This window comes from Anopheles nili, chromosome 2 (genome assembly GCF_943737925.1).
Source record: "Anopheles nili chromosome 2, idAnoNiliSN_F5_01, whole genome shotgun sequence".
NCBI lineage: Eukaryota > Metazoa > Arthropoda > Insecta > Diptera > Culicidae > Anopheles > Anopheles nili.
This window is the reverse complement of record NC_071291.1, coordinates 71509669-71635791: the sequence shown is the minus strand read 5'-3', so window position 1 is coordinate 71635791 and position 126123 is coordinate 71509669. Positions and strand designations below refer to the sequence as shown.

Sequence of the window (126123 nt, the reverse complement as noted above, 5' to 3'; positions counted from 1 at the left end):
ACTGGTTGGGCTTCGCCCGGTCCAGAATTTCAGTATGCACACTGGGCGAGTATTGCGAGCGCGGCTATGGTTGCATCGCGAATGGACTGCCGACCGGATTCGCGATATATCGCAGTACTTTATACAGTTAACTACAGCACCCGAACCTACCGCGAACTGATGCACGCACGAAAAACATTAGCAACGAAATTTTCCGTCGCTTAGCGCACCATTGCGATTACTTATTTCACCTCACACGACGCTCCGAGCGTGCACCATTGAGACAAGATTTTTAAATGAGGATATTTTTTGTTTAGTGACAACTAGCACTGAAACCAAGACGGCAGCGAACACTGTGTGCTTTGACGTGGTTATACAGTTTGACAGCTGCGAAGTTATGGGAACTTTTCGACGTTCCGATCGAAAAATCTGACAATCCTTAAAAATTACGTTATTAGAGCACCAAAAATGATCAAAGATGCGATAGTCACCATAATGATCATTATTATCAAATTGATCACTGATTATAATCATCATTATAGCAGCAATTAGACAAGTGGCGGACAGAATAGTACAGCATGAAAGGAATGATAGCGAGTTCACCGCGTTAGAATCGCCAAAAGATCGTGGACGCATGGATTGTGATTGAACATATAACGAAACACGTGGTAGCAACTCAATTCTATATAAAATTAAGCCTGTATCAAAATAAGTTTACAAAATTAGCTATACACAAAGCAGAGACATATATAATTTGATCAACACGATACTGATTATCATTTATTCATTATTACAGTTCTATCAATTACTTACTTACTTACTTACTTATCAGGCGCTACAACCGCTTGGCGGTCTTGGCCTGCTCCAGGAGAAACCGGAACCGCTCGCGGTCGAGCGCCGTCGTTTGCCAATCGTTCATCCCGACCTTTTTGGCGGACGCATCCACGCCATCACTCCATCTCAGTTTGGGCCTGAAACGCCTCCTCTGTCCATGTGGGCAGCCTAAAAGGACTTTACGGGCTGGGTCGTCCGGTGCCATTCTAATGACATGACCGGCCTATCGGAGCCTGATGAGTCTAATTCGCTGCACGACAGTGAGGCTATCGTACAGTTCGTAGAGCTCGTCGTTGTATCGGCTCCTCCATTGTCCTTCCACACATACGGGCCAAAGATCCTTCTGAGCATCTTCCTCTAGAACGCGGCTAAGATGATTTCGTCAGCTTTGGGCAAGGTCCATGTCTCAGAGGCATATGTGAGTACTGGAACTATGAATGTTTTATATAGTTCCAGCTTCAGCCGTCGCGACAGGTATTTTGAGTGGAGAAGTTTCTTCAGGCTGTAGTATGACCGGTTGGCTGCCAGCACCAGCCAGTTCTATCATTTAAAAACCTAAAACAATCTGGTGTAAATCGAGCATATCTTTCCTTGATGGTTTTAAGTTATTATATGATTAAAATGTTTCTCAAATTTTTAATGTTTTTACATAGAAAATGTACATTACATGATGTGGTGTTTACATTTTGGTACGAGCCCTGCATTCCACTGAACAGCAGGTTCTTCATAGCTGAACCCCATGCAGCCTACAGCATAGGCTACCAATCAATCCACGCAACCATGACGACTTACGGCCCAGTGTGTATGCCAGAAAGAGACATAGGGCTTCCTATTTGCCCACAAACAGCAACTATGATGTAGTGCTTACCGTGCAAAGATAGTTTCTGTCAAAACACAGACGTATTTTTTTGTTTCGTGTTACCAGAACAAAGTTGGACGTGAAATTGTTGTGCGTAATTGTTGTCGTATTACCTATTGTTCCGCGGTGCACACAGCCCGTCTGTCGATTGCATTTGTCCGAGGTCCGAAAGTGCGAAATTGAAACAAGCAGCACTTATTCCATTCACGAGCTGTTGTGGGTGGTCCCTGGTGGAAAGGACGCATTGCGGAAAAAGAAACGGAAACAGACGGGCAGAGGCTTCGCATAGGGTATTGTTCGGGAGTTTAGCTGCATCTGGAATCCATTCCAATAGCTCGGAGCTGCACTGTGCACTGTGTGCTGCGGGGGGTCTCTGTCACAGAATTCATCTAGAGCTGGGGGCAGAAAATACGCCTCATAGAAACCACCCACCCACATCTGTAGGTTGGTCTAGCGCCCCGCAGCGCTGCCCCGTGTGTGTACCCCGTTTGTGTGTGTAGTGATACGGGCCAGTCCTCGCAAGAGGCAAGGTTCGTGGTGCCGCCCCGTCAGTCACCATCCCCCGCGTCAGGCGAAGAAAGCGCAAAAGTGTTCGGTTACGCGTACGCATCCGGTATCCGCTACGGAGCAGGCCAGGTGGAAAATGCTGGCAGAATGTCGCATTCAACCCCCATGTTGAGTTCCGCTATCTCCCGCCGCAATCCGGAGGATGAGTACGAGCTGATCCACAAGATCGGTTCCGGGACGTACGGCGATGTGTACAAGGTATGTATATGCGGCCAGCGGCTAGCAGATGATCTTACGCGTAGTATACGCGTGAAGCCACTTGCGAGCATTCCTTCAAATCGCATAGTGCGTGCCCTTTTGGCATGCGGATGATCTCAATTTCCTTGTTGATAATTTTAGATCCCCGGTAGCATCTCCCGAAGAAGACTATGCTTAATTATTCCAACTCCGTGTCCACTCCCCATAGCTTTCTCTTGAGCGCTCTCTCTTTTTCTCTCTCTCGATCACTGCGAGTGCAACATTCTATTCTAGTTGCAGTTTTTTTTTCGGTTGGACGATCCCGCCTGCTAAATCACTCTCAGAACTAATAGGTTGCGTTTCCTTTGTTCCTTACTGCTGTCTCTCCCTAGGCGAAGAAGCTGCAGTCGAATGATCTCGCTGCGATCAAAGTCATCAAACTCGAGCAGGGCGATGACATCCAGATCATTCAGCAGGAGATCCTGATGATGCGCGACTGTCGCCACTCGAACATCATCTCGTACTATGGCTCGTACATGCGCCACGACAAACTCTGGATCTGCATGGAGTACTGCGGCGGGGGAAGCCTTCAGGACATCTACCAGGTCACTGGACCGTTGACCGAGCTGCAGATCGCGTACATGTGCCGAGAGACGCTACGCGGCCTCTCGTACCTGCACTCGATGGGCAAGATTCATCGCGACATCAAGGGCGCCAACATCCTGCTCACCGAGCGGGGCGACGTGAAGCTGGCCGATTTCGGTGTCAGCGCCCAAATCACGGCCACCATTAACAAGCGGAGAAGCTTCATCGGTAAGGGCGCGCATCGGGGTGGCACAGAGTTTTCCGGTATCCATTACAAGTTGCACTTCCTTCATGCGTGGCGCTTTTTGCGTTTTGCTACTTCACCGATCGAGAGATCGAAAGTGTAATCGATGAGCGGCCGTTTCGCTTATTTACTTTCCACTCGTGCGATTGTGGGTCTTTACATATTTTTGCCTCTTTTTTTTTCTTGGTTTGGCCACCGTTACCATGACGAGTCCGGTGTGTGTACGCACCAGTCGTTGGGGAAGCGCAACGTTTGATACGCTTGATTTAAGCGACCGCCAGCTGTTTTGATAATCAACGCAATCGCCCTCCTTGAATGTCGCGTCTCGGTTTCTTGTGCAGGAAAATCGATACAATTTTCCGCACCGAAGGGGTTAAGAATTCTCCCGTTTCCACAAGGCTGGTGTTACGACTGGATTTTCGCATCCGCCATCGGAAATTCGATGGATTGATTGATGCTTTCTTTGTGCTTTCCGATTCCGGAACTGAGCCTTGTGAGGCGTATCATTTTACCACCCCCTTTGAAGGGCGTGCATTCATTGAGCTAGGTAAGGAAGAACGTCGCCTACGAATGTACTTTTAAAAAGCTGTTACGTTAGTGCAAGCTTGCTTATCAATTAACGTTCCACGCGATGCTCGCATGGATGTGCTATCCACGGACACGGTTAGTGGTTTAGGGCGGGATGGTATATACTACCTCCAGCTGGTGCTGAATTTTGAAGCGATTGAAAACGTTTCCCACAGCGACAGCTCTCGTGTTCGACGCTAATAATTTGTTGCTAAACGATGCGATCATTCTTTCGCACATGCTCTTACGGATCCAAATGGGACGGTGCGGTGGATTGTGTAGTTCTCGAAAGGGACACCTGACTCACACACATCTACTTTCTTAGGAAAAATGTTTTTGGGTCCGTTGCGGTGGTGTGAATGCATTCCAGCGGCGTTTGCTAGCGCCTCAACTGAGTCCCAAGGCAAACGCTTCGATGCGTGACGGATGTAATGTGCGATCTTCATTCGGTCCGCCGGACACTCGAACGTTCGGTTCGAGAGGTGTTGAAACAATTTTAAATCGAATTGACACACAACATTTACCCCTACGCTACGGAGGGCAGGGAGTTGGGCAGGCTCGTTAGTGACGCTTTCGAACGATTTTTGAGTGGCTTTGAGTGATGAAGATGGGTTTTAGTCAGACTCTTTTTGCTTGACTTTACCCGATCGCCCATCATTTATCAGCTGCGTCACATAAACCTGTGGCTCTAAGGTCCAGTGGAAACGAATTTGTGTGAATTAGCATAGTCTAGGTAAATGTAGTATACGTTCTTTTTTTATTTTCTTCTTTCCGCCAACAGAGATAAGATAACGAAACGTGCGGTTTTAGCTGCTCATACCCGTCGTGAAATAACCTGATTCTACAAGCTTAGAAATGATGCACTAATTGAAAATCAGTTTTTTTACACGATTATCCACCACGATTGTCATTGAATCTGTTGTTCAAGTTATGAGATATCTGATATTATTGAAATATTATTTTTGTTTAAGTATTAAAGAATCAGCGACTATTATTTAACATGTTAGAGCAATTAGCTGGGAATACTTTTATGACTAACTGTTATGTAAACATGTTTTAGTATAATTTTCATTCTCTTATCCATAGGCACACCCTACTGGATGGCACCCGAGGTAGCGGCTGTCGAGCGGAAGGGTGGTTACAATCATCTGTGCGATATCTGGGCCTGTGGTATCACTGCGATCGGTAAGGAAAACAAACACGCGTGTACCAACAATCTTTTAACCCGTACCTTCCTTGTGCCGTTTTTTTTTGTTGTTTTTAGAACTAGCCGAACTCCAACCACCTATGTTCGATCTTCATCCGATGCGGGCGCTCTTTTTGATGTCGAAGAGCGGTTTCAAGCCACCCACACTGAAGGAGAAGGAACGGTGGAGTTCTAACTTTCACTCCTTTCTCAAGGTGGCCCTCACGAAGAATCCCAAAAAGCGACCGACGGCCGAACGGTTGCTGCAGCATGCCTTCTTCCAATCGGACATGTCCATCCGATTGCCGCAGGAGCTGCTGCAGAAGTATCATAGCCCGCACGCGAGCTACTACTACCAGGACACAGAGGAAGAAGGGGTAAAGGTCCCGCAGTAATCATCAGTCGAATTGAAATTAATTAATTGATGTTGCACACCCTCCTTCCTCTTTCAGGCCATCGCGAACGGGCCGCAGAGAATTACGAGTCGGATGCATTCCTCCAACTCTGTTTACCATTGCAGTGAGTAGTAGTATCATACCGCAAAAAAAACTATTTGTAGTTTGGAGAGCTTTTTTCTGTTATACTTATTTTTTTTCTTTTCGTCTTTTAGAACCCTTGGAGAATGAACGTTCATCTAGTCCAGAAACACTACCGAGTGATATGTAAGTATATTGTTGCGTGAAGCTGCTGCTCTCTTGGTTACAGGCCTTCAAATCGTGGCCCAGTGCGAACGTTACGAACGATTGTCGACCGATTGTCAATTGTTCTGCGGGGGCATTAAATCCCGCTGAACTGAATGCGCCATGCTAAATCGTAGAGCTAAAAAAACATGGGGGTAAAACATACCGTTAGCTGAAGCTCTGCAACGTGCAAGCTGCTTACTGATAGTAGTCTTACGTCTAAAACCCAATAATGCTTTTTTTGATTAGATCACAGAACGATCGTTAATCGAACCAACACCTACTCAAAACAAACTCTAACTCTGTTTTATCTGAATGCGCAAAATTTTTTGATGTTAAACCTTCATTAAAATTTAATCAGTAATATCGCACATCGAACGTATTCTAAAATGGCAAAATTTACACCAAAAAGTATGAAACCATCACGGCGACTCAAACATGCATACTACAGCCTTGCGGACACGCTCCTAACACCTACGCTGTGTTTGTTTCCATGTTACACGTTACACTTGTGCCGGCATTCGATCCGTCCCGACTGACAAATTAAACAATTGCTCCATCTCACAGCATCACGGCTCTCACGCATTACAAAAACAGCGAATGTTGTTTAAATATGCTCAACAAATTTCATGTCGGGCGACATTTTCATGCGTCATTATCATTAGGTGTGGGAACATGTTCTTGCGACACATTTGAAGAAATAAGATTCAGAATTCAGTAAAAAAAGCGTTTGAAGATTTGCTACCTTCCTGCAGATATGTGAATCGATCCAATATACAGTTCTCCTTTAAATTCTATAGTAGCTTTTCGATCCCGTAGCTTTGGGGTGAGAAACGATCGAAAGTATCATTTGATCAAGTACGATTGGCCACGTTGCCGTCCCAGCTTCTAAATACGATGCTCCGCGTACGCTATCCTATTATCCATTCTATCTATCTCTCTGAAACATTCCTTTCTCAAACTCAACAACTGGTGCCATTTCTTTCTTGTGTTTTTTCTTCTGTATTTTCTTTTTTCTAGGAGTCTATTGCATTATATAGACGAGGAGTTGAAGATAAGGTAACAAACATCCGCTTCGCCACATATTGTTTCATTGTCATTCTCACCTCGCCTAGCATCAAAGGCCAAATGCAAGAAAAGAACATTTCATATCCATGCATCTTAGCCGATCGAATAGTCCATGTAATTTTAAAAAATGAAAATAGTCTTCCATTTTCAACTAAGAAAAAAAAAGCAGAATCGTGCATATTGTAACTACAATATAAGGCTTCCGCAGTCCAAATGGGATGGTTATATTGCTGTGGCTTTTCCCATAATCCTACGGGCGTTCACTCGTGTGTTTGCGAATTTTAAGTAACTTATGCCGTTGTGTACTTTAACTTTTAGTTTACTTCATCTCACGTTTTTAATGTCGCCACTAGCTTACCATAAAATGTGTGTGTGTGCTCTTCGAATATGGTTTAGTCCTTCATTCACTTTTGAAACGGCGTGAATTCAATCGCAAATGCACACAATTTTTTTCAATTAGCATTATCCCTACTCCACACGCCCAAAGGTATCGCATCACACACAAAAATCACATTTTGTTAGAATGCAATGCGTTGTATGAAGATGAAAAAAATTACATACAAGTAGATATATACAAAGACATGTCGCGCATGTCGTTTTCCTTTCACCATGCAATTCAGTAATTCCAATCCACACATATGGGCATGCTTACGTATTTAATAACTACTCCGAAAGTATTGTAGCTTGGTGAATTAACATAACAATTAATGCATCGTACATGTGGCCCTTTATAACTCGACCTATAACACCGTCTCTAATCTGAATCTAAATAACCAACAGAAAGCTAATCGATAAATTCTTCTTTATGAAGCAAGATCTGTAATACTATACCTTCTTTACTAAACTCTGCCATTTGAATTTTCAATCTTATGTTGAAAAAAAAATGACAAAACATAAGTTTGGTTGGCTATTACTTATTCGCAAGAATCGGTTGCTTGGCAAGGATCGCTTGTGGAGCGCTTTGTGAAATTGGTGTGTTTAGTTGAATTTGTGTTTCAAAAAGTACCTTTTTTACACTCCTTTCCTGTGTCTCGTGCATTACTGAAACACATATTGCATTGCCCTTGTGTATCACTTCCACCGCCACCCCTTGCCCGTCCCCGCAGGACACTTAGCAAATCCCTTCATGTTCTGGTGGCTGTCCTTTCACGTATAGCGTACATATATATATTTATCAACGTTTTGATTTGAATTAAGTTTGTGAACTACAGAAAAACACAAAACGGTCCTCCGTTTTGATAGGCCTACCCTGGATCCTGTGAAAGAAGTCGTTGATGGCGTTTATTTTTTCTTTTTTCTTTTAATGTGTTTAATGTACGATGGTGGTTAACAAAAAAAAACATGCAAATCGAACCTGGTTACATTCAATCCAGGCGCACGCTACCGCTGCACGATAATTCCTTGTTGGCGTGTGCCGATGCCAGCAATGGACAGCAACATCGCACAGGAAACGGTTCCGGTGCGATCGGTGGTGGCGGTGGAAATCACATTCTTGACGATGAAGACGATCTTATCGTGTCGGATAGAAGCTACACGACGACAAGCATGACGATGGCAGAAGATTACGACAATAATGGCCGCGATGATTCGACGTTGAGCTATGATGCGATGGATCAGCTAAGTGCAAAGCTCGAGCAACTAAATGCGGTAAGCACTAGCAGCTTGCGACACGGCTGGGAAAAGAGTAAGTTATGTGTCATTTTGAAATCCATTCATCATTACAGCAAAACGGAGCTACCGCCATGGATGAATCGCAGGACCACGGTAACAGTAATAGCGGTGGTAAGCGGCATTCGATGGACCAACTGAACGAACTATTCAAGGGAATCGACAAGTCTTCCAGGCAACGTAGTTTGAGCGACGGTGATGGCAATAGTGAAGGTGGTAAGCGCACCTGATCTGCCGAGTGTGTTTGAGGTGAACTAAAATTTAATCTTTACTTTTGTCGATTGCAGGCACTGGATCGCAACCGGATCTGCTGAACAATACACCGCCGATTCCCCCAAAGCGGCACCATCGTAGCCGTCGACATACTCCGCCGCGTCCGGTTTCGAACGGGTTGCCACCGACGCCGAAGGTCCACATGGGTGCCTGCTTTTCCAAGGTGTTCAATGACTGCCCGCTGCACATTAACTGCACCGCGTCCTGGATCCATCCGGACACGCGCGATCAGCATCTGCTGATTGGGGCGGACGAGGGCATCTTCAATCTAAACCTGAACGAGCTGCACGACGCGGCGATCGAGCAGCTGTACCCGCGGCGCACCGTCTGGTTGTACGTAATCAAGGACATACTGATGTCGCTGTCCGGCAAGACGACCCAGCTATACCGGCACGATCTGATGGCGCTACATTCCAAGCAGACGCACCGCTTCTCGATGCACATGAAGAAGATCCCAGAGAAGCTCGTGCCGCGCAAGTTCGCACTCACGACCAAGGTGCCCGACACCAAAGGATGCGTGCAGTGCTGTGTGACGCGCAATCCCTACAACGGGTATAAGTACCTGTGCGGCTCGATGGCAACCGGGATCTTTCTGATGCAATGGTACGTTATAGGACGGAAGGACGTGCGTTAGTTTCCTTTGGTTTGGATAGTAATTATTTAACGTTTTTTGTCTCTTTAGGTACGATCCGCTGAACAAGTTTATGCTGTTAAAACAATGCGAATGGCCGTCCGGCAACATCCAGTACTATGGTGCGAATTCGAACGTGTTCGAGATGATCATCACACCCGAGCTCGAGTACCCGATCGTGTGCGTGAATGTGCGGAAAGGACCAAACGATTCGTTGAAGCTGGATTTGATCAATACCAATAGCAGTGAGTGTAATTTTGTAGAGTTTTTGTGTATCCCACTCGATTGATGTGTTTCAAATTCTTTTCACTTCAATAGCACCCAGCTGGTTTAACGCGCCAGTGGAGGAAATGGACGGCATGGCGACGGTTATTAACCGGCGGGATACTCTTCGACCAATAAAAGTGCATCAGGTGCGGTGAAAATACAACTGAGCTTCCATATTTGTGAGATATTGAAGTAACTTATGAATGTTGGTATCGTTTGCAGATTGAAAAGGACGCAATATTAGTATGTTACGATCGGTTCGTGCAAATCGTTGATATTCAGGGTTTCCCAAAGCAGAGCCGCAAGCTCATCTCGCGCGTGGAATTTAGTTTTGTAATTGAAAGCATAGGTGAGAATTAATTTGTATGAATAGAAGCGGCAAATCATGACTAATCACGTTCCCTCTCTTCTTATCTACATCTCTTTCTCCATCTATTTATCTCTCTATGCAGTCTGTTTAACTGATAGTGTACTAGCGTTTCATAAGTACGGCGTGCAGGGTCGATCGCTAAGGAATGGAGAGATTACACAGGAAATAACCGATACGAGCCGAATCTATGAGCTTATCGGTAGTGACAAGTACGTACGCCGTTCGATCTATCTGTTCGTCGATAAACTTTGGACTAATTTGTATTTGTCTTTTTCAGCAAAGTGGTAATGTTGCAGAGTCGCACTATTCGGGCTGATACCGCCGAGGGGGCGAATGATGTCGGACATGATCTGTATATATTGGCTGGACATGAAGCGAGCTACTGAACGGTGGTGTGACTGATGAAGCGTCACATCATATTCGCACGTGGGTTGGTGGCATAGCGCCGTGGATTGTTTTTTTGTATGTAGTCCCATTTTCAAATTCGTTTTCGTTCGCACAGGTACCAATACGAGAACCACAAGATTCATGGTTGTTTTTAGAACGCAAGGAAAATAGCCGCGATAAGAAAATAAGGCCCGATCGAATGATCATCTTTACCGACTGGTTTCCATGCAAAAAAGATAAGTGATTTGATATTGATATTTACGGTAGTGTAGGATCGCGCTTGAGGGTCAGTAAACGAACGGGATGGAACCAGATATAGTCATAAAGATATCAATCTTATTTTTGGTACGCATTTGTTTCTATGCTTAACAAAACCACTAATTTCATCCGTGTTTTTGCTATTCGCTTGAGCACTGACATTGCGATTGAATTTGTAACAATAATGCATTCATTTTACAAAATGGTTATAACGATCAAAAGCTTTCTGTGGATCAGATGTCGTTTTTGTTTTAGTGAAGAAGAGCTCCTGTAAAGAAGGGAAAGCAGTCTCCTTTTGCCATCATTGATGCGCTCATTTAGAATTTAGTATTGATGATGTAAGATAGCACAAAATGAGACTTACACAGTATGCCGGCTTATTTGTATGAGGAAAAAAACAGGCCACTCACCAAACTGCAATTCATACAAGATCAATGGGTGATTGAACTCTTCCCAGAACACTGTAAATGCTAGTTTACATCACCTGACGGAAAACTACTAACCAGTAACTAACCATAGATCGTCATATATTTTTCATGTTTATACGAGGGATATTTTCCAACCACTTACCGAGTATGCAAAAATTAGGAAGCAATTCCGTATGCAGCAAATAGCAGAGAGAAAGAGGAACAGAGAAAAGTATATTTTTTATATAACACTAACCCGTGCATACCTATATATTACTTCTTTATTTTTTTTCGATTGTTCTGTTTGGAAAAGTCGTTATCATGACCGACATGATGATAAGAATCATGTCGTACAAAGATTTGCTATGCCTATTTAATTTCGGAGAATCGATCAATAACAAAAAACCAGCATCAACAGATGCTACCAAAGACGAGCAATGTGAATGTACTGCATAATTCTGGGTAAGAATATTTACACAATCATTTGCGTTTGCGAAATGGTTCCAGAATGAGAGAATATTTATCATTGAATGAAACAAACGCCATACTTCTGGTTCGATGGTATTTTTTATAACAAATTGACCATAGGAAGCCGTGTACGGGCACTGGTATGCCTCCGGTAGAAGCTCAAAATGATAAAATTTAAATTGAATTGATAAAGAAAATTACAACAATACGCATAAGCCTCAAAGACACTAACATACATTTTTTTTGGTTGCTTTCTTTCTCGATCACCCACAATTTTGTTATAATAAAGCATGACAAAATAGTTGCATGCACTAAATAAAAGCATGACAAATTCCTGATTTGATGATGATGAATATAGCAATACAGTATAGCAAACATTTAAACACACATAGAACAATATTAAAGAAAAATATTCTAAAATCAGAAAAAACACAGAACAAAACGTTGAAAACAGATCATAATGGCAACTAATGGAAGGGTAAACTACCTGCAGAGCGGCCAATGAATATACCCAATGGGAATTATAGCCAATGCGAACAAATACAAATAGGTTGAAGCATTATCCTCATATAATGAAGAATGCTTAAACATTGTAGCTCTCGTATGATTTTATTATTTTAGGTCGTTTTGAGTTTACAACAATCGTAGCACAGAATCGCTGCCAGTTTAGGTGTTTTGATTTCGATAGGGTTCACTTTTTCGTTGGAAAATAGTGCAAACCAGCTAACTAACTAGTATAATCGAACGACTAATGCAGCTCTGCTCCCTTTTCTGTTTTGAACGGATAGCCATGGTAACACATTTCAGATAGTCCTTAGTCCTTAAATGATCGTCCAAAGCCTCACGGTGAACATATAATTCCAAAATGGACCACCATCCTATAAAGAGGATTATTCCTTTCTATTCCACCAACCAAACCAAGCTCTGATCTATTCCACACTCATAATCCAAGCATTCGAACAACATTCGAACTCTTCTCCACTTCCCGTAGCGTCTTATTGATTGCATAAAACGTTGCATTTCGGGCAAGATGGTTTAGTAAGAGGGATTCCGCATTTTTCCCCCCATTTGTTGTGTGATGCTTTGATTTATATGATACAAAACACGCCTCGTATTGTACGGGTCGGACTAAGTTACTGTTACACTTCGTTTTTGCGTTCCGAACTCGTACGATTGAGATTTTTTATGTTAAGGTATTCGAGTAGCAATTTTTCAAATTGACTAAAACAAAACCATGCATAATACTACATACCTATTGTAGTAAGGTTCTCTTCCCCGTTAACCGTTAAAGTTGCAAGTCAAGTCTATCTCTTAAAGTCAGTTTAAGTAAGTGATAGGCTACTAGATATAATTAAGTCCAAGTCTCTAGGATGAGACGAATTAGGGTGTGTGTGTGTGTGCTAGTTCATCGGTGGAACAGAACAGTGTATCGCACGCGCAAACCTTCGTATGCTCTAAAACCGCAGCGCAGCATGAAACACAAAGAAACATAAATGCACCACGAAGGGCGAAACATTTGATTGTAAAATAGCGCACGACGCAATAAGCAGGAACGGAAGAGCGAGAGTGCACGAAACATGTATAGGAAAGGGTGTCAGGAATTCTTTTCTCGCACGGCAAAGTATGTTACACCCAAATATTAAGCACCGATTTGTGAGCGATGCGTTGAAATAAGAATGTAAATGCAAGGAATCAATCGATCAACGAGAAAAATTGTAAACGAACACCGCACGTTTAGATAGATGTCGAGTAAACGATGGAGAAAAGCACGTGTTAAAACCGTGAAGATGAAATAGCGGAGGCCATAATGTAATCATCCGCAGTCGCATATCCGAGGGAAGTGACACAGAACAGGGCACACACTTGCAGAGTCAGTGGCATGTTGAAAATACAGTATTTCGTTCCCGAAGTTTGAGTTTCATGCATTGTAATATAGCGTTGTTTCTGTTTATTCTGCTTTGGTTTTGAAACGTTTACGACATACGATGCTATTGCAATTCGTTCGTTTCTTGTACCCTTACAGCCTTTTTTCACTGACTTGAATCGAGTTTTCCACGTCTATGCAAGAATTCTGTTAAATGGTGTGTTAAACGATTAAACAATCCAGATTTTTGGTTAGTGTTTAACTAACCTTCCAACAATTCCGCAGGATACCTAAACAAATCAACAAAAAGCGCCCGTCTAACAATTTTAATGAAACGATCATCTCACATTCTCTCGGATCTCCGTTAAATTAGTGAATAAAGAAAATTTACAGTAATACAATTGAATTCAGGTTCATTTAAAACATTTTATAACATCGCAACAACGAAAGAAGGCGTTTTTGTTTCTTTCTAGAAAGAAATAACCTCACAGAGAAGCAAAAGCAACGAAATTCGATTTGTCTGTAAAGCAATTCGAGCGCGCACTCGATGCAAAACGAAAAAAAGCAATTTTATTTGGTAAATCTGTTAACGATTCTGTATGTAAGGGGTGGTACATAGATATATGCTTGGGGGTTAGTTCTCCTTAGTATAACTCGCGAGGATTTATAAACGAAATATGTTCGGAATTCTATAACGATAAAATTCGCAGCTACCAGTGCGTTGGCTGGTATTACTTTCTTCCTTTTTTTAATTCCGGTTTAGATAAACGAAGAGCCGAACGATGCAGTTCGCGCATCACGGCAAAAACGGACAACAGCTACATTAGGAACTAATGTCCAGTTCAGGCCAAACAGCGGAAGCTGCTGGTTGATGACTTAATTCTACTGAAAAAATCCCCCTCCCTAGCCCCCAAAAACAAGTACATATTTAAAAAGTGGTTGGGAATGAAGAGAAAGAGAACAAAGGTTTTCACAATTGACAGAGGAAAAATGTGGGCAAGAAGAGAGGAAAAAAGGCACTCGGTTTCCACCGCGCAGGTTGCGCTGATGCGCGCATCTCTAAACCTACCGAACCCCCGATCGTCGTCGGTGGCTTCTCTTTAATGAAATGTGTTGTATAAATCTTCAGGTTTCCGAAATTCTAAAACCACATGCTGCCCTTAAGACGCCGGGTGTCCGTTTACGGAATGGATTCGGCTTTTCTGAAACGCGGAGTGAGAAAAAGCACGTTAATGGACACGCTAGTGAAGAGGGAATTGTCGAGCGTAACGAAACTTACGGTAGTGACCGCAGTAGCTGAAGCAAACGCCTCCTCCAACAGCTCGTCGTCTCGCTTTTGATCCGCATCTTCGCCGCTGCTGCTGCCACTGCGGTTCGAATCGTCTGAATCGGAATGGGTCTCAGCTTCCGGCAGCGATTCGGTTGCCAGCTGCGGGTCTACCTGATCCCATGCGATCGCCATCAAATCCGGACCTCCGTTGGGGTTACTCTTGCGCACCACCACAATGTCCAGCATGCGGGCGAGATCTTCCGCGGTCTTCGGCGACAGCTTCTGACCAGCAGCGGTGGCAGCGGCCGAAATCCAGTTGCGATTCGACGGATACGGCTTACAGCAGGCGGCCAGCTTCAGTTCCTCGCGCTTCTCCTGGCAACGGCGCAGCACGTGCATCACCGGCATCCCGTACATGGTAAACTTCACCTGACAGCGCTGCTCGAACTCGCGGCATTTGCCTTCCAGCTGCTTCTTGACATCATCCAGCTGCTGTTTCATCTCCTCCAATTCTTTGCTTACCTCGCGCTGCCTTGGCGGCTCAGTGGTGGCCGTTACCGCGGATGGCTTCTTGTTAGCTTCTGTGTCCGGCTCTGAGATGGCGGAGCGCTCGTGCTGCAGATACTTGTTCCACAGCTCGGACCACTGAAATATGAGCACGAAGATGGGCTCGTTCTCGCGGTAATAACTCTTCAGCAACTTCTGCTGCTCGATATGCGCCACGAACGCGTCCTCATCGAGCTGGTTCGTGTACAGAACCGTGCATTGTTGCCGTTCGCTCGGCGAGATCAGACAACGCTCCCACCACACGTTGATGCTGGCTCGGACGCGCTGAAACATCTCCTTGATGATCCGCTCGCGCACCACCGGGTGACCGGTTTCCGCATCTACAAGCTTGTACACCTCGATCGTCCGCTCGAAAATACTCCCGGCACCTCCGCCTGCATTAGCTGCGTCCATTTCCGATGCTGGTGAAGGCGGTGGAGGTGGTGGAGGAGGAGTCTGGCTGATCGGTATCATCTTTGTTGATTGTGCTGGCGGTTGCTGTTTCTGTTTCGGCGGTTGCTGCTGCGGTGGCTTTTGGGCGTTTACTTCCTGCTGTTGTTTTACCTGATGCTTTTGCTGTTGTTGCTTATTCTGATCCGGTTGCTCATCTTGGTGTTGCTCTGGCTGGTTCTGGTTCTGTTGCTGCTGCTGCTTTTCCTGACTCTTTTGCTGCTCTTTTTGTGGCGGCTGCGATGGTTTCTGTCCCTGCTGTTCCTGTTGACGCTTGCGCTCCAACAGACCCGACAACACGAAATCTAGATGCTGCAGCTCGTGCAAGTTGTCCAACGAAGGAAGCAGTGTCTTTTGATTAATTATCTGCCGATGGCGATCCTTGCGAGGCACCCAGTCTAGCATCTGTGCCTTTCTGCGTATGTCGGACTGAAGCTTCTCGCGCGTGGCAATCCGCTTCACCTTCTCTGCACGCAGGCGGCTGAGGTAATCACCGAACTGGGCCATCCTCTGTGCGTCTGGGAGTTTCCCAGTTTCTGGATTTGGGCATAATGGTTCGTGTACTGGAGCCGCCTCGCCGAGGTCTGGAAATAGTGAAATGGTTACGATCCAAACTGGTGATCTAAAAACCTTCCGAGATACGAACCGCAAAGGAGCATCGTCTCCTCGATCATGTACTCTTCCATCAGCCGCACGCGTTCTTGGTTTTGCTGACGCAACAAGTTTACGCGTTGTTGCAGCAGGGACAGTTTACGATCAAGGGATATGTCACCCCGTTCCCACTCGTCCTCGGGTTCATCGCTGCTCACACCCAGAACGCGGCGCAGCTCAAACAATTCCGTCTGCAGCCCGCGGATGCGCTGCGTCTTTCGCACGCAGAAACTCATGGTGAGGCAGTAAATTTCGCCGAGAAACTGCTCGATGCTGGACGGCAACGACGTCAGGTAGTCGAGGTAGCAGATTTCGTCGAAAAACATTTTCCATACTTCCATCAGCAGCCGCACCTTGTGGTGCACGATCTCCAGGGAGTTTGTTATCGTTTCTTGCCTATTAGTGGGGGGCAATGCATCGTGTTGGGCCGTTCCATGACGATGAGAAAAAAGAGTGTCGGAATGGTACGCATTGTACGGCATACTTGCCGCCTATCCTATTATACTTACTCGAGTTTTGCTAATTTACTCGCCATGGTTCTGGTAGATCTAAACTAAAAGTACGAAAATTGTTTTTATAAATTCAACAAAAATTATAATTGTAAAGATCCTCAAGCGCCTCCGTTTTCCGGCAATTGTCACTTAAGACAACAACGTCTTTGACATTTATAAGTTCTACCGCTTCGAACCGGTTGGAATTCCACTTTGCACAGTTGTCGATAGTGATAAAATTCGATAGAGGGGCTGCATTCTATTATTATCATCAATTCTCAAAGAAATTATTTTAGAATGAATGATTACTGATAAATTCTCAGCTAAAGTTTTGCTTTGATAATAGCTAGGATGGGTATTTTTTTAAACCTACAACTTATTAACGAACAAATCGATTGTGGCTCACAATCAGTTTGTATATCGCTGCCTTTCCTGTGCCTTTCCACCTAAGACCGAGATTTGATATATAAATATATTTGCATGACTTTTCTTTGTTATTTTTACTACAAAAACTTGTAATAGAAATCTATTTGACTAAAGTGGCATTAAAATCAAATATTTAGTTACGGAATTTCTAGCCCTGTAAAACTTGACAAGTTGCAGCAGCATGAATGTCAACTGGCAAAAACGTCACTCTAGTTAAGGTAGACGCGGGTGATAGACGTTAATTCAAACGTAGATTGTAACGACTGCTGGTTGTGGGCATCATTTGTTAAGTGAAAAGTTTGGGCGATTTGGAAAGCCTACTTGCAGTGTCGATCTTTGATGTGAATTATCAAAAGTGAGTAATCATAGTAATGATAAATCCGTATTCTTGTGCAAATTTGATACACTATAAATAAGGCTTGCTGTACTACCTGTAACGTGAAGAAGAAGTAGAAAAGTGTGCGTTGCAAACGGTGCTAGCTTTGGACTTCCGCTGTAATTGCTCGTATCCTCGGTGTTATTTCAGTGGAAAAGTTGTTTTGCTCGCTTTCCAGACGTTAAACGCAGAAAACTACTGGTTTTTCTACGTACACATTTTAACGAAAAAGGTCTGCTCAGTGTTTACGGTGTTTATAAACCAAGGGTCCAGCTAAAGCATGGAATCATCGACCATGGATGACGATCCATTGTGAGTTATTTGTCCAACAAAATGGAGGTCGTTTGTTTGTTGGAATATTAAACTATCGTCTTTACTTTTTAGCCAAGTGGTGCATCAACAACTACAAACAATCTGCACGAACGGATTTAACCGGATGCGAGGTCTGTGGAGCGAAATGTTTGATGATGAAACGTACATTGACTACACTAAGCGGCTGCCGGATCATTTGGTGTCGTTTTTCGAAGAAGTTTACGATGAAAGCTTTCAGCGAAAACAGCGTTTTATAGAAGAGATAGCCCAATTGAAACAAGAGTCCATGAATTTACAGCGGGTGCTCGGTGAGTTGACGGAGTCCGCACCTAATGACTTGGAGAGCATGCCGTTGTTACATCAACGCACGATGCTTGACGAAAGCCTCGAACACATGCGATCGAAGCTCAAGCAACGCTATGAAATCATCGACCAATACCAGCTAGAGATGGAAACGCTGTGTGAAGGTGAGTAGAAAAAAAATATTTTTACGTGTCGACATTTGTATGTAACTTCTCATTTACAGAGCTATCCGAAGCACCTAGGGTGCTAAGCAAGGACCCTTTGCCTACAGAGCACGAGTTGGTAGACTTTCGGTCGTACTTAGACCACCTGGTAGTGGTAAAGATGCAACGTTTGGACGATATCGCGTTGCTGCGACGCGATACGAAAAAGCTCATGGGTCATCTCGAAATAATACCTCTTTCGGACGAGCAATCACGTCTTCTGAACGCGCGTAAATTTCCTCCGACTCAAGAGAATTTGCTAGCATTACGCCAGCTACACGAGGAAACCGAGATTCAGTATGAAAGCCTAAAAGAACACATTGACGACACACGCCGCAAGCTTGAGCGTCTCTGGCAATGCCTAGAAATGGATCCTGCTGTTGTGAAGAAGTTCCAAAAGCTGACTTCCTACTCGCAGACGACATTCGATAAGCTGTTCGCCGAACACGACCGATGTGAGACTTTGCGGCGAGAGAATATGAAAGCATTCGTTGAGCGTATCCGTCTGGAGATCGTCGAATGGTGGGAGAAGTGTATGAAATCAGACGAGGAGCGTGCCCGCTTTAGCACGTTCAACTCGGACGTGTATAACGAAGATTTGTTCAAACTCCACGAACTGGAGCTCGAGAGTCTGCAACAGTTCTATCGTGAAAACGAGGCTACTTTTCAAATGGTAAAACAGCGGCAGGAGATGTGGGACCGGATGCTGGCACTCGAGAACAAATCCAGCGATCCAAACCGGTACAATAACCGTGGGGGCAAGCTACTGGAGGAAGAGAAAGAACGTCGTCGAATCAGCAGCCAGTTGCCCAAAATTGAGGCGAAGCTGTTGGAAGCTTGCAAGGCTTACGAAGAGGAACATGCGCGCAAGTTCACAATATATGGCTCCAGCGTGGAGGAAACGATCGAACAACAATGGAAACAGCGTGAGGAAAGCAAACATTTGATTTCAAGCGCCCGCAAAAAGGCCAACGGGATGTTGGGCATATCATCTGTTGGGCGAACACCGGTTCGTAACTGCGGTGAGTCGATGATCAAGTCGTCTTCGATAATGGGCAGCAATCGGTCCCGCTTAGCAACCGGTGGGTCGACGTTAAAAACCATGACTCCGATGGCAGTGAGTGCTTCCGCCTCTAAAACAGGCTCATGGCTTAAACGCAAGATTGCCACACCGACTAGCGCGATCCATGCGAAGCGTTCCCTTTTGCGTGAGCTCAACAGTCCGGCGGCTGGTATGAATCGGACCGGTGCGAAGCTCCCTTCCGGGAAGATACCGGCCTTAAAAGTTTACGACAGCAAAGCGAATGGATCGATTGCACAGAAACGAGTAAGCGTCGGGACCTCTAATTATTATACATGGATAAAAAAATAAAACATGTATTCAAATCCCGTTCAATTGCACGTTTCTTTTAGCGCTCACGACGGAAATCACAAGGTAAACGGCGCAGCGTTTCGATGGTAAAGGTACCATCGGTGATTGTCAGCTCGGCAGAGGGAACCATACTACAGGAATCGGTTTGTTACGAAAAGATCGAGGTACGTGTGTAAAATAGCAATCAAACACCTAGTGGTTGTCGTTTAACTTTTGTAAATAACGCATGGTGATGGAAATATATAAATGTAATAATTACATTGAATAAATGTATCATGAACTTACCGCGAAATGAACTTCGCGATCTTAGAGATACAATATGGTTTTGATGTCGTTTAGTTCAAAAATTGCTTCCTATGTTTGATTACTGTTATTTATATTGTACTGTATTGGAGAAATACGAGGTGATGTGTATTTTTCTTCCATTTAAATAGAACTTCTTTGAAAACAATGTTCCCAATCGATCGTCGGTGGTGCCGGAAAAGCAGCAGCTGCATAAGCTTCCCCGTCGTGCGACGCGTTTGAGACACCATCAGAAGGAGTTAGCGATGCCGTCGGAGGGCAGCAGCTTCACCGAAGGGGAAGAAAACATAGTACCACCACATGAACTGGCCGCGCCAGCACCTGTGCCAATGAGCTTTTCGCATTCTCCAGCCGCCTCCTCGACGATGCTTCGATCACCCGGTATCGGAGCCATCCATTCGACTTCCATTGCTTCCACTACTAGGGGCGGTTCAAGGCGGCTGAAGCCGACCGTTAAAAACTGTCCAATAATTTTCTAAGCGGAAACGCAGCTTCCACGCAAAAGAATTGGCTTATTTTAATTTGTGTAACTTTAGCTGTCAAGCGAAAAAAATGAAATTTCTCATAAGTGCATCACGCACGTGTCGTATTTTCGATGCAATTATGTGCAATGGGTGCTCGAACGAAACAGCGATGGATCCAGCAATTGCTTTTACAGAATAAATTAATTCTTTCAGATAGAGAGCAACATTCATTTCGAAACTAAAATTAATGCCAATCATCGAACCTTAGAAGAGCGTCCGATCGATTGGTGTTTGAAACTTACTACTTTGAGGTTAAAAGGTGGCGTTCCTCCGGAGCAGACCAGATGCTGTTCCGAAAAGGATTGCCGTTATAAGTGTTAGATTCCGAGGAGATGTATAGCTAAGGGTTGATATCATTCACAACCGCTCGGTATTAAGTTAATTATCTGTACAAAAATGTATTTGAAGTTTTTTCTTCATTGAAACTAACATTATTCGTATAAATTGAAGGCGCTGTTTATTTTTAATTGTACTATGTTCAAATCAGTCGCTGGCATTGCTCTCTTTCTCTCACACGCTTATTTAACAGACAATTTTTAGGATAACATAATTTACTTCAATGTCGGTACAAAAACCTTATTATTTTGCTGTTGAATAAAAAGCGAAACGTCTAACAAAGCAATCGAACTGCTTTATTAAGAGATCATCCTTCTATGGATGTAAATATTATTTTTGTTTTCATTTTATCACTAGGATATTTTACTGAACAATACAATCTACATATTGTCTTTACATTTATTCATATTAATTAATCACAGCCGTCGTTGTAACATATTTTGCTTGAATTGAGTATATATGTTCAAGTTCCATGATATTTTGAGTATATATGTTCAAGTTTATGATATCAAATGATAATTATTAATTACCAATGAATGGTTTTAAATGACAATCAAGTATGTCCGTGAATTACCTTGCACGTGGATCTGAGAATGTAGTCAACGTGATTGAAAACAATAATTTTTATCATTGAATCATTAGAAATATTCATTTTATTAGTTTAATTTATATGATTACTAGAAAGTCTCGATATTTCTATTCCTGCATCTTCAAAGACACTTATGAGCGATATTAAAAAAGAGGCATGTCCTTGGAACAGAATCTTGGTGGTCTTGAGAATACCATCCATTTTTATAACTCTTTTAATTTTAATTGGTATTTTTAAAGAGCTCATACCGTCATACAATTTAACCTCTTACGATGCTATCGTATGAAGCATTGCAATCAATGAAGGTATGCTGCTCTCGTATAAAGCAATGCAATAAATGAAGCTATTCATGCTAAACAACTAGAGAGAAAATCTTATAGGCAGTATTCATCACTGTAATATCGCTGTAATTACTACAATATAATCTAGCATAATTCTAATATATTACATAAATCAGAAAGCAGTGATCCTTAATTGTATTTTCAATTTTATTTCATGAATTTAATTCAATGAAGTTCTATATGCATTATTATCCTTCGACCAACGGCTCCTTTTCAAAATCAAGCTATAAAACGTTGAATTCCAATATTGGACTATAGGCTGTCAGTAGCTATCAAAATGAGTACTGACATCATACTCACAGTATGTTTTTCTTTTACCCTGCTCAGTTCACCACCTGGGATCTAACGTGCAAACGGTCCGTAACATGACAGTTCTTCCGTGTTGTTGTTGTTCGGCTCACTCGGACTCCTTGCATAGGTATCGTTCCGATTTGCCGTCTCGCTTGCGTTTGCCTCTCATACCCCTACAAGACCAAGGTTTATCGCTGTGAAGATGATTGTGGATCCGCACGGAAAATAATTTCCTTCCACACGAAAATTTGCGCCGTGCAAAAGACGAGAAAACAGATACGTGTCCTGAGCGTCGCAAAACTGCACACAGGTCGTACGGAAGTCGCGTGAAGCCGTCGGTTTGCCAGTGTTGTGTAAAATGGTGCGTGGTTCACTGGAAGACCGAATTGTGCCCTGCTGCGAAGACAATAGCCCTCGGTGAGGTGCGTTAGTTGCTGCGAAAAGAATAAGTTGCCTGCCAAAACCACATAATATTCGTTCGTTTTGTACTGAAAGGCGTAACGAACGGCAGGCCGTGTCGCGTACGGTGCCAATCTATCATTCGATCGCGTGAATTCATTAGCACAGCTTCGTCTTGCATTGATTGATTGTGGCCGTGCGATTGTGCCGATTGGATGTGTTACCAAGCAGTCCACACTGCCCTTGATTGAGCGCGTTGGGCCGTTTTAAAACGCTTTACGTTGGTGTAAAAATCCCTCAACCAGACGTCCAGTACGGTCCATGCACTTACGGTGCCCTAGTGAAAAAATCTCGTTATCCGTGTTTAAACCCCCCTCGCTGTGATTGTTTGTTGGCTGTCTGTGGTTTCCTCCTTCGCGCAGGATGCCCATTTTTCGTTAAGTTTGACTTCCATCATCGGAGAAGCTGATCTATCGCATCGCAGTTTCCGCGAGTGGCCACCGTTAACCTACAGGTAAGTGTGCTTGCGAGAGGTAGGGAGTGAGTAGCGAAAGGAAGCGACGGGATGTCAGAAAAGGGGTTGTTATTTCGCGAAAAATCGTCTACTTTCGCTCAGATCAAAGTGCGCTTGTGTTCCGGGTTTGAAATTGCATGTGCGCGAGAGAGAGAGCGCAGTGACGTACCGTTCACTACTGCCGCGGTGAGCGAGACGGGGCAATATTATGACAGTACTGGCTTATGTTGATAATGAGCAGTAGCGCTGTAAAGGCGATAGCGTGAACGAGACAGCACGCCCGGGTACGTGACATAACGTGCGAGTGAAAGGAACAAAGCAACACAGCAGGTTATGACAGAGAACTACCCCTAAACAAGGAAACCTTTCGCAAACTGTCAGAACTCAAAACAGAGCTGATTTTCCGATGGGAAAAGAGAAAGTGTTGGCACTCTTCTGCAGTTCTTCAGTTAAAACTTGCAGATTTTTTGTTTCATGCTTTTAGCAGCGAGATCTCACGTAAAAGGATACTTCAGAGCCATCCTTTGTGCTGCATGTTCGAGTATCGAACAAACAAAGAATCCGGGTCAATGACACCAGAACGCATTTTTTGGCAATCAATCTCGGAGACAGTCACGAAGAGCGCTGCCAAACGGGTCCGTTTTAAGGAAAATCGATCGTTTTACCATTCTAATTTTGTAGCCCCTCCTTGTCTCTGTTCAGTTGTAGAACAGGTCAGGTTTTCCCAGTTGTTGTGTGATTCTTAACCGCGAGATCTGTCAAATCAGTCCGAAAATCATCCGATTTCCAAACAAGGACCAAACACACACACATACAAATCATGAGCTGTACAAGGAGCACGCAAACATTATCGTTTAGCGAGAGAAAAACTGCTCGGGACAAAACATTAACTGTTAGCGAGATAAGAGAGCATGGGAAACCCCAAAGGAATCGTGTGTGTATGTTGGATCCTCTCTCTTTCTCTCCGTGCGCGAGGATGTCGAGGAGATCGAGAAACGGGTTTGTTCCCTCATGGCTCATGGGTTAAACTTTTGGCTGTCAAGGCGAGAGTGAAAATTTTGTTGTGTTGTGTAAGTTCACCGTTGTTCCGTGCAATTTGCAAAAAGTGTACCGACATTATCCTTGCTTCGTGCGTCATTCTGCAGCCGTTCACGATTGCGGTGGTGCATTTTCCTGACCTTCGCGACCGTTACATGGTGCGTAATTTTTCCGATCGAGTGTGTGGGCTAAAGGGCCGCCACCTGCCAGCGCAAGGCGAACCATTGTAAGCGTGAAGCGGAACGTTTGTCGTGTTGTGCACCCCTAGTGTCATAAGCCCTTCGTTGAAGGGATAGGATCGTCTGGAAGGTTAAGTTCGTTGTAAGCAAGCACGGTGGGTGAGGTGCATGTTAGCTATCAATTTTCCTGTTTCGTGTTACGTGAGAGAGACACAATATTGTCCTCGACGGGCTCGAAGGAACGGGCGGACCAAATGCGTAGTAGGTTGCACCCCGTTGCTTTGAAGCACCTAAAGTTAACTGGAAAATCCTTGAAACATCGTACAGTGGTTTGCATATCGTTATCGATTAGTAGAGCAAAAAAAAAATTAAACATGTTTGCCAAGGTGTCAGAATAGATAATGTTCCATTAAGGTATATCAGCAAGTAGTATCATAAACTAGTAGTATCGTAGTGTCATTGTGAATGGTTGGGAAAATTTTCGTTTTTCCCATAACTCGAACGCATCCTTGTTTTCGTCCAACAAACCCCTAAAAACCCCGTCGATCGAAGTAGGTCGTCCGCTCGACTAGTGTCAAAATAAGGGTTCTCCTCTACTCAGCTGGCTCACTATTTCACTACAACCCCACCGTGGGGGGATGTTCTAGCTCGCTGTCTCTCTGTCTCCCGTGTGTTCGCTTCTCTCTGTCTCTGTGTATTTCACTCACTACTCGTTTCTACTCATCATCCAGTAACGATGCCTGGTGACCACCTGAAACCACCCCTCGAAAATGACGTTAATTTAACACCAACCGTTTGCTCGAGGGTGACCTCTGGTGTACGATTGGGAAATGTGTCGTGTGCGCTCAGCTGACCGTTCCGATACTCCGATACGTGTGTACTAATTTTACAACCACTCGGCACCCGGAACGAATCTTCTCGAACTGCCTACGCGGTGCCCATCGCAACAGGACGACGTGGTAGACGTTCGAAAAACTGTCCATCTATTTCATAATTTTTATTTTTATACTTTCAGACCCACTCGAACTGTCTGTCCCATTGCGGATCGTGCGGGGTTAGTGTTTTGATGGCAGTGTGCGATGTGAGCAATCCAAAGGAATCAGCGACGAGTGAGTGAGACGCACGCTGTGTGTGTGTATGCCCGCGGGCGTGTGTGTATCCCCATGCAGCATCAGTGCGAAAAGCGCGTGTGAAGAAAGTTTGCTTTTCATCCATTTTCCACCGTGCGTGTGCCGTGTGTGTGACGATCCACTGCTGCCCGTGAGAAGGGGTTAAGCCGTTGTAAGGGGTTGATTTGTTGTTTGTCGCAGAACGCACCCCCCAAAGGGGTGCAGAGCCTTCATGCCGGTGCGGGGAAAGTGAGTAAAATTTTATCCCTATCACATCTCAACCCCATCACCCGCGAATGTGAATGAGCTGAACATCCCGGGCTCTGGAACGGTGTCACTCGATCGCGTTACATAAAAGCTGCGAGCTCGCGGTGTTCTGGTGAGAGCAAAAAGCGCTCGTTCTCACTACCGCAGCCGTGATGAGTGAGTGGTGAGAAGTGAGCCGTGACATTCACGCGTTTTTCCGCGTCCGTCGAATCGTGCGTGTGTGTGTGTGTGGTGTGCTTCTCGCCGGGCTACGAGATACGGTAACCTTACGCACCCTTTCTTGAGGGTGTGTTTTTTTGTTTCGTTTTTGTTTCGTGTGCCCTTTGGTATTCGTGAGTGTGCGTGGAAGCTGGTGGGGTGCGAGGAAAATATCGAACTCTTATCACGAAGCCTTCCCCCTGAAACGATAAATATCGGCGCCCGTAGGCCACCGCGCTACGAAGGATTAATCTTTGAAGGCTTGAGGAAAAAAAAGGCTTCCCCAAAAAAGGAAGCGAAAGCCGAACAGCCAACTGAAGGACACTGAAGAAATCGGTGGGCCTACGATCTACGGTGTGGTGTGAAGCCGTTTTGCGGATAAGCAAGAAGCCGGGCTCCTGCCGGGCAAACATCGTCCCTTTCGTCGCCGCGGTCAGCCGGAAAAGCCGTCAAACTGGAGCGACTTCCCGAATATCTGCGCGATACCGTGGACTGGTTTATGGGGTAAGTGCTCTTTACCAATTCCGAATTCCTTCCCACAGACCGGTCGCGGATGAAGATGGCTTATTTATTTGCTTCATCATGTTCGTTTGGTATGAGTCGCGTGATGGGGAGAGATAATTCGAAGCAAAAGGGTTCCAAATGGGTGAGATGGATGCTCAAAATGTGTGCTGCCCGTCAAGCATTCGTTGTTAAATGTTTTGCATTTTGGTATGAAGTTTCCTGTAAGATACTTTACATAGAATCCTGCTTTAAAGCTAAGAAGCAATACTGGAAAAAGGAGACTCGTGTTTGATAAGGATAAAGGATGTTGGAGATTAGGTCAGTTGAGCGGAAAAGAACGAACGATTGGCTACAAACACGAACTCGCACCGTTGGTTCTAATTCCTGGAAGATTGATGTGCTTTCCACATCTGCTTTGAATCATTCAAATGAAATATTCGCTTCAGGAATCGAAAACGAAGTGTTTCCTCAGCATACTGCCCGGTTCTTTTTAGTTAACGGAAGCCGAGAAGGCTGAAGTTTTCCATGTACAGGAAAGCCCTGACGACGCGGCTATTTATGAAGCTACCGGTGTGTATTTATATACTTATGAGAATGTTACTCCGACTTCTGATAAGATTGCTATGTTGAGCTTCTGGTTGTGCTCCGTTAAGCCTCCCCCGGACGATGTTTTCCTTTTTTACTCGACCGAGTCGGTGGTACTCCACAGGGCTTTCTGCTTGCCCCCGAACAGGACCCGTTCTAACACTCTCGAGAGCGTTTCACAGGAAAAACCCCGATGTTTTCTTTCCACAACCTTCTCTGGGTAGATAGCTGTTCTAATATCTATTCCAGTGCTATTTTTATCTCATACTTGACCTTTGGAGTAGGAATTTCCACTTCGGTGATGAGTGAAAAAAAAGAAAAGCTTTCGAAGCGACGCGAGTAAGAGCACCCACTAGATCTACAAGGTGTGGATCGCGTTCTTGGTCTGCTCTGCCAGCACCGACTCAGAACTGGCCACTTGGGACAATGGCTCCGAGCGGATGCAACCACATCCGTGCGACCATAGCCGGCTTGTGGTGGGGGAGACGTGTGTTTTACCGAGGCTCCAACCAGGCAGTGGAAGATGGCTGGCATGAGCTTGCAAGCCCAAGCAGCCGTACTTGAACATCATCATCCTGCGAGTATTCTGGCCTTCGATGCGACGGTGGCTTCTGCGGATGGTATCGATTTCGTTATCCATTTATTCCCGGCGGTGCAATGATGTCACGTTGGTCCCACAACCCCTGGTTGGCTGCTAAGCGTGCTTTTCAAGTGCAGGATTTCCTATAACTGAGGTCGATTCAATTATTGCAATTGTGTTGCCCAGAACCGCACGAGTGGCGTTTCTTCAGAATTTCACAAATAAATTACAGCAACACACTTCCGCCACGCACTCGAATGGTAGCTAAAGGCTGACGGACACTCCTCCCGAGCATCAGGCGGAAACGGATGCACAACATTTGCGCGCCCTGGTGGCGCTCTCTGCAGCACCAAATACGGTAACGGGGTGGATAATTATCCGTGGAGCAGAAATAGAAACACCTCGCATAATGAGCCCGCTGGCACAAGCTCTCAGGGAAGAAGGTGCTCGGTAGAGTAGAAATCGTCGGAAATGGTTGGACCTCTTCTCTTTCGAAAGAGGCTTAAACGAGCAAGGAACAAGCTTTGCGTTTGCGTGTGCGAGTCCACGTCAGCGTGGTGTATGGATTTTTCATGGTTTTCCATATCATGCTGGTGGTCAAAATCTCGTCTGTGGGGGCGAGAGAGCGATAGCGAAAGCGAGAGAGAGAGAGAGAAACAGAGAGAAAGAGCGATAAAAGAAAGGGGCAGTCCAATGGAATTCGAAATAGATGAAAATTGGTGGGCCATGGAAATCGAACTACCCCAACCATCGACCGCCCTCGGTAAGCCACCCTCTCTTGTGGTAGGCATATGGTTTGGCCAAATTGGATTTCCACTTACGATTTTTCCACCTCATCTATGGCTTGGTGTTGGTTTGGTGATAGGTTGCAACTGGAACTGGTGGTGAACTGGAGCTCTTTTGTACGGAAAATTCCCTCATCATATGTGCACTTTGTTCTAATGCTTTTTTGTCTTTTGCTCCATTTAATTACATCCATCGATCATACTTCAGGCGTTGGCTAAAACCAATCGATCAATCATGCCTTCGATGAGATAAAAATGTGCACCGACGCACTCTCGCTGTTGCTACCATTTTGCACCCGACTGTTGCTCTTGCTGTTGGCGCCGAATCCCCCCACTGATGAACCCCTCGATCGATAGCGCGACGCGCATTGGTTTTCGTGAGATAGTGTGCCAACCGTTTTCACTCTAGTATCATCCTCCCACCAGGCGACCAGTGGCCGAAAGGAAGACGTACAACGGCGGGCGTTGTTTTGGCTTTGGCGATTTTCCTTTTCCACCTTCTCTCTTTTGCCCCATTGTTCGGTGCAACTGTCTTGTTGAGAGAGGGAGCTCAAGCCACGAAACGTGAGCCTTTTTGCCTCGCCAACCGTTAGTATCTAATTAGTGTGGTTTGGCGAGGAAAACACACACGCGCGCATATGCATACGCAACACGTTGGAAAAGCATGTGTTTGTGTGGGTGTGTGTATCCGCACGAACGTGCAATTGATAACAAAAGCAAACCCTCGTACCACAATGGGAAGGAAAAATGGGAAAGCGCTACGGAAAAGTCGCGAACGAAACGCAGAAGCGCTCGCTAGAAGGTGGGTGGGAGTAAAGATGGACGAGTATGTAAATTAGGTGGTCATGATGTTGACAGCGCTGCATGATGGATCGGTGTGCAATGTGGCACCAAGGGAATGGATGGAATAGACCTGCCTTAGTGCATTGCGGACGCTACTTGACATGTGGAAATTCGATGGAAGGTCAGGTTTTCACAACCAATTTCAGGGGATGAACCTCAAACCTTCTTATCACACACCAAGCGAGAGATGACCTGGATGTAGTGAGAGAAGATCCCATTCCACGCCCGCAAATAGTACCGATCGTAAATGGACGCATTCTTGACGAAATTCTGCGAATATTTCGTACCACACTGTAGCTCCAACCTACACGCAGGCTTTCTCGTGCAACAACCACCACTTTTCCACCGTGCCAAAAAGGCTGCCAGTGGGGGTTGGGGGACGGATGCGTTGCGTATGATCAGCTTGCACTAGTTCCGCCTTCCGTCGGTGTATGCGTGCGTGTGTGTGTGTGTCTGTTTGCTCGGTTGGTTGCTTCGCGCGAGTTGCAGTACATCTAAGCCATACCATGGAAATGGCACATATATCTAGCACCCACCCGTACAACCTCCCCACGAGCCATCGGGCTTCAAATGAAGGCCACGGAACAGTGAAGAGACTCGAAGGAGGTTGTACGGGTGGGTCTTGATCGAGCCCCAAACGCAACAACAACCACTCGTATCTCATTGTGTTGCGCACATCGCTGCCAGTGCTTCGGTGGTTGCGCACGCGAGGACAACCGGCAGGTGGTGATCGGTGGTGGAGGATACGGAGCTTTCGCGGCGAAACCTCACCAACTGAACGACGCACGACGGAGCCACAAGACAGCACAGCACAGTGGTGCCTACACAACACCGCACAGTTTGTGTCTGGCTTTCTGTGCGTCTCGCTGCACGGAAAGGGCGTATATTTCGGTGCTTCGCAGTTAGTCGTCACCGTCCGGGCGGTGCGGTGGTGCGGGCAGTGAAATAGCGCCTCGGTTTTCCCACAAGGACGAGCGCATCCTGACAAGTAGCCTATTCTGGGTCTTTTTGCTCTGGATTTGAGAGCTTCTGTTAACAACTAGCGTGGTCTAATGGTGATTGATCGAGTACGAGATCCCTCTTGCAGGTGTACCATTTAGTCCTGTGGGAATTTAGTGCCGGAAAGGACATTACGTCCAGATCATCTGCTGCACGATCGACTCGTTCTTCCATAGCTGAAAGTGCGCTTCGTACACATCTCTGCTTATCGCCACCACTAGCAGCTTCTGCTCAACCCCGATAGTAGACCTGCGGCGCTGACATTTTCCCCTGCTGTGTGTTATCTTTACAGCGAGCCCTCTTCCTTGTCTCTTCCCCGTGTATACGTTTGACATAGTTTTCGACGTTGGCGTTCGCGCGGCCAACACCTCTCACGCGTAACGCAAAGCCCCCACAGCCAACCAAGTGCACAGGTGTTTTTGTGGCTCTAACCGTAGTGTATTTGTCCGTCGTCTGCTCAAACATGCGAGCTGCCGTACCAGGCGTACCAGGCTGGTAGAGTGTGGTTGTCACAGTCCATCCTCACTGCTCGGGGGGAGTGTATTTGCGCGGTAGATCTTGTCTCTTTGCGTGGCGTGTGATAAGCGCTTGTGAGTAGGCCAGCAAGTGTGTTTGGTGGTTGGTTTCGGTTTTTCTGCTGCACTACTGAGGGCCGTTGTTAGCGCTTATGATCGATTGGCCCACGAAGTGTTACGGAACGGGTTTTGGCACCTCTCATTGCACAGATCGGTTAGCACCTTGGCGAACTCTACCTCCCTGTGTTGTTGTTTGTGTGTTCGCGTTTCCAGGAGCCTTGGGAAAGCTCCTCGTGCATTTTCCTCGCGCTCGCGAGTGGAAACGATAAATAATCATGTGAAATTTATCACCCGCACATACTGCTTTTTGTTTGCGGTGCGCGCTCGCTCATAGCGCCGGATCGGCTGTTCGTCACTGGCAACGTTGATGATCAGTTACTTCTCTCGGCGAGTCGCTTATCGACGTGTGTACCGACCAGACCAGGTTTATCTAGTAGGCCGCGAAATTTCATCACAATTCACCCGCCTACTTGTGGAAAAGATATGCAGTGTTTTCTTCGCTTCCAGAGCGAGATGTGTGTTGAGTGAGTGATGATCGTCGGATGATCGTTCTCGGGCGGAAACAAGGATACCCCGGAGCAGTAGATAAACGCAGATCCGGTTGACCGGACGATTATGAACGTTGGTGGTGGTACTGCTGGAGGTGTGAGCAGTAGTCGCTTCTCGAAGATGTGGACCACGGCGGTACTGAACGCCATCACCAGCCGGGCGACGTCGGCATCGAAGAATCTCTCGGTGCGGTACTCGTCCATCCCGAGCAACGATGGTTCGAGCGGACCGTCGGCTTCGGCCAGCAATCTCAGCAAGATCATGGGCGGTTCCGGCATCATATTGCCGCTGGACGTCGAGGAAACGGTGACGTGCTTTTGCAGGTTAGTTCCGCGTACTGCAGGTGCTCCGGTCGGTGTAGGTGGAGGACAGGGAAGGGATGAAAAAGGAAAGACGACGAACAACTCCACCCCACGGGGTTTGCCGCAACATGATGCCTGGAAGGGTAGCAGCAGCAGCAGCACCCCCTAATTGCTCGCGCTTTCTGCAGCATCATCATTATGGATGGGCGCTCTCGGAATATCGCCGTGTTTCCCCGAAATAGGTGGGCCGTTCCGGGAAGCATTTTTCTCGAGCATCTTCAGTGTGGGGCACCATTTTGAGGGTTGGGTGGGTGGTAAACGATTTTTTTTAATTCAAGAAATCGTACGAAAATTGAACACAATTTTGGGCAGAGCTGCCGCCATGATCTTGGAGAGATGGCTGAGCACGCTGGCGGAAGAAACGATAGATGTTTGTGGTGTAGGCAATTAACGGGGCAATTGATTAGGAAGCAGAATCTTTATGGGCCTCTTTTTCGCTGTTTCCGAAATAAAATTGCCAGTAAGGCGCTCGTTTGATAGGGTGTGCTCCTGGTGCTCCTGGTGATTTCCAAGTTTCATGTTTCATCTGCTATCAATGTCATGCTTGCAATTCCAACGTTTCTAGCGATTGGCGATGCTCTCGCAACTCATTATATTTCTACATGCTCGACCGCTGATTAGCTCTTTGTTCCCGTTGAGGTGGGACAATGGACATTCGAGAGGTGGGGTTTTTCCAACAAATGGGTGGTGGCATTTTTTTTTGTGCGCGGAAAATTCAATTAGCTAGCGCATGAGTAACTGCTAGTGCCCCCACCTGCCTGCCTGGTGGTGCTTGTACACAAATACACGAAAGATAACACGTCACTCGGTCGGGCTCGCCCATGTAACCAGATGGTCGGATGTCAGTGTAATGGCCCGGCCCATCCTCTCCGGTGCCATAAAGAAAGGTTGTTCGCGAAACGCAACTTCGTTCCATCCCCATGTACACGCGACACCTGATGGATAGGGGGGTAGTGCGCGGTAGTTGCGTGTGTATATGCGCAAACCTGAGTGTCATAAATAGCGGAAGCAACTCAGGTGTGTGTGTGTGTGTGTGTGTGCGTCGGTGGGCCTTTTTTTCTCTGCCACATTGTATTTCTAACCGTGAACTCGCATTATTCGGGCACCAAACCACACCATCATCATCACCGGCGCACATCACGAACCGACTAGTTCCGCCTGGACTGCCACTTTCCGGGGTCGGGTAGCCTTTGGGGTGGGGGTGGCGAGAAAAAATAAAAATCCTCCCACCCACCCAGCGGTGTGTTGTTGGAAAACATTTATTGGGAAGCTTGATCCCCAATGAAAAGAACGAAAAAAAAAGAAAAACTGAGAAGGAAAACTCATCCGGTTTTAGCGTGCCATTTTGCGTGCGGTGTTGAGGGTGGCGACAGGAAAAGTCTCCCCACGCCTCCTCCCCTCAATCCCTTAATATGCTCTCCACCTGAGTTCGCGTCCACCGTGTGCTCCCGGGTGAGTCATTTCGTTGCCGGTGCCATCGGTGACTTGACCACATCCGTGGGGGTAGGATAATGAAATTTGATTAGTTCCGTTCCGTCCACGGTTGTTGCGGTTTTTGCGGGAATTTTCTCCCTGAGCGAGCCTCAAGGATGGTTGTGGGGAATGTACGGAAGTCTCTCTCTCTCTCTCGGCCTTGAATGGACAGAATAAATTGCTGGGTTTTATGTAAATGGTGGTACTTTTTGAACATGCCAATTTTGGTGTCGATTATAGTGAGATTTATTGATATGTTCTTAATATTTTCTACGCGGATTTGGATAATTGTTTCTGATAAAGTTCATGGCTTTTTAAAGAGATTTTGAATGTTATGTAATTATGTTGACTACTTCTGTTTTTTTTTCGTTTAAATTCAAAAGCATTACATAAGACATGAATTCCTCATTTCCATTGTTCTTCAACATGTAGCACACGTGTTGTTTTTTGCTATGCTTTTCTCTAGACACGTGCCCATTATCCTTTGACCTTCAATTTACGATCCTTTTTACGCCGTTCTGGGGTGCGGAAGATAATTAACTTTGTTGCTATATGCACGTTTCGTGCGAATATCTAGCAGAGCTTTGATTTATTCCGCTTACATGCGTTAATGCTTCCATAAAAAAACAAGCTCATAAAATAAATCCCCCGTAAAGCACCGTTTCCGTGCAGTTTTAATATTGCGCGCGCCCGTTTCCATAATCGGATTTCTCCCTCTCGAAGGGGTGGGGTGGATTCTTTTTGGCCGTCTCATCCCAATCTGTTGCAAACATAATTTATGGTTGTCTGTTGGCTGTTTTTTTTTTCGCAGTCACCGCATGAGTTGTCCGAGGAAGAGGCACCCGAGCTACCCTTCAAGTGCCACTCGAAGGCCATTTATGGAAGACACTCAAAAGCGCACCCCCGTCGATTCCTTTCTCGCTGTGCATTCGGGTGGCGGAAAATAGGGGCTTCCATTGCGGCCTTCAATTGACTCGCCGTTATGATGTCCTGCTTTTTCGCTGCGTTCGCCTGTTCCGGTCGGGTTGAGTTGTCGGGATCTTTTTTTTTGTGCCATCCGCGTGACCATGCTAATGAGCGGAAAAACTTCCACGAAAATCACCTTTACCTGGGGGAAGGGACAGTGTGTTGTTGGGCTTTGCTCGGTGGTCCACTTTGTAAGCCCATTAGGCCATCCCTCGTCCATTCCGGGTTGGATTTGAGGTGCGAGCGAGTGAAAGATACGCTGATATATAATGCACCCCTTTCGCTCGAGGGCTGGAGGTGAGAATGCCAATCATTTTTCACTCTCCCCGTAACGCACCGGAAAGTCTCGTGGCTTCTTCCTTTTTCGTTCGCTTTGCTCGAGCTGTTTGGAGGAAGTCAGCTGTTGAAATCACGTCCATCGTTCCCGGTTCCGTGCGCTTGGAGGTGGAACGGTGCGATAAAACGATCTCTCGAGTGGTGGATAAAAAAAACAAGCACCAGAAATCATTCCTCCCCCCACTAACTAACAGTACGCAAGCGAGAAAGAAGCCGTTCGGTGTGGTGTCGCACCACAGGACACCGAGCTGGCACCGTTGTTCGGTTTGCTGAATTATTTTCGTGCCAGCACCTCCTTTCGGACAAGTAGCGGAAGTTTGGTGGATAGAAAGGCAGGTGAGGGTTTGGCAAAAATAAAAAAAACCACCTCCCCCTCACTCCAGCATAGATCTGCCAGGGAGGATTCCGAGGAAATTGCGTGGAAATGAAACACTCACAATCGGATGGCGATACGCGCCATATCACACCTGTATCTCGGTTGGTGGGGCTGCTGGTTTTTTTTTATGTACTCGCCAATCCGCACACTAACGAGCGTGGGTGAAAAGCTGTTCAGTGTAATAAGTCATTTTTAACGATGCCATTTTTTATCTCGCTCGTTTGAAAGTTTTTTGTTCGCTGGCAGTGCAGCGTGCTTCCAATCGAGACACGTGTGGAGACTTTTGAGTGATAGTGTTTTTGAGTTAAATGTGTCACGATCGATCCTTCCTCTTCAATCACAACGTTACACAATCTAGCTTAGGGGTTTTTTCCATTGAATTGCTAATGTTGCTTTTTTCTTTTAATTTTTGTTTAATTTTTCACCTGCTTGCATAATTCACGCGCACACTCGCTCTGCCGGACGTTGGCCAACATGCGAATTGAACCGTGACGGAAGTTGCATATCGCCACCGGTTGGATGTTTTTATTTTCCACCCGGTTTTACTTTGTGCCTTTCCGTTGGCTGGCTTGCCGTCGACAAACTACACGAGACATTACTTCCCACCGGGCGGTTGCGCAGGTTTCGTCAAACTCAACGCGCCTTTTGATAACAAACACCACCGATAATTAGAGCCATTTTTTTTGTGGTGTACCTTCGCTTTAAAGGCAAACTAGGTCAAGGAGATTCTATCGGGCCCCCGGTGCCGTTGAAGCAAAACTTTCGGTTCGCGCGGGTTAGTAACACATTCTCGAGGTGGTAGCGCTGTTTGAAAGTTGCTCCATCTTCGTTTTGCATGTCTCTTGGAATCATCCTCCCACGTGCATTCTTCCACACTACATCCAGCTAGCTGCTGTGAAGGGCTTCAAGGGAAACGGATGCGCATCACGTCACAGCACACGCCCAACCACCCACATTGCGGTGTGACATCGTTTCACATTTTCCTGCACCTCGGCGAGGTGCATCTGAGCGTCACCACCGCGTGGCTGATAACGTCCTGTTGGTGGAACGTTTGGTGGAATAATTTTTGTTCTGCATCGGTGGCCACCCATCCGAGGTAAAGTGCTTTGTTTTCGCTTTCTTTTTGTATTTGCTCAATTCCGATGGGTGTTTAAAAATAGTTGCAGTTGTGATTCTGTCACGTGAGCACTTTTTTTCTGTGCCTTGAGTCACGAGGCTCGGATCCTTGTGGTAGCGTGTTTTTAGCTGGAAACAGTGGGTTGATAATTGAAACGGGTGGGCTTTATTAAACGTAGCGAAACGTGGCTATGAGCCTAGTGAAATTGTGTTATCTTTTTTCGTTTTAGCTTCGAATATCATAAATACGCAAATAAACGCAGGAATATACATTGTTTGGGTTTCAAAAATAAATATGAAATGTGCTTATTTATGGAAGCTGTTTTTTGTCGAGCTACATGTGGGAGCGTATGGGTTGTTGGGGATGGCACAAAAAAAACCCAATAAACAAACCCATATGCTGGATAAAGGAAAGATCCGCAGTGCGATGGGATATGGTAGGTGTTTATTTCCTGACTTGTGTTTTCTTACTGTCGAAATAACCTTCATATTCGCATGTTGCGGAATGAACTGTGCCGACAAACGGAACAATTGCGCAAGATGTGTGCCAGGATGAAAATAAAGTTTTCTAGCACAGATGTGATTTGAAGACGATTGTCGGCAAACCACGCCATCTGTTCGTCGGTGGGAGTTCGAATAACGTCACTTTTTTTCTTTAAAATCGTCAGTACAATCTGCCTTAAAAATATGTCTGCCTAGGGATGTTTGCTTGCATACGACTTTATTGAACTTTAAGGAAAAAAAATAGGAATTAAACCGCACATCATTTTGAGATTCTCTTGGTCATTGAGTATCCTAGAACGAAGCATCGTTTCGAGGGTTATCATAGGGTCTAGCTATCTGTGTAATTGCTGGATCAATTTCGATGGGTTCCTTGCCATAATTGACATGCTTTTCAATGCATTAACGATGACTACATCTTCTCGGTTGAGTTATCATCACGGTGGATTACACTTTCTTCGCCCAATAAATCATCTGAGAGTCTCGAGTGAAGTGCATCGCGTTGGTACTAAATGCAAGTGCAACGAAGATGTAACGTGAGTAGAAAAGAACGGACCGCCAGTTATGAAACGTTTACGTGAACAAAGCAAAAAAAAAAGCAGAAATAAAAGCATTGCAATATTGCGTCAGCTAATTTTGCCGCATTTCGCTGCCATAGCATCATCTGCGCCGGCAAACGCAAAGAAAGGAGTTGATCTTAGTAGCCATAGCCACGCCAGGCCAGCACATCTGATGGTGTTACTCTGTGGCGTGTGTTTGCTTTGATCGAAGCCAGATGTGTTTCTTTTAGGCGGTACAGCATCATGCTGTGATCGCATGGGTACGTCGATAAACGCTGGATCGCCAAAGAGAGAGAGAGAGAGAGAGAGCACGTTCATTTGTGAAATCAAAGATTTATCTTGAAGATGGTAAATTTTGCACGTATTATGGCATTTTGTTCTAAATTGGTACCGAGTAAAATGCATGAAATAATTTGGCAAAATTTCCAAATCATCGATCATTTCGTAGGCAAAACACATGTAATGTTAATTTCGCCAAGATAAAGTCAACACCCGCGAACCGGTGGCGGCTACTGGCCTGCAGTTTTCGTGCCTAACGAGCAAAGTTAATTCGCAATCATCGTCATCATTCTAACGAGCAGCACTTTTCAACCATTACTGCTAAATAGCAAATGGAAGAGACACTATCCCCAGCCAACCAAATTACCTCGGTATATTTTCATTTCGGATTGCTTGTGTTCCGCAAAAAAATTATCCGCTTAAATAAGTGTACAGAAAAGATATAAAAAAAACCCGCACCGTCTGCTCTGTGGTACTGCGACATATGTCCGTTGATATCTCCAGTCATCGTCAATATGGCTTAATTAAGAGTGGATTTAAAATCGCACACTTGTCTATGGCGTTTATGTAGGATTTTTTTCCTTGCCCTCATTGTCATAAAACCACAATTAAAACCCACCATCTCGAGCTGTTACCGCCAGCGGTGTGGCAATAAAATAAATTGCATTTCCCTGTCTAATGTGCGCTTGTTCGCGAAGTCGCGAACCGAGAAAACGGCTGCAGCGAAACGAACTTAAACCATTTCTAATATTCAATTCTCTCACATGCCGGTTATAGTTTTTTTTTTTCGTTTCCATTTGAATTTCGTTCGAATATAAAATTTAATTTTAACGCCATTTTCTCCATTCGATCCGTAGACAGCCCCGATGTGCCTGCTCGTTATCTGTTTATGGAATGACCGGTTTGGGGCGGACGTTTGACGTCGTAATTTTCCATACGCGATCATCATGGTGGGCACGGAAAATCGGAAATGAAAATGCATCCCTCCCTTCTCCGTTCCCATTTGTCGTGGTCATGCTAAAATTAGAACTGTCTGGCTCGCGACCGTCCTCGAACGCGGGATGCCGAAAGCCATCTCAAAGTACTGGCGGCCAAATAATCGATATCAAGCGACACTGAAAATAAGACGCAATTAGGCAAATTTGATGTTATGGCTTTATGGTATTTTTATGTTATGGTATTTTTCTATAAAAAGTTTCCGGTTTCACGTCCGTGTTGAAGCTCTCGCTTACTCTAGGTAGTGCATTACAAGTAGTTTCACACTCAGAATCGAAAAAAAGTATTAGCACCAAATTAATCGATTCCAAGTCAACCCTCAAGAATGGCCATCAACTTATATATAAACCGGTTGGTTTTCGATCAGCAACATCAAGAGCAAAGCAAAACAGGACGTCCAAAAATCACATCAAACGGCCGGGGGTCCAATTTCTAGCGGCGTAAATCTCTAGTCCAAACATAGACTGCGGCACCGGCTAACGTGCTCTCGTTAAAAAGTCGTAAAAATAAATATCATCAACCCTCCTTCTACAGGGTGTTATGTGCATTTATATCTCCAGTGTCCTCTCGCTTAAACATGCACGCGATTCTCGAGGGAATTCGGTCCTTCCTTCGCGATGGTGGAAATACTTCGGATGTCACTGTTTATCACCCCGTCTTCTTTTACCCAACTGGGCATTATCACAACCGGCCTGTGGAGGCCTGTTCAACATCGTATATTTCGTTATTGTTAGGATGAAAATGATACAATGGTGTGTAGTTTGGCACCCGTGAGAGAACGTGATATAGTGCTTTTTGTTTACACGGATTGAAATTAATTTCGATTCAGATGAAAAGATTTTGATGAGATTTTTCTTTTTTTACACGACCACGTTGCGGCACATAAAGCTGCTGAGTGGATTTTAGCATATTTTAGATACGTATTTTTCGGTCTTTAATTTCTCACACGCACTCGCTGGTACATTTCAATAAATAACCCCCCAAATCGAAGCGTGTTTGAATCACGTACCCTTAAAACGCGATACGCGCATGCTGCTCATTTCCCGAAGGACGTCCAATTTTCATCTCCCAACGATCGATTTCTAATCCCGTTCGCCTTCGAAAGGGCCTGCGAAAGGTCAATCCTAGCACACACACACACACACACGGGATGGCGACGTGCTGGCGCTAGACGTTTTGGAAGAGCGATTTTCCTCACATATTCCACCCCCGGTCGGCCTTACCATCCGCGCTCCGGTGGTAATGAAATTTATCGAATGCTCAAACCCACTTTCCCAGCCTTCTCGAACCCCCGGTGAGTGTCCCCTCCCGGTGCGGGTAGCATAAATTTGGAAATAATCTGCTTTAAAGCCGTTTTCGGTGTCCAGCGCTCGATGATCGAACGTGATTTTTCGCACGTGTGTTGGGGACCTAAGGGTGATTAAATTAATTGCGTATACATTGACTATCCCCGTTCGGGGGTGTCTCATTTTTGGGTTCAGGTTTTTTTTTGTTCTCTTCTCGTCCCGTTTGGTCCGGTGCCCGGTCAAAAGCAAGCACATTTAACGAGCATAAATTTTGTTTTGATCCCCAAACGAAACCAAAAAATAATAACAAGCAACGCGGGCCACGGTGGCGCTTTCGCTTGAAGAGAAGAAAAGTACCGAGAAGAGAACTTTTTCCGCGAAAACCACCCATTACATCATCTGGTCCGGGTTTGTGTGACTGTGTGTGTGTGTGTGTGCGTTGTGTTTTTTTTATCCTAGCCTCCTTACCGCCGTACGAAACACTGCCGTCTCCATCGCGCGGTGCGCCGTCCTTGTGGAGTGCAGTGGTTGGCAAAGGGAGCACAACATCATCATGATGTGTTTAGGTTTCCACTGCGGCGATGATGCCATTGATTGCATAATGTGTTTATTGAGTTTGAAGCCAGCGACCGGCGAGTAGCGGGCGGCGTTAATGGCTGTTATTTTGTTACCACCGACGTGCCGGGTTCTCCCGTCGGGGTCGGGGTTGAAAATTCATCCACCCCCAAACGTCCTACCGATGGGGATGGGTTGCGGGATTTAGTTGTAAAGGTTATGGGTTTGGTGTCGATTGAATTTTAAGCCAATTTTCCTCCGCTTGGGGTTTGCGAGTTAAAGCGCGATCATTTAGGCGCGCATTACGCGAACGGAATCATTACAACAGGCAGCAGGGATTCTAAGCTTTTATCCGTCTTTCCATACGGCTGATGGGTTGAGGAAAATTTATTGTGGACAGAGAACAAACAACGACGTATCTACCTCACCGGGAGAGAGTAGAGCAGATACGATATCAAAATAACATTGTTGTCCAGCGAGAGAAAACTTCGATCCTTTTGAGGTAGGATTAGGGGAGAGCCACGCGGCGGGAGCTGAGAAGAGCACTGGCACTGAAAAAGGACATCTCCGAAGACGAGGGTGACGATGGAGATATTGGTGAAAGGCCTGAAAAGGGCCGGGGGAATGAATTGGGAGCGTTGGACCTTCGGTTGTCATTACGATAACCTTGAAAAATCGATCGCACGTGCTGCAGTGCTGGCGCCTGAGGAAACTTGCCGTTTAGATGAGCAGACAACCATGGACAGTGGTGGTGAAAACATTCCTCACTCATGCAATGTGGTCAGGACTTACTTTGAGCTAAAATGTGGTTTTTGTGCTGTTTTTTTAACACTAAAAGAAGAGAATTGAAATAGAAGATTTGTTGATTATATCATGCTTTCATGCCCTTTGTTTTGCCCCAGTTTTTATTGCTTGTCCAAAATGTAGTAATAACAAAATCTATTTATAATTTTGTCATTTGTGTCCTTGCATTTTTTGAGTATTATTTTTTTTTGTTAAAACTACGTTTGATGGATTTTCGATCCACAATGAGCAAACCTCTTCCCATCCCTCTAGAGATGAAAAGAAATCGAACGGAAGAAAATCCATCCGCAGCGACAATCTCATGGAAAAATCGGGAACGGGAATGTTTAGGGATAAGTTCCGTTAGCGTACACCGTTTTATGCTGGCTTTGCATAACATCATCACGAAAACTCACGCCACCTTCCGAGCGTAAAGCGCATGTCCGCGGCCACCGATGAGATCTTACGCTTTTTTGCTCTCTTTCTCCCCCACGGATTGTTCAGTGTGCGTACGTGCGTGCGTGTGTATGTACGTGGTTTTTCCTCTTCTACCCTGTGCGATGTAACAGCAGGCGGTGACATCTCATCCATTTTCAAAGGTTTCACCACATCACTTCTCACCTCTTAGCGAATCCCGTTCACCTCATCTCAGGGAGCTCATTCTCACTTGCGTATTTCTTTTTTTCGTGCACAGGGTGACAGTTGCTGCTCACGTCGTTCGCTTTTCTTTCGTTTTCCTACACGCTCTACTTAACGTTTGGGCCAATGTATCTGTGCGTCGATTCTCCCTTTTCCCTTTGCGAGCACGATGACGGACGTACAGGTGTGTGCGTGACCGGAAAAACCGGAGCTCCGGTTGAAATCTTCTCGTGTACGTGGAGGAAAATCTCGCTCACGAAACCGCTCGCGCTGTGGTGGGCCGTCGTAGAAAATCAGCTGATATTTGTTTTTGCGGACCCCTTCGGTCGCGTACGACTTTGGGAGACATCGAGCAAGAAGGGGGCTCGATTTACGATCCTGCGTGTTCGGTCTCGCAGAGATTAGCCCTTTGTCTCGTTTGCTCACTTTTCGCATCGTGGTGTCTCGCTCTTTCGCACTTTGTAACACTTTCTTTCCATCTTTCTAATTTCGCCGGCTTTGTGCCGACTTCGAGACTGTTTTGCCGCAGTATCTTTTCATGGTTAGCAAGCTGCCCCTCTTTTTTTTGTTTATCGCTTAAATAAGCTCCCTGTTTTCTCATTTTAAAACACCATTATATTTTATAGTGAAATAAACCACGTATATCGACATCATTATGTCTTTCATGAAACATTTTTCGCCATGAGCAAAATTGAAAGCCATTGAGCTGGTTGGTGGAATGAAATGGGACGCTTTTAAGTAGTAAAGTCTTTAATACTAATATATCTGATTGATTTGAATCGTCAGGCGATCCATTATTAATCTTTTTTTGTTCTTGCTCTCTTTACAGGTAAGTGCGAGCGTTTTTTTCCTCCTGATGATAGTCAAGAACTAAGGTAAAAACGATTGTCCGTTATGATTTTTCGATAAAATCGCTTAGATCTAATATGCCTTGGGGAAATATTTCCTGCTCTGTCAATTCAAACACTGAACCAGACTGCCCTTAGCGGGTTCGAAGATAATGCGTAACGTAAGTGCCCAGCCTGCTGTCCATTACCCAAAAGCTACCGATCAGTTGCGATCGGTCACTGAACCATCGTACCGCGGAAGGTACAGGAGCACCGTTTGGGGGACAAACAAAATTGAAAATCAAACAGGGATGGGTCGAGGGCATTCTCACCTTAATTGCTTTTCTTTTTTTCCTTCTTCGGTCCGGTATTTGGAAAGCGCCTCACCGAAGCCGCCGGCATGTAATGTAAGAACTAAGGGTGGCAGTACGCGCTTCTCCGAACTGCTCGCATGTTCGCACACGGGAACGGACCCCACCGGTCATTGATTCATCGAAACCGGGCCCCTTTTGGGAGGGAGCTACCCTCGGGGGAGAAAAAAATCCCAGCCACCCTCCCGGTGCCGTTAGAGTGTCAATGTCTCCAATGTGGCTTCCGATGGACGATGATGTGTGCCGCTAGATGGCCGCTTAGGCGATGACCTAACCTTACAACCCAGACCCCTTGGGGCTCGTAAATCACGGTAGCGATATTGCTCCACCGGTGGGGCTGAGTGGATGCGATTGCGGAAGCTTTAGGATCTGTACCGTGAGGTCGGCGGCACGTGAAGTCATCCTGGATTTTGAGGTCGTTGCCGGCGGCCGACATCGGAATTCAATCTGCTCGTGCCACCGATGCTCTATCGTGACTCGTAAAGGTCCCCGAAGAAAACGCTCCGTTACTCATAAACACGTGCCACCGGACCGGTGGGACGCGAGAGTTGGATGAGGACACGAACACACAAACGCAGGCCTCATGAATACCGATAGATTGCACCGAAGAAGATGGAGGGTTGGCCATTGCGGTTGGCGTGGTTTCCTGGACTTTTTTGTTTGGAAAAATCTTATCGAGTTGGATGAAGAAGAAAAAAAGATGAAGCCTAGGCCCTCTCCGCTATCGATATCGTTTGGCGGGTGTCATGAACCGTTCCTGACCGATAAGCGGTTTTTGTGGGTCGGAAAGTGCGCGGAACCACCCGTATGGTATTTTTCTCGCAGTACGTTCACACGACATTTCTTCTTGAGCTAGGTAGTTTTGTAGTTGACGCGTTGTCCCCATTCACTGACGAATGATGGGTGACTTCAGTTACTGATAACAGCCTGCGACGGTTCGTTGCCCAACAGACATCAGCTTGTTACATATAAATGCGTGACGTTGATTAAGCGTCCAACTTCAGCCGATTCCATTATATCGCGAAAACAGCCGGTTGAGTGGAGGCATATTTTTTGTTTCGCCCGCTTTGAAAGTCAAATGCAAAACTCGTTAACACCGCGCGCGCGTTCAACAATTCAAAGAGCTGCTCAGAAACTTTGCCTCGCCACAACAATTCACCTGCCGTGGGTCTTGGGTGGCTTCTGTGCAGGATCTAATCAGTCATGGCGTCAGCATGCCCGAAGGGCGAATGTGCTTGAAGGATAGGAAAAGTTTCCAGCACAGACTCACTTTCTAACTCGCTGAGAGCTGGGCAACTTAAGCCCCGCCGTAATACGCTCTGTTTGTAATGCAACTTTTAGCGCCCGGGTGGGTGTACCAGCTAATGAAGAACTGAAGAAAGTCGAGAATTGGTCGCCGGATTCGTTCGTGCCTCACAAGCAAGCATTCCGTAGCCACCGAAGGATGCAGCATATCCTTGTGAACAGAAGAGACAACCTTCTCGAAATAAAAGGACTGCGAAAACACTGGACCGACGCTGGGCGGGGATGCTGGCACGGTAAAAAAGAGGTGGAAACCGTGATTAGGGCTTCCTGCGAGAAGCTTGAAAGCGAGCGGAAGATAAATGGCCGTACGTATTATTCCGACGCCCGGGTGCTTGCTGTCGTGGCTGGCTGACTGGCTGCGGGGCTTAGTTGCGAAGTCGAGCGCAAATGCCTCCTGACAGGTCGGTAATAATTTCGTGTCGTCTCAAAGATCAAAGCGGAAGGCTGCCATTAGCCAGTTTGGGGAAGGTGTTTTGGAGCCTTCGAGGAGAAGATGAATGTATTTTCGAGGCGGTGTGCGTACTGAAACTGCTCACACTTCTTTGTATATTTCATTTTTAATGACTGGGTCCGGAATTTGGGAACATGTCCTTTTTTAATTGTTGCTACACACACTAATCATTTTCTTTAAATTTAGCAGCTCTTTGCCACGACGGTTTCCGATCGGTGCTAGCGGGCGGGTACACGTTGCCTAGACGTCCTTTAAGCTTCTTGATCCTGTGGTTGCTAATTCGTATCTCGGGCGAATGAAACAGAATGGAAAAAATTTGTCAAAGCATGCTTCCAGCTTTCTCTAAGGTGAAGTCTTGCGTGACAATTACTTAGAACCAGCAGAATGGAGCTCTTTTTTTTATTCTTCAAGCCCCACACCTCACTAGCCTAAGTGTATCATTTCAATTAAATCTTCAACCTGAGCTAACGTCTCTCTAATTCTTCCCTCTCCTCATCTGGTTCTCTTCCCTCTACGGTTATCGTTCCGATGAATGGCGGCCAAAGGTGTGCGGAGAGTGAAAAGTGAAACCTTTAACATCAATTTCATTAGTCACGCCGTCGTTCAGGCATTCGGTCGGACAGAAAGGAAATCAATTCACCGAAGATCCTGTGAAATCAATGGTGGCATCACTCGGCATCGGCATCCCGTCCACCGAGCATCGTAGGTCCTTCCAGTGAAGCCTTAGAAACGTATCGGAAGGGAACGCTCGGTGGAAGTTGAATCTGCCTCTTGGAGTGGAACCTACGAGGCCCGCCTTGAAGCCTCGTTGCGGCCTGACTACGAGTAAAGCCCTTCGCCAGAGCGGGCGCATTCTTTCGGGCGTTGCGGATGGTAAAAGGACTCGACAACTGCCCTCTGAGAAACCTCTGACGCCACCTACGGCGTAGTTAATTTGATTGTACACTTATCGACGGCTGGCCTTTCTTCGTTGTCTTTTTTAGACGGATTCGGTTTCGTTTTTTATGGCTTTTTTTCTGTCTCTTCTAAGCGACGAAGGTTAACGATTGATTTGGTCAGGAGGTATCCCAAATTGTGCGCCGATGTCAGTATTGGATTGATTTGGACCTTTCCTCGCCATTAGGTGCTCGAGCTCCATCCCAGTATATCGTAGGCTAAAGCGTGGGTCGGCATTTACAGGCGCTTTGGTCATTAAATTAGATAAAATTTTGTTTTCACTCAATTCTATGATGTGTTTTCATTGAGGTTTTCAATTGAGATGTTGTAAAATTGCATAAATTGTTACCTTTCTACACTCGCTTCATCACACTAACCACGCATCCTCTTTAATGTTAATAATAAGATTTTCAAGAAGTAATATCGTTAGGTTATATTGATTGCTAAGAGAGAACGGTAAGTATAGTTGACAATCTCCATTCAATTGGATCTCACTATCTGTATGGAAGCCTCTTTTACGGCTCCACTATCCTTCCGAGGAATTTGAGCCGATTTTCGCCCCCTTTATTCTGTACCTTTATCACTTTTTCTCAAAGCTTCCCAGAAAGACGAAGACTAAAATTGTCACCATCGTCCACCTTTGCGCTTATCGCCATATCATGTGTTTGATTAAGGAAGGACGTAGCCCTAACTCATCCAGGTTTTCAGTGAGCATGTGGATCCTCAGGTGATGATAAAATGGTAGTCCTTCGTCGTCCACCGCTCAGCCGAAACCTAGTTGGAAATATTCTTGCACCGGAGTCCGTATTTTATGTACAGACCGAGAGGTGCACAATGAAACGACCTTCCGACGCAGCAGGGAAGGAACACCCATTGTGGTGGATGGGATGAACAAACTCAGACGGCTGATCCTTTGAGGAAGCGGTGTCGGAAAGGATCCGAAAAAGTCCTTTCAGTGTTATTGAAGCAGTTTTTTTTATTATCTTTGCACAATGCGTTTTCTCACATGTTTCTAAGAAGCTGCATAAGTGTGAGTTCTAAGGGAAATGTGTTCAATGGCAAAAATTCCCTCGTAGCAGTTCTCTTCCGTCGTTTTTTTTTTTGCAACATACTGGTGTGAAATGTTTTATGTGTCCATTTGTTTTTCTTTTTGCAAAATGGAATTTGCTCTAAAAGTCGCGCAAATGCGATCTCGGTGCAAAATTTTATCCGCGGCTAGCTTATTTTTAAACAAAATTTAAAACAAATCGTAGAATCGCACACACGGGCGGCGCAAAACCGGGAGGAAGCCAAACTTCGCCGAGTGCATCGTGCTTTTCCATCAGGTTTTGTTTTCATTTGCCGTGGAAGTGGTACGGTTGTTTTCCTTTTCCGCTTTCAGTATGGGCAGGGGTTAATTTTAACTTCGATTTTTGTTTTGTTTTATCGTGCACTCTCGCACTAACTGCGCCTCGGAGTCGACGCTCGTGGATGTGCCTTCCCTTCTAGATGGACAAGCTCGGTTTTGGTTGTTCTTTTTTAATTCCTGTTTGACAGATTTTATTTGTTTTTGCCCACTCCATTAGCAGCACCGTGGCGAGACACACGGTGTCTTGTAGCAGCGATGTGTGTCCATAAATATTCTCCGCGTGTAGTAACGTTTTCGCGTGTGCACTCCGGTGAGCTAAATGTTGCAATTTCATGGCAAATTGTTTCTTTTTTCTTTTGTGTAATTTATTCCCCACCAAATGTATGTGGGTCATGCGGAAGATGGTGATCGTGGCTGCGTGTGTTTGAAACGGTAATAATGTTGTATGTGCCGAAGCCATTCGAAATTCGAATCGATTTGTTTCGATTTTTCTGCAACATGTGCCAAATGCAAACGTGTTTCTGCATGTGCTGTACTTTTACATCCCTCTTGGTATAGTTTTTTAGCATGGGAAAAAAAACCCCACAGTAATTGAAAATAGGAGGAAAAGCTCGCGAAGTGCCCAACAACACTGCCCGAGGCTCAGATGTCCATTGTTGTACTAGTGTTAAAAAGCAAACATGACGCGATTGGTCACTGTCGTTTTACGTACCCTGCACGTATAGTTACATCAGAATTGCGACTGCAAACAATTAGCACTACATGATGTATCTCGAGATGACACGATGGTCATGTTTTCAATATACCGAAAAAAGACCTTCGTGTTTGATGTGACACATCCTTTTTTTGCTAGATGTGTTTGCTCTTCTTCTGCAATCATATATGAGTTGAAATGCTATTTAAAATAGCCCAACAGTAGTAATTGAATCTCAAATCATTAAGTTTTGATAAAACATTATGTTAAACATCAATTACGTGTATTGAAGTGTGAAATTATTCGCAAACAATTTTGACCCATTACATTTACACTGTGCGGTTCCAACATAGCAAGAGAGCACGAGATGAGAGAATTGAACAAAACAGGTGGTGAGATATTTTACTGATGTTTTCACCTCTCTTTCTATCTGCTCTCATCGATGAGTAAAACGTATCTCACCGTGGGTTGCTTACGGTACAACGGAATGTTTTATAGTTCACAAAGAAGTCGCTCGACCGTGGTGAAAATTTTCCAAACGAACGATGAAAAGGCAACTGCGGTTTTTCATCCGTGATCTCGTTCTTTTCGCTTCCACAACTGGACAGCCTCATAGCGATCGTGGCCGTGGTAAGATCGTCGAGTATAGTGAGAAAGCAAAGCAGCTGTGAGCAGCGGTGAGATCGCTCTCGCGAGCGAGCTTCAGAGAGCGAGTAGTGAGAGCGACAACCGGATCGCGCTCACCGCAGTGGCACGCGAGAACGCATTTGGTTTGAAGTCGTTGCATGGATTGGCCGCGAAGCGTTGGTCCTCCGCGAGTGTATTGTTTCTCCCAGTCAGGCTTTGCCAGCTGGACCGAGATCGCGACCGATAGCGGCAATATATACATTGCACACTGAGAAGCGTCTAATCGGGAACGCGCTCGAGCAAAAGGTGTCTAATTTGCAAGGTTTGTTCCCGCGATCGAGTGTAATCGTGAATCTCATATATTGAAGTGCATGCAGAGTGTTTGTCGTGACGTGAGCTTAACTGTGGATGATTGAAGAAAAGATAAAACAACCCCCACTAGTGTGTGCCCGTGAAGCATGATCATTGTTGATCGCCAAGGTGCATTTATGGCATTTTTGTTTGTTTGTTAATAGTATTGTGCTGAAAACGGAGTGCTACATTGTTTCATACGTCAGATTTTGATTCATTAGACCATACCATGGCGGGTTACGGTATCGAACAGTGTTGTGCGCGATCTCAGTGTGCGTGATCGAATTTATCGCCTATCCATTCGATATTCGGTGCACGAACTTTCTTTGAAGTAATTAACTGAAAGAGAATGGAAGCCGGTGGATGAAAAAAAATCAATCTATCAAAAGCAGCCTCCTCTTCTCGCACGCACACACCACCGTCGCCATCGCTTCCACACGGCCCCTGCCACCTGTCGATTCTCTCCCTCTTCCATCTGACGTACCGGGGAAACCGGTGTGATCGTTAGAAGCTTCTAACCGGTACCAACACACACTGCCGTGCGCCGGGTGCGTTCGACCGCATCCAGAGCCAGGCCTCTGCAGCATCCGGCGATCGTGTAGGTGTGTGGGTAGGCCAAACGAGGGAAAAAATCCGATAGAGAAGGTAAAACAGCTGGAAAAGATGCGTTCTGTACGCAGTTCGGCTCCTCTCACGCCGTCACCACCGCCGCAAAGGAAAGTTCGATGAACGAGGGCGCGATTCATTGCACGCAGAAGCCTTCGTTTGAGGTTGATGCGTGGGGCAGGTGAGAGGCGCGAATGATGACGCGACCACTTGTTCTGGTGCTCGGTGGTCGTGGTGGTGGTGGTGGTGGTGGTTGTGGTGCTCGTTTGCGCGGCCATTGAAGAACCGGGAAGATCAAATTAACCGCCCCAACCCGGGCTGCTTCTAAGTGAGTGAGGCGAAAATGATGTGAAAATTAACGCACTGGTTACAACAGCGTCAAACAGTGTGTGACGTGGCGTAAATTCATCGCTTGGTTGTAGATTTTTCCAAAAAAAAACAACGGTGTTTCTGCTTTCTTGCGTTCGTTTATGAGTGTGTTTTTTTTTCTCTCATCGTGCGCGTGGTGCAAACCGAGCAAACAAGAGGAAGAAAATCGGTGCTGTCATTGCAGAAATTTTCCCTCTCACCGCGTATCCTGTCCGTACGCATTCTCTTTCTGTCCTTTTTGCTGTGCTCTGGTGAACGACCGGTCTGGCTACGTCGTCGGTGGCCAGTCGGAACAACAATAATCAAAGCCAGGCACAAATAATTAATGCAACGAGCGGAGCGGATAAAATAAAAGCACAAAATGAGTGACAGAAGAAAATCGAGCGAGAGTGAGACACACGAGAACGACATAAACAACACCACCAAGAAACCAGGCAAAAGGGAAACGAACGAGCAGGATGTGTACAATCGATGTGGGCTGGTGGGTGGGTTTATGTTTTCATATTTCTGCATCACAAAAACCGGCAAAAGGAGCGACGAGCGAAAGAAGAGCGAGAGGACCTTTTGGGCTGACGACGTCAGCCAGGCGCACCATAACGAACGGGCGATCGGACGCAAACGGGCTGGAACCATCGATCGTGGAATAATATTTCCTTCATTTATTGCTGGCCACGGGGGCCTTTGCCTCCCGATTGGCAGGAAGTGATGGAGAAAAAACGCCATCAATCGTTGAACTTATCGCGCCACGTTTCGTTTCGCGAAAGGATAAAACAAGACTTTCGTAGTAAGAAAATTCATTAAACAACGAAAAAAAGGCATGAAAAACGCAATAACACACAGCGGACGTTCGTCTAACAGTACAGGAGGGAGGAAAAACCACCCAGTTACACTTTGTTTCGCGCACGCACACACACACGCGTGATGGGGGCCAAAGAACCTTTTCCGGCGTTTGCGTTCGCGAAAGATGTGGCGAAGCTTTAATAAGAAGCAATTATTAGTGCACGCGCGGCCAAGTGCGTGAGCGCTTGAAGTTCTGCTTAATTATGAATTTCAATTTTGATTCGTCGCTCGTTCGACCGCATTTAAAAGTAGCCCGGGTAAATAAGGCACCCGGCAAATGGTTCGGAAAATGGTTCAATTTCCTCACGAGCGTGCGGTTTTGGGTGAGGTCACGTTCGATGGGAGGGGGGTCACATTCGGCAGGCCAGCGGGCAATATGAGCCGACCATAAATAATGCAATAAATCCGTTTTAATCAAGCTCCTTGCTCTCCCGGCAGACCAAGCTGTCACCGGGTACTTGAATGGATGAGCAACGCCCAAGCTGGCTGGGGTGGGGAAATCTGGTGGCAATTGGAAAATCTTGCCATCGTGCCATTCCCGCATGGTACGTGTGTCACATTAACTGCTCACACTAAACCTCACCAGCGCCTGATGGACGCTGGAAATGTGGTCTCTCGAGGGGCACGCACTAAATTTCACTCACTCTAATCACGTCGGGTCAAATAGCCATCGTTGTAATGGATGGACCGTTCTATTGAAGGAATTTTAAAGCAGAACGACCAACGGGCGTTCGAGGGAAGTTGGTTGAATTATCGTCTCATAACGAGTTCTGGATAAGGAAGAGGTTTCTCACAATTTTTGAAGAATTCATCGTGGGTTTTTATAGGTTTGGTAAATTTAAACTTGATTAAAAAAGCACAGAAAATCCGATCCATTGGCCTACATTGTATCAAAGCTCAAATGGGCTCTCACGTCGTTAACATACGACGATGGTGTGCGATACGTGAAATGTAACATATATTCCACCGGGCGCCAAATAACGCGTGATGAAATTCGCCAAACCTATGCAAATCGATCCCTCGGTTGCATATCAAAATATTCGTGCCATTTTGTGGCTATAGGTTAAAACTCCAAAACACACACGTAATAGCGATTTCGCTCGATAGAAATTCGCAACAACCTCCTAACCAGCTATCCACACACGACCACTTCCGGTGTGAGATATGAGATAATACGCGAGATTACGTAAAATGAAGCATAAGCGATTTAGCTATGCCATCCGATCGGGATAGGAAGCAGGTGCTGTAGTTTTTTTCCCCCTCTAATTTCATCGAAATCCATAGATACGAATACTCTCCTTTGGTAATGAAAAAATGAGATCGTATGGAAATTTTTCTGACCAAAAAAAATATGGTCAAACATGCCGAGGGAGAGAGAGTGTGATAGATGATCGGGGTTTGGCTGTTTCTGTAAGGATGATTAAAATTCATAAGGCTCATTCGATTTCATTCCGTCGATTGCTGTTTCCTCTACACGATATTATTCGTGTGTTCGTACAGAAACTGGCCAAATTGGCAACGTTATTGTGCCTTTAACGTCTTGATTACCCGTACAGCTAGTAAGGGCTAGATGAAATGATCAAATTTGGTGTGGTGTTTTATTTTGATCGAGCCTATGCTTAAAAATTAATTCATTTTCACATCCGCTGCTTGGAAAATGCGGACTATCACCTTCCAATACGGTGAGGGGGGGGATTATCAGCTCACGAAAGCAAAGACGCGCCATTTTGGGGGCCCATCTTCCCTATCTCACTTTTCCAGCTCGCGCCCTATCATCATCATCATCAGGTCTGGCATTGCATAATTGATGGGGCCACTGATGGGGTTGGGAAATGATTTATCAAATATGTACGGGACGTTTTCCCACCTCGTTTCTCCTCGACATGGTCGGTGTCTTCTAGGGGAACGGAAACATCACAAACTGGGTCACAACCGTCAGGTGGGACATGAATGGGAAGAAGAGTAGCTGCGGCGACAGGTAATGGACGGTTCGGTACCACCGTCCACCGTCGGACAGGTACTACGGGCGTGTCAATTTATTCAATTTACTAGACAAAATTTCTTTCTGCGCGCAAATTGTCATCTTGCCGTAACCAAAAACCCACCCGCCATTCGGGACACATGGAAAGCGTGGAACAACAAAAGGACATACGGAAAACCTCCGTCGACCCGCGTCAAAAGTCGACACAAGTGAAGGCCTGTGGCCGGCCAAAGCGGGCCCTTTGTGTCCTTGTTTTTAAATGCATGGTAGCAAGAAAATGGCAAGGATCAAAAGGAGCAACCGTTACAATCCTTGTCGGGTCACCGGAGGTAGGAGATCGGTCGGGGCCCTGCTGTAGCACCAGCCTGTCGGCGAGGAGCCAGAAGTGTTTGCACCGAAATTGGAGTAAAATTATTATGCCATTCATGCATGTTTAATTGACGGCTGCCGTCGTCCGCGTGTATGGGGAGCCACTCACTTCCTTGATGATTAAATTCAAAAACTAATCCAATCTTGCCGACGAGCTGGCCAAAAACTGTCGAACATTATTTATTTACCACCAGGCGTTTTTGATTCGGCCTCGGGTTTTTTGGCCTCCGATTGCCTTGCCAAAGGCGCCTTCGAAGTCACTATGCCGCGAAACCTTTCCTGGAGGCGCGTTTCGTCCAGCAGCTCGTTAGTAAATAAACATCCCGACGTCCTTCGAGCGTACCTTCGGCATTCGCCATCCTGAGACCGCCCGGAGGACTAATCAAATTAAGCATATTGACCTTACTTTCCACGATCCATCGAGTTGTTGACGCGTCCGGTCGGAAAAGTTGGCGTGCTGACCGAAGCTTAACGCCCACACCGGGGTTGACCCTGGTGTGGCGTTTGACCACGAGCTGAGGGTCAGTAAATCATGCTTATCCTTGCTCAAGTCGCGTCTATGCAGGCTATTAGGACTCACGGATTAATAGCCACTCGTGTACTCGTGTTAGTGCAACAGAATTTTTTATCAATTTTGGCAGACTTTAAAACACTTTAAAATTCTTCCCAAATAAGAAAATAAGTAAATAAGAGAGTAAAAAAAACTAATTGCCCCTCAATTTGTATTAATTTGCCCGACCACCGGGAGAGACCTTTTCCGGCTTTAATTCCCCCGGGTGGAAAATCTCCATAATTTTCCAACCAACCCACTAGAATACGGGTCACGGAGGAGGTAAACAGTGCGGTGCCGCTTAAAGGCACGCTTTCTCCCGGCTCAACCCGTCGTGTCTTCCCATAATTTGTGGATAAATCATATTTTCCATTTTCTCTCCTCCCCCCGTCATCAATCGCTTGAGGGGACAGAGGGGAGCTTATATTTTCGTCCCCACCTCGACCACTTTTCGGGTGGTTTTTCTCCCGCGAGCGACACGGCGACCGATGACGGATTCATCACTTTTTGAAGCTCATCTTTCTTCATCGCCGCCATGTTTCGTGCCACATTTCGATGAAGCGCTAGCCCTAATCTCCCTGCTGGGAATTAGAACATGAGAACGAACCACATCGCCTCCGTCGCCGTGTCGTACCCTCGATTTTTTTTATTGGTTATGGTTTCGTTTCACTCCCATGAAACGTTCGCGCGTCCCGGTTTGTGAGAATCGCTTGGATCGGCTCGGTCGATACCATCACCCACCACCCTCTCAATATCTGCGCCGTTTGCGTGGGCTGAAATGAACTGTAAAGTGGAGCTTGAAGACGACTTCGCACTTAAAGAGTCTTTCTTATTGGAGCATTTAAGCGACTTCTGCATGTACCCCACGAGTAGGGGAACCTAGCTATTGGGAGCTATTTGCTAATTGCACCTTTGCGAGATATGCGGACACCGCTGGGGTGCATTCTATTGTTACACCAGCACGTGTTAGCATCCCGTGGTAGCTCCTCGAAAGGCATAAAAACGTGGTGATGCAACCTCTCGCAACGATAAGACGAGTGAAGAGAGCGTTATATCACGCGATTACACGACGGCTTGCTTAGCAATGCAGATCGATCTATGTAGCATTGCGTTCTTACTGCTCCGAGTGTTGCAGGAATAGGGCCTTAAACAGCTTAAGAGAGCTTTCTTGGATATGCGAGCTTTTGTGGTGAATTTTTTGCTGCTCGCTCATTGAAGAATGAAGGCTCGTCCTTCAAACCTTCTACCGTTACGTACGATGAAGTGCAAATGATGTTCAATCTCCTGAAATAATTTGACCTTTTTTTGTACGGTTTCTTAAACACCTTTTCAGGTACGCTCTACCTCCTCGAGGGTTTTGTAATAACTCACTACACTGCTCGCGTCCGTTGTTCGGTCGGGTGCTACGGTTGATCGCTAATCGCCCCATCTCTCGTTGTTGTTGATCTTTCGAGACTCTCACATTTTCTCCATTTAGTGGCCCTCTTACTGCTGCTGTTGCTGGCGAGCTCTCTAGTGCGCGCAATCATACCTTCAATGTCACTAATTTACAACCAAACGCCCTAAGTACGTGGGCAAACATCTCAAACAAACCCCCTTTTTTCGCCCGGGCAGACCGTGCCACAAAGCACGTTTCCTTGAAGTAACGCGCGCTTCGGTCTGTGACTCTTTCTTCGTTTTCCATCGGCTCATGCAGCTCGGAAAACGATTACGACTAGTTTTCGCGGTCGCCCCAAATGACGCCCCATTAGAGGTGTCCGGTGAAGGCAGCCGGCCTGGGGTTGGCTTTAACCCAGTTAGGGGTGCCTTTCCAAATGCCAAAACTCCACGTTCCACCGAAACATGGCTCGAAAACATGGCTCTCGCGGTGAATGCGGCCATGGCGGGAGTTTGTTTCGTTGTTTTACCGTTTTGTGTGTGTGTGTGGCACACAATTGGACATTGGTCTGGCGTCCGGTTGTGGGGGGGATTTTATTCTTAGCAACCACTCAACTAGGCCTTTCGACGAGATCATCTCGTGGACCTCGCCGGCAGCTATGGAGAATTCGTGCGCGTGCAGCGCGCGTACCTTATGATGGTTTCGATGTACCAAAAGGCGCTCGTGGAACCACTCCATAATCGAATTAAAACTGGAACGAACGCGATCGTGGGTTGATGTAACCGGTGGTAGCAATTATTTGCCAGCTTCCACGTCCGCGAGCCGGAGATCATCGATCTTGCTTCATTTCCCAACCGATCTGTGGGCCGCTGTTAAGGTAACGGCTTGTGAACTGGTAATTGGTTTGACTCTCCGACGATCTCTGGCTTCGGTGGCTTCCGAAACAATCCCATTCGAAGGCTGCACTAGCGTAGAGAGCCCCGGTGAGAAAAGGAAGCCCTCGGTGTGGCGCAGTATTTTGGCTCTTGTTTGGGCGTTGGAATTGTAGCTGCCAGCGAAAAATGCGTATCCCTCATCCGGTGCGCGAGATTCGTTCGTTTCCTTCCTTTTTTTTTCTGTAGCCGGGACGACGGGACTTCCCCGGTTTGCGGATCGTTCGGAGATGTTTATCTTCGCGATCGCGCACCAACTCGCTTCGGCCCGGAATCTGCCCCGTGTCCGTGTTGTGACCGCAAACCGGTTTTTCCGAGCAACCCACAGCAGCAGCAGCAGCAGCAGCAGAGTGTGTGATGTCTGATGTGGCTGATGTCTGAGGGTGGCGCCTGGGAATGAAATTGCCCCCCAGTTTCAACCCTGTGACTGTGAGTGTGTGCATTCGGCGATCTCTGAGGTCTGTAATATCTTTTTTCCTTCCCGTCTGGTGTGGTTTGGTGTCTCGATTGCTTGGTTCAAACTTTTGCAACCGGAGAATATATAGAGGAAGAAAAAAAGGGAGGGCATAAATTACACTAAATCATCCAAAATAATCTCCTCCAGGCAATCCACAACAGAGCTGGCCAAAAACTGCGCACGGGTCACAACCACCGGTCCAGGAGCGCGCCGCGAGTCCATTAGTGACCATCTCAGAATGGCTGCCCCGTTGGTGGAATGAACTGCAGCCAGTCAGTCACGATTTGTTGCTCTGTGGGTCCTTTTTTTCATACTGTTTCTCGAAAAAACTCCTTCCCAAACGCTCGGCCCCGGGGATGTTAATGGTGCAGAATTCGCTCTCATCGCGTCCAGGGACCAAGGAAGAAGGAACGTTTACAACCGGCTTCTTCTCCTCGAGGCGCATTTCTTTAGCGGGGCTCGCTTTTGTTGCCCTGTCCAGACGGACGAGCTTTTTATTTTCTCGGTCGTCCGGCAGGATCATGGGGGACGTGTGGCGATCGTGCGAGCCTTAAACATCAATCATTCGAAATAAATTGATTCTCAGCAAACACGGCGATTTCTGTCCCGTTTGTGTGAGACCATTTGGGAAGATCGAGGTTTGGTTTCATTTTCGTTGGAATTTTTTGGGCGCTCATCGTGAGGGATTCTGTGGATCTTTTCGCTGGGATCATTTTGGTTTGTTTAAATGCACTTTTTCTTTGCACTCCATACAGGGATTTCGGTTTCGGTGGCACACGTTTTGATGTGGGTCATCAAATTTTCCTCCGAATGTTGTGAACTAAAGTGCGAGTTCAAGGTCTGAAAACACTGGCCGGTGTCCTCTCCACGACGATGGCAATCGTGGGGCTCAATGTCACCGCGTACGAAAAACCCATCACCAGCAGTTGCTGATGACACACACCACACCGAGGTACCTTACGCAACACACGACACCGCCAGACGCGTTTTGCGGACGTTTTGCTTAATGGCATAACGATTCAGGCTCGTAACAACAGCCCTCCAAACGGCTCAGCATATGGGAGCAACTCCACCAAGTCCGGACACCGTGGGTTTAAGAAGCTTTTAATTACTGCCTCACGTGTCGCGCTGCGGTGGGGTGTCATCACGGCAACAAAGGACACAAAAAATATAATCGAGGCAGAAAAAAAATCTGTCCAGCACAAACAGGGAAGGTCGTCTCCATCGAGCTGGCGGCCCTTTTTGCCACTGAAACCTTCGCTGGTGGGCGAGCTTTCGCCTCGTGAAACCCCATAGACCCCGAGACTCTCTGCTGATGCGCCATTCCAGTTTGCTCGGCGAAGGTTTTCACCCCACCCAAGGTGTGGGGGTAATTATGGTGTGGACCGGAGAGTCGTTTTTCGTCTCCTTTTTCTCGTGCCGAAGGATTTATGAGCGTGAGAGAATTGCTTGTGAAATTACGTGCGCAAAATAGTGTGGCGCGCGCGCGACGTGTTGAGTCATTTGGGGTTGGGACGTTGGCTCGCCACAACCTTTTGGCAATTGAAAAAAGGGCGCGGAGGGAAACAGCCCTCGGGTTTACGTATGACACGTTAACCTTGAGCTTCAGGTTACCCGGGGCTCGCCTTGCGTTGCGCCATGTGTTGCTGCTGGTTGGCAATTTAATTACGTTACTTCAGTGGGTTCGTCCATCCGCGTGTTTTTTGGGGTGCCCTCGTCTAATAGACCTGGAAAGTGAAAACTCGTAATTGAAAACTCACCAGTACCCATCGTGCACCCACTGCTTCTACTGCTTATATGCATGATCTTGAGCCATACGTCTCGCAGTACCCTTACCAAACGTGACTCATTGGGACCTTTCTATCGCTCAGTTAGATCTCGTGTCTATCGGTTTTTGTTTTCCCAATGTTACGCTAACGTATGGCGGCATGATCTGCTCCAGATTGCAGCCTCTTTAGTCATAGGTGAAAGGGAAATCAGCTGGGGAATCATGGGTTCATGGGTTTAGAAATCACTCCAAGCCCAAGACGACGTAGTAGGAGGTAGTACGTGGTGGTAACGTCATCCTCCCCACGCCACACTCGCTTGCTGTGAAGGAGAAGAAGAAGGGTTGTGCGATGGGGAGATTTCATGGAGTTGATGCCCCGATCGTGACGCTGTCGGATACTGCGCCATAGTCGAAAATGAACTGGGGCTTTGGAAATTCGTGTTCCAAAGCCTCTGGAAGCCCTAGATCCTGGCGGATCAAGCAGAGACTCTTACAGAATCGTTATGGTACACGATCGACCGTGCGGTAAATCTGAGAGAACCTCACAAAGAGTTCCCGATCCCGCTGCAAACAATGTGGAGAGTCCCCCTGCTGTTTGGTGAAGTTCCATTGTCCGCAAGAAGTATCGCTACAGACGGGATATCTCTTACCTTTTGATGTGGCGTAGAGGTGCTGTCTCACCCGCTTCCAAAAGGCAATTAATCAGCGTCGCCATGAAGTACCCCGCACACGGTGTTCTTGACGTGTATCCCACCGATCGCTGACCATGCGCTGACTCTTCCAGTGTGGAGCTATAACACTACGAAAAAAGCCACACAATGATGCTGCCTTACCTCGCTTTGCGCGATGTGATTGTTTTAAAGGGATCTCCCCAGCAGATCTCAGACTATGGATCCATGATCTTCGTCTTCGTGCCTCACATCGGTCCACAGTCCCTGGACATTGTCTGGCTGAACCCTTGGTTGGATACCGGCAACTCCTACGAGCGTGAGTGAGGGAGGTTGCGTTTCTTCACTTCCTTGACGCGGTGATCGTTGGTCACTCTTATGCAGAGTACCAGTCTCGAAGATCTCCGTGTGCATATCGGGCGTTGCTGCCAACCAGTCCTATAATCTCCTCCTCCTGCTCCTCTTCCTCTATTTGACAGCTGTTCCCTCTCCGTTCGATCTGTGGCCGTATCGCATCGGGGGTGGCACGTTCTTCTCCCGCATGTGGCTTCGTAATCACCCACTCTCACTTTTACTTCTTGTTTTACGGATCGCAAAGCGTCATGCGGAGTGTTTCTTTTTGTGTTACTTCTTCGTTTTCCCTTCTTTTTTTGCACACAATGGCGACGTCCGCAAGATTGGCCGGAGCGATCATTTTAATGGGAAGTGGCGCTAGCGGGGGTTTTCGGTCTTTGTCCGGTTGGCATAAATGACTTCCTCGTTCGAACCGCTTCCCTTTATGTCGCGAACACTTGGGTACGGGTGGCGCAATGTCCATTTGTAATTGTTGCTTATGATCGTAGTTGGTATGGCCCTTGGTTATGTACACCATATCAATAACGGCCAGAATTGTGAACTTTACCGTTGCCAGTACACCAGTGATCAAGTGTGTGTACAGCGAAGGTAGCTAGAACGATTGCGCCTCTTAATGGTTCAATGAAGTGAAGAAATCCGCATCTTTGAAATCAACCAACATCTGGAGGATTTTCCATAAAATAGTTACGTACACGTTTGCTTCCATTCGAACGCGCAAATTCGCATTTTATCCGGGATAGGTAGCTCGCGAGATTTAGATATTGGTCTATTAGAGTGGAGTGCTGGAGGAAATCGAATTTCCCTCTCCAAAGGAGCAGATGGAATAATCCACGGGGAGAGAACGAGAGCTTCCCATGAAATTCAAATCAGAAAACCGTTCCAGCTGGAAGAGCAAATAAATGTTGTTTTTCTCCCCCATTGGAAAGGTGTGCAGCAGAATGTGGATTAGTTTTGCACTACCTAGCAAGAGCGAGGGTACGTTTTCCACGGTTCTAACTCCCGGACCATCGATTCGACCCACGCGCATTTCACCATGATCGGATTCGTTTCGCTATTGGATGATCCCTTCGCTCCGAAAGCGAGAACGAGTTGATGGGGGTGAAATCGCCGTTCTGTAGCAAATAGGATTACACACCGACGACCCAGTGCCAGATCTCAGGGCCAGTGGTATATTGCTCAGTCAGTTCTGCAACAATGTTTTAAATTGATGTTGTGAATGTTTATGCCAGTGCACTCCACACAAATCAAATCTCCTGTGTATATATCTGATGGCAAGAAGCAGGTGCTGTTTCACATTTTCCCCATGGGAATAGTAAGTTTCCATTTTGTCGCTATTTTGTTGCCTCATTTGCAAGGAATGTACTCAGTGTCGTTGCTGCGCGGACACTTTGGTTAGCCATGTTTGCTGATGTGAGCAAATCGCTCTTCCAATTTCCACCTTTATTTGACTGTGAAGGTAATGTGCTTGTGACGGATTGGTAGAAGAAAAAAAACAGTCTACTTCTCCCAAATTTTGTTTGGTCATGTTGAAGGCCTTCAATAACAACGCGTGAATGTTGTTCCTGTATATTGTATTGCTTCCTCGTTTGTGTTTTTTCCCTTCTCTGTTTGATCGACAAATAATATCTCGCCCCAAAGACTAGCCTCGATCGTGCTTCATGACATGGGGGTTTTTCTTCCTCAATGCGGCTGGCACCATTTGTAATGAGTGTGACAAAATGCGTACCATCCCTAAATCTCCACGACGAACACAATGACCTCGAAACGACCCAGCGCGGAGGGAGGGTGTCACTAATGGTGACCTAGAAAATGGAGTTTCCCTCACCATTTATTTATTGCAAACACAACGCTTTCATACGCATAAATATGCCGACTGAAAAATTGTGAAAATTTCATGCATCGCAAATGCCGCCAACAGCGAATTGAAAAAAAAAACAATAACATTTGTTCCAAAAATCAGTTCCGTCCATCAAATGAACACCTCCCCCAGTCGCGGTTGGGGGTTTTTTCGTAGCTCAAATGGAAGCACGGAAAATTTCCCTCCAATGCTAGCAGTGAACTGCTGCGTGGCTTCATAGGTGCAGCAGTTTTCGTTTACTTTTAGAGCCTCCGTCAAGAGCGAGAAAAAAAATAACCAAACCTAAGAAAATTTTCTTCCCCCGGATTCGGTCTCGGTGCCTTTTTTCCCTACCATTGGTTTCTCCACTTTTCAAACTGTTTGTAAATATTTCCTCTCAAATGGTGTGGCTCCGTTCGTTTCCGTTTTTGCCGGTTCGACGGACGAGAAAACGGTAAACGAATGGATTAGCGAGAAGCCAGCGAGAATAATGGTGCTGGAAAATCCGAGGCAAAAAAGCCCAAGCCGTTTTGTTGTTAGATATCGGTTCAAACTTAGCAAACTTCGATGAAACTTGAACCGTTTGCGAAATGAGTTGAATGTCGCGTGGGGGTAAACGGGCGTGATTTTAGGTACATTGAGTCGTTTGTGGTCAGTTCTTTTTTGTTTCGGTAACACGATGCATCGCCGAATTGATTAGCCAGCAGTGTTGGCTGGTAAATGCGAGGTGGAGCTTTGTTGTATCATTTTCCATTTTGTTTATTGTCGGACCAGCTGGTGCGTCGCTTAAACCAATTCCGCAACAGCGGCTCAGCGTTTGTTTGGCATTGTTTCTTTTTTATTTTTTTGTATAATTTTTCAAAGCTTTTTATCTTTGTAACAAAATCCCGACTGCTGCTGCGACCCTTCTCTTTTACAACCCCAAATTGTGTCGACCATATCCTCGAGGTAAGATTGTATCTTATCACGTTACAATCGGCAAAACAATGGCATTCTCTTCCGATTGAGTGCTTATTCCTCTGCAGCCAACCCAACCGGTAACTGCGCCAAGTGCCGTTTTGAAGGTTTTCGGTGTCTAAAATAAGCCACCGTGGCTGCTTAAGACGCACGTGGAGACACGCAATTGTTTCGCCCAGCAGAACGCCCCAAAGCCAGTTGCTCAAGAATACCCACACGTACACCGGAGGCCAAGGAATAACGCACAATTAAACCCATTCTTCTGCGCTCTGTCGACACTCTGTTGACACTCGGCTTTCGTCCATTCCCCGGCACGGTGTCGCGAGATGCAAACACAGGCGCACTTTTTTATTCCCTCGCACGTGACATTGTAGCATTTGGCGGGTGGCTGATATGAACGGCTGTTGTGGCCCGAGATGTGCGTTCCAGCGATAACCGATGAGCATCTCGGGTGACTTACGCAAAGCAGCGGAACGGTCGTAAAGAGCGCGTTGATCGTCGCCAGCCAACCAACATTGTGTTTCAACTTTGTTTAAACTTCCCTTTACCAAGCAGAGTGCAACTCCCTTCCGAAGCCGATCTTGTTTCGCGGTTTAAATGCCGAATAGCTTTTTTTGTTTGCTTCTCTTTTCTCTAAATGTCATCGAGGCGCACTAACAAGCGAGGGCCGCAGGGCAGCACAATGGTGTGTGGTGGAGAAGCCAAACATAATCCAAATCGCGCGTCGCCACAATCGCCTTGATACTCGAATTTCGTGCGCCTTGACAACGGGGTCTATTGTCTTCGAACGATTTCCTAAACCGCCGAGATTATGAGCAACGGCTTGAGAGGTGGATGTGAGAAATCGGCCACCCACCGCCCGGTCACTATGGTGGCCGCAGAACCGCAGGATGGACGTGCGCAAGAGCGATTGTGTTGGCTTTCCGCGCTGGGGCTAGCTTTGTGTGAGCCACCGAACGACGAGTGTGTGCTCCATAATATGGGACGGCGATTAAAAACACCATTCGAGTGTTTAATTCCCAAAAAGCGCTTAAGCAAACCTTCACGACGTCCGTACGTCGGCGACCGTGTGCGTTTTTCGTGGGAACAAATTTACATCGTTGGGGTATTTTTTTATCACAACTTACGCAATGCAAGAAAGTGCAGAACCATCGGTGTCAACTGTTAACGTGCAGCTCTCCTTGAGGAAGCTTACTGAAAGTAAAAACAAATACCATAACCCATGCATTGTAGATCGATCTGGCATTTTCGCTGCCAAATGAGACGAGGCCGTTGATTGACGTTTCGTGACGGGCAAGCTGCGGTGCGATTCGTCGTGACTACCACTCTCAGAGCTGGAAATGAAGGCTTCACCGTCGTAAGCTCGATCAGTTCGTGGCTCATGTGTCCCATCGGTGTGACCGGTACGCCGGGAAAGATAAATTGTAGAATAATACACGTGTACGCCATTCCGTTGAGTGCAAAATGGTGTCGAACAGCTGCCGTTTACACAAGAGCTCCAGTTCTGTTCGAGATAGCGACGCGTCGACTCGCTGTTGCCAGTGGATCTTATTTCATTTTCGAGAGGAACCTTTAGACCGGGAAACCCCCAGGTGCTGGTTGTCATTTTCCGACCGGAGGTGATGCAGGTGAAAACAATGGCCTCAGTGGACTAGGAATGGAAGGGAGTTGAAAGACATTAGAAAAGATAAACTGCATTCAATGTTAATAATTGCGTATATGTGCGTACTGGATGGTGTGCCTGCTGTACCAGGTTGTGATATAATTTTCGGAAAGAGCAGCTTTTTTTTCCACACAACAGCACGCACGTGCGTGAAAAATGGCTTTTCATTCATTTTCTCGATCGCGCTCGATATCATCGTCCCTCCGCCGGTGTTGAGAATTGGAAAGTGGTCGAGAGAGATGAACAATCGATCTTGGGTGGTTGGCTTGGGATGCATGGAGGGAGGGGAGGGGGGAGGGAGGAGAGAGGAATGGTTCACGGATTTCGATAGCGGTTGTTTTCTATTTGGTTATCTCCTCTATTTTTTTTACTACCGCTGCTCGTTTCTTTTGCCTGGGTTTTGCTATTTTTAATTGTTCGTTTTACATCCTCGTTTCACTCTCGTTTTTTAAGTGTTTTCAGTTTATTTTGATCGCTTTCCTACGATTGTGCGGCTAGCTCGTTTCTTGCATAGAAAATCGTTTCAAAGCAGTTTTGATTAGTTGGTCAGTAATTTATGAAAAACTTGGTCAGTTTTGTATGAAAAAAAGCTGGGAGTTTTTGTGACTTACAAACCTATGTGAAAAAAAGTAAACCCACGTTTTCCGTAGTGTTCAAAGGTGCAGGCAAATAGACAAAAAACGTGAAAATCATTACAACTCCGATCCGTACGTTCCATCCAATCGCCTGCACGAAAAATGCATCACTTCCCCGTCTCATCCCATTGCGATTTACTTTCCACAGCAGAAACGTGAGTCGAGTGTGAAACGAAAAATCAATTGAATCGAGTGAAAGTGGAGTGGAGAAAAAAAAAAGATAAAGTAATAAAGGAAAAAAGCAAAAAGAAATCTTCATCAGCCTTCTCGCCTAGTGGGGCAATATCGCTCGTGTTTGGTAGTGTTTTGAGTGGTGATTTTCCTTGTTGTGTTTCCAATATTTGCCCAGCAACTGCCGCTATAGTGCGTGTCCCGTTTTGCCTTTCGAATGTTTTTTTCTCCCCCATCAGCGCACGTTGGTTTCCTTTCCCTTTTTTCTGATCTCTGAGACATCCGTACATCCTTGCCGTTGTTGGCGCAGAAAAAGTCAAGCGAAGGTCAACACATTTGTATTAACGAGAAAGAGAAAGAAGAAGAACGTAAAGCTTCTACATTTCTTTTATGAAACAAAACCATACCGGAAAAGTTTGCCAAAGCCAAACTGTACGGCGGCTGTAGCAGTAGCGTAGAAATAACAGCCCCAGCAGCAGGAGCAGCAGCAGCAGCAGTAGTAGTAGTGCGTTTCCCCACCCACTCGCACCGGCCACCTGCCGCTCCTTTCCGGCTCGTCCCGATCGGGTGGCTGGGTGGGACGGTGGCGTTGACGGGGTGCCAGGGACCACAACCCTGGAGGATACCCTCTTCCGGTTGAGCAAGTTGCGCGAACGCTTGAAGGCGATGCTTCGCTCACCGGCACATCTGATCGGGCATGGCCCGGGGGCTGGTGGGGGCGGAGTGGTTGGGCTGCACAGTCATGCCTCGTCGCCGCCCCACGCCCGTCCGTCTCTGTTCGATTCCTGCCATCGCAAAATTCGGCTCATCGGCGGCGGTCCTGTCGCCTTTCTCGGCGGACTCGTAGCGTAAGTATTTGTTTCTTCAGCTGTGTTTCATTTTCCCCTGTGTTTATGGCTGGTATTTTTGTTTTTCCGCGTTTGAAGGAAGAAACAAAAAGTTCTTTCGAAGCGTAGCGAAATAAAACACGCCCATCGAGTAACATGGGCTGGTTGGTTGCTTGCGTTTAGAGATCCTTGTGCTGTGAAGCTTTATTTTTTTCTCGCATAAATCAATCCTGTGTGCGAATGACACGATTTAATGCATTTTACAGAAACGGTTACACCTTAAAACTCTTCGTCTACGGAGTAGTAAGTTAGAAGGGCTTGAGATATTGTTGCTCCAATAGCAATCGAACAGATATGTAGTACGATCAATCCATATATGACTTCATCAGACTCAATATAGGTGTTGTCGTTGTTACCAGCTTCTTCGTTTTCCTTGATGCCCGCTAGAGCGTGCAATTGAAACCGACTTCCAGGAACAGGATCAACCATAGGCGGATTGCACCTAGCGGCCAACTGGATATAGTGGTTGTACTGCTGACAATTGCAACGGACGGCAGCTTGTGCTGCTGCATCTCCATGCATCCACCAGATGCGGCTGGATTCAGTCGTTTGTTCAACACTGGCCGTATCAAAATAAGGATATGTGCGATTTATAAACTGCAGTATTTTGGTGTCACTCTGGAGGGTGCTATCCATCGGCACAAACAACCAAAATCCGATAAGACTTGTATTAGCGCGCACAAAATTCAAGCAGAAACTGATCAATATGAAACTCTTCACATGCCCTTCGATATTGTAATGGTCATCATAGTTGTTCAGGCACCTCTTGATCATTTTAAAATTGTGCGTAGCATTCAAACATAAGGATGTGCGGTTAATATCATTGTCAAAGGATATAATGTACCGTCCTGAAACATTCTGGCATCGAAGCTCAAAGTACGGTGTACCACAGTGGACAGTTAGTTGCATACAGTCATAACTCACACCACCGATGCGCAGAAGATGATGCTGATTATTTCCCAAAGTTTCTAGTGATCCATACTTAATCGGACGTAATGTCACCGATTCATTAAAGTTCCTACAAATGGCCTCTGGAATGTTACTACTAGATTGTGAACGATCACATCGTCCTTTGTAAATGATGGCGCCGGCGCTTGCCATCATCAGAATAAGAACGAACTTGTAACTCACTATGCAAACGTGCATTCTGTTTTGTTTCGTAGCTAGCCAAGAACTGAATTGGTACTCGATTAGACTTAGCTAGCTACTCGTTTGTGGGAAGTGAATGCATTAGATATTTCAACATGCAGTTGAGTAAGAACCATTTGCATTAATGTAGAAAGGTAGCTAGTGTTATTTTGGTGGCATTTAACAGGTCATTTTTAATGTCATTACAAAAGCAACATTGTTCACGGATTGGTTGAAATTTTTTTTTGTTGGAAATCATAATGCGATCTCCCTTGTAGTTGCACAAGATTCAGATGCTGGATGTAATTCTCGATCGAAGGGCGCTGCAATGTATCTGACAGCATAATCTATTTAGTAGTCATTTGCCACACATCCATAAATTTTCAGATGTTGCACCCAGCTCCAAAACCTAATGTTGACAACATATAGATTGTAATAATTTGACAATGGATCCTCCTACGTAATGTAAAATAAAATATGATTTCAGTGCCAGAATTTGGGGATGTTTATTTGATTCACGAAACAAAAAAGACGTTACCATTTCATAGCTCTTCGTCAAATTCATAGAATTTCAGAATTATCCAGAATGACAGCATCCCAACTACAAACGAACCGATACATAGCATGATTAATGTGTAGAAAACTACATGTGACGCCATTTTAGAATCAGTGTCGATGTTTTGTTTTTTGTCTTGGTTTTGCACGTGGCCCGCTAGTGCGTGCAGTTGGATACGGCTTCCTCGAATGGGAATACTCATGGGTGTGTTACCTTTAGCGACCAACTGAATATAGTGATTGTACTTTAGGCAATTACAATGACTGGTAGATGTTGTAGTCCCATTTGTCGCCCAAATACTGTTTGATTCACTCGTTTCCTCCGTAACAGTAATGTTATCAACGTACGAATGTGTGCGTTTTATGTATTGCAAAATTTTAGCATTTCTTTGCAACGTGTTGCCGATGGGTACGAACAGCCAGTACCCAATTAGGCTTGTCTCTGCCCGCACAAAATTCATGCAAAACCGAATTAATATGAATCGTTCCACATGTCCTTCCATGTCGTAAAACTTATGGTAAATGCTGGGATATCTTTGTGGTATGCTAAAATCGTGTGTTGCAATGAGGGTTATAGATGTACGGTCAGAATGTTTTAGTTTGGTTATAATGTATCGTCCTGAAACATTCTGGCATCGAAGTTCGAAGTATGGTGTGCCACAGTGGACAGTCAACTGCATACAGTCGTAGCTCGTTCCGCCGATACGTAAAAGATGGTGTTGATTATTTCCCAAAATTTCCAGTGGTGCGTACCCGATTGGACGCAATGTCACCGATCCGTTGAAGTTCCGACAGATAGCTTCCGGAATGTTTTTGCTAGATTGTGATGAATCACATCGTTCTTGATAAATGATGGCGCCAGATCCTGCCATCACCACAGTAAGAACGAGCCCGTAACTCACGATGCACCTTGCCCAATTGCGCATTGTGTTGTGTTCTATAGCTAGCCGAGCACTAAATCGAATTTCGAACCTAGCGAGCTCATTTTGATTCAGAGTTCTCGCTCCGTTCTGTTCTTGGAACGAATCTTTCTGGGATAATTGCCATGCCAGTAATATCAGTGTCCTTATAGTCCATATTGCTTTCGTTAAGTAGTTTAATCCAATTCATGGAATGGAAGTGGTAATCAAATTTCGTAACATGTTGAGAATGTGATACGTAAAATTCGGTACGATGTTTCATGCATACAATATTTCTTGAAATCGATCATCAAGAACAACCATTTTGATTTTGCTCTTCAATAACCGATTCATTATATTCGTGTGATTCTCCGCTTTATTGCACCGTTAGCTATGAATAAAGGGGTTTCCGAATAATTGAATACTTCTGTAGAAAACAAAAACAATTTTTACCCTTATTTAATCTCACGAACTACAAGGGTTTTATCGTAAAATTGGTGTATTCGGAAGGTTGCATATGCTAAAAGAAGCAAGGAAGGTTTCATATGCTAAAAGTTTTCATATGCAAGAACAATTGTGCCTATATTGCGAGAGCAGGTGTCGTAGTAGCACCAGGCTATTCCTCCGATAATTTACACCGATACTAAAGTACACATTTTTACTCTTTCACTTATTTTCAACGAAACTTAGTTACTTTTTGTGTTTATCGAGAACAGAAGCTAATGAAATGATGGGGAAACTAGAATACATATTGTTATCTCAGCGCATGTGGTTCTATAACGCTTGAATGTTTTAATGCACAACAGTTACTTAATATAAATCCCATATAAGCATAAAAATATGGACTAGTGATTCTGTAACCACGTATAGAGTAAAATAAGATGACAGTGGCAGATTTGGCAGATGTTTATTTATTTCATTAGGGAAACACAACATCAATAGCTCAAAGCTCTTCTTCCACGTAGTAGAATGTCAAAAGGATCCGAAATATTACTGCCCCCACCGCTATCGAGCCGATACGTAACAGGGTCACTGTGTAAAAAATTGCACGTGTGTCTCTAGGAATGACGTCATTGTGTTGATCCTCTTGATTGTACATATTTCCTGCTAGTGCGTGCAGTTGTATACGACTCCCAGGAACAGGATCAAACATGGGCGCGTTTCCCCTAGCGGCCAACTGAATATAGCGGTTGTAATGCTGGCAATTGCAACGGACGGCAGCTTGTGTTGGCTCATTTATCCACCAGATGCGGTTTGATTCTCTTTTCTGTTCAACACTGACAGTATCAAAATTAGGATATTTGTGTTTTATAAACTGCAGTATTTTGGTGTCACTCTGGAGGGTGCTATCCATCGGCACGAATAACCAATATCCGACAAGACTTGTTTCTGCGCGCACAAAGTTCAAGCAAAAACTAATCAGTATGAAACTTCTCACATGACCTTCGATATTGTAACGGTCATCATAGTTGTTCTGGCATTTTTCGGTTACTTTAAAATCGTGTGTGCCATCCAGGCATAAGTATGTGTTAGTAGATCTCTTTTTGGTTATAATGTACCGTCCTGAAATATTCTGACATCGAAGTTCAAAGTACGGTGTACCACAGTGAACAATAAGATTCAAACAGTCATAACTCACACCACCGATACGCAGAAGATGATGCTGATTATTTCCCAATGTCTCCAGCGGTGCGTACCCAATCGGACGTAATGTCACCGATTCGTTGGAGTTCCTACAAATGGCTTTCGGAATGTTACTGTTCGATTTTAGTGGATCACATCGTCCTTTGGAAATGACGGCACCTGAGCCTACCATCATCAGAATAAGAACGAGGCCGCAACTTACGATGCCCTTTGCCCAAGCGCGCATTGTGTTGTGTTCCGTAACTACCCGAGTACTGAATTGGATGTCGATTAGACTTATCTGTTTCAATTCGATTACATTTAGCTAGGAACTCATCTATCGGAAGTGAATGCATTAAATATTTAAACATGCAAGAAGCATTTGCATAAGCGTCCAGAGGTATTTTTGGAACGTCAACATGTCACTTTAAATGTCATGACTTGGATTGGAACATTATTCTCTCCGGCAAATCCCACTCCCTGCCTCTACGTTTGTTCCAACGCTCTATGGCTTTTTAGTCATGTCGATGACGGATCATGGCGGCTTCATTCCGCTTATTTCTCTCCTCGCAATGTGTTCTATATTCAGGTCGATCAAAATCGTCCCACGATCTATAACTTCCCAGTCGGGATGATCTCAATTCATGCGGCCGTTCGTTGTTTTTTCACTTCCTTTCTGCAACCATAATTTGTAGAACAGAATTAGCTCGCTGGTTTTTTATGCTTTTCCGCAACACCGTGCACAATGCTCTCAGCAGCTGGAGTGAATTTGTTCGTCTCGAATCAATCGTACCACCTCCGCCACTACTGTGCAATTAACTTATTTTTTCAACCATCTTCACCGTTAAACTTTCTCTGTACGCTTTTGGATTTAGAAAAAGCAAACTCACACTATTGTGGGAAATGCTTTCCGCTTCGAACCGTTTTTCCCCTCGGATGATGCTTTTTTCTCTTTATCTCGCGTAAACTCTGTCTTTCTTGCAAGCGCTGCCACCGCAGGAAACGGCACCAGTGGTTTTTTCTTCCGACATTGCTCGACCGTAGACTGCTCTGAGTGTGTTCTGAATTTTCCATGCTCTTTCGCTTGGCCCGATTTGACAACGGAGGCGCAAATGGGTTGAAAATTTCAAGTTTAATTTTTCACCGACTGTGTACAGTACCGTTACTTTCTGACAAGATTTCGTAGACACCAGGAGCGGTATTGCTCGCGTTTGTTCGTCGGTTAATGGTGATGCAAGAATTAACTTTGTTATTTCAGAGAATGGGTTTGTTTGATGCTTATATATTTGTTACAAACTTTATTGTGCGGTAGTTTAAAAATATTAATTCTACTATATTGGCATGTAATTCCATAATTTCGCTCATACAATAAAATGAGATTGTGATGTTGTCTTAATTGACTTAAATTCCATAACAACAGATCAGAGGTTTTCGTCCACTTCGTAGCGTGTCAAAAGGATCCAGAATGATATTACCCCGGCCGCAATCGAACCTATACGTAGCAAAGCTAATGTGTAAAAATGTACACCTGATTCTATGTTTAAACCTGTAGCGCCAATATGTGTTTTTTCTTCTTGATTTTGTATATATCCTGCTAATGCGTTCAATTGTGAACGGCTTTCTGATTCAGGAACAATCAAGGGAGCATTTCCTCTAGCGGCCAACTGGATATAGTGATTGTACTGCTGGCAGTTGCACGGGGTGGCAGCTTGTGTAGTGCTATCCATTCCCCACTTGGAGCTGGTGGCAGTTGTTTGTTCAATAGTAATTTTATCAACGTACGAATGTTTGCGTCGTATGTGTTCCAATATTTTGGCATTCATTTCAAGCGTGTTGCCGATGGGCACGAACAGCCAATATCCAATAAGGCTTGTCTTGGCTCGCACAAAATTCAAGCAAAATCGGATCATTATGAACCGTTCCACATGTCCTTCCATGTCGTAAAGCTTGTGGTAAATGTTGGGGTATCTTTGTGGTGTGCTAAAATCGTGTGTACCAATGAGGATCAAAGATGTGCGGTTAGAAAGTTTTAGTTTGGTTATAATGTATCGTCCTGAAACATTCTGGCATCGAAGTTCGAAGTACGGTGTGCCACAGTGGACAGCCAACTGCATACAGTCGTAGCTCGTTCCGCCGATACGTAAAAGATGGTGTTGACTATTTCCCAAAATTTCCAGCGGTTCGTACCCGATTGGACGCAATGTCACCGATCCGTTGAAGTTCCCACAGATAGCCTCCGGAATGTTTTCGCTAGATTGTGATGAATCACATCGTCCTTTATAAATGATGGCGACTGATCCTGCTAACATAAGAACCAGAACTACCTCGTAACTCACGATGCACCTTGTCCAAGCGCGCATTCTGTTGTGTATCGTAGCTAATCGTGAACTGAAATGGATTTCGATTACATTTGTCAAGCAACTTAGACGTGGGGGGAATGGTAGAATTAAAAGATAATAAAGCAATTATGTCAAAACATATGCCAGTAATATCAGCTTCTCTTCCGTTAAGTAGTGGAAAGGGTGTAATGGAACGGAAAGTCGTTTTGTATGAATTTTCCGTTTCGATGTTTTATGCATGAATTTATAGAACTCCAACGATCCACTTACAATCATACTGGAGACATATTAATAATTTTTTCTAGTATGTAACTCAACATTCTCAATGCATAATTTAGCACTTCCTAATTCGAATTTCTTTTCTTCTCTTTCTCTTCTGATTATAGGTAAGTGTTGTACCAGATACTGCACCACAACTGAAGCAATTAGGGACCTTATGCCTGATCGTGGATCTGTTCCCTCCCCGATGCAATCGATATGCTAAGTACCTAGAAAATAGACGCTAGATAGATTAGGCGGATGAAAAAGTTGTTATCAGTAGGTGTTAGTTCGTTACTTATGCTTAGCTTTGCTAAACAAAATAGACCTCCGAGCCGCAGTACGCCCCGTACGTCGACTGCACCGAGAAAGGGAATTCGTTCAAGGGAAACCTTCAATTAAAACCCCTCCCGCTCTCTCGAGACCTAATCTATACGAACTGCCGCACATGTTTGGTGTCACATGAAGCCATTTGAAACCGCTGCTTTTCTTCTTGCTCGCCTGTTCCGGGTGTTTGGTGCACGATCGCGATACTCCACGCCTTCTCCAAAGTGACAGAAAGCCAACCCTTACGATCTGCCGTGTGCGTGTGCGAGAACCGCTGACTTGTGATCGCGTGCGCAAGCACACACGTTTCGCGCTGCCGCTCGTTCCACGAGGCAATTTGGTGCTGGCACCATCGGGCAGGAACAAAATTTAAAAAAAAACGGAAAGTCAGCGTTCCGTCCACTGAGCACAATGCTACAATGCACGCGGGAGCAGTCAGTCGGCGGTGAATTGCCGGTACTTCGTATTGTTTTTCGCGAACCCGTTCTCGGTTACCAGCTGGAAGGAACGATAAATGCGCGGCAAGCCCAAGGAACGCCATTCCTTTATAGTTGGACACCGTGATCATGGCTGACGAGTTCACCTTTGTAGGCGTAGCTAAATGTAGCGTCGTGTTCTTTCGCCAACGATAAACACAGAATCTTTTAGCCGGGAAGTAGACTGTCCTGTTTTAGGGCAGGGTCGGCAACTTTTCTCCCGAGACACTGTTTGAAGGCCGTTCAAGGGACTTATTCCGTCACTCTTTGTGGGCTGGAATTACTAGTTTTCGCCTACCATATTTTTTTTAAAGATTTTTCTATGATGCACTAGGTCTAATTGAAATTATAACCTTTTATTGGAAAACAAGTGCTCGTCCACTTAGACAGCTGTTGCGGTATTTGTCACATTTGAGATCCACAGGACAGAATGGGACGCATGAAGGTTAATTGTTTTGTTTACCAATGCAACCACTTCCCGGTTCTTTCACGGGGTGTCTGAATGCATTTACACAGGGTGACAAGGGCTGAATTCACGTCTGTGTGCCCTCATAAAGACTTTGCACACCATCACCATACGGTGGAAGGAAAATGAAAGATTGCATCACGAGCTTTAATAACACAATTATCCATCTGTACATAAAGGAAACCCATTGTATCCGGTTGTGAAGTGGCCTTGCACGGACGCATAATGCAATTCAGTTCCGGGAGAAATGCATCCTGCAAAACCATCACATCGATCACCTTCCTTTCTCGTAAGACCATCCAACTTAGGTATCCAGGGATTACGATTCATTTGCAGCAAACCTCTCCAGAATGCCGTTCGGTATCGCTCCGTTTTCTGCCCCATCATCCTTCACGTTACGCAAAAGGGTTCCCGGTTCTTTTTTTTTACCATCGTTTGCATAATGCTGGGTGGTTGGTTTGACCCGTTGTGTTGCACTTTACACCGTAGCGTACAGCGCACGACGCCTTTGTGTGGACAATTTTCCCCCTTGGCTTCGGTTTGGTGGCTGAGCTAAGGTCGCGCAATTTTCTTTTTTCCTCTGCGGCTCTTACGGAAGTTATTGTTATGCTTTGACCGCACGCGCGCACCTCTCTGTGCCCGTGTTGACTTTGCTTCTTGTGGACTTCGCGGAACCGTGCCTGCAATAGTCACGAAGCGCTAATTCGTTTTCTTTCCACTTCATATGCGCATTGCAGCGGTGCTTACGGTGGGATGAAAACAAAAAGTCACCAGCCACCTTTCGCAGCGGTTTCAGTAGTTGACGGCGAGGTGCCTCGGATACGGTAGAGTGTTTGGCTTTGATTCTAACCTATTTCCTTTAACCTTCGAGACGTGCCGAGCGCGCTGTTACGGTAGCTTAAGTTACCTCAATGGATATTTTTTGCTCAAATTGCTAGATAAGCTATACAACTACACGATGAAGTAATCTGTCATTCAAGCACATAGTTATTTATTTGTTGCAAGCGGAACATTGATGCTTTTAGCAATCCTATTTCCTCAAGGATTTCATTTTATGAGACACACTATATTCATATCTTTTCATGCTAACATTTGTCGCAAAAATCCAAAGTTGTCTCCCAACGAAAATGAGGATAGGAATTGGAGAAAAGGAACAAACGCATGAATTTTTGGTTGGGAATGAACCAAAAACAATCAAGCGTATTAAGTGCTTCCGTAAGGGAAATAGCTGCATCCTGCGAACGCACGACAGGAGCAAGAAGAGGCGAAATTATGCTAAAAGGGCCAAAAATACCAGGAAACATCATCACCTGATCCCTTCGTCAGCGTCGGGAGACCTTTCAAAAGCAACGAAAAAATCAAACAAACAGAATCCAACTGGAGGGATAAAGCGGGAAGAAAAAAGAAAGCTGATTGTCGAGAAAATGTTGGGTTCAAAAACCTCCCCAGAATGTCGATGATGTAAGAGAGCGGTCCATTCTTCACATCATCCAGGAAGCCTCCGGGTAAGCTCAGGAAGCTGGCAGTAAAGCTTGTGCCAACATCCGATACAGGACGTGTTTATTCTCAGCAACATTTTTCCAGGCTCTTGAGAATGTGATTTCTCCGAGCAAATGGCACGAAAGCAAACGGATACTGTGCAAATATTGGTGCATCCGCTTCCAACTGGCCGAAAAAAGCGACGGGATCGAAATGCAGAACAAAGTCGCTGACGAACGGTGTTGGAAAAGGTGACGCTCAAGATACGGAGAGAAATAGAGTGGATGCTGTGAAGTGGATGGAAAAATGTAAATACTTTTCTTTGTGACTCAATGGCTCCAGCGCAGAAGGGCGTCATTGAGAAAGCGAGACAGCATGGCTGGGTGCAACAAATTTTGAATTAATCTTTCAAGGTGCTTTCGAGGAGAAGGCATGATTTGTAGATGGGGGAAAAGCGCTAGCTTTTGATCCTTAGTCCTCTCAGAAGCAAATATTTAACTGAAAAACGTCAGGTTTTTTTTATTGTTTCTTTTTGTAAGAAAGGTAGAAAAAGATGAAGAACCCTCTTGCATTTTAAGAAGGCAGTTTTGTCGTTTTCCCATGAATTGTTTTCCCCAATCATGATTATAGTGCAGTATAATGCTTCCTGTTTTTTTATTTCTTAAAATCTATGTTTTACTCTACAAACGTCATGCATCTGTATGTACTGTTGACGATATTTGATTGTTTTATAATTTTTCATAGCTACTTTTTCAACACCATCATCTGAAAAGCACAAACCCAAGAAGACTTTAAGACTGTCGCGTAATTTACATGTACTGGTGGCAGCTGACAAGGATGCTGGAATCTTAATTTGACCCCCATCAGCTACGGCGATGATTAATTGTTACGAATTTATGTTACTGTCACGTTCCGGCGCAACGCGGAATCAGTCGTCCAATAACATCTGCCAATTGCCTACTTGTTTGGCGTAGTCATTAACCCTGACGTCAAGCTACAGCCAAAGGGGATCAACTGCAAATAGGCTAATGGCGGTTGAAAGAAGCAGCATTAGATAAACTCATCGAAGCTGAAACCACCTTCGCTCAAGGTTTCTCCAAGGGATAGCGAATGAGTGGAAGGCTAAAGTTACCGCGATACTTCGCAACGCTCTGGCGTGGGTACAGATAAAGATTGATCTATGCACGATTGCTGCATAGCACTACACGGAGACAACAACCACCCACGCTGGCGACCGTCTGTTTTGCATGCCGTTTGCCGTTCGATTAGACGCCTACGAAGCATCTACGACTCGACCGTGCCCTCTAGTGATCGCTTGGGTTGTCGCCACTGTACGCGTTGGGGAAGGTAAAGCCGTTGCTACGATTTACAAGCTAACGCGGTTCAAGGGGATTACCAACGCGACCCTGAAAGTTGGTACACAGTGAGCAAGGCGCCTGGAAACATGGTTTTAATTATTATCTTTGTTTCTCTACTACTGCGCAGGACCCTGAGCGTTCTGTTGACGGGAAACATTGCGAGATTTTCTAGAACAGATATAACATAGATTTGAAACAATAAATTCAATCTGAATTTTGGAGTATTTTAACGGATATCGTTTTTTGGAGGTGTGTCATTTAACCACAGCTTGTTTGGTCACACTGACTAGCCTTGACCTGTTATTTTCTAGGTTGATGGGATTTAGATGTTGGCGAATTTTAAACACAAAAACCAAGTGGTTAGTTTTGATTACTATTCAATGCTAGCATACCGGTCAATGCATGCATGAATGAAACTAATCCTTTTGCATATCGCCTCACAGAAAGCTGATCCTGCTGATGTTGCTTTCTTTACTGTAGTTCCCCCCAAAATGTCACTGTTCATTTCGCTTATGTGTTTTGAACTTACCTCACGATCGTAGTTTTCATATCCCCCCTTGCTGTCTCGCTCACGTGTGTAAGCAACCAAACAGCCGGGTCCGTTGGCGACTACTGATTGACATTATTCAAGTTGTCACTTTTCGCCGTCAGTAGGGGTTGGTGAGGTTATCTGTTGCTGAGAGTCTCGCATGTGCCTCGCGCTTTGACAGCTGACCAGTTTAGCTAGGGTTTAAATTAAGCTGCCCCCTCAAACAGCTGACGCGAGAGAGAGAGGTAGAGACATGATGTTGTCGGTGATGATGATGCGGTTGCACGCTCGACAGCCCGTGCCCGTTGCACGCAACGGTTTTTCGCATCTCATCTCGGTGGACATGGTTGAACAGCCGACAGCTGATGGTGCAATCAGTTTTTACTGCTCTCTTGCCTAGTGACCGCGACACGGTGAAACCTACCCGTATCTGATGGAGGGCCTTTTTTCAAACAGACCATCCACCGGGCGATATTTGACCTACTCATAGATGTAACCTACCAACCGCCCATGCATGTGTGAGGAGGTTTAGAGACGCCATTTACTGGCCCCAAAGTAATTTCTGGGGGCCTGGTCGTCTGTCAAAATGGTTTTCAGCACCACGTTAGCGCTGGTGGACTCTTTTCGATGGTTCCACGTCGGTTCTACGTGTGCTGACAATGTTTTTGGCTACTGACCAGACCACACATTGGAATCGAAGTAGGCAGCGATTAATGCTGTCAGATCATCCAACATGGCGACTGTGTAGATAAGCGTTTACCCACCATTGCTCTTTTCCGTGCATTTTCCTCTACTGGATTGGTTTTTCCGAGCGGTGGCTGAATGTCGACTTTCAAGCTTCAAACCCGTTCCTTAACGGCCAAGGTAACTCGGTCACCTCCGTCGTTTGGTTCGTTCCTTCTTGGTACAGCTGTCTGCTCTTTTTTTTGCACTATCTCCACCATTTGTTACCTTCAGCGCGCACTTCACGGTGTGTTGAAGCCAAGGCTTATTTCCTTCTCTAGAACACCACTCTCCACCTTGTTTCGAGTGCGCAACGTTTTCGTGCCTTCACATTTGCGCCTAGCTATAATTGAGACTGGTTTGCTGCTCTATCTCTCCACCGCAACTGCACCACATTCGCTCTGCTGGCTGCAAATCTGGCGCGCTCGGAAACGCAGCGCCACCAACGACGGATCCACTGCTAACCTGATTCTAATGTCAAGGTTGCTGCTGCTACGGTTGGCACGCCAAAGCCTACTCCGCCAGTCCGGTTGGAGTGTGCCGAGAAGTGAACGTGTGATGCGGACATGCATACACCATTTGCACATGCATGTATCTCCTGCTCGTCGGTTACCATGAGTGAACACCCTTAGAAGTGGACATGCCGGGGTGTGTTAACACTTCTTTCAACGCGTCACTCCCTCCAAAAGCGCAACTATTTCGTTTCCTTTGGACCGTCCCTCAGTGACGTTGGTAAAACTCACCCGGTATAACCGCGGATTGATTTCTCGTGCTTGAGCTAATGAAATTTAAGTTCCCGGTCCGGTGCGAAGTAAAAGCGAGAGCGGTGAGACGATCGTAAAACCAATCGCGCCACCGCCTGTGTTCGCGTCCCCAATTTGTGGCGTAGCAAATCATCGGCCGAAGAATTTTGGTCTATTAATTTTCATCGCCTTTTCGCTCGGTTTCGTCACTCGATTTTAACTGCCCTGGTGCGCGTTTACGAGCGTTTTCTTTGGGGGGGGGGTTTCGATTTGTGCAACGCCGGCCCCTGAGAGGGACTGCTAAGTTGCTGATTTGGTAAAAGGTGTTTCGGCTTCCAATTCCAACTGCCTGTTGGGTGATAGGTGATGAAACTAATCTCACACCGGTCGGTATGGTTCGTGGAATCGAACTCCCAAGAACTCGCTTTCGCTTGCAGGGCTTGAGTTACGCGTTTAGCTACTCAAGTTGTCGCCGTGGTTAATTTGTTTGAACGAAATCGAATCGTACATTGGAAGAGGGAGCGTGTGGGGCCTTATGACGTGTCTCGTTCGGCACGTGGGTTTCCTAAACGTGATTTCCTTCGAGAAATAAACCGCACGGTCTTTGGAGGATTGTACGTGCCAGTATTTCCGTTTTCCGTTCGCTTCCTAGCAACAGCTGATCGAACCGCGATTCATAATTCTTCGAAAGCGCGGAAATATCAGACGAATGAAATACAAAACGCCTTGAAAGGCAGGATTTATTTGGGTTTTCATTTTGATGTTGGATTTCTTCTTCCTAGCACGTGCACCACAAAACAGTTATAATTATTCCGTTCCGAGAACAAAATCACAATGAGGTACTAATTTTCATTTAGCTGTTCGACTGTGTGACTTTTTTCGTAAACACAGCTCCGTTAAATGATATAAATTAGGCGTGAAACAATCGAGCTGTGGTTAAGCATTTAACAACATTTCAGATGCTCTCAAAGATGCGATGTGTGTCACTTTCAGTCCGAAGGTCAATTCCGGATTGAAAGGGTCCTTGAGAATGCTGGTGGAAAGGTCTGGGAAGGGTGGAAAACAATCTGCGATTCTTGGAAAAGAAATGGTTCCTAGAAATAGCACACCATCAGCTCGCAACCGATATTACTAAAACTTCCTTCAACAGGGCCTTCCAAACGTTTGCTACGTGACTGTGGAACACGTGTGCTGAGAGCATTCGAGGGGTGGGTTTAAATATAGATTAAAATTCACCAACATTTTCCACACTAATGTGTTCCAGCGCACGTGTGGCACACTATAGCCAAAATTCCAGATAGATCGCAAACGCGATGGAACAACCGGAAGGGATTGTGAAAGATACTATAATGACTCTGGAAAAGCGACAACCAGACACGACATTTGCTTTCGTCTTTTTTTTCGTCTTTCTTCACGCTAACTTCATTATCTAGTGATTATGATCGTTATCATCCGTAACCCTTAGCGTACCTTTTCGCCTCTTCCGCTGGGCGAGTTTAGCGAGCGCCACATAATTACACCAGAAACCGGGTTAAAAGTTCAGCAGGATTTTTTGTTTGTTTTGTGTCCGTTTTTCGCATTCCCCTCCCCCGTTCGGTCGGTGTTCCAGTACGCCATTTTGTGTGGCCCATGTGGTTTTTTGTTCATTTCTATTCCATTCGTTTGCGTGGCAAGTATGTTTCGTCTCTGAAGCTGACGCAAAAAGAAAGTCAAATAAACGAAGAAAGAAAGCGAAAGAGGGTGGCACAAAATTACCTTTCGGAAGTAGGAAAAACGAGCGTAAGGTCAGCGATGGAAAGAGCTACAGCTGGAATGAAACGAATGACCAAGGGGAAAAAAAGTAAACCTTGAGCCGCCCAATGCTCTCCAGTGCAAACGCCACTTCCGGCCGGTGAAAAGCAAGCTCGCAGACACACGATGATTGGGAATTACTTTTAATTTACTTTGTTGTGCTTCCTGGGTTTTCGTGAAGCGTGCAGCGTGCTTTTAGTGCACAACACTCGTTTGTATGTTAATAATGGATCATTTCGGGGAAAATTTTTAGGGCCGTTTTATGTATGCTAGTAAGGCGCAACGAGCAAGAAAATAGATTTAGTTACCGATTGGTGAAGAAAAAACTCGCTTTACATTCAAATTGCTTCACGCAACACGTGTGTGTGTGTGTGTATGTTTTAATATTAAATCAATTTAGCACCATTTTAATTAACTCTAACGGTTTGGGAAATTTCAGCATTAACTCATTTAGTAATCAAGCAAAAGAGAAAACATGTTAAATTTGCAAAAAAAAGACACGCACTTCAGGAATGTATTATGTTCTCATGCGAGAAAAACTATTGAACAAACACAGTGATAGGAAATGTACTTCAAGATAATTTCTTTTGCACATAATCAATTCAAGCATGTGCGTTTATTATAGTTACCGTTCTTTTTCGTATTCATCAAACCAAAGTATTAAGCAAAAGATTGGTCAAAGACGTCGAACTCCGTCATAAAAAAAACATTGCGTACCGGTTTACTTTGAATTACCAAAATAATAACCGAGACAATCGATGAAGCTTTGTTTATTTTGTAGAAGCATTTAAATTTGGTGTGGAGCGAATTTTAAATTTCATCAATATGCACTACGTTCTTGCTGGTACAGGATCGATCTGCCCGACGGCTGTCTCGTTCTGCCATTGATTTTCCACGTTAAATGGCACGAATGTCGAAAAAAAGGGGTACGGTGCGCTTAATTGGCGTAATTACATGCTAACTGTAAATTTAATGAAGATGCAATTTATACCGGCCGCCGGATTGGTGTTGTATCTCTGTCTCTCGCCCGCTCGATAGCTGGCTCTCCCAACAGCTTCAGGGGTTTCCGTAACTAGGTTAGATGAATTAAACAGGGTGGCTCGCGAAGGGTAAAGGGATTCGCTACGGCGATCCGCACTTCCAATCGAGCGGGCTCGCTGGGAGATGGTTCTGATGAAACATGTTCGAATCATTCTCGGGCAGTATCGTTGAAGCTGTTCCCGTGCTTCGCTCGTTAGTAATCGATTCCAATTTGACCATGATGCCTTCCACCCTCTCGCGCACCATTGAAGAAGGAAGACACCCTTCATCGATCGTTAACCAGAGAGAGAGAGAGAGAGAGAGAGAGAGAGAGAGAGAGAGAGAGAGAGAGAGAGAGAGAGAAGGTGAGATGCAATGTTGTCCGATGTTGATTTTCAACCGGATTAATCTTTAATGAGGCACAATTTGTTTGAAACAATGTGCGATAACGTTACGATCAAAACAGGGAAGCTAAAGTGCGCTCGATTTGTTTTCCATGTTATCATTTTATCGGTGTTCCTGCTCCGCTAAGGGTTTATTGCAAAATGCACCCTTTCAAGGCATGGCACCGCCACCGCCACCGACGCCGACGCCATCACGTTGGCTCCTCGATTGCTGCACCAATTATCGATCGTCGGTAATTGTTTGATTGGTTGCCGCTACGTAGCATACATTCGCCATGTGCGAACACTGATCAGCTGATGGTGGCGTGGCACCTTTTTTGTATGCCCTTCCAACACCATCGAAGGCGGCGGTGATTCGTTTCAGCGAGAGATGATCGTTTGTCGCTCGGAACGCCGCCAATGACGATGATGATCATGTGCATTGGCCGGGAGAAGGGACCCGTTTCACGGAGAGGCGTTTTGTTCGTTTGAATGTGTTTCGCGCTCGGGAAGTGGATCGTTTTACAATTTCCGCCCTTTTGTGTGGTGTGGCTTTTCCTGTCCGGTTCCATCGCAGGCGGGGTTTCTGTGATTTGGGGGGTGATTTAGGCAAACCGTGTAACGGCAAACTCCGTTGCAACGGAAAACCGGAAACGTTTCGTTCTGTCTTTAAAAGTATTTGATTTCGAATGCCAGAGAGGAATCGAATATCTACCGAGAATCGATCGAATGTGCGGTCGCAGCTCAATTTCTTCTGATCTAACCAAATCGTTTTCTTTTCTCGTTACAGGTAAGTGTCTGCAAACTGCGTCTTGTGTGTAAAACCGAGGACATTTCAATTCAACTGATCATGTTTCGACTGATTCGTGTCAAAATGAGATGAAAAGGTGTACTCAAAATTAATTCACTAACAAAGAAAATTGCATATTAAAGTAGCAGTAAGCATTAAACAAAAATTACTCATTATTTGTGACCCACTGCCTTAGCGCGTATTTTAAGTTGAATATTATAAAATCTAAAGAGGTCACTCTCACATAACTTCCGCACTACGTTGACGGAAGCTTTTTTCTTGAGAGTAATGAATTTTCCCACCTATAGCTTGCTTCCAGAGTTGTGGAAAGTGTCTTGCTTTTCGTACAAAAAATGAGCCGGCAAAAGCATGGACAAAGGTCTAAACGAACCTTATCTCACCATTGTTTCCTGTCCCTATTATCGTGTTTTTATTTTTCGAGAGATAGTGCGCTGAAGGTTTCTTCTCTCAAACGTTGTCACCGGTGTGTCAGAATTGGGGGGCACTAGTCATCTGGCTAGTGCCTCGTTTGGCCTAAATGCGTACGCATTTGCTTTTGCGCACCTGCCGAATAGTGCTTTGAGTGTTAAAAAGTGAAAGCAAGCACCGTGTGACGTGACTTTTGCATTTAAAACTAGAAAAAAAAAATCTCGTCCCATTACAGAAAAGCGCAGAATAACGTGGATGAGCCCGCTGATTATATGGGGTCGTTTTTTCGGCTCATGAATGCCCGAAAACGCTATTCAAAATGAATTTCGCACGTCACACTCACGTTCGTTTTTTTTTGTTTTGCTTCCCCAGACGCGTGCTTTCATTTTCAGGCCCTCTTTTGTAGGTGATGATCGCGATAATGGTGGATAAAATACCTGAAACGTTGTTGAAATCACTAGTCTAGCCAAAAGCGGCGAACAATCCCTGTCTGCGAAGGTCAAAACCCGTGGGACCGCAAGAAGTGAGATTCATCCATCATCATGGGTGCCACTCCGTCTCCAACACCTTCCCCATCCACCCTATCGTGTTTCCGGTCACGCCAAGTGACAGTTGACTAATGAATTTAAAAATGCTTCCAGCTTTTAGTCAACCATACTAACTGTGGTTTTTCGCTGAGCCATGCATGCGAAGAATTCGTTAATTATTTGGCAACTGTCAAGATGAGCTTACGTAACTGGTTACGGGGGTAAAGAATCGATAAACCCGTCTTCGTTTGCCCATGGCTTTATTTAACAGGTACTATTTGTATCGCCATGAGCTATGAATATTGCTAGTTTTACTTGCGTTTGTCAAATGTAAAGTAACCATAGTTTTTTGGGGTTTCCAACACAAACTGCGTACTATAGAAAATGTAGAACCAGTACGAGATGAAAGCATTAGTCGCACCAACCAAGTAGGCTACATTTCACCGTGAAATGTTTCTGTGTGCTGCTTCTTTTTTTTGTGTACCATTGTATGTGTTAGGTATTTGTGGTGGTTCCACAGTAAGGCTCGCTGAATATTCATAAACAACGGTGCTGTCCTCGATCGTGCTTTTTTTCCGGTTGTTTTCCCTCATTCTCGACATTCACGCCACGTACGCCGTACCGTGGAAAAAGCGATCGTTGGTGGAAAATTGCGCACACCAACACTCGCATTCGATGTTAATGAGTGCATGTTTTTTTTGTTAATTGTAAGACAGCATGGATTAATAATAAATTTTAAACGTTAATTTATTGTTTCGCAATTGCCCCTTGATATATTGCTTTAAACGTCGAAGGGTAGTTTAATGGAAATTCCACCACCCTAGTGGGTTTTCTGGTCCACCCCCGTACGAATGATTCACGCTCACTGTGCGGGCAGAAGTACCGTAATAAAAATATGGACGACATGCGCGCGGGTCGTTCTTCTGATGATCGTCTCGCGGTTTTCCCAGGAAGGAAAAGCGGCGCGTGATTGATTGCCTATTCCCTGTGCCTTCGCCCAGAGTGTCGTCCTCGTTGGTAGGCGAAGCAGCAATAACAATAATAAAAATGGCAACAGCGTACATCCCATCCGCTGGGAGACGACTGACGAGACCTCCCCGGTGTGCGGATGCTTGACAGGCCTTATGTGGGCATATCGATCCGATCCTGCCCGCGCGACCACGGTAGCACTTTGGGTTATGCTTTTATTTTTTTTTTATATACGGCAATCCCCCGTAGGAGTAGAACTTTAATTTTATGCACACCGCCATAATTACCGGAACCGGTGCGGATGTCTTCTTTTATCCGTCCCGTTCGTCGGGTGTTTTATGCTTTCTGCTCTTCTAACCCGCATGCAATCGCCCCCACCGTGAGCCTCTGGCGGAGGCACGCAAATTATTCCATTTATTTAGTTTAAGGGTCACCGTTTTCTGCGGGTTCACGATGCCGCTCTTGACGTGATCTACATACGTTGTTTTTCATATTCCCATGCTGCTGGTTTATAGAGAGCTAAAGCTTCACTTTGTTTTTGTGCGATGCCTATCAACTAGGCAAGTTTGTGCAAAACGAAAGAAACCCAAAGATGGTAGCAAAGAAATAGCTAAAACGATATCGACCCATTCAACTAATGGGATGTAATCGGGCTGTTGCTTTCCATATTCATCAAGCCATTGGCGCGTTTTATCGGCCGGTCCCACTTGGCGTCTACGGGTGTTTGCATTTATTTATTGTGCCCCGTCGTCGTCCTTGCGTTTCTTGCTTCGGTTACATTTTGTGCGTCCTCAGAGCTTGCGGCGGTTTGCACTAAATAGCATCTGCACAAAGTTGGCAGAATAATTAATTCCGGCTAAGTAGTACAACCAGCGGCGCCGCGGGTGCAATGTGTGGTGAAGAAAAACACACAGAGAGAGATAGAGAGAGAGAGAGAGAGAGAAAGCTCACGAACAAATGTTGCAGAACGTTCGAGCGCGCGCGCACCCTTCAAGGTTGTTGGGGTGTTGTTCTGTTGCACCATTAAAATGTGTTTTTCTCCCAGATCGATTTGGACTGGTCTTCTTCCCCGGTGATGGTTGCGAGCAATTTATGGAACGGTATTTTACGAGATGATGCCCCATTCGGACTTGTTCTCAGACGTTTTGCTTACGCGGATGCTCCACGCCGCCATGCAACCTGCCTGGAATGGCTGGGAATTTCGATTCCGCGAGGCCTTGCGCGCGCGACCTCGACGCCGAAATCGATTCCGAATGTTGCGCGATAAATTTCGCTAGAAATCGCTCGATATTTTGTTTTCGGGCAGTATTTCGCTTTCTGTGGAATCTCACAATATCGATCGGACTGTCCATATCGGCGTCGAAGCGTACGAGCGCGCTCGTCGGGAAATTCTGCTGTTGCCACCGGCAAGGTCCTTCTTTCGCGGGTTGGTCATTCTCGCGGCGTTATTAAATTAAATGTAATGGCTTGATTTTATAGCCACCGTACGGTTTCTTCTCGCTCATCGACGGTGGCGGTTGTGGAGGTTCGTGGAGACGACTTTATTGGCTCCGTGGTTTTTTGTTTGGGTGACGGTACACCAGTAAGATGAGGACCGGTGGACCACTCCGCGAAGGACCAGCCTGAAGTTGCTTTGGCGGGTGCAATTTTGATGGCGAATGATTTCGAGAGGGTCGACAAAACCATCTCAGACGTGGTGGCAGATGTGATTCCCCGCACTGGTGGTGGAAATTGGAACCAGTTTGAATTTTGAAGCACATTCGCTACCGCGTGTGTGTGTATCACGGCAAGAAGTTCCACCTGATACGATCGCTCGTAAAAGTGGAAGTTTTTGGTGTCGTGAAAAGGAACCGCCAATGTGGGTTAACAAAAGAATGACTTTATAAAAACCTCAATGTGGTTTTGTTGGGCTCAATTTCAGGTCGAAGATATTTAAATCTCAATACACTAAATTTCTTGTTTCCATGAAAGCTTGCACTCTTGGCACAAACAAAACAAATCCGGTTTCAAAAGGAGGGTAATCCCTAACTTTACTTAAGAAATGTAGACTCCAGATTCGATTCCGTTATGCTAGATCATGGATTTACTGTTCGTTACTCCCATCGCGAGCCGTTCCATTGCACATCACTTTCGTACAAACGATCGCGCAATTATTCTCGCTAATCTCCCGTAAAACAAAACGAACGATTTCCTCGGAAACCTCGCTTCGAAAATGCTGCTCTTTTTCTTCCCCCCGATGGACTCGATTCATCGCATCCCGCGTGTCTGTGTGTGCGATGCGGAAACACTTATTGCATCCATCCCTCCGTGGCGCTTTCGTTCCGCCTTTGGGGAGAAGGCAGAAAAAAAAGGTAGAAGAAAAGAGGAACGATCGGCAGACAGGTTGCCTGTCCGAAAGAACATGGAACTGGCCCTTACACCACCATTCGTTCGTCCGTCCATCGATCGATTCATTGCACCTTTCGCTCGGCCGGCCAGGGTGTCGTTATGCAACTGCACTCAGTACGCTTTTCCGCGAATGCGAATCTATATGCTGGGTTCGCACTCTTGCTCACTTTCGGTCAGACAATTGCCCACGTCGATGTTACCATTCGACCGTTTCTCTCAGCTGGCGGCGGGAATCGTAAGCCGTTTTACAAGTTTTGCAAGGAAACCCCCCGAGAGATGGCCGCGGTTAGTTTGTATGCGTGTGGATGTGTGTGTCTGCGGAGCGAACACAGGTACAGTAGCTTCCCTTTTTTTCCGATGGTCATCCGCGATAGAAGTGCTCTCGTTGCAATTTGCGGTTACTTCCGTCGATTAAACAACCGACTTCTGCATCGAGTGGATAGATCTCTGGTACCTTTTACCAAACTAAACGAATTGTTCCACAGATGCAGTTTGTGGGATCTTGCAGTGGGAATGATATGAATTTACAAAACTCACCACGATCCTGAAGCAGTTAAACGGAGCTATAGCGCTGCATGTCCTGCACTGCAATGGAATCGAAACACACACCCTTCGGTTGAAGTTGTCCGGACCTTAAATGTGCTTCCCCATCCGACGATGATCCTGCCCGTTTATGGATCGTCTGCAGCCAGCCATTTGCTCGACTTAGTGTCGTTACCGCACGAGAGACCGACGAAAGCTGTAAAAGGCAACGGAGCCACAACAGTACCCGTTCGAACTCGTTCTCCCTTAAAGAAAGGAGAATAACTTAACGGTTACCTAGTACATTTTTTTTAGCTCTTTCTTTTCTTCTTTCTCTCTGTTGCATTGCATGTGTTCAAACGCGAGTTGGCATGCGAAAAAAGAAAGAGAAAAATCGATACGCACGCGCACCCCCGGGAAGGATTATGCTGTCGATGAACGCAACCGCCGGGGAAAGGCTTTTTGCTACGGAGAAAAAAGCTATATAAAGACAACAAGGGGGTGGAATGGGGCCGGTTTTTGGCCCCCTAAGACAGTGACCCATTTCCCTGCGATCGTTCATGGTTGGGTCTCTTTATCTCACTTTTTTTTTCGCTCCCCACATTTCCAATGACAGGTTTGTCGCTTAGTCGGGACGCGTCGTGAAGGGGTTGGAGGAAAAACAAGAAAAACCTGCCGGAAAGCGGACGACGAAACCACCTTCCCACCGACCTGTTCCGTACGCAGTTGCATAATGGGTGGGACGGCTTAGTGACAAAAAGGTCATAAAAACATCTAAACAAGCGTGTTCGGTTTCGTCGGGCCACATAAGACGATCTCCTCGCACAATGGTGTTGTACTATCAACGCGTTGGAGGGCATTTTATCATGGCATACTTCGTGATCTCTGTTGAATGTCATTTTATTGCTTTTCACTGTTTGACAGAAGACGTCTAAAGCGGCTTTTTAGAATAAAAACAACCCCCTGATCTGTAGATCTCGTTACAAATAGGAATTAACTCACAGATACGTAATGAGACAAAGTTTATTTACGGTTAGTGAAGCTTTCATTCGTTGACTGGAGGGTGTTTCGATAGTCCTCAAGTCTGAAGCGCGCAAATAAACCCTTAAAAAACCGGCTGTCAAAAAAAAAGAGAATATCGACCTTCGCCAGTTTCGGGGTTCAACGTCCACGCTAATTTGTGTCACTTGCTCGTTTCTGATTGTTTTACTGCCACTTGCCACCGTGCACCTCAACCTGCTGCTGACGGCTATCACTCTCTCTCTCTCTCTCTCTCTCTCCCTCTCCCCTTCAAGCCTGCCCTTGTTCTGTGGACAATAAATCCCAATTGAAGCAAATTATCGAAGATCTGATTGCGTCCGCACTGATTGCTGTCGATTGTTGCTCGAGTGGGGCTAGGTTTGTGCTTTTTCCTTCGGTGCTGGGGCGCACATTTACGCTTTTCCCCAGACCCATCCAGACGTTGATAATGTCATAAAACACGAAGCGCGCTCACCAATTTGATTGGCGCACGATAGCTGGTGTAAGTGGTTGAAAAGTTGCGACGAGGGTGCTCTTCTTGCTGGTTGGCCAAAAACGTGCAGCCGTGAATGATGGGCGCTGCTGGTGCGTCAGTCAGGTTTGAAGGAGTCGAACAATAATAAAGCAGAGAAGCCATAATTTTACCATCGACCGGTTAAGGGCGCTTAGTTGAATGATTTATTTCTACGATGTTTGCGAGAGCTACTCTGTAGCTTGCTCTACTTTGTAGCTTGCTTCGCACAAAGTTAAGTTGGCGTAATGAGCTCGTCATAACTGTTGGAAAAACAATCTGCTAAATATCAGTAAACAATGTGCTATTCCGAGCGCCCTGATAAACCGAATCACATCCCAGTGTTATGGTGAACTTGCTCACATTTATTCTTCACTTCCGCCCAGCTTTCAGTGCCCTGTGTGCCATTTTTTACTCCTGAGTGTCATAGATATTGGCTCCGAGCACTAATTAGAATTGTTGAACGATGCCGTTACCGAATGATGCTACCGCCGAGACGCGCCCGTTTAATTATGGTTTTAATTAACTACATTCTGCGCGCTCTCTCGCGCGCGCGTGCAGTGTCGAAATATGGCCTCCCGAGTCGATTCAACAGTTGGCCACAGTTGGTGGGTGCTTGCTGTTTGAAGGCAAAAATTAAATTCTGCAACGTGAATAGCGCTCGATTTCGTTTCGCTCGGCAATAAATACCGGGACGGAAAATAGTTACCCACGCCCGCGGTAGTAGGAGCGCAGAAAAAGAGGCGAATTAAATTAGTGTCCGAATCGCCACCGAGCCGTTGTTTGCTGGGAAAGTTATATGTGGTGCTACGACCTTCACGAATCCTAAACATCGCTTTCCGGCTAGCCGAACCTGGTTTTAATTTACAACCCTGGGTTCTAATTCATACAAACTCACCGGGTTGCGACGAAAGAAATTTCCCGTTTTTTTCTATGCTATTTTCCGCCTCGTTCTAACAAGCCAACACCACCACCTTGTTAGCAACAACGAACGGTGGGATAGCATTAAAACACGGTGTAAGATCAACCAGCGCGCGGCACACCGAAAAGGTGGTTGCGCGAATTGAAAGTGCATTTACCTTCCTTTCTCTTGACCGCCCATCGGAAATGCCAACCGCCGAGCGATGGCGAACGTAAACAAATTAATCATATACCAAACGATCGTTCAAATTCGCCACCATCATCCCAGGGGTTTGAGACACGCCCAGCAACCTCTAGAGTGAAGCCGAATAAATGTCATCCACCCCGAAGCATGGCGGTGAAAATATTCATCAAAACGCGCCAGCGAACACAACCAAACCGGGGCCGCCGGCTCGAAAGGTCACGGGGCGTTGGTTGGTTGGGAGATTGGTGGCCATCCGCTCCGGTCTGTAAGTGAGGTCAATTGTGGGGGAAAATGGGCTGATGTTGTTTTCTCTCTGTCGAAAGATCTGCGAATGTCTAGGTCTAGGTTTGCTGAGGCAGATAAAAAAAGGTATTCTCGGCCGATGTGACAGATCGGATAGACGACGGGAAAAGGTCGCTTCTTTCTTTATTGTGCAAAACTTTTATTTGAAACGCCCTTTCGGTGTACTTCTTAACGAAAAGCTATCGATTGCACACTGTTTTTGTCATCTGGCGAATTGCATCATGGCGATACGGATCGTGGCAATCGTTTTAGACAGTTGCGCTAAGTTTCACATAGTTTCAAGTTTTTGCAGAGAATAAATCATTCTAATGTGTGAAATAATTTTAATTCAAAATTGTTTTGATTACGTTTGTAATGTACTCTTGTAATAGCAACGATTGCTTTGATTGGTTTTAGTACAGTTTCACGTTTCCAAGGTAACCGAAACGGTCCTCATTTGAATGAGTACTCATATATTCGCATCCCCCCACCGTGCAATGGTGAAATTCTGCTGCTCATGGCTCTTGGCGTGACATTTACCGACGGAAATTGACGTACGCAGTCGCGTAATGAAGCCGTGAACTTTTGCTTTCCACGCCGAGTGTCAATCAACGTTTTTCTGCTTTGCCTTTAATTCCGCAAGCCCGTCAGGAGGCGTCCGGGTGGGTCGTAAACATGCATCAAGCATATGGGCCGCGTCGATTAGCATTGATTAGAGTGTGTGATCTTGAGCAACGACGATCGTACCGAGGGCAGGCCACAGCTTGAAGGGAGCCATGGGTTTTTGTTTGAATGTCAAATCAATCCTAGCGGTCGTTACAATGGCAACGGTTCCATCTGGCCGGAGGGGGTTTTCGCTTGTGATGATAATTAAAAGCGAGCCTTGTTTACATGCATCATAAAAATGGATTTCTCTTTTTTCGAGAGCACCCACAAATGGCGTTCGGAACAAACAGAACCACCACCCATTTCGAAGGTGCTAAATGTCGGAAGTCTGGCTGGCGGCAAATAATTCTACTCGAGGAGTGCTAAATTTGCGTAATCATGTGACGGCAAAAAAGGCCCTAATTTATCTCGTTCACGGTGGCCGAGAATTTGCACCTACCGCAACGGCGGTTGTGTAACCTTGAAGGGCGGGTGACATTCCCACATGGAGGAAGGCATAAATTGCTGTCAGGGTGAGAAAACTACCCAACGTGCTAAAAGCAGCATACACACGCTCTCCTTCCATGGGGTGCTATTTTTGTGAATTTTTAGTAGTGGAGCTTCCTGTGAGCCATCGAGCGCGGTTGAATGACACACGACGACGAGCTTAGGGTCGACGTAAGTAAAGCTGAAGGGCGCTTTGGACGACGTAACCACTACACCTCGATTAAGCGACTGACCCAATGTCGTATGCAAATGAGAGCGCTGGTTCGACCGACTCCGGGGATGATAACTGGCTCGGTTGGTGAGCTAGAAACTGACCAAACTGACGTCCGCGTTCGAAGGCGCTTAGCAACGCCCGGTCTGTGGGTTGCCTTTGGCGTGATTTCCCAACGCTAAACGATGGCTCTGGAGCTTTGGTTTTTAAAATGCGACGCGGAAGACCTTCACCTGTTTTAGTTGAGTAGGTTGCTGTTTTTTACCATTTTTTGATCGCTTTTTTCGATGCATTTGCAGTGCCATCTATTTTATCGGGAAGTATGTATGGTAACTCGCAAATTCAAGCCATAAAATTATGATTTGTACAGTGTTTGTAGCTATATTAATCCATCGAGCATATGATTAAGCTTTCCATACCAGCTAGTTTAAAAATATATTAGAATCGCTGGTGTAAACCTGATCTACGACGTGAATTATTCACAAAATACGCAGTCATGCGTGGAGGGTAGATAAATATTATTTTCCCAGTGACCAGCACCGTGAAGTCCCTTTCGTGCCCCCATTGCACGCGATTAGCATGACCGGGCAGCGGATTTGTTCAATTTGTTTGTTTACGCGATCGCGCGAGAAACAATCAGTACCATCGCCTGCTCGCCGTACCGTTTTAGATGATCCTAACCTTCCCTTTTCAAGGGACATGTCGACACGGAAAAGGCCGAGGAGGAGAAAATTGTGCGTACGAGCATTAATTTAAAATGCAAATTTATCCCTGCTTACACCAGCGACAACTCGCGTGGTGAAGGGAGACGGGGGGAGGGAGGAGAGATAAAATCGAGGGGAGGATCCATTTTCGGAGCGGTCAGTCGCAAATGGACGATGGAACCCTTCATTCGCTTGGAAAGCCGCCGTTTTACTGCAACCACGTGTGGTGGGCGTAAATATAGGCCACCACCACCACCGGTCGGTCGGTAGTGTTGCAGTAGATGAGGTGGAAAACATCGAGTATCACCACCCACTCGGCATGCCCTCGTTGAAATAGGTCAATTCTGGTAAAAAAAAACAAACCTTCTCGACCTCTTAACCCCCACGGGGTGGCGTGGAACATAACTTCCTCTTAGCTAATGGCGCTTTGCATGGCGCGAATCACGAACACCACCCCTTTATTAGGGATGACCTTTTCGCGGTGTGCGCGGGTTTTCACTTTTTACCAATTTCCCTGTTTTGCTGGCTCACACTCCCCAAGCCTCTTGCAAAAATGCTCTTGAAAAGCGAAAAACACATAAACACACACAGAAACCAAACAATCATCGATCGGTGCTCGAACGGTAAGTGTACTTATGCCCTACTGAAGTTTCGCATGAAGCTTTCGCTTGGGCCGTTTCGGGAGAAAATTGAAAGGCTTCAAACCCACCCGCCGAACCGTCAATTACAGGCTCAATAAGCCACACCAGCCACAGGCGGTGGAGGCCAGATGGCGATTTCCGGAGCCCCATCTCTTGGGCGTTCAAATAAATAAGGCTGATTTTTTGGACGCAAACTTTCATTTAACCGGAAACACGCACAAATGCGTACACATTCTGGCTGCTGATGCGGCAAGAGGGAAAAGAAGGGCACGAGCGGGTCGTGGACATAAAGAAAAAAAAAACAATGGTGGTTGGTCGGGGTACGTACGTTCTTCTCGTTTACCGTTACAGCTGGAACCCTCTCACATTTTATTCAAATGAATCATTCGTAAAATGAAACATTTTGTCTCATGTTTTTTTTTCTCCACTTCTTCATTTAATAACGCGTTTCTTTTTTTTTTCGTTGTTGCTGTTGTCATTTAATAAAGGTGATTATTCCAACAGGTTTTTTTCCTCGTCATCTCATCGCTGGTCCCGCATAGAGTCCTGCTGCAGCTGCACCAGCTGCAATGTAGGGGGAGAAATAGAACACTGCCCTTTTAATGCATTCGAGCACTTCCGCTGGCACAAAAGGACGCAGCCCTTTAGATGGTGCTTTGTCCTTTCGTGTATCGTCCATTTGTTTCCTTTTTATCGAGTGAGAGAGAGAGAGAGAGATAGGGGATCGGGAAAAACGGATGCAAGTCTCATCGAACGCTCGATCATCATAACCTCACTTTCTAGTACGTTTCCTTCCAACGGGCGGTGACACACCATACCGATAATGGGTTTATATGGTGCGGGACCACCGTAATGGTGACACAACGTCGTCGTTGTTGGTCCATTTACCCGCAATGTTGCAAACTCTCGCTGCTGCACATGTGCGCGCCCTCGTGCACCACGCGTCCATTGTCCTCGAATGGTTGTGTGACCTTCCCACGTGTTCCTTCCCGTACGGGTGGCCCGATTTGCTCTGACGTTATGATAATCCCGTTTTATGTCAAGAGCCTTCGCAAAGTGTGCCTATCTCCGTCTGGGCTCGGATATTTACCTTTAAACTTCTGAGCCCATAAGAGTTACCATGCACGTGGTGGTGTTCTTTTTGGCAAATGGGTGGCAGTGCACTTTCCACAACACCTCGACCACCCGGACATTGCATTGCCATTTACCCTTCGTTTTTTTTTTTGGCAAAACCACCGGTGGTGCGGAGATAGTGGCATTTAGGCACCACGACACCGTAGCATAAAGCCGCGCCGAGAACGGTGAGGCAGAATTTATTGACTGCCGATGAATAGAGGCAACGTGCGGACTACAACGACCAGACCAGATACGGACACGTGTTTCGTGGTAATTTATACACGTTTCGGGCAAGCGAAGCGGCTCACAATCTGGGTGGCCAATGCGCTTTTGCTTGGTGGTTTATTTTGGTGGTTCGATTTTAGAGCTGCTTATGGTGAAACGCTCGCCGTTCGTTCGATTTATATTAATGAAGGGTAATTAAGGCAGAGCAAGAATGCAGACAAACCCCACTGCAGTGGGGTGTTACTTTTTTTTCTTTCTTTCTGTATCGTGTCCTAGAAAACCTTTTCGATTCCACTGTGTATGTTACGTTTAAAAGGTGAAGGTTGTCCACTACCGTTGTTGGCTTCATTTTCTTTGCTAGAAACCGCCAACTGCTTAGTCTATATCGGCAGCTCCTGGTGATCTTTTAGTGGAAGCTTCCGTTAAACTAATCCCGACTTTTCGGAGAAAAAAATCCCCATTACATCATAAACCTAGTAAACTCTTGCGATCTTTCCCAGCTATCGAATGAGGATCTCTCCCAACCCTTTACTGGAAACTTCCCCATCCGAGATGCCGAGATAAATCGCCCATTACCCGTGCTTCTCGTATGGCAAATCGCTTTACCGGCTGGACTGGATGGAGCACACATTTTTCACATTCGCCTCTCAAGTGGGCGCCAGGAAAAGATGCCAATCAATCGGTCGGCGTGGTGCCAACCTTCTGCCGGGTATTCGACATGGAGAGAAAATCACATCAAACTTCAAACGGGATGTAAGCCGCCTTTTCAACGGTAGCATGTACCGTATTGATGCCACGCATCGCTACAAATGCCGCCGATTCCGCGACGATTTCGCTTCCGATCGTCGACGGTCTGCTAATAATCCGTCCTCATCGACGCCGCACCACATGGGTGGAATATAGCAATCGAGTCGGAACCGCGCGGACTCCGCGATAGTAATTATGATCTAGAACCCACGATTGCGTTGCTGCTGGAACCCTCGGGAGAGCGCAATGAAAGCGCTGTTGGATGATGAAGGAAGCTGACGGCATGGATTCTCGCCGTAACTCAGGCGTGGCAATCGAAACTTCATCGAACATTCGCCACGACCCCACACGGAACAGAGGGTGCATTACTTGCCATCACACACCAACCGCCGCGTTCAGCTCGCGCGGTCTGTTACTTAATCGTTCGTATGATGCTTATCACGGCACGCCATCTGGCGAGCGAGATCTCGACACTGGCCAGCGGGCAGAAGCGAACAAAAAAAAAACAGGCGCCTTTTAAGAAAAAAAAGAAGCCCCTACGGTGGCGTTGGGGTTGTTTGAAAAAGGGTGAAATGGAAACGTGCAGCGAGAAGGGGAAAAAAAGCCAGCCTAGACTCTCGGCGCCACTTTGTACGCGCGTCGTCTACGATAAGAGAGACCCTCGGTCTCGGTGTGGCCCTAAGTTGATGTGTAAACCGCAGCTTTTCGCTTTCGTTTTATTCAACTCGATGATGCGTTTTTTTCCCTCCCATAACCCCATGGTGGGAGTGTAATTGCAACATAGCGCATACAGTGCACGCAAGTATGGGGTATCAGATAGAGCTCGCTTCAACCGTTAGATTGAGCAGTAGATTTTTGTTCACTTGGTATTAATAATTCCATTTACCTACCAATTGGCACCTCTCGAAACGAGCGAGTAGCCATGGGGATGCAAATCGTTGGGGTTGATAATAGTGCATCTATCCACATTGTGCGAGATGAATAGGTGGCATTGATGGTCCCGAGTTAACCTGGTAGGGTTGATCCACGGACGGCTGCCATCAGGTGGTTGCTTTATTCGAGCTCAACCGCATCAGTGCGTCCGATACCGAATCTCCCCACCTTTTGTGTTGCATAATAGACCCACCGTATCGCCACCTTCACCTTCCACAGCATAACGTGCATGCGGCAAGCGCGATCGTGGAATTATTGTGCAAGCCGATCACCGCAACAACGCGGCGGTGGCAAATTGTGCTGTTCTTTTGCTGACAAAACGAAGCGAACGGAGAGCAACAACGATTACCCGCGCCCCATCAGTGTATCCGGGGATCCGTTGACAATAGGCAATTTGAAAATAGCACCCCCGGCTCGGGTTGTACGCCTGATGATGACGTCGCCATGTTGTCATAAATGCCGGAATGACGCCAATTGTAATGCACCACCGAGTATGCATCCATCTCTCAGAAGCGCGCACTGTTTATGAGTTTTCTTTCCTCGATCAGCTGCAGATAGGCACGTCGCGATCGGTAGAGTGTGATCAAAGACCAGACACAGGCATGTACAGGCTGTTTTCTTTTGTACTGCTCCAGACAGTGGACCGAGCGTCATCGGAAGTTTTGAACATTTCGCTCCATCTCGCTGGCAATTCGACACCATCCAGATGTGAATGGCCCCTCGTGAAGCAAAAACACATCAACAACAAACATCTGAAATCACACCGGACGCGTGTGGATACCATAAAACCCGCCCTGCTTTACAACTTCTGGTCGACTTCCGGTGGCCCGAAATTCCGGATGTTCCCGAAAAACACACACACACACACACACACGCTATAAGATGCCGTGCACTTTCCTTTTGTGCGGTTCTCTCGGAGCTTTCCGGAAGAACTCGGACTCATCGTTTGATGTGTGTGTCGCTTATTGATGGTGGCCTCCGGAACAAGCACACCACCATCTGGAAGGGTGTTATTATTTCTTCCTCTCTTTCAGCCTTTGATCAAAGACGTCCCCCCAAAAAGACGTCCGTCCGCGAAAGACCCGTTTGTGTTGCCGATGTCAATAAAAGAGGGTTGTCCTCAACCCGAAAACGCGCTCAGAAAGAAGGAAGGCGCGACTAGTGGGGAAAACACAACACACACACACACACACACATGGTGCTCCAATTTCCAGCCCCAATTCCGAATCCCATCTGGTTGGTGGGGTTCGAATGCAGCCGGAATTTGGCCGTGATGGAGCCGAATTTTCATCGTGTTGTTGCTGCGCGGTCCGTGGCCTGGGCTGCGGTTGTTTATTGAATGTTGGATCAAGATTTTACAACACTCTCCATCCGTCGATGCTGTGCCCCGTATTGATCCCCCGTCTATCGCTGGTCTGCGCGCGCGCGCGTGTGTGTGGTTTAATGGATTTTATTGCAACGGCCAGACGGTTGCTGCGCACATTGCACATCAATCGCTTCGCGTTTCCTTTTCCTCAAAAACCCAGCGAACGTGAGCTGTTAGTTGTGTTGCTTTTCTTCCTTCTCGACACCACTAGAGATATAGTCCAATAGACCGTTCTCCGCCCAACAGCTGTTGGGAAATTCTTCTCAACTGGTGACTGTTGCAATCTCCGCGTGTGCAATCTCCTCTCGGGATCGGGATGCATTTTGGGTGCATTTCGCAACTCGATGTTCGTCCCCGGGAGCGTTTTTTTTTGTGATGCATACACTTTTCACCAATATTGTCACCGGTTGCACTGGTAGCTCATAAATGTCGCGCTTTTTTTGTGCTCCGTTTGGTATCCTTCTACTTTTGCAGCGTCAGCACAGCAAAAGGACGGAGCTCTCTCGAATATTTGTCACTCGGCGTGGTTGGTGTTCTCCCTGCGGGTGGGCACACATGCGGACCATCGACGGGCTGATTTTATTGCAACTCGCCTTTTGTGGCTGCTGCTAGGGCACATTGACGATGGTAGGCCGTTGCGCTGTGCCCTGGCTATCGTTGCGTATCGTAGCGTAACGCCCGAACCCAACCCAGATGCAGCGGCGGAAAAGTGATATTGCTTCGGTTTCTTTTTTTTTGGCTCCCCCTCCTTTAGCAACTTTAGGAACCGCGTCGTGACGTGGTGTGGCGAGTACAATTGAAGGCCTGGAAATTCCAGCTGTAACTAACTCTAATTTGAGACAGTTTTACATGTACTAACGGCAGAAGCAGCACATCTAATGGACTTCCACCTTGCGTTGTCAATCGCTCGCTCGAGGGTCTTGTAAAACCTGTAAATCCATGAAGTGAGGGGCATTTTAAAAATGTAAATTTTTAACACCCTTTCAATGTTTCGCGCTTTCGTCGTGTCACCGTGGGCAAACAATTTTACGCAAGGTGACGACGGCTTGTCGTTACCGTCCAACATCAAACACACTCGTCGGTCCTGGGTGGGTGGAATAGTTTTTCAAACTATGCACACTGAATGCTACTCTTTAGTGCGCCTGTTGCTACTCCAACCGGGAGCTTATGTTCCTCCGGTTCGCGCGTTCGCTCATTTGCATTTGTTGAATTGATCTCACCGAGCGCGCTCGCGTCAACCTTCGCCGGCAAAAGTCAATTGAACGACATTGAAGCTCCCGTTTTCGGTCATGACGCATGCACAGCACCTCCTGTTTGTGCAGAAGTGAGAGAGAGTGAGCCGTGGCTGATGTAGACTTAAGCCGGGTGCTTTGTTTGAGCAGATACTTCGAGGTGTCCACCTGTCGGAACACCGCCATCGGTGCCCGCATTTATCTTCCTCTGAACACACGTCGGTCGTCCACCATTAGTTGACATCATTCGCGTACGGGTGCGTGTCCGGTACGATATAGTTGCTTTTGCGTGACACATCGTTTGCGCTCACACTTCTCCGTTCCGAGTGTACCGACCTCCTAGAAATCACCCACAGGGTGTTGAGGACAGTGATGGTGAGGTCTTCCGTCAGCTGCCTTGTTGAGCGATGACCAATGGTAATGAACTCGTCGGGATTTCGTGCACAGAAGAGTAGCAAGTTCGGAGTCTCGAAAGGAAGTTTTCTCTCCCTCTCGAGGTCTCTAAAATGGCTCCACCGTCTGACTGTTGACTGCTTCTTTGTGTACGAAAACACAATCAAGCGCGCTTCAGGGTGCAAACCCTGTGTGTTTGATTAAAACTCAAAATTTCCCCCAAAAAACCCCATTCTGGCCGGCCCGATTCTCCCTTGGTGGATGATGCAACAGCTCTCTACTTGGTTGCACGTCATCGCGCAAGAAAACAACGCCACCTACATAGCGCCTAACCTCTCACCTTCACACCATGGCTCATCACTTCCTTGTCAGAATGAAAAAAAAAGCGAGTGAAATCATTCTCTCCACCAGGCACACGGTTTCGGGTGGAACGTTTGCATAACCTCGATTGTACCCTGGTGTGATGGGGGGACTTTTCGTTTACTTCTTCTGTTGGTTGGGGTTGGGCGTGTTTTCGAGGAGCTGTTTGTACTACTTTTTGGAGATCTTTGCCTTCTTAGATCTCGAGTTCGCTGATGAGAGCGCTCGGGGGTGTAAGTTTTAGCACTAGTTCAATGTACGGCTTCTTTGCATACGGATGCCGGCACTCGGGATGCTAGTCTACCATTAGTGTAACGATCCGATGAATGTGAAGTACCATCAACACTTAAAATATCCTTTGAACTTGTCGGAGTTGCTGGAAAACTCATCGCTTTCAATTTTCTTTTCGTATGTTGCATTTCACTCATAATTCCGCTGCGATTCTGCTTATTAAGGTTACGATCCATTCTTGCTACCGGTCATTCTATCATCATTCACAGGCTGATTTTTGTGTTCTTGTTCGCTACTGAACACAATAAAACCTTCCACCCTAGAAACCCACTTTTCGTTGGTCAACGTTTCCTTGCCCTCTTTGCTGAGTTCAGTGCCGGCCCAAAATTCTAATCACATGTAAACTGTTCCAGTTTGCTCCTTCCCCGGCCATGATCAGGTGTTTGTACGCACGGTACTGCTTGAGGAAGTGAAGTACACCTCGTGTATGTGGAGCAATGCCGGACGGATGACTTGCAAGAGCCCCCGTACCCGTACTAGAAAGCAGTGCGCTGTGGTCACACGGCTCGGGGCGGGCGCGTATGTGCTTCTCTGCACCCGAACTGCGGCGTGCGGCTTTTATTTAGATTGGTCTGATTTGAAAGTTTAATTGCGCCTTACTTACTGCCCCGCTTTGGTCGTCCCTTGGTTGGGGGCATCCATTTACAGGCCTTCTCCTGCGCCATCAATCTTGCAATTCGCTTGCCTTCCTCCCGAACCGTCGTCACGAAACGTTGAATTCGAAGCCCATTAGGAAAGGGAAGTTATCGCGCACGAATTCGCGTCGCGTCGGTTATGGTTCAGGTCAGCATTATGCAAATCGAGCGCAACCGTAACATCGAAGTACAATTACTACGATGTCGTCCGTTGGACGAGAGACCGCGTACAAAAGACCGCCGAGAGAACGCCATCATCGGTGTCGTTTCACAATGGTGCACTTTGGAATGATTATTTAAGCGCGTTGTTTTTTGCAGATCATATAGTAAATTCACTTTACTGCAACATTGAACTGTGTGAAAACGCGGAAGATGCGTGAATGTGTTTTAGCAAAGAAGTCTAGTTCACTTATGAACAATCCGTTCTGAAAAGTGGTATTTGTACGCGACCATAAGGAATGAGCTCATTCTCGCTGGTATATCACGTCATCGGTCGTTAGAATTCTTAAACGAAGGCAAGAACATTCGAAGCAAAAGCAAGTTGGCATACTTTATGTGCGTGCAAATCTAATAACGCCAAAAATATGTCGACCCACATACATAAGCGAAAAGGGGGCAGAAAGTTTGTCAAATCCGTCATGCTTGACAGTTGACAAAGTGACATTTACTGACATTTGATGTACTAAGTCGCACTCATTTTCACTAGTAGACAGCGTGGCTGAGTTTGGTCGTTGACATCTCGCCAGAGCTCTCCTCCTTATTACACCTGAAACTTTTTGTATACTTCTTGAACAGAAGCGACTGAAAAAGAACAACGAGAAAGGCATGACTTTTTTGCCACTTTGAGCGACCCATTTGAAGGTGTAATGTGAGCCGTTCCCATCGTCTTGCAAGATGACGTTGGCGTTGCATGAAATGTTCCGAGAAACTCATCAAAAAATTCGCTGAAATCCGCGCTCGGTGCCTCCACCGTTAAACGGCTCCCAATTCCTTTGCTTAGAATCGCTGCCAATAACCTCGCTATGATCACGTTCTTCTCTCGGAATCGGTTTCCCATTCGGACGAAACCCATTACCGGAAAAGGGAGGCACCGTCTGGCGCAGCATTTCTTACTGTGTTTAGCCATTAACTAATCGTTCTTGTTTCGGTTGCTTTCCTTGTTCTTGACAGGGCTCTTTTCCCCTTCCTGCTTTTTGTATCTGTGTTCGAGCCGTGTTTGCTTTTCTCCAATGAAAATTTGTTGCCTTAATTCGAGGTACATGACTTTAGCGGTGCAGCAAGTGAGGCAAAAGCCTGTGGGTCTATGGCGCATTAGTTACAATCGAGAAGAAGTTAGCAAACGATTCTCCGGCACTCTCGCCCTAATAGGCGATGTTTTGAGGCCGGCGATTCTTGGAAAAAGGTGCCTCTTCGTCGTCGTTCGACATTGTAGGCTCAATTTCGGCTAGGTTTCCGCGCCGTTGTTTAAGAAGGATAGAAAGTGGAAGGTTTAGACGACAACGATCGGGTGAGCGCGGGCGCTTCCTATACAAATTAAGAAATATTATTTGTACGTGTTCAGAGCCGATTCCGTTACTTCTGTGAAACGTGCGACCGGCGGTTTAATCGAGTGGCGGGTTTCTCAATTGAGAACATAATAATGTTGATTCTGAGAATTGTTTAGATTTGGTGCGAGCCTTTTATATAATGACTGTGATGAATTCAATGTTTTAGAGTATGTCGTCGATGACGCACATAATGTAACACCGTTTTAATATCGTTTTTATCTTTATTTTTCTCTTTGTAGGTAAGTGTCACACAATAGACGGTGATTTATCAACAAGGCGTATGTAGTTTCTTTTATCCCTTAAATAATGCTCTAGAAATATTGAGGTAAAGCATTATATATCTTGCATCAAAAGTCAGCAGCAGTTGCAGAATGAAACGGTATTTTACATAAAATTAAAAAAAAATTCAGAATTTTTACAAAGTACCATGCGTCTCCATTATGAAAGCTCTTCTGTTGTTTTCTTCTTGCGAGCTATTTTTTAACATGCGTTTCATTTATTTATTTTAATTTTTTCCAATACATTGCACTCGCAATCAAAACAATCAACACTGTCGCAAAAATTCTGCACTTGACTGCATCGCGAGAAAACCAGAGAAACGCGAGTATACTAGTCAAGAGAGCAAATGAAAGACGAGAAACCGTGAGAGCACGTAACATATGCTGTCTCGTTCACACACTCACTGGTGTGCGCTCTTTCTTTCGCGTATGAGGAACTTTGTTATGTTTAAAGCTTTGCAAGCTCGCCACGTTCACGCACCCTTCTTTTTCTCTCATCTTCACTTCAAGCTCACTATAGTGAAGCGTACTCTAGTGAACGAATCGCGTGAGAGCCATTCTCACCCCTTTGGTTGTACGGGGTGAAAAAAGCACCTCAAACATCTCACGGCCTCACACAGTGTTCACTCGCTAGACCTCCCCCCTATATCGGCACCCTCGTGGCAAAAAAAAACCACCCCCCGTGGTCTTAACGTCCGCGCGCGTGTGCTTGCGGCTTCCGCCAATGGCTCTCAGTTTCGAATGAATGCTTCCCCGGTGTGCTACGTTCGCGCGGATATCCACGGTTAGCCAACAGCAGAACCACCCGGCGTTTGCACGTGGATGCACTGTATCGGTGGCCGCACCGAGTCCGGTTAGTTAGTTTCGTGCTTTTTTCGGAGCCATTTTTGACCATCGAGGTCGCCTTCAGCACCATAAACACTAGCAGCCTGCGTTTCGTGTGACAACAGTGACCTCCCCCCCCTCCCTCCTCCTTTCCCGATTCAGACCCCTCGGAAAACCCCCGGCTTGTCGTGCTGCGAACCGCGCGGCGCATTGCAGTGGTAGCGGCAAAAATATTAGGAGAGAGGTCAAATTTTTACGAGCCGAGAAAGTACACCCAACACACCACAAGGCCCACCCCTGGGTGGGGTGGTGGTGTGAGGGAAAGAAAAGTGACGTTTACGAGTTTTCACGAGCATGGATTTCCGATTTACCGGTTGTGGCGCAGGGTGGGGAGGCGAGTGCCGCAATCCGTGGAGTGGTGAAAAGAAAGGCTCTTTTTTTATTGATCGTATCATTACGAGCATTGTGTTGTGTTTTTTTTACATAGGCCTCGTGAAAACAAGTGTGAAAAGTGCGGAAGTGATGGATTTCGTTTTGGTTTGCAATTTAAAAAAAAAACCCGTCAGTGGAAAATCCGCATTTTAAAACCCCTGCATGGGGTGGTGACGCTTGTGTTTATCTGCTGCCAGTGTCAACCCCGTGCCAGAACCGTCGTTTCTTTGTCGCGTCCATAAATCCCACCGTATCTTAGCAGGTCCGCTTCAATAGTTCCGTTTGCATATCGTAAAGTGGATGAGTCATTTTTATGAGCGCACGAGCGCGTTGCACGGGGCCATGCGCGCGTATCGGATCCGTTAGGAACCCGGATTTTGGGCGTTGCTTTTTTTGTTTTCAGTCGCTGTTCGCGAACGCAACAACCACCTCCACTTCTGATCGGCGTGTACACAGGGTTGTGGTAAAACCGCCCCTCCCATCCATTCCCATCGCCTCACAACCTGCGCAAAAAGGCGAAAGTAAGCCAGTGTGGTAGCAGTTTACGCGCGTGAAAGCTGCGCAAGCTAAGCATGGTCGCGCGCGCGATGCACGTGAAAGTGAGACAAAGGGGCAAAACGGTGGTGTGGCCCGTCAAAGTGTCCCATCGGCTGTTTTTTTTTTCAAGGTGCTCGTAACCTTCCCCAGAGGTGCACACCTTTCGCAGAAGCAAACGCAACTCTTCTTGAGCGCTTGATCCGCAAACTCCAGCTCGGCGAGCGGGAGGTCCTTCAAAAAAGTGTGGGTGTGTGCTGTTCTCTTGAACTTCACCTGCAGTGAGCGATTGGAGTGGATCGCAAGATTTGACGTGTTGTTTGTTTCGTCACTTCGATGACTCATCGACATTCGTCGGTGGGGTGTTGAAGAAAAAATAGGAGGCCTGTCACTGGACGATGGATCATCGCTCGCAAAATGTTGGATTTCTTCCTCCCTTTCTTTGTGGAAGGCGGGCGAGACATTTGTGACTCATAAATGCTCAATGAATATTAAGTGACGACCCAGGGAAAGTAGTTCCTCAAGCGTTAACTTGACGTTTTATTTCGTGTATGCGTGTGTGTTTTTTTTTGCACACCTTTACGAAGCCGCTAAAGATGACTTAGGTGGTATTTTTTTTTGAAGAGTAGGAGAGTGTTCAAGACGGTTAATGACATCAACTTTATGAATCATCCAAAAGGGGGTTTGCCTAAAAGAGTTATAACGGTGAATTTGTAAACTCCTCTTTGGGACAAAACGAGACTTTGCTACTGGTAAAGCGTTTTGTAACTACACGCAGTCAAGGCTAACTAGATTTGAATAATTCCCATTGCCATCCGTCATGATATTGTATGGTGCACTTTACCACGTGGCGCTGGGTCTAAGGTCTGAGTCCTCGGACGTTATGACCCCAAAGGCATATACCTCCGTGCAGTACGGAACCTTCATGGTGGATTCCCGGCAGCACAATGCACGAACGGGCTCACAGAATTATCCTCAAAAGGTTACCCACGATATGTCGGAGCATTGCACAAGCTCTACATATAATTAAGACTTTGACCTTCTTGCCACGGGGAGGAAAGAATAAAAAGAAACGTTTTCTGCACGCAAATCCCTCTCCCCTACCCCCGATAGTGAGTCATCGTCGGTGCGTGTGATCACCTCAAGGCGGTATAGCACATGGGCACTCCACCCAAACCGGGTACAGCTGGTACAAAGTGGTGACGAAAGTGTATAGCACTCTCAATTGCCGCACGCACGCGGTGCGAATGGTTTCGGGTCACACGAAAGAACAATTCTGGGCACACCCGGAGGTGATGTGTCGACCACGAAAGGGCAAACCCTGCGGCGATGCCCCTTCTATACGACTATTTCTCATGGTTCAATAAACGAGGGGGTTACATGCTCTCGACGGTGTGGAGATGCTGGTTTTTTGGAGGGCTGATTTGCCTTTTGCCCTCCCACAATTTTGAAGGAGGGTTTTGGAAGGAGAAACAATAATAAAAACGCCCATTCAAAAAGGTATGGAATTGGACGATACGATACCGAGCTGGTTTCGGTTGGGACACGTTACACCGTTTTCCGAAGCCCCATCATTATCCAGTTAGCTTAATTTATAGCCAAAACGGTTCACATTTTCGCCGGCTCGAAGCTAAAGATATGAAAGAATCCAGCACACGGTTATGCCACTTTTAATGGCACTCGTTTCCGATAGATTTATCTTGCATTGTGATTTTCTTTCCGAGCCGTTCTCCCCCTCGAATGGTTCGCAATTCTGACCGGGGTCGGGTTGGAGTGTCTATACTTCTGCTAATCCAGGGGCCTTCGTAGGGGTGACCTTCAGGAAAGATTTTATAGCGGCAAAAAGCTAACTCCATCTCTCGACCTCTTCTCGAGTGTGTCGTATCTGTCTGTCTGTTTGTCTGTGAGGATGCGGAAAATCCACAACCACTCGGCTCTTGGAATCATATTTTCCGGTTCGTTTTACACCCTTTTAGCGTCCGAGACGAGACCCTCGAACCGGTAGCGGTCCCGCGAATGTCTACATTTGCCCCGTTAAGGGAGCTTCAATAATAACACTAAAAAAATGACGATTCTTTTCACGGCTGCCCTGGCGCATTAATATTTGCGAGAAGAGACCTGGCTGTGAAGAGGAGCGACGACTTAAATCACGTCCAATTTGGCTAGTTTTTTTTTGTTTGCTTTTGGCCTGGCCGTTGGATTGTAATCTTTTTCCACCGATATAGCACCACTCCACCATCGGTGCTGTCGTAAATGCTTCTCTTGACCCGTGCGACGTCTCGGGAATGAGTTTTCCAAAGAATGCTCCTTTTTTTCCCGGCCGCAAACCCGCATCGGAATGGAATTTTTACCCTTTATTTTTGCTACTTCTTTCCGGCGTTTCGGCGTTTCTCTAACGGCCAATGTTAGGAGGAAGATGGTGGAAAAAAAATACAACAACACGCACAGGAAAGCGCCCATTGCCGGGTGTAAGGTTCTTCAACCTGGACGGAGAGGGAAATAAAAATTTCATTTTTATTACTACCCGGTGGAAATGGAGTATGATCTCTTACATATATAGTTCTTTTTTTCTGTGCGTGTCTGTTTGCCTACAGATTTGCTCACTTCTCTTTTTTCCCGGCATAACGGTGTGTAAAAAAACCCCGACCGGTAGCCAGTTGTGGAAGCATCACCCATATGCTGCCCGGACCGTTGGCTTCCACGCCAGCGAGGAAATAAATCAGTAGCTCAACCAATTTCACCATTTATTGGCTGTCATTAATTCGAAAGCTGCTTGAACTTCAGAACGTTATTTTACTTCCGCTGCCGGAACACCTTTGAGACACACGGGGGCGTTGTTCGTCAGATGTGTGTTTCGATGCCCGAGTTTACGCAACGTCACCGTGAGAGCATTTTCACTTCTGCCCTAAACAGGTGTGCCGTTACACGCAACTCAGCATGCACGGGCCTTAAGTTTTCAACTTGATTGTATAATCAAACGTCATGCGAAAGTGTTATGCGCTAGACGTTGCCTTAAAACACTTCAGATCTACAACATTAATCCTTGGCGGAACTTTTAATGCCCGATTTTGTTGCTCCAGTAGCACGCGTTTCATCACCGAACGATTGGCCTTCACCATACGGTTGTTTCTGGGGGGTTTGTGCGAATTTTCCGACCATCATGGGTGCCCTTCTCGTGTGGGCCGCCTTTGGGCTTTGGCTCGAACAGTAGCTGTTGTTCTCGGCCCCACTGGCTCCGTGTGCTGCGACGAGAGAGGGTCACAAATTGTGTGCCGTTCCGTTTTTGCCGCATGACGTTTCCCAGCCGCAGCGAAATATGCTCCAACAGCGTCACCATGTGGCTCCCTTTTTGCGTCCGTCCCCAGGAGCAAGGGTTTTGGAGCGGTAGGCACAAAAATAAGCAGTAGGCATTTTTTGGCACTGGACAGCCACAGCGAATTGCCACGAGTGAGTGAGAGAGAGAGAGAGAGACAGAAAGTCAAAGAAGAACAAGAAGAAACCATACACGATGGAAACTATCGCTAAGGAAAATGAAACGAAGGCTTGAAGAAAAAAAAAAGCTCCCTCGATAAAGCTATCCAAAGAATCCAAGGTCATTAGTGTTTTGAGGTATGGGGTTTTCTTCTTGTCTTGTTTTTTTGTTGTCATTCCCCACCCGAGGCGCATTGTTGCGTTTGGGTAACGATTTTTCTCGACTATAAAGCGCCATTCTGCTTTTCGTTCGTGTTGGCCTTTTTTTTTTTGCGCTGACATTTCCCAACGAAGCTTGCCATCCCGTTTCTTCGTCCTGTATGGTGAGAAGGTCCTTGCGAATTAAACAAAACAAAAAGCCCACTGTACAGTTTTGTTTTCTCCCATTCCTGCTCCCCATGCATATGGCTTGTAGGATGATCGCGTGCAGTTGTGTTGTGTGCCACTAGGATGGGGAGAGAATGTGTGTGTTCGAAAAAGAGCGCAAGCTTTTATTATGCCGCCTATCCGCAATGCCCAAAAGAAAGCTCCGGCTGCAGAATAAAAATAGCGAGATGACAAGGGTGGAAAAATGATGGTCACAAATTGACAACAAAATAGCTGCTTTTTTCATCGTTTCGTAACATCTCTACTATGTGGCAGTATTTAATCCTGCACAGGCTATACTCTCTGACACATGTTCTGCCCTTCTATACCCGGCGGTGACCTTCCTGTGGAGGTTAGCAGTGTGTTGGTTCGACGTCTTCTTCCCGCGACAGCCTGAAGTCCTGAGAACGCGTTCGCTTCTCGTCGTCGTGTGCCTGTCGCGCACACTTTCCCCACTGCTGTACACGTGCGCTCGTGGACGGACGAAGGATAATTGATCCTGTTGATTGGAGCTGTCAGCGCCACATGCTGGCCATTTCCTCCGGGCAACGAACGAACGAGAAAGCTCCCGATGGGTGGAAGCTTCGGTGAAACTGTCTGGAGCTAATGAGGCGCATTAATTCATTGAGGAGGAAAGTTGTCGCTGTTCAGAAGCAATGGCCGCAGTACGAATACTGATGGTAATGGTGTGTGACGTACAGTCGTGTACCGGTATTGCAGAAGGTTATTTTTAATCGCAATTCAACTAACTAAACTGAGTACCATTAATTACGGTTGGTTATGAGGTAATCTTATCGATCTTACCTTGCGATTCTTCGAAATCGAACTACACCCGGAAGTGAGCGTTCAAATGGCGAGCCCTTTACACCGGTGAATGGCTGGACGATAAGCGGGAGTGACAATCGGGGGAAAAAATGCATTTATCAAAACCACGATAAGCGTATCGCGAACAGCTCCCTGATAAGTCGAACTATCGATGAACCTCATGCTGCGCGGTTTAACGACGGTTGTACGAATTTTGAACAATTATTGTTTGCCAATGATCGCAAACGCAGGAGGCCATGATTTATTGCACGCTGACTCCATCGTGATGATTGGTCATTTTGAGCGGGACTATCCCATGAGATATCAACCCGCCGCGCTTTGGTTCAGGGCTGCAGATAACGAAGAAAATACCACGCAACTCGAATGCTGCACACGCGACTGCTTTTGACCTTGCGCTTGTTCTCCTTGCTCGAAACCAACCCCCTTATTCGATGCCAATCCGTTATTCATTTCGCAACGCCATCGCAAAACCGCCTCTACTTCCTTTTCTGCGGTGCGAAGTCGGGGTATGAATTATTGACGCCGCCAGTCCACATTGCTGGACTCGTGGGAATTGTGCGCCACTGGCAGTAAAAAGGAGCAGGATGCCTCCAAACCATCGTCATCGCAGCACCCGCTGGTGCGAAGGTCGGCCAGTTGGCCACTGGCCAAATGGTGGAACCTTTCTTTGGCCAATTCGGCATCGTCCTTCTGGCGTCACTGTGCGGGTGGCGTGGGAATAAACCGTTACCCCAGTTCTCGATAGTCCTTTGGTGCACGTGCACGTGGACACACAATCCACGGTGGCAATGTTGCTTCGCTAAATGAATGTGCGCAGCTGGTCGGAATTCATGTCGCCTGTGTTGATCCTGGTTTGGTATTCGAAGAATTCTGGATATCCTAAACGAAGTGACGTCAAAGTGATCAAGCTCCCTGTAGTTGAAGACTTTGTAGTAAATTCCTTATGCTTGTGTACGATGTACAAGAGTTTTTTTTTGTTGGCATGTTAAGGTGGTTTCATTTTGTATGTAAATCCTCCCACTATCATGTGTGCCGGCAAATATCTATCGCGACATCGTGTTTACGCGACATCGTGTTACAAAACCAGCCCCTCTGCTGTTTGATGTGCATCATGCACGGGCTTATCGGACAAACAAACCCTCCAAAGTCAAACCCAGAGCGGAAACGGGGGCATTATCGTCGCGAAATTACCGCCAGTAATTTGGCAGTGCGCGCGCACATACTTTTACTCCGAAGCCAACGCCAAAGCCCCAGGTTCCTGAGCCCCCGTGGATAAAACCGATTCTATTTTTATCGATGTCCATCCGGTGGGATTGATTTTACAAGCACCACACGGAGATACCCGCTTGAAGAGGGAGCGCTAATCTAAATTCCCTCCCGATCCGGGTGATAAACTGTTGTTGGTTTCATGGTTTTAGCGCAACTACCTTTTTTTACTATTTTGCCAATTTCCTTTTTCTGTGCCTGCCTGATAACCAGCGCGGGTATCTGATCCATTCGCACATTAGGGGTGGGAAAACATTCGGTAAAGGGTTCGATTGGGGAGACACACACAACGATTTTTGCCAGCCAACCCAAAAGGTACACACGAGTCGTCCTGTTGGGTTGTGTGTATGGCCGGTTTCTCCCCTACTCGCAAACGCGATCATCATGATTGGTGTGTCGATGCTTATCGCGGCCGTGACAGGGCAACATTTGCGACATCAGCTGAGGAGGAGCCGCCTGGTGTGGCTTTCGATGCTCGGGACTGGTCAACAGTGGTGCTAGTCTGAGGTGTAGACGCCACCACCAGCACAGACGCGTTATCAGTTTGCGATTTGATACCGCCCGAGAAGGAACGGAACAACTTCCCGTGGGCTACAGTCCGAGGCCAAACATATAGCCAAACGCGTGACACTTAGTCCACGAGCTAACGTAAAATACGGTCTCAGGTTGGGGTGAATTAAGCTGCGTGATTTTTGTGGTTTCGAGCGTACATTCGGAAGGCAAAGTGATCGAAAATTAGCCTTCAATGGAATGTGCCCATTGCTGATGGTGTCGTTTGTCCCGACAGCACTCCAAGTATGATCCTGCCCGATGAGGAACCAGCGTTGGTGCCCGTTCCGTTTCTACTTCTCCTGCGAGTGCGATCGGCACCCAACAACGACATCCTTGAGTGTGATCCGTTCGTCCTGCCGGCGAAAGTACACTGCGCGATAACGTCACCCAACCGGTGATCGGCCAATTAGTGCGTGCAAAAAAAGCGATTGTGAACGAAACAGTGCGTTGGAAAACAAAAAGAAACAAACCCAAGAGCTGCGAGTTCGAAACGTCCAAAACGTCTGTGATATATAGCCGTGTCGTCAGTGGTGGTTAGTTATCAGCTAGCCTCGCTCAAAACACACCACTCTCGCGGTGGAGATCTTCACGGTACTGCCCGCGCATCGCAGGGTCGAGGAATTTCGTGGAATTGCTCCATATCTAGTCCGGCTCGCTGAAGGAAAAACAAAAACACGGTGGCCCTAGTACACCTGGTACCAGGGTTCACTGCCGCAGCAGTGCCAATGAAAAGTGTCTATGAGCGAGCGTCTCCATCCAGGCTGGGCCTCGTCGAGTGTATTTTGTACCTGCGGAAGCCTATGTTTCAGGTGGGCATCGTACCGGCAAAGCTGACTGACGCACTCGGATCACTCGTGCGCTATGCTCAGGAATCTCTCAACATCTTCTTCTGCCCGACGTAAGTGAGAAGCACCAGCACCGGGATCTGGTGTGGCCGCATTAGTCCTGAGTGTGGAAGATGAAAAAAATATCCATCCATTAACGCAGATGTCCCTGTGTTCGATCGGTACCGTATGGATGTCCGATGACTGGCTGTTTAATTCTACTGTATTTACCTCAAAAAGAGGGTCTACCTCTAGCGAGGTTCAACGTGGTGCTTTTCTTGCATGAAATGCAGTAATTAAACTCGTTTCGAGGGAGAGCATGTAAATATTTGTCGCGGAAGGCTTCAACCCACATGGCGCCGTCAGCTGTCTACCCTGACATTATTAAACCCATATTCCGGCTGCAGGTTTTGTGATGGCGGCGACACTAACCTTTTAGTGGTAAGGCCCCACCACCGGTATCACGCAGTGTGACAAATGAAACAGGAAGCCGGTGCCAATTACAAGCTATAATTTCCATAACCAGCTGTGTGGTGGGAACCGTTGAAAATAACCCTTTACGCTTTACCGCAATGAAATCGGTTGGTTAGAGGGTCGTAATTGCGGTGCTGCATACAAAACAGGACAATGTTCTCTTATTTGGCGCAATGGCTTCTTTAAAAACTCCACTTTGAAGCTTGCGCTAGATGAGTTCGTTCGCCTGCCAGCGCCTACTTGCGCTTGACATTTATGGATGAGCTGGAACCGGGACCGGTTGGTGTGTTTTGCAACCCTTATGCCGCCTCCGGTGACCGTGAACTTGATTCCTGACACTCCCACAAGATCTCAGAAGTGGTAGTAAAAACGGGGGTTGTCTCACGAACAGAACCCACTTCTGGGACATGCTCTTTCTCTCTCTCTGATGACGATGCAGGCGTTCCTCGCGACATCTGCTGACGTCTGAAGAATTGCATTCCACTCACAGGTATCTGTATGTGTGAGTGTGTGTATTGTGCTATTTAACTACGCAAGCACAACCTCATCCTTTACCGTGGTCACAACTTCCTCAACCTTCGTTGTTTGCCGTGGCGCCTGGAGTCAACGCAAGTCGTTGTTTACGGCACTCTGTGGACCATCGCGAGCTCCTCCAACAGTAGAGCTCTCGGTGTGCGAAACGGTGGAGACGTGCCCACGACGCACTTCCTTAATCAATTGAAAGCGTTTGTGCCCCTCCGTTTCATCACCGTCCAGCCTTTTCGACCATCTAAACATCATCAACATCATAAACAATCACAAACAGAGTGTGCGCTACTTCCTTTTGGAGGAGCGCGCGCTCGCGAACCTTGGCAAAGAACCTCCACCGTGTGGCTTTGTAGCGTTGTTTACTCTAGATTATGTGGGCAAGATACATGCGAAACAGCATCGATTGCGCATAACCAGAGCGAGAAAAAGAGAGAGAGAGAGAGAGAGCGCGATAGAGTGACGATCGAGAGAGGATCCTCACTGTGTATGTGTGTGTGTGTCGGATGACGATCGTACGATCGCGCGTACTACAGGCGTCAGGGGCCGGATCAGTTAGACTCAATTGACCTCTGGAAAACGAAGCAAAAGGGTCGCGAACACGCGACGCAAGACCACGAGGGCACACTACGCATTTATCAGCTGCTATTACGTGCTGTTACGAGCTGTGCGGTCATGTTATGGCACCATTCTAAACCCGACCACAATCAAGGGGGGTGGGTGGCAAAAATAAGAGGCACGATCTCCTTGAGCCACCCGCGCTTGAAGAAATGAGTAGCCGGCCGTCCTTCTCGGCGCAGTAGTTCCGCACAAATTGGGCAAACAAATTTGGCGTATCAGCGCCATTTTGCCGCAGAAAGGTGGTCGGGGTTTTATGAGACGTCCATGTTTGCTGACGTTATGATCACTCGTTAATGGCGTCTCGTTTTTTTTGTTGTTGTTGTGGTCATCTTCCCGCGATCTTTTTTACTTCGTTTTTCGGACTAAGCCTGCCTACTTCTACGAAATATTGCCAGCGATGGTGTAACGAAGCAACGATCGCTGTCCATTACTGAGACATAGTGAAGTGACCTAATTTTCCGTGACGCACTTCGCACGTTTCTTCTTTCACTTCCTAGTGAGCGAAAGAGAGAGAGGCGACATACAGACGATCAAGTGCGAATATCCCCCTTACGAATTGCGTATCGATCTAAGCCTTTTTCCTCTTATGTATAGGAGAGATCGCAGAATTGTGATCTTATTTTCGACAACGCCTGTTAGCATTAAACGTTCAACACCTACTTGCTTATTGGCCGTAAACTAACACCTGCTAGTGGTACGAATGACGTCTCGTTCGTCTCATGAGTTCTACTGATTGAACACCTTATCAGTTGATTTGAACAGAGCCACCTCCCCGAGCGCTCCTTATCAGATCGAACGATCCGCTCAGTCTTTAATTGACTCCCACCTGCATGTCATCCTGCGTGCGACCACCGAAAAACACCGGTCATATTTGTGGTCATTGCGATGCGGAAATACACGTCGACATGGTGTGATCGATACGGCTCCATCCGTGTTTGATTTGCGTGCGTGTAGCACACTTTCAACCGGTGGTGTAAATCAACACTCGTGTATCTACTTTCGCCCTTTTTCAGGTCGGACACCATACCGGATCCGATTGGTTTGTGAAGATTAAAGATGTGCCAGCCTTAATATCTGTGCCAACATCTGGTGGTGATACATGGGTGAAAAACCCCCAAAACGTTTTCCACCACGAATGCTGAAATATCAAAGCCTACTTTCGATCAAAGACACGCTCCTGGTGGAAAACAAAACAAAGAGCAGATGCACGTGCATTCCAAAAAGGGTTACGCTCTTGTGTTTGTGCAGATGGGCAGGTTTAAAACGAAAACACACATATGAGAAAGTCACAGATGGTTTACCCTTTCCACGCTCGGTTTTGATGTCTTTTTCTTTATGCTGTGAAGTTCAAAAATCTACCCCACGCGTTGATCGCTAAATCGGGAAGAACCTGGATAATTTACGATCTCTTTTATAGAAGCTGCAGTGTTTTCCCCGACGATCGTTGGCGTTGGTTAAGGCGAAAGAATACGCAATCGCAAAGTCTAACGTTTCACTTCCTAAACCAACGTTCCGGGGCGGTTTTGCCGTGCACGATCACGTGTTGTGATGTCGCGCCAACGGATTTAAATTAATGCCTTCACTTTGCGTTAATAGCCGTCCGGTGTGCGATCCAGGTCTGCTTGCAAAACGAACGATTTAGTGCCGTCAAAATCAAAGGAGAAAATTAAACAAAAATCTAGTCCCTTCACAGCCATCAGCCGCTTGACATTTGAACGCAACATCGAATCACCATTCTAATGTGGTTTTTTTTTCTTCTCCCCCATTACAGAAAAGCCCGACGCAAGGAACGAGACGGCGATTCAAATCAGGGCGACACAAAGCTTTACCTCGAGGAGGGGCTACTAGAGCGGAAGCTGCCGGATGCGGACCTGCGGTTATTAGTCGATCTACCCGCCGGCCTAGACTACAACGAATGGCTCGCGTCGCACAGTAAGTAACTCGGACATTTTGCACTCCAGCTTCCTGTGGTTTGCTCCCAACGGGACGAACCAGCAATGATTGATGCGTAGTGGCATTGTTTCCGGTTATTTGGCTCCAGTGTGCTCAATGAGGCAGTGGTTGTTGAAGGAAAGCTTCACTCTTGTATAGCTGATGAAACAAACTGCCGATGTAAAACACTTCACTGCTTGCGTAAGCTCTTTTGGAGCTGAAGTTCACAAATATTTGGAAATTTATCTCTACCTACGCGAAGCGAAATCCCATCCTAAAATGCAAATATTATTCCCAAGCCGTCATAGCTTTCCTAAGTAAAGGAATCGGTATAAACGAACCCGAACTATAAAAACCCCATCGAACGATGAGGATTAATCATACGCTGCTGACGTGGGTGTTGAGAGAAGACTGCCTGCCTTTCCGCGTGTTGGCAAGTTCAGCTCACTCCAATCACCAGACATGGTGTCGCCCACCGTTTTCGGATGATCTTAATGAAACGAACAAAATGTCCCAAACACCTCTGACGCCATGTCATCTGACTTCAGACAACGATGAGAGAGTGTGCCAATGGTGTCATCGCAGTCTCTTCCGCCCAGTGGAAATGATTATCGACGTCGTTTTGTCGGTTGCCTTGTCATAGCCTACTAGAAACGATGTATATGCAATAGTGTAAGATTAGTCATCGCTCTCAAGCGTGTCATCACGATGAGATTCGTCTACTATCGATGACTTAGTGTGTGGTTAGCCAAAAAAAAATGGGTAGTTATCATAAAAGGGCATTTCTTTTAAAGTCTGCCTTTGTCTTCTCTTGTAGTGTTTTCACGATCGCCTGTCGAATAAAAGGGGCCATCTTGAAGCGAATTTTCTATCTAATCTTAGCCGACGAATGCAACGATAAAGCGCGACCGATAATACCCAGACACTGCCACTAAGAGCAGTGGAAGTCGTCCCTAATCTTCGCGGCTCTTCACTGTCTCCGGGGGCGCGATTGTCATCAATCAAGTGTGCGATTTGGGTGCCATTGTTCTTACTTGCACACGCGATCCATTTGGCCCTAGCACGCGTAAAGTTTTAGAAGGGAATGTGTTTTTTGGCAAACTTCTCATGCGTTTAAATGGCTGTGTGTGTGTGCCTTTCCTTTTCCTTCCATTTGCTTTGACAGCTGATCGCAAATGCCAGTCGCGTCCGGGCATGAATTGGCTCGAAATCTTGGCTTGATGGCCAGCCAGACATCGTCTGCAAGCCCAAGACCTAGGTCGTCTAACCAGACATAACCTACTATAGCTGGTAATGGCGAGGAGACAGAGAGGAGAATCGTTGCGAAATTCCCCAAACTAGAAGCCAAAGGCACACTAAAGTCCGAGTTTTTGATGCCAAACCCATCACACGTGCACAAAAAATAAACGTATACTTCTCTCCACGCAAAACCACATTTTCTTTGACTTCTGCTATTTTCGGAGTAAACCGTCTGGAAGGAAACGGTTTTTTTTGCCTTCGTTTAGCTGAACTCGTTTCTGATATGATAAATGATGGCGAAGGCCGGCCACCGTGATTGTCGGTGTTTCGCTATGCAAATCATTGCTAAAAGGCTGCTGTCTATATCAATATTACTCCTTTTTTTCGGTACTTCCACCTTCGCTTTTTGGCATACCGCTGAGCAAAAGACGAACGTTTGTTCGAAGACGTATCCGTTGGTGAGCCACTGGAATCGCGTCATGAGCTTTCAAAGCTTCCGTTTCAACGAAAAAGGGAAAAGTAAATATTTAAATTCCCAACCGAGAACGTTTGGAGGTTGTTTGAATATCTATTTTTTTTTGTGGGGTGGAATTTGCATCCTCGCAACAGATTGGTAGCATGTCTGATGAATATACATGGAAATGTATCATGATTTTGCAAGTGGCTTTTTAAGTATGTATCAGCTCATTTGACTTATGTCAATCAAAGAAGGCTATGATTTTATGTTTAACCCTACAACGCCATGTTTAATTCTACATTATAAACTTTTCGTTTAATTTAACATATCACTATTTCTTCCCTCTTTTCCAGCTCTTGCGCTGTTCGAGCACGTCAACCTCGTGTACGGTACCATCAGTGAATTCTGCACGACATCCGGCTGCCCAGACATGACCGGTCCAGGAACTAGGTGAGTTTTTCCACGAGCAGCAGTCCCCCACGCTCGTTGAACGTGCAAGAAAGTTGGTTTCTTTTTCCAACTGGGCTCCACCTTTTCGGATGGCTATTGTTCAATTTTATGGTTAAAAACAATCTTAAAACGACACGTCGGGAGGCATTCTACCCTACGAGCAATGGGGCAGAGAAACACGCACAGCCCAAAGGGCACTCTCTAGTTTAAAGTCCACTTTGCATATCTTGGTAGCGATAAAACCGTCCCATTGCACGACGCATCGTAACGAATTCTCCGAGCTCTGGCCTCAAGTAACTTCTGCTACGACGTGGAAGCACACGCAAATGCGTGTGTACGGCCACGTACCCTTAAGCCGGCTGCATACTTCGGACAACTTTCTTCACCGTCGAGCCTGAGTGAGCACGTCTAAAAAGGCGGGCCCCCGAAATCATTGCTCATGCCATGCACGATCAGCTGGAAATGCGCAAAGTGCCGGGTCACTCAAAAGAAGAGAGAGAACGACCCGTCAGATGGTCCGGATCCGGATCACGGTGACGCTTGACGACGATGTCTGTGAAGATTATTTGTAGACATCGGTCCGATCGAACCGCACTGAAACAATAAATCAGACATTTTTGCTTCCTTCGCGCATTCCAAACACTCGCAACGGTGGTGATGGACAGGAAAAATAAACCACGATTTGGTGGGAGAGTTTACTTTAACGATTGTAATGAAAATAAATCGTGTGCCGTTCACGATCGATCGTGCTAGCGCTATTTAGTATCGAAGTTCTCGCCACATGTGTCGCGTATGAAGAAATGGAACGTTTCCGTCGTAAATCAAGGGCATATCGATTGGACACGTCTGAAAGATGGCCCGTTTGGTTGGGTTTCAGACATGCGTTCGCTTGAGCTTATCAGCTTATTCGGATAAAGTCCATCTTTTGGAACTAAAAACACTCTTGAAATCACACCTTCATCCGTTGGCATCCCCCATAAGTACATGAAAAAAGGGAAAAGACGTTTGACCCCTTTTGATCCTGCCATGATAAAGCAAACAACACCGCAGAGGTGGGATCTTCCATCCCCGGGATCGGTTCATCAGGCGGGGATGGATCGTTCGATGCTTTGATCAGCCGATTTTCAACCTCAAAGAACTTTCCCCGTTTTCTCTTCCCTCTCCACGACGAAAAAGCGACCACCCAGAGAGCGTGCGGTTCTCGGTGGTCGGTGTATTGTGCCTTGCTGGGTCGAGAGGACGAGATCAGAATTTGGAGGGCGAACGTTCGAAATTTAAACGTTCTTTTCAGACAGTCGAGCGGCCGTTCTGAATGACAGTGCACATTCCTTGTTTGCCCATGGGCCATAAACTGTTCGTTACTCACTTAAACTCTCTTACCTCAGCTCGAATCCGTTGAGGGAAGAATGTGGCTCGGAAAATGTGTATATTTCCGTGTGCCTTATGACGATCGATTTCACCAGAGTCCTGTTTGATGTGTTCCCGCGGAATGTCGATGACGCACAGCTAGAAGGTGAATGTACCTTCGCTATCAACGCAATGTTTGAGTCACTCATCCCTAGCAGAACTTTAAAAGAACTTTAATATTTACTCACTTTGTTAACACCTGGACTGTCCATCTATCGCAACCAGACACATGCTAACTTACCCGTATTTGCTTCGTATCTTCGCACAGGATGTACCTCTGGTTCGACGAGAAAGGCAAGAAAACGCGAGTGGCAGCCCCGCAGTACATCGACTACGTCATGACGTTCACGCAGAAGACGGTCAGCGACGAGTCGATCTTTCCCACCAAATATGCCAATGAGTTCCCTAGCTCGTTCGAGAGCATCGCTAGGAAAATCGTACGTTTACTGTTTCATGTGATCGCGCACCTGTACGCGGCCCATTTCCGCGAGGTCGCCCTGCTCGGGCTACACGCGCATCTCAACCTCACCTTCGCGCATCTGACCGCGTTCCATAGGTAGGAAGTTCTCCAACCCCCACCCAAAGGATTGCCTCCCCGTACGTCCTGCTCACGCACGTTTCTCTTTTGCTTTTAGGCGATACAACCTGATAGAACCCAAAGAAACTGAAGTCCTGCGCGATCTGGAGATCGCACTCCGCCTCTCGGATGATCCGGCGGCGCCGGCCGATAGCGGCAAGGCGGACAGTAGTGCCTCGATCGCGTCCACAACCTCGGCCTCGACCGGTACGACCAACACGTGCTCGTCCTCGTCGACGTCCTCGACCGCTTCCTGCTCGCCGCCGCTGCTACTAACCGCTGCTGCTGCTGCTTCCGCCGCTCCAGGAGTCTCGGGTGGCGCGGCCGGTTTGCCAAACAACGGCGTGTCCTGTGGCGCCTCCGCCCATCCCGCGGCCAGCTGCGGCGCGGACAACAACCACAGCAGCAGTAGTGATAGCGGGCCTCCACCAGCGATGGCCACCCTCAACCATTCGCTCATCGATGGGGACGCGACGGCGCAACCGATCTGCAAGCAGCCGCTCGAATCGGGCAGCGTTGTAAATAGTAGTAGTCATAATCATCACGCGCAGCATCCCCATCATCATCACCACCCTCATCATCATCACCACCACCAGCAGCAGCAGCAGCAGGCGGGCGCTAAGGACCCCATGATGCAGTCCTGCGCGGCCAGTGGTGGTAGCGGCAGCAGCACCGGCAGTGTCGGCGTGGTCGGATGTGGCGTCGGTTACAGCGTCGTCGGTGGTGGTGGTGGTGGCGGCGGTGGTGGAGGAGGCGGCGGAGGTGGTGGACACGTGAGCGGGTCCAGTTCGCAGCAGTCGGCCAATACGCAGACAACGGCATAGTGGATACGCTGGACTGCGGGTGTCGGGGCCGGCGCCGGAACCATGTTCCTGCTGGGCGGGGCTGCGTGCTGTGGGGCTCTCCAGGTGCCCACCCAAATCTGACCAAAATGTGATCTTACAAAACAAAACAAACAAAAAAAACAAAGGAGCAGTGTTCCGCGGGACCGTGAGCATGTGCGCGTATGTGTGTGTGGGAGTTCGCGAAGGACATCCAACATCCTTCGGTATCCTGGTGGGGTGGTGGAGAGGGGAGGGGGGAGTTTGGAGGGGAGGGAGGGAAAGTGCGGAAGGTATGGACGTGTGGCTGTGGGTCTGTACGTGTGTGTGTGTGTGTTTGTGTTTCGGGTGAGTACGGAAAAGTCCTAACGTTGCTTTAGCCTCTGGCACCTGGTGAACTAACACACACACACCCAGTCACACCCACCAGCGTAGAACGGAAGAACTGCATCAATCTTCTTCTCTTTGTTTTAACGCGAACGCGGAACTAGGTACCATTTTTAAACGTGCAAAACGTGATTTGTTGTTGCTAGTTGGATAATATATATCTATGTACGTATATTGGATGTATGGATGTACGTAACATTACACACTTTCTGAACCCCCTTCCCGAAGCAACTCCCCTCGGGACAACCAGAGCTTCGTAAAGGATTTTAAACCGGATGCGGATGCGTCACTAGCCTCCCCCTCCCTTAGAGAGAGAGAAAGAAAGAGAGATACACTTCTAGGTAGTACTGGGGCTTTCGAACAACAGGACAGGCTTTTATTATAGGCGAAGAGTGTAATTAAACAGTTTCACAAGGGTCTCATATTGCTGCAGCGTTATCTCTAGTACCTCCTTTTTTTATCACACGAAAACCATAAATTATTTGTGAAAATATTTCCTCGTTCTTACCGTAGTTCCTTTTTTTTGTGCTTTTGTTACCTAATTTCTAACGGTTTCGCTTTTTTTCGACCTTTCCTTACATTACTTTCTCCTGCGCTCTAAGTATCTTAACGCCTTGGAGAGGTTGAATTCTTTCACACAGTGCTCTCGTGTTGTGAGTTTTGTTTTATTTTATCTCTTTATTACTTCTTTAACGAACTTCGTTGCTCTTTTGGACTGTATAAATTTATTTTACACATGCCTTTCCCTTTTTCCACAACTGCCTTATGCGCCTGTGCGCACCCTCAACTTTGGTCGGTTTTTGCAAGGAACGTAGCCCGAAAAGAAAAGCGGTATCCTGAGGAGCATCAGTTGCAAATTTATCCTCTGTATAATAATGCGCGCGTAATTGTTAAACGCAATCGGATAAGTGACCACATACAAAAGGGTGATACATATGATTATATCTTCTAGACGCTGTTTAGCAGCCTATCTTAGTTTAAACCTTTTTGCCTTCACTTCTTTCAACGCTCGTTTTCTGAACTTATTTGATGTCTTGTTTTTAGGAATTACACGTCCCACGATGCGCTTATTTATGCTCGTTTTTCACACAATTTTCACTCACATTGTCTAGATTTCGTTCTTTACCGCTTCTCGTTTCTTTTTTGACAGACTAAGGCTGTTTTGTTTTTCCTTGTTTCATTCGCTTTAAGTTGTTTAATTAATGCGTACGGTAGTATGTAGGTGTAGCCGTTTAATATTACGTTTCCGTGCGTCCGCTATCCGTTTTCCACTTTCTCCATCGACTGCCTCGGTTGTGCGTGGTGAAGTGCAAATGATTTTAGCTGTCGAAAACACTTGAAAAGTGTGTAGGGTCAATAAAAGCTTTCCACACGTCCTCACGTCTCGTTTTCGGGAGGATCGGATGCATTCGGGATTGTGAATTAAATCCGAATGACTTCCACCAGTGGATAGCTCGTTTGTCCAGATCACAGGGCAATATCTTCTTTGCTTTCTTTTGGTTTTGTTAATATTTCTTACATTCTACCCTACCATTTGCGATACCCGAGAACCTTGTACTAATACAATTTGCCCGCCAGAGTGGCATCGTAGCTGAGTAATAGGGTGGGAACCAAACCAAACGGCTTCGTTAGTTTTTTTTTGTCATTTCGAGACGATTCCGTGTACCGTTCCGGTTTGTCCGATAAACACCGAAACGTGTAGTAAACCTCGTAGCACCGGCGCAATGTTCATTAAGGGACGCAAAACTTGAAGATCAAAATTGATCAATTGCACACACACCCACCCACACACACACATAGAGACATCTAGGCACATATGAAAAAAAACAACCAGGATCAAACACAGGACAACAAAATCAGACACAAACACACATAACGTTTCAACAATTAAAAACTATTATCGCTGCTAAATGTGTTGAAAACGGCGAAGCAGATATGTGTAAAAAATAATTTAAAAAAATCAGTAAGCTTATACAGAGAGCGTGCAAAGTGAACTAATAAAACAGCACGTAAAAAAACGCAAAAAATAACGAGAAAAAAATTTAGGTCTATAAAAAATAAATATATATTTAATACAGAGATATAGAAAGCAAAAGAGATAGAGAGAGAGAGTCCCATTATAGAAGCAAATGAGATAAAAGGCAAGACAGATGGGATGTGTTATAGAGCGTGATAACCGGAACCCGATTTGGGGTGATTGAGAATGTGTTATAGAAGCGAGACAAGTGGGAGTAGTACACGAGTAAAAGTGGGGGGGAAATTACATTAGTGAGAAGCCGCCGAATAGTGCGACCGCGGGGGCTATCTAGAGTTTGCAAAGATAACGTATATCAATAGTACACGCAAAATGAGCGCTCCTTATCCACCTCTCACCAGCTGCCCCCCTTCCTCCCAATGGTCCCCGTAAAAATGAGATAAAAAAACCCAGAAATTAAGCAGATTAGTAACGAATCGATGGATAGATCGAGGACTATTGGAATCCTAGCAAACAAACAAAATAGGGCGGTGGATGGGGAACAACCCCGCAGAGAGCAAAAAACGAATTACACAAAAGCGGTTTGAAAACAAGAAGAAAAAGAAAAAAGGAACAAAAAAACTTTAAAAAACTTATGAAAATACATTACATGCGATTGTTGTTATTTGGCTGTTGGGCCGTGTTTATTGAAAGAAAACCAAAATGCTAAAGAAAGCTAGTCGGTCGCGTTTGAAAGGTGCTAGCGAGGGAAAAGCGGACAAAGCCAGCTGGTAGCGGATTTAGGCATTCGAACTGCGTACAAGTTGTTACTGTTAACGCCTCGACTACAGGCTCCTCTGAAGGGGCGAATAAGCGATTAAATAGAGGGCGAGTACGGTTTTTTCGGCTTTTCATTTGCTTTCATTTTCATCCCGTAACGATCTAATTTCTCACGTCTTTTTTTATCGTTTCATTTCCGTTTTATTCATCCCAGGGAGCCATCTTCATCTAACAGACTTCAGCGCATCGTCGATTACCATGCATACGAAAAACAATGAAACAAACTCACCAACCACATCTCACATCCATCTCACCATCGACGCGTCACACATGCCTGGGGAAAGGATCGCAAGGATTCCTGTAAGTCACAGATTCATTCGCGCTGAATTAACATTGTTTTATCGTTTGGCTTTGAGTAAGTTTGTCTCGTAGAGCAATCGGAAAACATGAACCGATGGAGGGAGTCATGTTAAAGATGGGTAGCAGGGCTAGAGACACAATGTGATAGTTGTAACGAATGTAATGTAAGCACGCATAATATTTTCTCCTGAGGCGCTCGTTTTGAAACAAGCAGAAGAAAACACATACGCTAGAACGCGGTACTATCACTAAGCAGAGAAAACCCCTTCTGAACCATTGCTTAACAGAAAGAATATACAGTTGAACTAAAGAGAGTAAAAATAATTGCAAAAAAAAACGGGGCAATCCTTACAGAAGAAGTTAAATATATTGTGTAACATTGAAAGCCCCAGCTTTTCGTTGGTATAGTTGTTGTCAATAAAACAAAACGAAATACAGAGCTGAGAAGAGCAGCAGCAGCGAAAAACATTCGTAGTTCAAAGAAAACTAGAAAGTGATAAGAAGACGAAAGGATGGGCGTAGTGGGAAAACGAATATTGATTCACGTTAATTAGGCTCTTAGAAGAACAGCGAAGCTAGAATGGTTGCAATATACCCTACATGCTAGGGACGAGAAAAAGAAAGATAGAGAACGTAACTACGTCTTCGTAATTAGGCAAGAATTTGAACCAAGTTCATAAAGAATAATCGTAATTCGAACGAAATCGCCCATAAACAAGTTCGTTCATGCAGCAAACTACTGTGTAGAGTATCAGTAGATTTGAATATAAGAAGGTGGCAGTCCATAAATGACCGAAAAAAAAACCGTGCAAAGACTCATTTAGCTGTGTTTGACACGCATTGAGCGATTGCCGTGAAGCTAAACCATATTCGAATGAAGGGCGCAGTTACGGGCATAGCCTACTTAGTTTGCATGTCGATGCCATGCTGTAGAGATTTCTTGCGTGTTGAAAACGGTGCGAAATTATAAAGAAAATCCAAACTTAAATTAACGCAGTAACATTTGAGAGCAGAAAAAAAAGATATAATAAAATGTAATATTCCAATCGAAAGGAGGGATGAAAAAAATAGAAAAGCAAGACAAACCATGCAGGAGGAAAAATGAAGAAAAACAAAATACGTGAAGAGTTACACAACGTTAGGCTGATTGACAAAAGTGGCCTTTAGGAGAAATAATTGTCTATTGCGTCCTCATCTCTCACGTTTTCGTTTGAAAGCTCTTTTTATACCGTTCCTTTAGTTGTGTCACGAGATGGAAAACAAAATGCAAACATTTAAACTACTACTATCCGATCACACTGAGCTCAGAGCGTAGTGGATGATCAGATTCGCAAGATCGTTTGTGAAGTTTTACATAGTTCGCTTTGTTGAGGAATGGAAACACGTTAGAGCGTTCTCGCTGGCAGAAAGAGAGCGAGGGATTTATCTTGTAAATAGATACTTTCTACTATCGACAAATATCTGTTCATGTTTTGCGAGGGTGAATTAACGTCGTACCGAAGACCATATTCGTTAGCACGTAGACACGGCACACGTCGGAGAGGAAGAAACATATGTACACCAATATCATATCAGCCTATTTCTGAAGCAGATACCATCTAAAACCCCAAACCCCCTCACCACGTGTTTGGTGATTAATCAGTTTTTAAGCAGCCATGGTTAACCTTCTGTTGGTTCAGTTTTATTGTTCATCACGTTTCATTATTACTCTGCGTTCCGTTTCAATAGCGATGCTTTGCGATGCAGCGTATTAGGTGGCGAATTTAACAAACACTTATAAATGAAGAGAACAATAACATTTGATAACGAAAGTTTAAAATCATTGTGCATACATAGTAGAGCGAAAGACGAAACGCCGTTAGGAGGACAGTTTAGACATAGTCAAACACATTCACGCGCATGTAGAATCGAAGGAGCTGTCGAAACAGGATAAGGATGCCAGAAAAACACTATTCCTTTTTTTGTATGTTCTTAAAACAAACCCCACAAACACTTCACCTATCGTGTAAAGGCGGCATTGCAAAGGCATGCCTCTGAGGCCAAGAATATGTATGCACTTTAGCGCATTGAAAGCAAGTACGATGCAGGTAATACACATTTTAATTCAAACGTTAAAAAACCACCCTGTGCAGTGTGTGTGTGTGAGACAGATTTATCAAGAGAGAACGAAGTCGAATGTAAACGATAGGCTTTAGAAGCGTGTGTGGTCTAAGGAAACTCCGTGAATTAAGGCTACTACAGCAAAGAATTCTATTAAAGAAATCCCTCTCCCTATCCTTAACAAATCAGCAAACAATGAATCTAGCCAGGCGTAACGCGATGACAGAACAAATCACGAGCTCTCAATCTTTCTCAGCATGGAAATAATAATAAAAAAGCATATGCAAAATAATGTACCAAAAACCTGTCTCGTGTATTGTTTTTACAAGTCCAACGTGCTTCAAAAAAAAGTTTCAAATTCAAAGAAATACTTATTTCCAGCTAGTATGCCTCATCCTCGCAGGACATTTACTTATTGAACCCGCAAAAATTGCAGCGGCAGGTCATTCGACGACAAGTGATTGCTGTTCGTTCCGAATACACGTTGCTGATAGAACGACGGTTCCCCATCGGAGAAATCATCGGACATAAAATGTTGATGGTGTGTCACCACCGGACCATGCATCGCTACTATCTGGTGGTTATGTCCTTGCGCCGGACGATGGGGTCCTGGCAGCACGTGGTTTCCCACAACCGGACCGTGCGATTGCTGGATGGAGCGAAATTCGCTTTGCGTTCCGTACTCAACACCGTCCGGAGTGTGCCTTTGATAATTCTTCGTTTGCCTGAACTGCTGTGGTTGTTGCGAGAAATGTTGTGAGCTTGGGAAGCCAGATGTCGATGGATTCATCGTATGCTGGAACTGCTGGGGTTGTTGCGAGAAATGATGCGTGCTTGGGAAGCCAGATGTCGATGGTGAAGAAGCTCCGTGGGTCTCATGTGGATCCGGATAGTCACCCGATCCTTGGGAGTTAGAGCTGGTCTCTGAAAGATGCATCATTCACGGCGTTCACGTTAATTTATACTCGTTTTCCTTCTACCTAATTCTGCATACTTACGCGTATTATCTTTGTCGACGACGATGTAATTCGGCTGGCCATTCTGGGGATTTGCGGCCGGCATTATCTCGATGCCGGGTGCATACTTCTGTGCCGGAACAGCTCCAACAACTGCCACTAGGGCCACTAGCCCGGCCAGGGAGGTTAGTTTCTGCGCCATTTGCTGGAATTCTCAGTCTCGTAGCGTGTGTGGTTCGATAACGAATGAATCAGTGCGCGGATCGTGTCGGAGAATAAATAATTCTCGGTTACATCGAAGCTGTTTTGTGGACCGGTTTCCCGCATATGCTTTAATCGCTCGTTGTTGTTGTTTACTATCGGTTTACCAGCGATTGCAGCGATTGGCGACTGATTGCATGAAAAAAACCCAGCCTCAATGCAATTTCGTTTTTTCCCCGCAGCATACTGTTGATACTTTTAACCGCGAGTTGCAATAGGGTCCAAGTAGATCCAGGACTCGTACTGGGCGACGAGTTGATCAGCCGATGCTTAGTAAACGTTGGGAAAAATTGTAAGTGTAGATAAGATTTGGTAACATGAAAAGTAAGTACTTTTATTCGATCTATTGTAGGCATACTTTCCTAGCAAACCTGGAGCTAAATAATAGTAACAAGTTAATTTGCAGCAATAAAAGAAATATATGTTCCTTATTTATTTATAAACGTGTT

At 46.1% G+C, this 126123-nt stretch overlaps 5 protein-coding genes across 5 annotated transcripts; 3 read left to right on the top strand and 2 right to left on the bottom strand.

The window, feature by feature from the left end:
* Window positions 1-2326: 2326 nt before the first annotated feature.
* On the top strand, window positions 2327-10361 carry LOC128730488 (mitogen-activated protein kinase kinase kinase kinase 5). Its single transcript, XM_053823539.1, has 15 exons — window positions 2327-2437; window positions 2809-3229; window positions 4899-4997; window positions 5077-5375; window positions 5451-5517; window positions 5609-5660; window positions 6699-6737; window positions 8120-8393; window positions 8471-8630; window positions 8702-9290; window positions 9370-9563; window positions 9637-9731; window positions 9808-9934; window positions 10038-10164; window positions 10233-10361. The coding sequence occupies exons 1-15, from the start codon at window positions 2327-2329 to the stop codon at window positions 10339-10341; spliced, it is 2763 nt and encodes a 920-aa protein (XP_053679514.1). The 3' UTR covers window positions 10342-10361.
* A 3537-nt stretch (window positions 10362-13898) lies between these two features.
* LOC128729961 (protein regulator of cytokinesis 1-like) lies at window positions 13899-16791 on the bottom strand. Its single transcript, XM_053823105.1, has 5 exons — window positions 16766-16791; window positions 16252-16652; window positions 15720-16189; window positions 14619-15677; window positions 13899-14541 (listed from the first exon to the last, which is right to left on the bottom strand). Exons 1-5 carry the CDS (start codon window positions 16789-16791, stop codon window positions 14500-14502), a joined length of 1998 nt encoding a protein of 665 aa, XP_053679080.1. The 3' UTR covers window positions 13899-14499.
* A 1038-nt stretch (window positions 16792-17829) lies between these two features.
* On the top strand, window positions 17830-20521 carry LOC128720409 (protein regulator of cytokinesis 1-like). Its single transcript, XM_053814078.1, has 5 exons — window positions 17830-17861; window positions 17934-18328; window positions 18388-19694; window positions 19781-19903; window positions 20174-20521. Exons 1-5 carry the CDS (start codon window positions 17830-17832, stop codon window positions 20519-20521), a joined length of 2205 nt encoding a protein of 734 aa, XP_053670053.1.
* Window positions 20522-31313: 10792 nt separating this feature from the next.
* Window positions 31314-118879, top strand: LOC128730667 (MOB kinase activator-like 2). Its single transcript, XM_053823742.1, has 5 exons — window positions 31314-31570; window positions 113765-113925; window positions 115975-116071; window positions 117747-118034; window positions 118114-118879. Exons 1-5 carry the CDS (start codon window positions 31314-31316, stop codon window positions 118877-118879), a joined length of 1569 nt encoding a protein of 522 aa, XP_053679717.1.
* Window positions 118880-124752: 5873 nt separating this feature from the next.
* On the bottom strand, window positions 124753-125636 carry LOC128721624 (uncharacterized). Its single transcript, XM_053815394.1, has 2 exons — window positions 125456-125636; window positions 124753-125381 (listed from the first exon to the last, which is right to left on the bottom strand). Exons 1-2 carry the CDS (start codon window positions 125613-125615, stop codon window positions 124870-124872), a joined length of 672 nt encoding a protein of 223 aa, XP_053671369.1. The 5' UTR covers window positions 125616-125636; the 3' UTR covers window positions 124753-124869.
* Window positions 125637-126123: the final 487 nt, after the last annotated feature.

Coding starts and splice junctions, on each gene's coding strand:
- LOC128721624 (XM_053815394.1), bottom strand. CDS start 125,615: ATGGCGCAGAAACTAACCTCCCTGGCCGGGCTAGTGGCCCTAGTGGCA. Junction 125,382..125,455: donor CGTCGACAAAGATAATACGC/GTAAGTATGCAG, acceptor TGCATCTTTCAG/AGACCAGCTCTAACTCCCAA.
- LOC128730488 (XM_053823539.1), top strand. CDS start 2,327: ATGTCGCATTCAACCCCCATGTTGAGTTCCGCTATCTCCCGCCGCAAT. Junction 3,230..4,898: donor CAAGCGGAGAAGCTTCATCG/GTAAGGGCGCGC, acceptor TCTTATCCATAG/GCACACCCTACTGGATGGCA. Junction 8,631..8,701: donor TGATGGCAATAGTGAAGGTG/GTAAGCGCACCT, acceptor TGTCGATTGCAG/GCACTGGATCGCAACCGGAT.
- LOC128720409 (XM_053814078.1), top strand. CDS start 17,830: ATGGAATCATCGACCATGGATGACGATCCATT. Junction 17,862..17,933: donor ACCATGGATGACGATCCATT/GTGAGTTATTTG, acceptor TTTACTTTTTAG/CCAAGTGGTGCATCAACAAC. Junction 19,695..19,780: donor GATCGATTGCACAGAAACGA/GTAAGCGTCGGG, acceptor CGTTTCTTTTAG/CGCTCACGACGGAAATCACA.
- LOC128730667 (XM_053823742.1), top strand. CDS start 31,314: ATGAACGTTGGTGGTGGTACTGCTGGAGGTGTGAGCAGTAGTCGCTTC. Junction 113,926..115,974: donor CGAATGGCTCGCGTCGCACA/GTAAGTAACTCG, acceptor CCTCTTTTCCAG/CTCTTGCGCTGTTCGAGCAC. Junction 116,072..117,746: donor ATGACCGGTCCAGGAACTAG/GTGAGTTTTTCC, acceptor ATCTTCGCACAG/GATGTACCTCTGGTTCGACG.
- LOC128729961 (XM_053823105.1), bottom strand. CDS start 16,791: ATGGCGAGTAAATTAGCAAAACTCGA. Junction 16,190..16,251: donor GGAGACGATGCTCCTTTGCG/GTTCGTATCTCG, acceptor CACTATTTCCAG/ACCTCGGCGAGGCGGCTCCA. Junction 15,678..15,719: donor AACAACAGCAAAAGCATCAG/GTAAAACAACAG, acceptor AAGCCACCGCAG/CAGCAACCGCCGAAACAGAA.